The following is a 144,179-nucleotide window of genomic DNA, read 5'->3' as shown; positions in this document are numbered from 1 at the left end:
TGTTTTTAATTTCAAATTCCACTTGTTCATTGCTTATATATAAGAAAACAATTGACTTCTACATATTTGTATCCTGCAGTTTTGTCATAATCACTTACTAGTTCTAGAAGTTTTATATGTAGATTCTTTCAGATTTTTACAGAGATAATCATGTCACCTGAAAATAAATAGTTTTATTTCTTCCCTCCCAATCTCTATGATTTTTATTTTCTTTTTTAATTGCATTAACTGGGACTTCTAGTATGATGTTGAAAGCAGTGAGGAAAGGGGACACCCTTGCCTTGGTCCTGATCTTTGTGCGGAAAGCAATTTTTTCACTAATAAATATGATGTTAGCTGCTGGGATTTGTGGTAGGTGTTCTTTATCAAGTTGAGGAAGTTTTCCTCTATTTCTAGTTTGCTGGGAGTTTTTATCAGGAATGAATGTAAGATTTTGTCAAATGCTTTTTCTGCTTCTATTTATACAATCCCATGGTTTTCCTTCATTAGTCTGTTGACATGATGCATTACAGTAACTGATTTTCAAAAGCTGAAACAGCCTTGCCTAACTTGGATAAATCCCACTTGGGTGTGGTGCCTAATTCTTTTTATACATTATTGGATTCATTTGCTAATATTTCGTTGAAGATTTTGGCATCTATCATCATGGGAGATATTGGTCTCTATTTTTCTTATAATGTATCTGTCAGATTTTGGCCCTAGGGCAATGCTGGCCTGAGTTAGGAAATATTCCCTCTGCTTCTGTGTTCTAGAAGAGATTATAGAGAATAGGTATAGCTTCTTTCTTAAATGTTTGGTAGAATTCACAGTAAGCCCAGTTCTTTATGTTTTGGAAGGTTATTAATTATTGATTCAATTTCCTCGATTTCTAATTCAGATTGTCTGTTTCTTCAGCTGTGATTTTTGACAGTTTGTATCTTTCAAGGAATTGGTCCATTTCATCTAGGTTGTCAACTTTATGGGCATAAGGTTATTCATAATATTTCATTATTATCTTTTTAATGCCTAGGGGATCAGCAGTGATACCCTCTCTTTAGTTTTTTGTTTTTTTTTTAAGATTTTATTTATTTATTTGACAGAGACAGATCACAAGCAGGCAGAGAGGCAGGCAGAGAGAGAGAGGGGGGGAAGCAGGCTCCCCGCTGAGCAGAGAGCCCGATGTGGGACTCGATCCCAGGACCCTGAGATCATGACCTGAGCCGAAGGCAGCAGCTTAACCCACTGAGCCACCCAGGCGCCCCTCTTTAGTTTTTGATATTAGTAATTTGTGTCTTTTTTCTTTAGTTAGTCTGGGTAGAGGCTTATTGATTTTATAAATCTTGTTAAAGGAACAGTGTTTGGTTTTATTGACTTTCTCTATTGACCTACTGTTTTTAGTTTCATTGATTTCTACCCTAATTGTTATTATTTATTTTCTTTTGTTTACTTTGGGTGTAATTTGCTCTTCTTTTCCTATTTACCTAAGGTTGAAGCTTAGATGATTGATATTAGATCTTTCTTCTTTTCTAGTATATGAATTCAATGCTATAAATTTTTCTGTAAACACTTTTTATGCTGCACCTCACAAATTTTGATAAGTTGTGTTTTCATTTTCATTTAGTTCAAAGTATTTTTTTCTAGTTCAAGGCATTTTTAAAATTTCTCTTAAGATTTCTTCTTTGAGGGGTGCCTGGGTGGCTCAGTGGGTTAAGCCTCTGCCTTCAGCTCAGGTCATGATCCCAGGGTCATGGGATCAAGTCCTGCATGGGCTCTCAGCTCAGCAGGGAGCCAGCTTCCTCCTCTCTCTCTGCCTGCCTCTGCCTACTTGTGATCTCTCTTTGTCAAATAAATAAATAAAATCTTTTTAAAAAAATTTCTTCTTTGACCCAGTGTTGTTTAGAAAAAAATATGTTGCTTGATGGCCAACTATTTTGTATTTTCCAGTCTTTGTTCTGTTATGAATTTCTAGTTTATTTCCATTAGGGTCTAAGAGCAGACATTATATAATATCTATTCTTTTAAAGGTGTTAAAGTTTGTTTTATGGCTCAGAATGTTGTCCATCTTAGTGAATGTTTCATTTAAGTTTGAGAAGAATGTAATCTGTTGCTGTTGGATGAAGTAATCTATAGATGTTCATCATATCCAGTTGATTGATGTCAACTCTGGCCTTAAATGATTTTCTGCCTGCTGGATCTGTTCATTTCTCTACAGGGGTGTTGAAGTCTGCAGTAGGTTACATCTATTTCTCTTTTCCGGTCTGTCAATATTTACTTCACATATTCTGAGGCCCTTACACATTAAGGATTATTTTGTCTTCTTGGAAGGCTGACCTCCTTATCATTATGTAGTGCCTCTCTCTATCCCTGATAACTTCCCTTGCTTTGAAGTCTGCTCTGTCTGAATTAATGTAGCTATTGCTGCTTTCTTTTGCTTGTGTTTGCATGGTATATCTTTCTCCATCTCTTTACTTTTAATCTTGTATATCTTTATTTAAAGTAGATTTCTTGTAGATAACATATAGTTGGATCTTGTTTTTTTTAACCTGCTCTGACAATCTCTGTCTTTTTATTCAAGTTTTTAGACCATTGATGTTCAAAGTGATTTTTTATATAATTGGATTAGTATCTTACTTTATATGTCAATCTTTTCTGTTTGTTGCCTTTGTTCCTGTTATTGTCTTCCATATTTTTTCTGTCATTTGTAGTTTTAATTGAGAATTTTATATGATTCCATTTTCTCTCCTTTCTTAGCAAATCGATTATGCTTCTTTTTTTTTTTATTGGTTGCCCTAGAGTTTCAGGTCCATTTCTAGGTAGTGCAAGTACCTTAACAGTGACAAAATAATCCTAATTCTTCCCTCCCATCTCTTGTATCATTGCTAGTCATTCATTTTGCTTATATTATAAGCATACACAAATACATTGTTGCCATTGTTATTTTGAACAAACTGTTATCTGTTAGTTCAATTAAGAATATGAGAAAATATGGGGCTCCTGGGTGGCTCAGTAGGGTAAAGCCTCTGCCTTCAGCTCTGGTCGTGATCTCAGGGTCCTGGGATCGAGCCCCGCCTTGCATCCTACTCTCTGCTCGGCGGGGAGCCTGCTTCCCCCGCTCTCTCTATTGTGATCTCTGTCTGTCAAATAAATAAATAAATAACTTTTTTAAAAAAGAATATGAAGGGGCACCTGGGTGGCTCAGTGGGTTAAGCCGCTGCCTTCGGCTCAGGTCATGATCTCAGGGTCCTGGGATCGAGTCCTGCATCGGCTCTCTGCTCAGCAGAGAGCCTGCTTCCTCCTCTCTCTCTCTCTCTGCCTGCCTCTCTGCCTACTTGTAATCTCTATCTGTCAAATAAATAAATAAAATCTTTAAAAAAAAAAAGAATATGAAGAAAAAAAGTTTTTATTTTACCTTTCCTCAGCCCTTCTTCAGTGCTCTTCCTTTTGTAGATCTGACTTTTGGACCTATATAATTTTTCTTCTTTCTAAAGAACTTTAAATGTTTCTTACAAGATAGGCTGGCTTGCAACAAATTTCCTTAATTTTTGTTTGTCTGAGAAAGTGTTTATTTCTACTTTACATTGGAAGGATAATTTTTCAAAGTACACAAACAGAATTCTTGGTTTGTGGGTTTTTTTTCTCAACACCATAAATATTTCACTGCCCTCTCTTCTTGCTTGCATGGTCTCTGAGAAGTTGAATATAATTCTCTTCTTTGCTCTATAGGTGTTTTTTCTCCTCTGACTCTTTTCACTAATTTTTCATTATGTTTGATTGTCTATAGTTTGAGAATAATATGCCTATGTGTAGTTTTATGAATAGTTTTATGACATTTATTCTGGTTGCTATTCTCTGAGCTGTCTGGATCCTTGGTTTGGTGTCCAACATTAATTTGGGAGTTTTCAGTTCTTATTGCTTCTAATATTGCTTCTTTTTTCTTTCTGTCTTTCTCCTCTTTTTGATATTCCCATTATAGGGATGTTACAGCTATTGTAGTTGTTCTAAGTTTCTTTGGATATTATGGGGCTTTTTATTTTTCGGTCTTTTTTGTCTTTTCATTTTTGGAGTGTCTATTGACATATCCTTAAGCTCAGAGATTTTTTTTCTTCAGCTGCATGCAAGGAGAACATCAAAGGCGTGCCTCATTTCTTTTAAAGTGTTTTTAATCTCTAGTATCTTTTTGTTTCTTATAATTTCAGTCTCTCTGCCTACATTTCCTATATGTTTTTGCATGTTATCTATCCCTTAGAGCCCTTAACATATTAATCAGAGTTATTTTGTATCACAGTCTGATAACTCTCGATATCCCTACCAAATCTGAGTCTGATTTTAATGCCACTCTATTTTTTTTCTCTTTTTCCCCCCAAACTGTGTGTTTTTTTTTTCTTTTAGTATGTTTTCTAATTTTTTGTTGAAAGATGGACATGATGTACTGGGTAAAAGTGCTGTAAATAGGCTTTAGAAGTGTGGTAATAAGGTGTGGGGGGAAAGGAGGTGTTTTGCAGTCCTATGATTAGGTCTTAGGCTCCATGTAGTTAGCTTTTGCCTATGGACTCTGAACTTCACTTGCTCTGGGTCCCCACCCCCTGTAGGTGGGACTGATGGTGATAGTGGGCAGGAGTGTGTGTATTTCTCTTCCTTCCTCTGAAAGGATAGAGCCAGCTGGAGTTGAGGGTTTCTCTTCTCCCAGAACAATTTAGCTCTGATAAACCCCAGTGGGGTAGGCTCTGGTTAGCTAGTTTTAGCTGAGGCAGAACTTTTTAAGAAGAAAAAAAATGCTCTGGTGTGTTTCAAAATGGTTTCCTTTTCCCAAACCCTATCGGAAGCACAAAGGGGCTTTTCTCCAATAGTCACTGTGAGGACCCCCGTGAACTCCTAGAAGTAAGACTCTTAGAAATGTGACTGTGCCCCACTGAAGTTTTATCTTTTTGGACTTATCTACACCAAGCCTCCAGTAATTCATCAACTGCAGTTCAAGTTTACCTACCGTGGCATCCGTTCTTGTGGAGAGTTTCACTTAGTTTCTGCTCTGGTAAGTTGTGGTTATCTGTACTGGCCTATTATCTCTCCAATTTGGGGGCCAGTTGTTTGCTTGTGACTTTACTTCTTTTATGGTTCTTAGAAGAGTTTTTCATCTTTTAGCTTTTCGGTTTCCTATTTTGTAGGGTGAAGTGGCTACCTTCAGGCTTCTTAAATTTTGACCAGAAACTAGAAGTTTTAGTTATCTTTTACAGAGATTTAAATAACAACAAGAAAATAATTACTTAAATTTACTCAAGTACTTGTGATTTCCAGTGTTCTTCCATCATTCTTCAAATATTTTCTGTACCTATCCCCTTTGATATCTTCAGTTACACATATATTCTTTTGGTGTAATTTTTCTTTTGTCTAATTGTTTGCAATGAATACATACTTTTATATATCTGAAGATGTCATATATATATATTTTTTCTTATTGAGGCAGAATTTATATATAGTACTGTATTATTAGTTCCAGGTATGCTACATAATGATTTAATATTTAGAGATGACATATATGTATTTTTTAATTGAAGCGTAGTTGACACACAATGTTTTATTAGTTTCCAGTGTAAAACAGTGATTTGACAGGGTTTTACAGAATGCTATGCTCACTACACATGTAACTATTGTCACCCATACAGCAGTATTACAATACCATGGACCATATTCCTTATGCCATACATTTTATTCTGTGACCCATTCCATAACTGGTAGACTCTATTTCCCATTCTCCTTCACCCATTTTGTCCATATCCCTCCTCACTTCTCCATCAGTTTGTTCTCTGTATTTACAAGTGTGTTACTGCTTCTTGTTTGTTTATTCATTTTTTTATTTCACATATAAGTGAAATCAGGTTTGTCTTTCAGTGACATTTCACTTAACATAATATCATCTAGGGTTATCCATATTGTTGCAAATGGTAAGATCTCATTTTTTTCCTGTGGCTGAATAATATTCCATGATGTGTGTGTATATCTAGATCTACATCTAGATCTAGATCGATATCTTACATCTTCTTTATCCATTTGTCTACCAATGGACACTTAGCTGGCTTCCATGTCTTGGCTGTGGTAAATAATGCTGCAATAAATATATGGATGTCTGTTTATATATCTTTTTGAATTAGTGTTTTTGTTCTCTTTGGGTAAATACCCAGTAGTGGAATTCCTAGATCATATGGCATTTCTATTTTTAATTTTTTTTTTTAAGTAGGCTCCACGCCCAGCACAGAGTCCAATGTGGGGCTTAAACTCATAACCCTGAGATAAAGATCTGAATTAAGATCAAGAGTGATTCGCCTGACTGAGCCACCCAGGTACACCTATTTTCAATTTTTGAGGAACCTCTATACTGTTTTTCATAGTGGCTGTACCCATTTACATTACCATGAGTAGTGTACGAGGGTTACTTTTTCTTCACATTTTTGCCAACACTTCTTTCTTATCTTTCTGATTCTAGCTATTCTGACAGGTGTAAGATGATACCTCCTTGTGGTTTTGATTTGTATTTCCCTGATCATTAGTGATGTCGTGTCTCTGTTGGCCAGCTATATGTCTTTGGGAAAATGTCTATACAGGTCCTCTGTCCATTTTCAAATCAGATTATTTGGGTTTTTTTGGTGTTGAATTTTGTCTTTATTTTAGATATTAACTCCCTTTGAGATATATCATTTGCAAATATCTTCTCCCATTTAGAAGGTTGCCTTTTCATTTTGTTGATGGTTTCCTTTGATACATGAAAGCTTTTTATTTTGGTATAGTCCCAATAGTTTATTTTTGCTTTCATTTTCCTTGTGTGAGGAGAGCTAGCTAGGATAAACGTGCTAAGGATGATGTCAAAGAAGTTACCCTCTGGTTTTTTTAAGGAATTTTATGGTTTCAGTTTTCACATTTAGGTCTGTAAGCCATTTTGAGTTTATGTTTGTGTATGGTGTGGAAAAAGTGGTCTAGTTTCCTTCTTTTGCGGGTAGCTGTCCTGCAAAAGAGTTTTCCCAGCACCATTTGGGAATATGTGTATTCTTGCCTCCTATGTCATACGTTCAATTGACTGTGTAATTGTGGGTTTATTTCTGTATTCTCTATTCTGTTCTCTTTATCTATGTATTTATTTTGTGACAGTACCATACTGTTTTGATTACCACAGTTTTATTAGATGTAAGCTATATTTTTGAAAGACCTTTTCACTGGGCGTAAAATTGTAGATTAACACATTGTTACTGTCGGTATTTTTAGTACCTTGTTCTACTGTTTTCTGTGTTACACTATTTCTAGTAACAGATCTATTGTCATCCTCATTTTAGTTCGTTTATAAAGAACACCCTTTCTCTTGGCTCCTTTGAAACACTTCTCTTTTTTATCACCTTTGAACAGCTTATGATTTGCCATGATGTGTTTTTCTTCATATTTTTGAGCTGTGGATTTGTTGAGTTTCTTAGATCTGTGGATTTATAGTTTTCATCAAATTTGGAAAATATTTTGGCTTTTATTTCATCTAATATTTTTTTCTGCCACCCATTTCCCTGTCCTTTGGGAACTCCCAACTATACATATTCTTATGCTATTTGACATTGGCTTGCAGAACTCACTGAGAATTCTGTTAATTTTTTGGTCTCTTTTTTTCTCTTTCACTTTGAATACTTATATTTCTGTGTCTACAAATTCACTAATCTTTTGCAATGTCTAATCTGTTAAACCTATTCAGTGTATTTTACATCTCAGCCATTGTAGTATTCATCCATAGAAGTTGAATTTGTGTCTTTTAAAAAATATTTTCTATCATGTCTATACTTAACATGTTTCTCTACCACTCGATCCTTCATATTGTTAATTATGTGGTTTTGAATCCTTTACCTAGTTTCTGTAAATTTCTACTCATGTAGCTGAAAATTACTTTATTATAGTAGATCTTTCCGTTTTTGTTCCATTTTGTATCTTGTATTCCATTTTATCTACTGGGCCACCTGAGTGGCTCAGTAGGTTAAGTGGCTGCCTTCAGCTTAGGTCATGATCCCGGACTCTTGAATTTGAGTCCCGTGTCAGGCTTCCAGCTCCATGGAGAGTCTGCTTCTCCCTCTGACCTTCTCCCCTCTCATGCTCTCTCTCATTCCCTCTCTTGAGAATAAATAAATAAAAACTTTAAAAAAAAATTTACATTTGCTGGAATGTGAGCAGGAATCTTTGTTAGTTTCGAAACTCTTAAAACAATGTCATTCACATAGTAGACACTGAATAATGTTTGTTGTATTGAATAATTGTCCTAGTACTAAAATATTTGTTATATAACTTTGCTTTAGTCTTTTTTTTCAATCTACTAAAACTTTTATATTTGATTTTTTATTGGTTTGTTAATTCCTTTTTTATTAACATATAAGGTAGTATTGCCCCGGGCTACAGGTCTGTGAATTGTCAGGCTTACACACTTCACAGCACTCACCATAGCACATACCCTCCCCAATGTCCATAACCCAACCACACTCTCCCTCCCCCGGCACCCCTCAGTTTGTTTTGTGAGATTAAGAGTCTCTTTTGGGGGGGCGCCTGGGTGGCTCGGTGGGTTAAAGCCTCTGCCTTCGGCTCGGGTCATGATCCCAGGGTCCTGGGATTGAGCCCCGCATCAGGCTCTCTGCTCAGCAGTGAGACTGCTTCCTCCTCTCTTTCTGCCTGTCTCTCTGCCTACTTGTGATCTGTGTCTGTCAAATAAATAAATAAAATTTTTTTGAAAAAAGAGTCTCTTATGGTTTGTCTCCCTCCTGATTCCATCTTGTTTCATTTTTTCCTTCCCTCCCCGCAATCCCCCCACTTTGCCTCTCAAATTCCTCATATTAGAGAGATCATATGATAATTGTCTTTCTCTGATTGACTTATTTCGCTTAGCATAACACCCTCTAGTTCTATCCATGTCTTTGCAAATGGCAAGATTTCATTTCTTTTGATGGCTGCATAGTGTTCCATTGTGTATATATACCACTTCTTCTTTATCCATTCATCTGTTGATGGACATCTAGGTTCTTTCCATAGTTTGGCTATTGTGGACATTGCTGCTCTAAATATTCAGGTGCATGTACCCCTTTGGATCACTGCATGTGTATCTTTAGGGTAAATACCGAGTAGTGTGATTGCTGGGTCATGGGGTAGCTCTATTTTCAACTATTTGAGGAACCTCCATACTGTTTTCCAGAGTGGCTGGACCAGCTTGCATTGCCACAACAGTGTAGGAGGGTTCCCCTTTCTCTGTATCCTCACCAGCATTGTCATTTCCTCACTTATTAATTTTAGCCATTCTAACTGGTGTGAGGTGGTATCTCATTGTGGTTTTGATTTATATTTCCCTGATGCCGAGTGATGTGGAGCACTTTTTCATGTGTCTGTTGGCCATGTGAATGACTTCTTTGCAGAATGTCTGTTCATGTTCTCTGCCCATTTCTTGATTGGATTATTTGTTCTTTGGATGTTGAGTTTGATAAGTTCTTTATAAATTTTGGGTACTAGCCCTTAATCTGATACATCATTTTCCAATACCTGCTACCATTCTGTCAGTTGTCTTTTGGTTTTGTTGACTATTTCCTTTTCTGTGCCAAAGTTTTTTATCTTGATGAAGTCCCAATAGTTCATTTTTGCCCTTGCTTCCTTTGCCTTTGGCGATGTTTCTAGGAAGAGGTTGCTTCAGGTGAGGTCAAAGAGGTTGCTGCCTGTGTTCTCCTCAAGGATTTGGATGGATTCCCATCTCATATTGAAGTCTTTCATCCATTTCGAGTCCGTTTTTGTGTGTGGTGTAAGAAATTGGTTCAGTTTCAATTTTCTGCATGTGGCTGTCCAATTTTCCCAACACCATTTGTTGAAGAGAATTCTTTTTTCCATTGGACATTGTTTCCTGCTTTGTCGAAGATTAGTTGACCGTAGAGTTAAGGGTCTATTTCTGGGCTCTCTATTCTCTTCCATTGATCTATGTGTCTGTTTTTGTGCCAGTGCCATACTGACTTGATGATGACAGCTTTATAATAGAGCTCGAAGTCTGGAATTGTGATGCCACTAATTTTGGCTTTCTTTTTCAACATTGCTCTGGCTATTCAAGGTCTTTTCTGGTTCCATATAAATTTTAGGATTATTTGTTCCATTTCTTTGAAAAAACTTTATGGCATGTTGATAGGATTGCATTAAACATGTAGATTGCTTTAGGTAGCATAGACATTTTCACAATATTTGTTCTTCTAATCCGTGAACATGGAACATTTTTCCATTTCTTTGTGTCTTCCTCCTCAATTTCTTTCATGAGTACTTTATAGTTTTCTGAGTACAAATTCTTTGCCTCTTTGGTTAGGTTTATTCCTAGGTATCTTACAGTTTTGGGTTCAATTGTAAATGGATTGACTCCTTAATTTGTCTTTCTTCTGCCTTGTTGTTGGTGTATAGAAATACAACTGATTTCTGTGCATTGATTTTATATACTGACACTTCAGTGAAAATTTGGAGTCTTTTGGGTTTACCACATAAAGTATCATATCATCTGCAAAGAGTGAGAGTTTGACTTCTTTGCTAATTTGGATGCCTTTTTCTTTTTGTTGTCTGATTTCTGAGGCTAGGACTTCTAGTACTATGTTGAATAGCAGTTATGATAATGGACATCCCTGTCATTTTCCTGACCTTAGCGGAAAAACTCTCTGTTTTTCTCCATTGAGAATGATATTCACTGTGGGTTTTTCACAGATGGCTTTGATGATATTGAGGTATGTACCCGCTATCCCTACACTTTGAAGAGTTTTGATCAAGAAAGGATGCTGTACTTTGTCAAATGCTTTTTCAGCATCTGTTGAGAGTATCATATGGTTCCTGTTCTTTCTTTTATTAATGTATTGTATCACATTGATTGATTTGCAGATGTTGAACCAACCTTGCAACCCTGGATTAAATCCCACTTGGTCATGGTGAATAATCCTTTTAATGTACTGTTGGATCCTATTGGCTAGTATTTTGGTGAGAATTTTTGCATCTGTGTTCATCAAAGATACTGGTCTGTAATTCTCTTTTTGGTGGGGTCTTTGTCTCGTTTTGGGATCAAGGTAATGCTGGTCTTATAGAATGAGTTTGGAAGTTTTCCTTCCATTTCTATTTTTGGGGACAGTTTCAGAAGAATAGGTATTAATTGTTCTTTAAATGTTTGGTAGAATTCCCCTGGGAAGTGGTCGGACCCTGGGCTCTTGTTTGTTGGGAAATTTTTGATGACTGTTTCAATCTCCTTACTGTTTATGGGTCTGTTCAGGTTTTCTATTTCTCCCTGGCTCACTTGTGGTAGTTTATATGTCTCTAGGAATGTATCCATTTCTTCCAGATTGTCAAATTTCCTGGCATATAGTTGCTCATTATATATTCTTGTAATTGTATTTCTTTGGTGTTGGTTGTGATCTTTTCTCTTTCATTCATGATTTTATTAATTTGGGTCCTTTCTTTTTTCTTTTTGATAAATCTAGCCAGAGGTTTATCAATCTTATTAATTCTTTCAAAGAACCACCTCCTAGTTTTGTTGATCTCTTCTACTGTTTTTTTTGGTTTCTGTTTCATTGATTTCTGCTCTGATCTTTATTATAATAATTTTTCTTCTCCTGCTGGGTTTAGGCTTTCTTTGCTGTTCTTTCTCTAGCTCCTTTAGTGTAGAATTAGGTTGTGTACTTGAGACCTTTCTTGTTTCTCGAGAAAGGCTTGTATCACTATATACATTCCTCTCAGGACTGCCTTTGCTGTGTCCCACAGATTTTGAAGAGTTGTGTTTTCATTATCATTTGTTTCCATGAATTTTTTCAATTCTTCTTTAATTTCCTGGTTGACCCATTCATTCTTTAGTAGGATGCTCTTTAGCCTCCATATATTTGAGTTCTTTCCAACTTTCCTTTTGTGATTGAGTTCTAGTTTAAGAGCATTGTGATCTGAAAATACGCAGGGAATGATCCCCATCTTTTGATACCAGTTGAGACCTGATTTGTGACCCAGGATGTGATCTATTCTGGAGAATGTTCCATGTTCACTAAAGAAGAATGTGTATTCTGCTGCTTTGGGATGGAGTGTTCTAAATACATCTGTGATGTCCATCTCGTCCAGTTTAAGGCCTTTATTTCCTTGTTGATCTTTTTACTTGGATGATCTGTCCATTTTAGTGAGAGGGGTGTTAAGGTACTCTACTATTATTGTATTATTGTCAATGTGTTTCTTTGATTTTGTTATTAATTGGTTTATAGAGTTGGCTGCTCCCATGTTAAGGGCATAGATATTTAAAATTATTAGATCATCTTGTTGGACGGACCCTTTGAGTATGATATAGTGTCCTTCTTCATCTCTTAGAGTTTTTCACTTAAAATCGAATTTATCTGATATAAGGATTGCCACCCCAAGTTTCTTTTGATGTCCATTAGCATGGTAAATGGTTTTCCACCCCCTCACTTGAAATCTGGAGGTGTCTTTGGGTCTAAAATGAGTTTCTTATAGACAGTATATTGATGGGTTTTGTTTTTTTAATCCATTCTGATACCCTGTGTCTTTTGATAGGGGCATTTAGCCCATTTACATTCAGGGTAACTATTGAAAGATATGAATTTAGTGCCATTGTATTGCCTGTAAAGTGGCTGTTTCTGTATATTGTCTCTGTTTCTTTCTGGTCTACTACTTTTAGGCTCTCTCTTTGCTTAGAGGACCCCTTTCAATATTTCCTGTAGGGCTGGTTTGGTGTTTATAAATTCTTTTCGTTTTTGTTTGTCCTGGAAGCTTTTTATCTGTCCTTCTAATTTCAGTGATACTCTAGCTGGATATAGTATTCTTGGCTTCATGTTTTTCTCATTTAGTGCTCTGAATATATCACGTCAGTTCTTTCCGGCCTGCCACAGCTCTGTAGTTAAGTCTGCTGCCAGTCTAGTATTTTTACCATTGTATGTTACAGACTTCTTTGCCCGGGCTGCTTTTAGGATTTCCTCTTTGTCACTTAGACTTGTAAGTTTTACTGGTAGATGATGGGTTGTGAACCTATTTTTATTGACTTTGAGGGGGTTCTCTGTGCTTCCTGGAATTTGTTGCTTGTTCCCTTTGCCTTAGGGAAACTCTGTACTATAATTCGCTCCAGTATACCTTCTGCTCCCTCTCTCTTCTTCTTCTGGAATCCCAATTAATGTAATATTGTTTTGTCTTATGGTATCATTTATCTCTCAAATTCTCCTCTCGTGGTCCAGTAGTTGTTTGTCTCTCTTTTGCTCACCTTCCTTATTCTCCGTCATTTAGTCTTCTATATTACTAATTCTCTCTTCTGCCTCATTTATCCTAGCAGTAAGAGCTTCCATTTTTTATTGCACCTCCTTAATAGCTTTTTTGATTTCAGTTTGGTTAGATTTTAGTTCTTTTATTTCTACAGAAAGGGCTTTTATTTCTCCAGACAGGGTTTCTCTAGTACCTTTCATGCCATTTTTGAGCCCAGCGAGCACCTTGAGAATCGTCATTCTGAACTCTAGATCTGACATATTACCAATGTCCATATTGATTAGGTCCCTAGGCTTTGGTACTGCCTCTTGTTCTTATTTTTGTGGTGAGTTTTTCCACCTTGCCATTTTATCCAGATAAGAATATATGAATGAGAGAATAAGATACTAAAAGGGTGGCAAAGACCCCAGAAAAAAATGTATGCTAACCAAATCAGAAGAGACCCCAAATTGGGGGGAGAAGAAAGGAGGTAAAAAGAAACTCTAAAAAAATATTTTTTAAAAATTAAAAAATATGGGGCGCCTAAGTGGCTCAGTGGGTTAAGCCTCTGCCTTCAGCTCAGGTCATGATCTCAGGGTCCTGGGATCAAGCCCCACATCGGGCTCTCTGCTCAGTGGGGAGCCTGCTTCCCCTTCTCTCTCTCTGCCTGCCTCTCTGCCTACTTGTGATCTCTTTCTCTGTCAAGTAAATAAAAATTTAAAAATATATATATGTATATATTAGACTGGTGAATATAACAGAGCCACCCACTTGATTTTGGGTGTATCTTGGTCTCTTAGAAGAAACTACCTCCCAAAATTTTAAAGAAAGAAAAACTTATATATATATATATATATATATATACACAAAAATAAGGGTAAGCATGATGAAGGGATGGAATATGAATGTAAAGATGAAAAAAATTTTTTAAAAATTCTAAAAAAGGATGGGCGCCTGGGTGGCTCAGTGGGTAAAGCCGCTGCCTTCGGCTTGGGTCATGATCTCAGGATCCTGGGATCGAGTCCCACTTCGGGCTCTCTGCTCAGCAGGGAGCCTGCTTCCCTCTCTCTCTCTGCCTGTCTCTCTGTCTACTTGTGATCTCTCTCTGTCAAATAAATAAATAAAATCTTTTGAAAAAAATTCTAAAAAAGGAATTGATAAGATAAGTTGGTTGGAAAAAGAAAGTGGAGGGAATTTGCTCATCCTGGAGACTGGAACAATGCCCTGTGCTAGATTTAAGGTATATTTTGATCTGTTAGAATAAATTGTATCCCAAAATTTTTTAGGAGAAAAAACTCTATAAGTATACAAAATATAAATTTAGATACTATGGATAAAATGTGACTATAATAATGAAATTTTAAAAATATTTTTTAAAGAAAGGTATTGTTAAGTTAAACTAGTTAAAAAATGTTAAAAGAAGAAAGACGAAGAGTTAAAATATTAGAATGAGAAAAAAATAAACAAATTTAATTAATTTTGAATGAGTAAAGAATCATGGGGAGAAAGCCATGAATTCCATGCTTTGCTTTCCCCTCCTCTAGAATTCCGCTATTCTCCTTGATCAGTGAGTTTGGTCTTGGCTGGATGTTCTTGCTGATCTTCTGAGGGAGGGCCTGTTGCAGTGATTTTCAAATGTCTTTACCCAAGGCAGAATTGTGCCACCCCAGCCAGGGGCCAGGCTAAGTAATCTGCTTAGGTTTGCTCTCAGGAGCTTTTGTTTCCTGAATGCTTTCTGTAGAGCTTTGGAGGACAGGAATGAAAATGGCAGCCTCCCAATCTCTGGCCTGGAGGAGCCAAGGAGCTGCGAGCTTGGGGTCCTACTCCTCAGTGTGCCCTCAGAGAAAAGCGCTCAATCACTCCCATCTCCCTGGTGTCTGGCAGCATTCCAAGCTCACCCGGCCTGTGACCAAGCATTTCTGTCTCTGGCACATGCCCTGTTTGGAGTCTCCAAATGTAGCAGATTCCTGCCGCGCTGCTCTTCCGGTGGAGGAAGGAGGGGAGATCTGCCACTTATGGGGTCCCTGCTCAAAGAGCAATGGCCCAGCTGTGCCACAGATCAGTTTAAGGTAACTCTGAGCTGAGAGCTCCTTCCTTGGCTCCATCTCTATAGCTGGCTTCCTCACTCTGATATCTGCGAGCTCTGCTATACTCAGACACCCCTGATCCTGCTGTGACCCCGTGGGACCTGAGACCACACTGTCCCCACGAGGGCTCCACACCTGCTTAGCCTCTGGAGCGATGTCCCTCAGTGGAGTAGACTTCTAAAAGTTTAGATTTTGTGCTCTGTTGCTCCACTGCTTGCTGGGAGCCAGCCTTCCCCCATGGTCTATCTTCCCATTGCTTCGAATTCCTTCTCTGCACATCCTACCTTTCAGAAAGTGGTCAATTTTCTGTTCCTAGAATTGCTGCTCTTCTTCTCTTCGATCTCCTGTTGCCTTTGTAGGTGTTCGGAATGGTTTGATAACTGTCTAGCTGAACTCCTGCGACCTGATGTTGTCTCAGTATGCTACTCCTCTGCCATCTTGACTCTCTCCTGCTTTAGTCTTTAAATATTTTATTAAGCTTTTTATAAAACTTTTGTCAGTTTATTCTACATCCTACTACTCTCTTCTTCTGCTTACTCCAATACAGCTACAGTGCTCTTCATCAGACATTGGTTCTCTTCTGCCTTAGCACTTTGCATTTGCTGTTACTCCTGCCTGGAATGCTCATCTGCCAATTAGCTACCTGGTTCACTCCCTTCATGGCCTGCTCCAGAGCCCCAGTCCCTGCCTTGTACTCCTTTCTACCCTTCTTTATTTTGCTCCATTGTACTTATTACTTATCATCTGACAATACACATCCATGCTTTTTACTTATTTTTATCTTTTATGTGTGTAAGTATGTATAAAATTTTTATACGTATGCACACACTCCCACAGCAATATAAGCTCCATGGAGCACACAGAGCAGGGATGCCCCCCACCCCCACTGGTATATCCCTAATCCTAAAACAGTCCTTGACACATTGTATGTGGGCAGTAAATGATGGAAATATTACCATCTTTATCTAACTTTAAGATTTTTAACAACTTACTTCACCTTCGACTTTTTGTTTTTTATAGTTTTTATTGTGAAACTGGTTCACAAGACTTATTTTCAATATTTTCTGCTCCATCAATTCAAACTATTCTACCTAATAGATTCAAGCTGCCTCCTCAGAAAAGGACAGACCACCCCCCCCCGCCACTTTTTTGGGGAAATTTTAATTTTAATTCCTTTTAGTTAACATACAGTGTTATATTAGTTTCAGGTATACAATATAGTCATTGCTGCAATGTAGTGAATATCCCCTGGTGTTCATCTTAGCAAGTGCACTCCATAATACCCATCATCTATTTAACCCCCCCCCCCACGAAGCCACCTCCCTTCTGATAGCCATCAGTTTGTTTTCTACAGTTAAGGGTCTGTTTCTTGGTTTGTCTTTCTCTTTTTTCCCCTATGCTCATTGCTCTGTTTCTTAAATTCCACTTAAAAGTGAGGTCATATGGTATTTGTCTTTCTCTGATTGACTTGTTTCACTTAACGTCATATTTTCTAGATCCGTCCATGTTGTTGCAAATGGCAAAAATTCATTCTTTTTCATGGCTGAATAATATTCCATTGTATATTACGTATCACCTCTTTTTTATCCCTCCATCTATTGATGACACTTGGACTGGTTTAATAATTTGGCTACTGTAAATAATGCTGCAATAAACTAAGGGGTGCATATATTTTTGTGAATTAGTGTTTTCATTCTTTGGGTAAATACCCAGTAGTGGAATTACTGGGTCATGTAATAATTCTACTCTTAATTTTTTTGAGGAATCTCCACACTGTTTTCCATAATGACTGCACCAGTTTGACTTTCCATGACCAGTGCACAAGGGTTCCTTTTTCTCCAAATCCTCACCAACATTTGTTGTTTCTTGTGTTTTTTGTTTGTTTGTTTTTTAATTTTAGCCATTCTGATGGGTTTTGTCTCATGGTGGTTTTGGTTTGCATTTCCCTGATGATGAGTGATGTTGAGCATATTTTAATGTATCTGTTGGCCATCTATATATCTTTGGAGAAATGTCTATTTATGTCATCTGCCCATTTTAATCATATTATTATTATTTTTTTTTGGTGTTGAGTTGTGTAAATTTTTAATATATTTTGCATGCATATCAAATATGTAATTTGCAAATATCTTCTCCTATTTAGTAGGTTATCTTTAAGTTTTGTTGATTGTTTCCTTTGCTGTATCGATTTTATTTTGATGTGGTATCAATAGTTTATTTTTGCTTTTGTTTCTCTCACCTCCAGAGGCAATATCTAGAATCATGTTGCTATGGCCAATGTCCAAGAAATTACTGTTTTTGCTCTTTTTTAGGATTTTGATGGCTTCAGGTCTCACGCTTGGATCTTTAATTCATTTTGAGTCTATTTCTGTGTATGGAGCAAGAAAGTGATCCACTTCCATTGTTTTACATATTGCTGTCCATTATTCCCAGGATCATTTGTTGATGAGAATTTTTCCCATTGCAGATTCTTTTCTGCTTTGTTGAAAATTAATTGACCATATAACTGTGGGCTTATTTCTGGGCTCTCTGTTCTGTGCCATTGATCTATGTGTCTATTTTTGTGCCAGATTTGTACTGTTTTCATTAGTATAGCTTTGTAATGTAACTGCAAATTTGGAATTGTGATACCTCCAGCTTCACTTTTCTTTCAAGATTCCTTTGGCTATTTAAGAAATTTTGTAATTCCATACACATTTTAGGATTGTTTATTCTAGTTCTGTGAGGAATGCTGTTGGTATTTTGGCAAGAATTGCATTAAATAAAAATAAAAAAGAATTGTGTTAAATCTGTAGATTGCTTTGGGTAGTATGGACATCTCTGCAATATTTGTTCTAATCCATAAGCCTGGAATATCTTCCCATTTGTTTGTCTTCAGTTTCTTTCACCAGTGTTTTATAGTTTTTGGAGTATAGACCTCTTACCTCCTTGGTTAAGTATATTCCTTGGTATTTTATTATTTTTGGTGTAATTGTAAATGGGATTTTCTTAAATTCTATTTCTGTGACTTCATTATTACTGTAAAGAAATGCAATAGATTTCAGTTTTATTGATCTTTCAAAGAACCAGCTCTTGATTTCATTTATCTGGTCTATTGGTTTTTGTTTTTGTTTTTGTTTTTAACTTTCTACTTTGTTTATTTCTGTTCTAATTTTTAATTTCCTTCTACTGTTTTTGGAATTTGTTTATTTTTCTAACTCCTTTACATGTAAGTTTAGATTTTTCACTTGAGATTTTTCTTACTTCTTGTGGTAGGCCTATATTACTATCAACTTCCCTCTTAGAACAGCTTTTGTGGCATTCAAGATTGGACTGTTTTCATTTGTCTGCATGTATTTTTTTTTATTTCCTTTTTTGATTTCTTGGTTGGCCCATTCATTGTAAGTAGTATGTCATTTAACTTCTATGTATTTGGGTACTTTCCAGACTTTTTCTTGTAGTTGTTCGTGGCCGGAAAACATGTATGGTATGACTTCAATCTTCTTGAATTTGTTAAGACTTATTCTGTGGACTAACATGTGATCTCTTCTGGAGAATGTTCTGTGTGCTCTTGGAAAGAATCTGTAGTCCACTCTTTCTGGATGGAATGTTCTGAATATATCTTTTAGATCTGTTGGCCCGATGTATCATTCAAAGCGACTGTTTCCTTGTTGTTTTTCTGTTTGAATGAACTATCCATTGGTATTAAAGTCTCCTACTATTATTGTATTACTGTTAACTACTTACTTTATATTTTTATAAGCTGCTTTATGTATTAGGCTACTCCCATGTTGAGTGCATGAATATTTATAATTATTTTATCTTTTTGTTGGGTTGTCCCTTTATGATTATACAGTGTCCTTCTTTGTCTCTTGGTCTTCATTTAATTTGCACAATAAATTGCACAATAAATTGTTTTCATCCCTCACTTTCAATCTGCATATGCCTTTAGGTATGAAATGAGTCCTTTACAGGCCACATATAGATGGGTCTTGGTTTTTATCCCATTTGTCACACTGTGTCTTTTGATTAGAGCTTTTAATCCATTTATATTCAAAGTAATTATTCACAGTTATGGACTTATTGCCATTTTGTCATTTGTATTCTGGTTGTTTTTGTAGTGCTTCCCTGTACCTTTCTTCTCTTTCTCTGTGTTCTCATGATTTGTTGGCTTTCTTTAGTGGTATACTTGCATTCCTTTCTCTTTGTTTTTTGCATGTCACTGGTTTTTTGACTTGTGGTTACCATTAGGTTCATATGTAGCATCTTATGCAAAGGCATTCTATACTAAGTTTAGTTCATTTAAGTTTGAACCCATTCTTTGCTCCTCCCCACCCCCTATGTTTTAGGTATATGGTGTCATACTTTATATCCTTTTATTTGGTAAATCACTTGACTGATTTTTATAGATATATCTAATTTTACTGCTTTTATACTTCCCATTTTTCTTAGTCCTATTGATGGTCTTTCTGTCCAGAGAGTCCACTTAACTATTCTTGTAGGGCTGGTTTAGTGATTAATTCCTTTAACTTTTGTTTGTCTGAGGAACTCTTTATCTCTCCTATTCTGAGTGATAGCTTTGCTGGATAAAGTATTCTTGGTTGTAGATTTTTTCCTTTCTGCATTCTGATTATGTCATGCCGCTCTTTTGGCTTGCAAAATTTCTGATGAAACATCTGCTAATAGCCTTATAGGGTTTTCCTTGTACAGAACTGTTACTTTTCTCTTGCTGCTTTTAAAATTCTCTCTTTATTCACCATTTTTTCTGCCATTTTAATGACTATGTGTCTTGGGTTGATTTTGGGGGGTCCTCTGTGTTTCCTGAGCCTGGATATCTGTTTCGTTCCCAGGCTCAGGATGTTTTCAGCTTTTCTTCCTTCTGACCCCTTTCCCCTCTCTTCTCCTTCTGTAATTTCTATAATGGGAATGTTATTACACTTGATTGTCACTGAGTTCCCTAAGTCTATTATCATTTTTTTCTCTCTCTCTTGTTCAGCTTGATTTCTTCTGTTACTTTGTCCTCCAAGTCACCGATCTGTTCTGTTTCCTCTAGTCTATTCCATAGAGTCTATTTTTAGTTTCCATTATTGAGTTCTTCATCTCTGATTGGTTCTTTTTTATGTTTTCTATATCTTCGTTGAGGGTCTCAGTGAGCTTCTCCACTCTTTTCTCAAGTTCAGTGCTGTCTTTATGAGCATTACTTTAAATTCTCTACCAGACATATTACTTATTTCTGTTTCACTTAACTCTCTGCTGTGATTTCTGACCTGTTCTTTCACTTGGGATATACTCCTCTGCCTCCTAATTTTGTCTAACTCTCCAAGTCTGTTTCTCTGTGTTATGTAGTCAGTTATGTCTCTTGCTCTTGAGGGTAATGATCTTATGAAGAAAAGGTCATTGTAGTGCAGTGCAATGTCCCCTGTTTACCAGAACCTGGTGCTCCAGGATTGTCTCCTGTGTGTGTTGCTTGTGTCCTACTGTTGTGGCTTTGCCACATTTGCCTTCAGTTCAGTCATCTGCAGTGGATCTCTTTCCCTATTGTGGGCAAGATTTTATCCCTGTTGGTACTGGCCTAGTATGAGTCAGACCAAATATATTCCAGAGATGTAGTAGCAGTGTACTACAGGGTGTTTCCCCTGTGTTGTCCCCTGCAAAGCTTCCATTGGTGGGTGGGGCCAATAGTCAGCCTAGATGTCTGTCCCCAACTCAATGTTAGTCAGGATGGTGTGTTTGGTTATCTTTCCCATTCTCCAGGCAGGAGTCACTTTGGAGTGGTGCTGGCCCCTGTCAAGGCTCCTTGCACACTGCCAAGCTTGTGGTCCACTTCGGATGTGCTCCAGTAAAGGGTTTATTGGAGGGAGCAGGTATGTAGGAGACTATGGGATGGGGGCACAGTGCTAACAAACTCCATTCTGGTCTTTTGTGGCAGGGGACCCATAGCCACCTGGGAAGACTGTGGAGGCCAGCCAGGTTGGAGGGGGCGGATCTGCAGGAGCCATAGAGTAGCGTATGCTGTTAACCAGTTAAGAGGGGATGTTGTACTGCACTGGTTCCTGCAGGTTTCCATGTTTCTAGGTTGGGAGGTGGGAGAGGGAAATGGCACTGCCTACTTTTGTGTTCTTGAAGAAGTGTCTCAATGATCCCTACCTCTCCAGCTGAGGCTCTGAGATTAGTAAATAAATCTCCTTCCATATACCACAGGTATTTTTTAAACTGCTGCTTCTATGCTGTATAAGCTGCTACTTCTATGCTATATCTCAGCTGTGCTATCTCTTTAAGGGTGGGAAATCTGCCATTCTGTCTCTCTTAGAGCTGAGCCTGCTGATTTTTAAATTTCCAGATGTGAAGCCCCACTGATTATTAGGCCCTTCTGGTTTTCAGAGCCAGATGTTATGGTATTTATTTCTCCAAGTCTGGGATACTGGGTGCACGGATCTGCTCCTCTCCCTTCCCTGTACCCACTGGTCCTTCTCTCCCACAGAGTCCCATGGGTCTGACTGCATCTCTGCCCTTCCTACCATCTTGGCTGTGGCCTCTTGTTTACATTTAACTATGGGGAGTCTGTTCTGCCAATCTTTGGGTCATTTTCTGGATTATTTACCCTGATGTGGGTGTTGTTGTATCCATGGGACAAAGGTGAGCTTAGGATCCTTTACTCTGCCATCTAACATGAAAGTCTCCCTGATTTTTTTTTAATGAATTATCCCATTTTTAAATTATCAGTAGAAAAACATGGCTCAACATGAACACAAACATTTTGAACAATAACTAGCATATAAAGGTTATTCAGGAAATTAGCTGAAAAATAAAATCAGTGACTTTTGCACAATAGGTAATTGGTTTCTAGTATTGCCACAGAGCAAATTGAATTTTAGTTCTCTAGAAAGACATTTTATAGTTAAATTATACACCAGGAAGTCATACAGCTCTAAGCAGATGCTTCAGGGATGCATGACTGAGGCTGTCCTTTGGCTGTTGTGGACGATGTCAACAGCTGCTTTCAAAGTGTTCCAGCCAAAATTATTTCAGCTGTGCTTTACAACATGGAGCTCTGGAATTCCAGCAAAAAGTGATTTTAGGAGATAAAATAGGTTCAGTTAAAATCTTACTTTGGAAAATTTTCATTTTGCTTGAAATGAAATAGAAGAGAGTGATAACACAGGTTATCTTAGATTTCATGATTTGATGTCAATGCTGCCATTTCCAAAGCATATGGTTCTATCATCAGTTAGAAATATAAACTAGCAACATTCCAAATCTTGTCATTAGTAATTTGTCAGATTATAACTTATCCTGCTAGCCAAGAGCCTAGCTGAGAGAAATGGTATTTGAGGAACATTGTCTGAGGGACTTTTCACTCTTACATTCTCAATTCTATCCAAGGATCAAGTTATACACTAGAAGGCTACTATTTAGTCTGGCACTTTTTGTGGAATTTTTTACATTGAGTTATTCTTAAATACTGTAATTTTCCTTTTTATCAAAGTTTTTTTTTTTAAGATTTTATTTATTTATTTGACAGAGAGAAATCACAAGTAGATGGAGATGCAGGCAGAGAGAGAGAGAGGGAAGCAGGCTCCCTGCTGAGCAGAAAGCCCAATGCGGGACTCGATCCCAGGACCCTGAGGTCATGACCTGAGCCGAAGGCAGCGGCTTAACCCACTGAAAACAGCTTTGTGAAATTCACCTGTTGTAATAGTGGAGAATACCATTTGGGGCTTTATCCAGTTGTCTCTTACAATGAAGTTTTGTGAAAATTCCTTCTATAATTCAGAGTTATGAAAACTTTTTCCTCCTCCTAAAAGCCTTCCTCTTTTCTGATGATAAGAATCAAATAACCATATATATTTTCAGTCTAGTTTAAAGATGCCTCATGCAAGCACTTAAGTGTAAGGCATTATGCTGGCCTTTAGTTACATGTTTCTATTCTCCTTTCAGTTATTCCTGATTTTCTACAACATAGTTAGTAACTCTATCTACAGAGAGAGAGAGGAAGAGTGCAAGCAGAGGGTGGGGAGAGGGAGAGAGAGAATCTTAAGCAGGATACCCAACAGGGGACTCGATCTCACGACCCCAGTATCATGACCTGAACCAAAATCGACAAGAGTCAGACACACTTAACCAACTAACCCATTCAGGTGCCCTTAATTAGTAACTTTAATAAAGAAAAATATTTTGCTGAGTGAAATAAGTCAAGCAGAGAGAGTCAATTATCATATGGTTTCACTTATTTGTGGAGCATAACAAATAGCATGGAGGACATGGGGAGAAAGAGAAGAGAAGGGAGTTGGGGGAAATTGGAAGGGGAGGTGAACCATGAGAGACTATGGACTCTGAAAAACAATCTAAGGGTTTTGAAGGGGTGGGGAGTGGGAGGTCGGGGGTACCAGGTGGTGGGTATTATAGAGGGCACGGATTGCATGGAGCACTGGGTGTGGTGCAAAAATAATGAATACTGTTATGCTGAAAATTAAAAAATAAATTAAAAATAAATAAAATAAATAAATTTAAAAAAGAATAAATATTTTTATTGTATGTCTCCTTTTTAAAAAGATTTCCTTTATTTCAGGGGTTGGGGAGTAGAGAGAGCATGAACTAGAGGGGAGAGGGCCAGAGGGAGAATCAGACTGAGCTGAGCATACAGCCCAATTTGGGGCTCAATCCCAGGACCCTGGGATCACGACCTAGCTAAAGGCAGACCCTTAACTGACTGAGCCACACAGGTGCCCCAGTATGTCTTCTTTGTAGTCCCTTTCAGTTTTTTTTAAATGAAGCAGTGTGTGTATATATATATTTAAGGAATATATAAATGAATTATAAAATGGCAATTTAGAATATAAAGAATCTGTGTATGTACAGCCACAAGTGTGTGAACATGTGGACAAAATTCCTAATTGTGTTACTGTCAGTTTCTCCCTTTATGTCTGTTAATATTTGTTTTGATTTAAAGGCTCAATATTGTGTGCATAGTTATAGTTATTCTATGTTTTGTTGGACTATCATTAAGTAATATCCTTTTTTATTATCTCTTGTTACAGTCTTTGTTTTAAAGTCTATTATCTGATATACATATTGCTACTCTGGTCTGTTTTATGTTTCTTCCCCTTGCATGGAATATCTTTTTTCCATCCTTTCATTTTCAATGTCTATATGTGTGTTTAGGTCTAAAGTGAGTCTCTTATAGGCAGCATATAAGTAGGTCTTTTTTTTTTTTTTCAGCCATATGGTGATTTAAAAATTTTAAATCTAATTATGCTATTACTTGCTCAAAATTCTACAGGATCAAGCTGAATTCCTTACTAAGCATCTCAGGCCCTTTGTAGAATAATGGAGCATAGGTTTTAACCTTTACTACTTATACATTTGTACTCTTCATTTGAGTTGTTAATCTGTTAAAAATATTAAATTCTAATAAAAGGCTAGGTGCTCTAGGAATTGTTGCTGTCTTAGGCCATATTCTGTAGCCTACACATTGATCCCATAGGATTGCCCGTAATTCTCTGGATGTATCACCTCTTCTATCTTGATACTTGTTCCAGTTTGTGGCTCAAACAGCTCTGTCTCTCGTCTGGTTAATTCCTACCCATACTTCAAAATTATAATTGGGTACCATTTCCATGTCAAGCTTTCCCTGACACCACCTAGGTAGAATTAATCACTTCCTTCTCTCTTTTCTCACTGTATACTCCATAAATCTTGTGTCCCTTCTGATATTGCTCTGATATTGAAAGAGTTTGGTCCTTGGCTATTTCAGCAAGTATGTGGTTAGTTGTTGAGGACAGGTGTTCATCATCTCTGTATGTCTGTGTCAAGTCATTCACCTGCATGAGAACTAATCATCAAATCCTTGGTAAATAATCTCCAAATTATTAGGTAAAATAAAAATCAGGGATGAGAATATGTGCTAATAACTAGATTTGTTTTCTGAAATAAGAATTAACCACTTAGAAAATTCACTCTCGGGGCACCTGGGTGGCTCAGTGGGTTAAGCCTCTGCCTTCGGCTCAGGTTGTGATCTCAGGGTCCTGGGATCGAGCCCCACATCGGGCTCTCTGCTCAGTAGGGAGCCTGCTTCCTCCTTCCCCTCTGCCTACTTGTGATCTCTCTCTCTCTCTGTCAAATAAATAAAATTAAAAATCTTAAAAAAAAAAAAGAAAATTCAGTCTCAGTTGCAGAAAAAATTCACAGCAAGTATTTTATATACTTTTTTCCCCCCACGGATAACTTAAAAGAATATGCCAACTGTGCAAACTCATATACAATGGTTTGTTTTTCTAATGCTCCTCAGCATAGTGACACATAATAACCACTAAAAAAACTGGTCTTTATTGTTACAATCATTCATAGATCAGGTGTTTGTATTCATCTTGTTCACCCAAATACTTCTAAAATCTACACTGCATGGTCAACTAAATTTGGCACTAGTTGTTGAATAGCAGTTGATATATCAATAACAAACTTTTTTTCTTTCTAAATTTTAATTTAGATTTAATTAACATATAGTGTATTAGTTCCAGGGGTAAAGTTTAGTGATTCATCAGTTGCATATAATACCCTGTGCTCATTACATCAAATACCCTCTTTAAAACCCATCCCCCACTAACTTTTAAGACAAATTAAGACAGACCTGTCTCTTTACCAAATAACTTTTGGCCATAAATCATATTAATCATAGATACGAACTATATTAGAAGTCCTAGACCCTCAGCTATCAGAATAACAAAATACACTATAAATAAGTCAACAGTATTTTTATAGCTGAAAGTTTATAATTTCCACAAGTGTTTTCATTATAGACTTATAAATTTAGAGGACAGAACTTATAGTTATACATGATAATGGAACAAATTAGATTATTTATCCTGTATTTATCCTGATTTTGTTATGATTATAAAAGTCAAATAATATTTTATTATGCAGTAAAACTTTTTAGAAAACACCTTTGTAGTAAGTCTTATCTAGAATTTAAAAATATTTAAAAGGTCTAACAAGCTTACTAGAAAAAAATGAAAAGCACTGTTTGTTCTAACAAAATTTATTATGCAGTAATTACAAAGGTTAAAGACTCTTCCATCTCAAATAAAAATAACTGTTATAATTACACACATAATATAGTAGACTGATTCCAATAAATATCACAGCAAATAGTGTATTTTCAAATTGGAAAGACAAATACTTTCTCATTCACAGTGTTTGACATAGGAAAGCCTGTACATGTAATGGTCTGTAGAAGGTCATGCTTTTGGTAATCGTCCATACAGAACTAGCCGTTGCCAACACAATTCTTTCAGAATGTGAAGTACCGGGCAAACCACTCCTGGCGCTGGGGATCTGGAGAAGCCATCGGGGAAGCTTCACTCTGAGGAGGACTGAATTCATAAAAAAAGAGAGACATGTAACCCAGCATTAAGCTGTTTTAGCAAAACGAAGGGAAAAGCACAAAAAACATCAGCGTAGATGACCACAATTGGTTCCCTGTGTTAGATGTGTTCTGTAGACCCCTCTACACTAGATTGGTTTCTCCACTCCATGAGAGCATGAGAGTGCATCAGCAGCTCAAAGTCAGTTAAGGAGGAGCCACATCAAAATAATTACAAAAAGTTACAAAAAGACAAAAATCAGACAGCTGAAAAAAACTTTGAATAAAAAAATTCAGGAGAACTATCAGAAATAAGAACAAGGTAACATTCCTCTTTTTCAGCATCTTTTTACTTAATTAAAATTTCAGAATCTGACACAAGCATTTGATTTTTTACAGATGTGTCCTCAAATATAACTAACTAAGCCATGGCATAGTATTTTTACTACATGTATATTTATATTAAACTTTCATAATTCCATAAACAGTCTAGGGCAAAAGGAGTACCTTAAGAAGCCCATTTCCCCTCCATCTTCAAAGTTATATCATTTATACTTAATTCTAACTAAAGATTTTTTGGGCTAGTTGAGAAAATAAAAGAATCCCTACCGTCTTTGGGGGAAATTACAAGGCACGCAACAATGTGTAATGGAAACTCCAGTGGTCAAGTTCCTTGAGCTCATGCACATGCATCTTACTGATACCTGAACATACCCATGCACAAGGGAAAATAAGCAACACAAAATATTTAGCAGGAGGCACATTCAAAAGTGTATGTGACTATTTTTATTCTTGCTACTTTTTTCTATTTAAAATAATTAGTCATTAACTATGTCATCACTTACCCTAGAAAAAGATTGTGTCTACCTGTAAGATTATTACTAGTGACACTGCTGAGACTTAGTAGGAATAAATTTTAAAAAGTTTAAAGCAGCACAGACTCAGTAACAGTAAGGCAAACCTAAAACAACAATACTTTGACATTATTTAATGGATAAACAATTGGATTTCATTTAAATTCTCCTTGTTAATATATTTAATTAAGTCTGAGGTTAACTTCAAGTTGGAATATCACTTGTAAAAATTTTTTTCTAAATTTATTTTTTGCTTATATCTATTGTTAAATTCCCAGAGCTTACGTATTTTTTTTATTTTAGCAGTAAGCATATATATTTGTAAATAAGCCTGGTAAACAAGAAAGTGAAAAAAATATGTAAGAAAAACAAAAAAAATTTAAGTTCTGTAAAAAGATGGATTATTAGTGAAAAATTTGCTACAATATCAAAATGAAGCAGGTATCAATAAATATCAAAATTCTAAGCATACAAATTACATTAGCACCTCTTTCAGCATATAGAAAAATTGACAAGAAATTAGAAAAAAATCTTCAGAGCCAAAAAGGAGTTCTCTAGAGAAGTGATAAATGAGTTTTAAAAATCTTTCACAGTGATATTTCTTTTCCTAGGCTGGTCTTAAAGTAGCAAATTTCTGCAATGTAAGAAGGTAAATTTTTCAAGTTAAAAAAGAAAAGAAAAAAATCACTGGTGAGACGGGGCTCACCTCAAAAATGTCTTGGGCTCTTTAGGTGGCACTGGCTGTGGAAGTGGTTTGCTGCTGTTGAACTCAATATCGTGGACTGGAGAATTAGGAATGGGATCCAGGCGGTTAGGATGTCCATTGCCCACTCCACCAGATTCCAGAGCACTTAGATTGGGAACACTCACAAACCTGTTTGTTGGTGACTTATCATTCTTCTTCTTTTGCTGCATTAAAAATAATACATGTGAGGACAGTCCCTGCATAAGGACAAATGAGAAAATAGGAATAGTAGAAGATAAAATTTGGCATGGGTAGATTTTGGAAACTTTATGTTAAATTGGATGTTAAAATGAACCAGTGTTACCCAAAGTGTGGTCTGGGGATCCTTGGAGGTGTTCTTTATCTACATGGAATCCTTAGGACAGACATGCTGCTGGGCCAGAAAGAATGAGAAAGAAACACAGGATGGTGTTCATGGGGAGGGGAAGAGATGGAAAGAATGTCAAAGGGAAAAGACTACTTAGAGGAAAGGGGAAAGGAGCAGGTCTTGCAGATACCATGTGGTTAAACAGATTTAGGCTAAAATTAGGAGAAGAAGGTTGTAAAGTTAAACAGTTTTAAAAGGGAGGTCGGTGAACTTTAGCCTTCTCTCAAAGGGAGGCACTCCTTGCCTGAAAAAAAAAAAAGGGAATGGAAAAATACTTGGCGAAGTAGTTTGAAACATACCCCACATTCCTACTTAAGACCTAAAAACTGACTCAAGTAACTGGTTTCAAATTTGCTGCACCAACTTTTTGAAGAGAGAAAATTAAATCTGCATAAATAGGTCTCTTTTTTCCCAATTGGTGGTATCAATAATTGGATCATAATCTTTTAAAACTTGTAAAAGATGGTATTAAAAATGTCTTGCAAAAGTAAAATTTTACTGTGTACAGCAAGATAATGCTCATTGATTCTAGAGGTGTGAATAAAATAGAGAATGGTTTGCAAGACATTTTTAATACCATCTTTTACAAGTTAAATTTGTGCTAATTAAATTTATGAAATATTTTTCTGCAAAATGATTCAAGTGTTTAAAAAAAAACCAATAGCCTAATTGGCCTTTTTCCTTCATTTACAAAGTAATGATCTTACTATCTAGACATTGCCCTCTTTCTCTACGTCATATTCTGTGAATCACAGTCTCTGACAAAAGGTCTACTTTGCATAACTGAATAAACAAGGGAAGAATAGTGTCTTCTAGAATCACAATTATAAAAGCTGAAGTCTCTCAGAATTGAACAGATGTATCTTTTGCATTTTCTTATTCTAGTCACCAGAGGGTGTAAATAAACCTACCGTAAGTTTCTATTTGAAGGAAACAAAAGTCTCGTTGGTAAAGTTCTACAGGAATGGTTTTGTAGCTAAAAATTTTATTCCAAAAAATATATTAGAAACATTTTCATTTTATTGGGGCACGTGGGTGGCTCAGTTGTTAAGTATCTGCCTTCGGCTTGGGTCATGAGGGTCCCAGGATGTAGGTCCCAGGGTCCCTGGATCCAGCCCTCCACCTGGCTCCCTGCTTGGCGGGAAGCCTTCTTCTCCCTCTCCCACTCCCTCTGCTTGTGTTCTCTCTTTTGCTGTCAAATAAAATCTTAAAAAAAAAAAGAAAATATTTCCATCTTATTATTTGTTTCATCAAGTCTTGTAATCTTGCTTTGTTAATAAAAACATATTTCACCCTAAAATATGAACTTAAAAACTAACTATATTAATTCATTCACCAATTATGAGAGCCTTCCATGTGCCAGGTAGTATTTTAAGCTCTGCAGAATCAGCTATAGGCATCCCTACTTTAGTCGTTCTGTTTCATAAAACATTTAAGTCATTCTATGTTAAAGGCTTAAGCTTAAAATTTGGAGCAGTTTAATTTGTGAAGGGAAGATAGAGTCCATGTTCTTAACAGAGAAGTTTTTATGAGCACTGAAAGTAAAAATTTCTGGCTAAGGACGCAACAGAAATTAGGCATAAGGGGCAAGTTAAATCTGAATCCCAAAATAGCTTTAGCACTAGTACTTTATTTCTAGTACTGATTTCTGCCAAAAGATATGTAATCCCTGGGGCACCTGGGTGGCTCAGAGGGTTAAAGCATCTGCCTTCGGCTCAGGTCATAATCCCAGGGTCCTGGGCTCTCTCCTTGGTAGAGAGCCTGCTTCCTCCTCTCTCCCTCTGCCTGCCTCTCTGCCTAATTGTGATTTCTCTCTGTCAAATAAATAAATAAAATCTTAAAAAAAAAAAAAGACATGTAATCCCTATAAAGCCAATATACATAATTAATTCATTATTTGTTTTATTCAGTTATTTGTGGCCACTTACAGAAAATGTGATGAAATTTGCAACTGAAAACCTACCATACTATAGGAAGCTATGGTACAAAGATGTGTAAGACTTAGCCATGTCCATTTCACTTGCCTATAATGCTCTTCTATCTGTCCTGAGAGAGTAACAAAGTCTCAGTATAGACCATTTTCTTTTCTTTTTTTTTTTTTTAAAGATTTTATTTATTTATTTGACAGAGAGAGATCACAAGTAGGCAGAGAGGCAGGCAGAGAGAGAGAGGAGGAAGCAGGCTCCCTGCTGAGCAGAGAGCCCGATGCGGGGCTCGATCCCAGGACCCTGAGATCATGACCTGAGCTGAAGGCAGCGGCTTAACCCACTGAGCCACCCAGGCGCCCCCAGAATAGACCATTTTCAATTTTAAGTGTCAAGAAATGTACTAAGACTGAGAGAAGGAAAGCACTTCTCCAAAGACTGGTAGACAACAAGGCTCATTAACATGGCAGGCCTAGGGCCTTAAATTAGGGAGTGCTGTTAGGTGTACAGGGCTAGAGTACCTTTCAGGGCCCCATAGAGGATAGTGAACACCAAGAAAATGATGTTAGTTTTCTTTGGAGATGTGAAAAGCCAAATGACAGAACCCAAGGTTTTACAATAATGTCTTAAGGAGTATGAATTCTCAACAAAAAATATTAATCTCATTCTGTGAAAATGTATACATAAAATTCATAGATTTTAATCCTAAATACTAAATTTAAGATTTGGAAGGTTTATCCTATACTGCTCTGAATATTAAAAATTTTAACCAAGTTTTAAACTACATCCCTGTTTCATAGTGTTTATAGCACATACCTTAGTCAATGGATTAATAACACCAACAGTAGGGCTTGAGTTAAACACTTTGTTGAAGTTAGTTTCTCGATTGACTAATTCCAGCTGATAAAACTTATTATCCTCCTAAGCAAAAGAATTATAAACACCACTTAGACATATTCTATTGAAAATTTAACAGTTTAAATGCCATTTCATTCAGAATCTACTATAAAACCTGAGTGAGGATTTATATACCTCGTTCATCAAAGATTTCTAGACTTAACTGCTAGTGACTTAATAACAGCTGGTGGGAAGGTTTTCAAAACTTTTCAAAACCGTATGCTTTGGGGTTCTTCTCTACCCATTAATAACTTTTTTCCCCAGGTGGATCTAAATATTTTGGCCCTATTCTCTGTTCCAAAGGGCTGACTATACAGTTTGAGCAGCTTAACTTACATTCATGGAGTTGTGTATATGGTTTCGTTGTTTCTATAAAGGTGACACTGATTATCATTATTCTTCAGTACTGGAAATACATTTGATCTTGTCTAATCTCCTCTCTGAGACCTCAGTGTTGACTTTTGAACAACAACGATTTGATCTGCATGGGTCCACCTACATGCTGATTTTCTTTTTTTGAATGAAGTACTATAAATGTTATTTTGTCTAAGGGTTTTTTTTAGTAACATTCTTCTCTCCAGCTTACTTTACTGTCAGAATATGGTATATAATACATATAATATAGAAAATGGTGTTAATTGACTTTGTTATCAGTAAGGCTTCCGGTCAACAGTAGTTTATTAGTAATCCAGTTTTTGGGCAGTTAAGTTATATGTGGATTTTCAACTATGCAGGGAGTTGGTGCCCCATAACCCCTGCACTGTTCAAGGGTTGACTGTACTACAGCAGTTCTAATCACTGACCAGAGAAAAAGTGACCTACATACAGTTAAATCCTTTGCCTTTTACTTCACCACCAACATGTGTCAACTGAACAGACTGTAAGAAGTAAACACATGAGTGTGAAATGCACGACTGTGCTCTAGGAGAACCAGATACTTCAGCCCCTTCTTAGTTACCACTGTCATTTGCACCAATCTCAGCCCATGTGCTTCAGAGTCCGCAGAACTGGTGTGTAGTAGAAAGAGTGTAGAACAACCCTTACCTGGATTTCTAATCTGTCACCAACTAGCTACGTTGCTTTGTGTTTGCTTTATTCTTTGAAGTCTAATGTCTATCCTGCTGTGAGGATAAAATACAACTATATCTTTAACATCTGTCCCCTAAGAACTGGAAAAGCTATTTCTAGCATAGATGAAATAAACTACATTTAATCCCTGTGCTAACTTCATGTGTGGAATAGAAGGTAATCAGAGGAATCTAGGAGGACTGTGCTCATGTTCACAATGCCTGGAAAATCCTGCCAATGTCTGCTCCTGGGTTCCATAAGGAACCCCAATTGATAACTGGCTGCTTTTAGCAGGAACTTAATAGTCCCAGCCAACAGGATGACTTTCCTAAATGCCAAAAAAGAGAAAGTTAAAGAAAAGACTTCAGAAATAAATGCTTCTAGGCTCTCTTTGCATGCTAACATCCATAGTTTTTAGTTGAAGAGATCAATGAACCAGTAGAGTGATTGACATTCTATTTTTAGTTTTACCCTGAAAAAAAAAAAAATTTTTTTTTTAGTGACTGTAAAAATTATTTTAAGTATTGGTCAGGATATATAATTTTAGAAAACTCTAAAATGTTTTATGAGTTATTAAGACATTTGCATATTTCTTATTCTTCTATCCAAGTACTAACCAGGCCCTACCCTGCTTAGCTTCCGAGATCACACGCATTCAGGGTGGTATGGCCATAGACTGTATTTCTCATTCTTGAAGAATAATGAAGTCAGTTTATTTATTGTTAAAACTGTATTTCCTTCCCTAATGGAATGCTCAGAGACCCTAACACCTCACTGGACCAAGATTCTCAAGAGAGGGGCACTGGGTGGATGAGTCGTTAAGCGTCTGCTTTTGGCTCAGGTCATGATCCCAGGACCCTGGGATTGAGCCCCACAGGCTCCCTGCTCAGCAGAGAGCCTGCTTCTCTCTCACCCACTCTTCTTACTTGTGTTCCCTCTCTGTGTGTCTCTCTCTGTCAAATAAATAAATAAAATCTTAAAAAAAAAAAAAAAAAAAAGACTCTCAAGAGAGAACCTGTATCTTCTCTTAGAACCCTAAGAAAAATGTATCCCTTTCCCCATGGAATATCTCCTTGGATCAGGGTAAAATAATACGACTAGCTGGAAGTACACAGTGCAGGCTAATGTGTGCATGTGTTCCTTCCTATCTAATTCTAATTCTGAACAATACACACCTTCAATAACATATTAACTGTATGTTGCCAATGACATTATTAAACATAAAATAAGTACTAAGGACTTTTCAAAAAATACTGAAAAGAGGCACAATCCTCTTACCTAATACCAAATTTAAAATTACTTTATATTTCTTATCCTTATTCATGAACATCTTTAATAAACTTTTAATCACAATGCACATATCTTATACATACTTTCAATTTTCATTTAGCATTACTTAATACTTAGCCAATAGACTGTTGATTGGCAAACATGGTAACTAACATGGTTACATCCCTCCCACCCCCAAATCTTACAATTAGTTTCTTTATGACTTGGTCTCTTTCTGTAAGCATGGCTTTTAATTCTGTAATCATCTGTATATCTTCTGGTTTTGATTCTCTCATTAGGTATTTTTCTTCCATTTCTTCTAGTCTGAAAACAAGAAACCTTTTAGTTCATTGACAGGATTCAGACACATTCTTCTGTAATATCTACATTATTCAAATTAGTCCAACTGAACACATACAAAATTTAAAAGCAAACTTTTCTCCTTAAAATTTTTCAACATAATAACATGATTGTCTCAAATAACTGTAGTGTTATTAAAGGCTCTAAGGGAGTAGATGATGTTATTAAAGACTTTACAGATCACTTTCAAAAGAATTTCACCCATTGTAAGTCATTCAACAGTATGTCAGGATGAGGTGAGGTAAGCTCTGTAGAAGAATGATATACTGAATAATACTAAGCTCTAAACATAGGTATGATGCTGGAATTGTGGTTTCACCATCAGGTGAACTTACCAAAAATACACTCCTGTGTGATGATATAAGGCTTGGTAACATAGAAAAGAGACAAGAAAAGATACAGAGAAAAGGGAAACAAAGGACACATACACGACCTCATTCTTTCCTGGTTTACGGGAAACACAATTTAAAAATTCTGTATGATCAGCTAATACATAAACACTGTTAAAAAGATTCATCAGATAAGATAATTATTTTCTAGGCTGCTTCTGCCCAGAATGAGATAAGAAGGCAATAGGCCTGAATGCCATTGAAGATTCTAGAATAACGAAGGTTCCAAAAAAAAAAAAAAAAAAAAAAAAAAAAAAAAAAAAAAAGACTCGGAATAGAGGCCACCTTTTATAAGCAGAGGCACCACAGGCCCTGCAGAGTCTAAAAATATCGATATCGGAAAGGGCAGAATGAAGAGAATGCAAAATGGAAACTGCTGGCTCAACTAGGGGTTTGGGCGGCGGGGAGCAGAAAATTCAAATAATGACAGCAACTTAAAAATTTACTGTTTTCAAATAAAAGGACAGAATATAAGCTCAATAAAAATAATGGTGAATGAAGATATATAGAGAAATGTATTCAACACACACTGAGTAACTTCTAGACAATCTATCATCTAGGAATCAGTGATCTACTCCCACTTCCCAATTCTAGAGGGGTCCAAGAATCTCTGTATTTTAAGAATTTTAGTAAAAAACTCCACTAACTCGGCCCAACCTAAAGTTCTAATCTCTTGGGTTCGGGAAGATTTGTGGGTAAAGGGAGGTGTGGGGTTAGGAAGTCAATGTCTCAGGGTCAGAGATGACTTTGTCAATTCAGTCTGAGGTTAGTTTCACTATCTTTTATTCTTTTTTGATAATGCAGGCTGAGTGAAAAATCTACTTCACTGGCTCACACAGAGGGACCTTGCATTTTATCATGATATGGCGTTTTACGGGCAAAATTTTAAGAAGCCTGAGAAACAATGATCTGGTCAAGGAAGAAGGCATTGGGTTTATACCAGAGTCGCCACAAGATGTCACTGTGGTACTTATTGTTAAAAGCAAAAGAAGCTTTTTGAACTGCTTCCTACAGCTGAACAAAAATACTTGGCAGTAAGTAAACAGTTACTAAAAGGCTCAATTTAATGCCTTATTTAAACCTATTATTAAACAAAATAAAAAATAAAACTATTATTTCTATTCTTTTGTTCTAGTACAATGAGAGGTTAAAGTAAAGGGAGTCTAAAACAGTCACTTAAAATCCCCGAACTAGGGGCGCCTGGGTGGCTCAGTGGGTTAAAGCCTCTGCCTTCAGCTCAGGCCCTGGTCTCAGGGTCCTGGGATCGAGCCCCGCGTCGGGCTACCTGCTCAGCAGGGAGCCTTCCTCCTCCTCTCTCTCTCTCTGCCTACTTGTGATCTCTGTCTGTCAAATAAATAAATAAAATATTAAAAAAAAAAAAAAATCCCCGAACCACCTTTTTTGCTCTGGTGTATGTTCTACATACATTCTGCATACATATGTTCTACGTACACCTCAACTCTAGTGTATGTTTTCATTTACCTACAAAATTGTTATCAGTTAAAAACACCAAAAAAAAAAAAACTTTAAAAAGATACCTTGATATTAAAAGGGAAAAAATAATTGATTATATTGAAGAAACAATTCATATAAACACAAATGGGAAAGCATTAAAGGAGAGAACAAGTAATATGATCTAGATTTAAATTGCAAATATACTTCCAGAATTGCTAAGTCTTTCAAAATTCTAATAGAACACGTGGTATTACTCTGATCCATTTCAAGTCAAAGCCTGGTTCCTTTCTTCAGCTGCCCCAAGCAGCTCTCTAGACCTGCCTGGTTTCCCAAAGACTAGGTGTTAACAGCTGGTGCTACAGGGAATGATATTACTTTGTTCTTCTTTAATCTTTCTGGTCACAAGAAGGAAGAGTCTTAGTGTGGTTCTGTATCTTAAATGGCCTTCACAACATATGCGTATCACCCTATTTCACAGGGCTCAGGCTGGCTTGCAGCAGCAATAGCTAGCTAGAATCTAATAACATTGTTTTATTGTCACACAATTTATGTATTTTTAATTATCACCTAGCTTCTGTTTAGAAAATGGATACAATTTTTCAGTAATGATAATGGTTTTACTGCAGAAATAGTCAAATCTTCCTGCTAAATTTTTAAGTTACAATGAATCAATTAAAAATATGAAAACTGTATCAAAGATAGTCAGAAATGACCAAATTCTGAAAGATTAAATCCTGGAAAACACTGTTTTGAGGGAAACATACAAGTTAGTCTTTTACTCAAAATATAGATTTCCATTAAAAGAAATACAGAGAGAAAAAACAAGTAAAACATATATAAATCTAATTAGGTCACTGTTGGATTCTCCCCTGGCATGCATGCCCTGATATTTTTTTTTTCTCCAACAATATATAGGTCAATGTCTAGGGTTTGTGAACAACACAACCAAAAATTTGAATACCTAAAAAAGTTGTATGAAACATAAAAATGTTTTCAAAGTGGCAGTTCTCCCATGCTTTTTTAAAAAAATAATTGACAAAGTCAGTAAATTGAGATTCTAGGCCAAACAACAGTATTGGCACAGAGGTATTTTAGAATCTTAATTGTATAAGGATAAGGATAAACTCTATTATACCATCCTCTCTGGAATTTAAGAAAAGAAATATATAACGGAAGAAATTTAATGTTGCACCTTTCTTTCCCCATAATTTATGGGCATGGACTCTGATGCATGACAATAGAAATACTTTTTCCTTACATCACAAAGTTTATGAACACACCAGAATGGTAATTTAAAAATCAAACAACAACAAAGAACAATAAGGTATTATGGATAAAAGAACTCAAACAACTTTTAAAGAGTAAGTCATTCTGGCATGGTAGAGTGTTACTTTTCAATTAGGGATTCCTGATCTATGTAATAGCCCTGTACAGAAAATTTGCTGTTTTTTCCCCCAAGAAGAAACTGTCTTTTGTTCCAGTACAGTGAGAAAAGTAAACTTGGACAAACAATAATTATCTCTGAACCCCCTTTTCTGCATAAAAAAGATCGAATATGATTCCAAGTTCTTCATATGTTTAGATTTAGCTTAAAGTTTTTTAAAACTGTTCATTTCTCATTTGTTTCTAAAACAAAAACTGCGACATATTAAACACAAGGTTTTTACTACAGTATCACTCAAAAATGAAACTATTTCTATAGAATATCCAAAAACCTAAGACTTTAGTACCCAGCATTAGAAAAGAGTTTTTTAAGTAATCATTCCATAAGAGCTACAGAACTCATTACCATTTCTACAATGTTTAGATGATACTTTCTAGTCTTTAAATTTCTAGTCCCCTCTTCCCTGATGTCCAAACAGGATATGGGGTGGAACAGAAGCAAGAAGCTTCCAGGTGCCCCAGAGGCCCCTCCACTCCAGGATTCAGCCTGACCCATGTTCGTTTCTCCAGTCCTTCCACTACCACCCACTTCCACAAATCCATAGGGTTTCTCCAATTTCAAAGATTTAAAGTCAGCCTGCAGTTGGTTAGGAACTTCAGTAAGGTGACCTTAGTCCTTTGCAACAGGCTGAGAACATTCAAGTCTTGTCCCCCAGCTTCTTAAGCTGGGATGCACTCTCCTTGCTCACCACCTCTGATCTAAGCTATTCATTTAGGAATATGGAACAGAAATATCCAGTTGTATAAAACTGTGCTTTCCAGTATGGTAGCCAGTAGGCCATATGTGGCTATTTACAGTTGAATTAAAATTAAATGAAAAATTCAATTCCTTGGTTGTACTAACCACAATTCAAATGCTTATCTGCCATTGTGTGTGGCTAATAACAATTGTACTGGACAGAGCAAATATAGGACATTTTCATTACCACAGAAAATCTACTGGATAGCGCTGGTCCAAATACATTGGTATGTATGTTTGGCTTCAACTAAAAGAATAAATACCTAAGCTAAAGACTAATTAATTATATGATAGTGGTAGTTTTCTGTTGAAAAAAGAAATACAGTCAGTTAGCATGGACCTAATCTAACCTAGCATAAAACAAATGGTAGATCTAGAAAAGCAGATAAAATATTTGACTCATGAGTAATACTAGTTCTTTGATCATTAAAAAAAAATCACAATATAAAAAAGTAATTTGTTATCTACTGAAAATTCATAATGTGTAAAACCACATAAAACAGAATAAAGTAGAAACAAATCTTTAATCTTTGTAAATTAACATTCCTAAGGAGACAGGACACATGGACAGACAGAGGTTGTTCTTTTTGTGAGCATGTTTTTTCAGACTGTGAAGAGGGGGATGCCAGGACTTCAGCCTCCGTCCAATGAGGCCAAGAGAAGGGAAAGTAAACAGTAGGGTTTATTCTAACTAATTTTTGCAAAATGCCCAAGATTATGAGCACTTACTGTGGCTCAAAAGTATTTAAAAATTACCTCCCAAACACCAAACACTAAAGAATCACTTTGACTGGGAAAATGATCTCATGAGTTTCTTCAACATTTCAAGTGTTACATCATGAAGTAGTACATGCTATAGGGAATCCTCAAAAAAATTCATTCAGGAAACATTAGAGTGCCTATTAATGTGAAAATTCTGTGTGTATCCAGGAGAGGGTGTCTCACTTTAGGAGCTACTGAAGTAAACGCCAACCACTTGGGGCGGGGGAGCAAGGAGAGGGGAGCAAGGTAGGGGGTGTCTGTTTTTTGTTTCAGCTTAAGTGTGGGTGTGGGTATATATACTACATTTATGTAACAATATTTATCATCAGGCTTAATTAGTTAAATGGGTAAAATGTGAGAAGATGAGTTTGAGATTGGGGGGTAGTAATGACATAGATTATTCTAGACTGTAAACAGAATCAGAAGGAAACTGACGTTGGTGTGGCTGACATGGGAGGATAAGGCACAGTGACACTAGGAGTTTTAAGTTTTACTTGGAGACTAAGGTTAATGGGATTAGTCACTATTTTGACTTTACTGAAGTATGTGGAGATATCTATATATTTTTATGCAGCTTTTTTAACTGGTTAGAAGAAGAGAGACTAAACGTGAATAAATCATTTGCAGCAACAGCTTAGAATAGACTAATTCTGAGATCATTTAAGTTGAACTAGAGTTCAGGCCTCAGAGATGGGAGTGAATGCTATTTGCACAGTGGCTGTTAACAGTTTATAAGTGTGTAGGAAAGAGAGGGGCTGTTAAATGCTTCCTTAAAACATTAAGCAATAATTAGAAATCTTGGTTTTAACAATATTGGAGTTACTATCTATGAGTAACTATTTCTGATGTTTTATTTTCATTAATTTTAAAATCAAAATTAAATGCTTGTTTGTAGGAACTCCAACAATATCTATACAAAGCATAAAAAATAAAAAAGGAAGATTTTGCTCTTCCCCACCTCTAATACGGTGTAATCTACTCCCTAGAGGGAAGTACTATCATTAAATTTTGTATTTGTTTTTTAAGCTCTTTTGATTATTTGTATATAAAACATGTATTATTAGTGCATGTATGGGATCATAATATTCCTATTGGCCACAATATGCTCGTGTTCCTTAACATTATACAATGGACATCTCTAGAGTTTTCAGCAGAGCATGACAGCTCATGATTCAGACAAGCTTTAGGCAAGGATTGTCCTAGTGGAACTGCAGCCATGGCAGCTGAGAGCCACTCAACTGCCTTATCCTCATTAATGAAAATATCACATTACAATTACCATCTGTAATACCGCACTTAAGTTTTCTTTTTAAAGTATCAATTAGATTTAAAAGAGTAGCTAATCTGAGGTTAGACACAGTCTCCTCAGTTTATATCCCACATATGAATTTTCTTTAATACAATATGACTTACGACACTTGTAAAGCTGCATTTATTTCCTTGAGTAGCTCGTTAGTCTTATTAAAATCTGCCCGCATGATATTTTTCTCTCTGAGATGGTCTGCTGTCATGACATCCAGCTCTTTTTCAAGTCTCTTGTTTAAATCTTGTTCATGCAACCTGTTTAATTTATTTTTAGTTAAGAATATGTTATTCTGAGGACAAGCTTTCAAAACTTTCTATACTCTACCAAATTTGAAATGGTTTTAGGTATAATATATAGAAAATTAATGGAAACAGCCTAAAGTAAGTTACTTACTTTGCTCTAATCTTCTAGCTTGTTAAAGTTGTCTCCTTTAATGCTTTTTAAATTCTATTTTATAAAGAGTTTAGTTAATAATACAATTTCCAAAGTTACTGAATGCATACACATTGTTCAAAATACAAACACTTCATCTATGTTCTAAATTATAGCAGTCAAGAAAAAAAGTAAGAAGTGGTCTTCAATATCTGCTAGAAGACAGTTTAGTCATAAAAATAGGCTTGTATTTCTAACTACTATACAACAGTCTTTTGGATAATGCTGTATATTGCTTTATTGTAATTAACGGCATACCTCATCTGTTGGTTAGATTCACTTCGTATTCTGAGAATTTCTTTCCCCTTAAATTCCAGTTCTTTGGTTAGGGCACTTATGTTTTCATGAAGGTGCTGCACCTCCTTATCCAAGTCTGAGATGTGATGTTCTCTGTGCCTTAATTCCTCTTGTAGATCTGTTATTCTACACATATGTTCCTTACTCTGCAAGGTACAAATAATTTTTTTTTTAAGTCACCTCTATGCGGATTAAGAGTCACATGCTCTACTGACAGAGCAAGCCAGAAGCCCTACAAATAATTCTTAAAAGTTTCCTAATATTTGCTTTCTGCATTTATCTAAGGGAAAGAAAATGACATACTGGAATGCCAAATGTAATGACACTGCTTTAAAACCAAACTGCTAAAATAAAACCTAAGACCTCCTCTCTTCCCATCTGTAAGAAGTGTTTATACGGATACAGTTTATATGGATAATAGTGACAAGAGGCCCAAAAGACCATAAAAGCACATCTCCCACACACTTTACAGATGAGGAAACGAATACCCAAGAGATATCTGTCCAAGGATGATTTATATGAACAACAGAGCTGAGATTAGAATGCAGGGCCCCAACACACTCACCAAGTTATATGGGCTTACAATAAAATTCTGGCACCATTATCCCTTCATTTAAAAAGGCCCTGCATCACGGAGGCTAGGCCAAAACACACACACACACACACACACACACACACAGACACACACACACACACGCACACACACACACACATCCTATGGCTCAGGAAGCAGACTTTCTGCTTAGTGTTGATGTAGCAGTTACCTTGTCTGAATGATAAGCTCCCTTCCATTTTCCTAGAAGTTACCATTTTCTACAATGTCTATCTATACATTGTCAATTCCAGTGTTAGCCTAGTTAGGAGAAAATAAAATTTCACTCCATGGTTATAAAGTGACTCATTTAAAACTTCATAGCAGTGAAGAGAAAATTTGAGCTGATCATTTAACATAGCTAAAGACTAACAAAGTCAAAGTTTTAAGTTGAACAAATGAGGGCCTTCATTGCTCTATGCCTAGAAATCTATCCATCCATCCAGATATTTAAGATCATAAACTCTCTAACTGAAGGAAGTACACTTGGCCAAAGAGTAAAGTTTAAAAAGCATAAGTAGTACCTGTGTTACAATGATATGGAAATATCAGTTATCTTTTTTCTTGAGCACCTGCTACCTCTATAGTTATGCTATCCAGTATGACTACTTAAATTCAAGTTTAAATTATTTAAAAATTAAACAAAACCAGACACATAAGTCACACTAGACATACAGCCATGTGGCCAGTGACTGCCACAGTGGATAGAACAGATATAGAACAGGTCTATCATCTTGGAAAGTTCTATATATAGTGCTGTTTCATAGTGTTCTGTCTTCACTCTTCATATTATTTATATTTTGTCTGCTTTCTTAAAATGCAAGTAAAACTCAATATATTCAACTAAAAATTCATAAAATAAAATGAATTTTATGACCAATATGCTAAAGTCAAGTTACCGATTTCCCTTTAAAAATAAGACTCTTCAATATAGATGATAAATAATAACTAGTGAAAATACTAGTTATTAAAAAATAATTTTCAGAAAACTGTCAACATTTAAGGAATCATCACATAACAGAATGTCGTCCTCCTTTACCTGTCTTCTGCTGATGTCTATGCTTCGCTCTAATTCCATTTTAGCAGCTGCCAATTCTTGATGATGACTATGCCGTAACAAATCAATTGCAGCTGCATGCTGATGATTTAATTCTGAGCGCAAAGAGGCTGGAATACAAAGGGAATAAAAACTGTCCATGTATTTTAGAAATATTATTGATACTTCACATAAAAATTGTAAAAGTCACAGAATATTATTTTTTAAAATTAGGACACTTGTGTATGCCCATTTAGATATCCTAGACTATCACAGAATATCATGAATTTAAAGGTCATCTAGTTTTGGTAAGGATAAGAAAATTTTCCAACTGCTCAAACAGATCAAGGTGTTTCATATAGGCTTTTGATTTGCCAGTAAGGTGTGAAAGGAGACAGAATGTTGTTTTTTTTTTTTAACTTTTCTCATTCACTATTGGAATACTAACATTTTAGAACTGAACAGTACCATAACATATGTTCATTTAGGAAGCACCTTCCCACCCAGGTAAGTATTCTTCCACATAGTTCTGAAAGATGTTAAATACTGGCGGGTGAATGCTTTGATTTGTAAGTCATGAGTTTGATTTGAATTTGAGATTATTTGATACAATCCACACTTATTGAATGCCACGTATTACACGAAGGGAGAACAAAATATGGCCCTGTTCTAATAACTGCACGGGTTAGAGGGAAAGGCATCATGCCAGAGAATTAAGTGGAATAGCAGAGATGAATATTAGCTATAATAAAGCACAGTGGTAGAAGAATCCAGATGTCCTAGGAGAAAGAAATTGGGAATGCTATCACAAAGGAACTATCACAGTAACTCACTCTAAATCACTTGAGTAAGGGTTCTCCCAAGTGGAGAAAGAGAAAAGCATTAATGAGGAGGGGATAACATATGCAAAAGCAGAAAAACCAAATCTATGAGGTAAACTGTAAAAAGATTGGTATGCTGGGTGCTCACAGAGCACGTGGTCAGAGTAGAAAGAAAATGGAGCCAAGTCTGAGAGAGTTTTAGCACAAAATGCTGTTGACTTTATGTTTGAGTTTATGGTTCTCAATCTGGGATATATGTGGCAGTACCTCTGAAGGAATTTTAGAGTATACATGATCGTCTTCTGAAACATGATTTGTACTTGAAGATTTTGAGGAAAGCCATTACTTTCACGTTAATACAAAAGAGATATGAATAAAGGGCAAATTGTACATTTTAAAGCTAAAACATGGGACGCCTGGGTGGCGCAGCTGGTTGAACGACTGCCTCCGGCTCAGGGCGTGATCCTGGAGTCCCGGGATCGAGTCCCACATCAGGCTCCCAGCTCCATGGGGAGTCTGCTTTGCTCTCTGACCTTCTCCTCGCTCATTCTCTCTCTCACTGTCTCTCTCTCTCAAATAAATAAAATAAAATCTTAAAGCTAAAACATGAGACAACTTCAAAAAAATGCTGTGCTTGGAGCTAGTCATGTTAGGCTCTTCCTGAGACCTCCATGTAGGTTCAGTCTCCCTGGTGTTAAAGGCTACTTCTGTGAAAAAACTTGACAGGCACTGAGGTAGGACATGGGAGTTACTGAAAGATTTAAAGTTGGGAAGTTCCATGGTGAGATTTGAGTCTTAACAAAGATTAGCCAGATGGGAGTCTGGAGGGTGAATTGCAGGAAAAAGATCAATGAAAAGGTTATGGTAATAACCCAGGTGAAAAATGATATGACCATGAACTGTGTATGACAAAAGGACTCAAGAAGAGAACAGATATAGGGAATATCTAAGTGAAGGAACTAATAGGGTGTGGAAACAAAAGAAAAGAAGTTAAACGCATCTTCTACCTTCCTGGCTTGGGCAACTGGGTAAACAGTAATACTCTAAATTAAAATGGGAGCTATAGGATTTGGACCTGAGGGAGATGGTAAGCTAATATTTAAAAATGTAAAATTAGAATATCTAACTTCCTAATATGCAGTAAGAAGCAGAAATCTAATTCACAAGGAAAGCAGTTTGGTCTTAAATACATATTTGGAGTCACTAGCAAAACAGATGGTACTTAAAAGCCATAGTTGTGAATCCCAACAACCAGGAAAATCCTGAAAACCGAAAAACGGAGCAGAGCACTGGGAACTAAATCCTGGGAAACAGCAGTATTTAACAGATGCATGGGAAACAGGATTAGCACATGAGATTAAAGAACAGGGAACAGAAAAGTGGGAGTGCAGTGGAATTTTGAAGTTAAATGGTGACCTCAGGAAGGGTAATTTCAATGGAATAATGGGGGCAAAATTAGACCTGATGGATCCTGACAAAGGACTAAGTATCCAGAATACATGAAAAATTCTCAAAACTCAACAGTTTTTACAAACAATCCAGTTAGAAAAGATATAAAGATGGCAAATAAACACATGAAAACATGTTCAACATCATTGGCCATTAGAGAAATGCAGAGTAAAAGATACAACACAGTGATATCAAATGTTGGTGAAGATGTGGAAGAAAACTGTCACTCATTCACTGCTGGTGAAGATGTACAGCCATTCTGGAAAATAGTTGGGCAGTTTCTTTAAAAAAAAAAAAAAAATAGCTAAGCCTACATCATCATATGACCTAGCAACTCCACTCCTGGCATTTATCCCAGAGAAATAAAAATTTACACTTACACAAAACTGGAAACACCAGATGTCCTTCAATGGGTGAAGGACAGCAACTGTCCTTCAGCAATAAAAAGGGACAAACTGCTGCTACATACAACTACCTGGGCCAATCTCTAGGGAATTATGCTGAGTGAAAAAAAGCGATCTCCAAAAGGTTACACGCTATTACATTTATAACATTTTTTAAATGACAAAATTACAGAAATGGACAATAGATTAATGGTTACCGGGAATAACGGTGGGGAGGAAAGGGAAGTAGATGTTGCTATAAATGGACAACAGGGATCAACACGGTAATGGAAGTATTCTATGCCTTGATAATGTCAGTGTCAATATTCTGGTAGTGATAAGAACTATAGTTTTTGGGAAAATGGATAAAGGGCTCAGAGTATCTCTTTGTATTATCTCTTACAAGCTGATATGAATCTATGACTATCTCAAAGTAAACTTTAATTAAAAAAAATCATAAAAAGTCCTTTTGCCAGTAAAGAGGCATTGAAATCAAGTTTCAGTGGACTAAACAATGGTGCTAACACTGGGCCTGTTTTACTTCTCCTCACACTGCTGTGGAAAGTCTGTGCTTCCTGTGGACGAGAATTTTATAGACTGCCTCTACCTTTGACTATAAGCTGCTTCTTTATAAAGATAGAGCAGCAGTTCATTTTTTAATTCTTTGCTCAGCAGTTTCTGTAGCATGTAAAAAGGTATCTCAAAAATGTCTGATAAATAGTCTCACTAGATTTTCATCCTAGCTATTGCAGTGGCTTGTAAAGGATGAAAAGGAGAGAGCTCTGATGACTTGGCGTAGGGCTCCCAGCAACAGTAGAGACAATGAACTGGGCCAAATGGCTTTGCTTTTGGGGCCCAAAGTATCCACAACACTTTGTCTTTTTTATTCCCAATTCCTATTGGAAAGGGTACACCACTGAAATGTGACAACATACAATAAAAACTCTTAAGAGAATTAGGGGGAAAAAAAAAAACCAAACAAAAGGAAAATGAGATGGTAGGAATAAAAAGTTCTAGAACAATACCAAAACAACTCTTTAAATACATATGCAGTTTTCCTTCAAATCTCAACTGATCTCTTTATAAAAAGGGCAGCGATTTGATTACTTCAAAGATTAAAATCCCATTAAAGAAATATCTGAAAAATACCTAGATAAAAAGTCAGACCGGAACATGAGTTTTCTTCTAAAAACAAAATCCTGAAGTGGAGAATACCATATGACCATCAAGTCTAAGGACATGTGGCTCCATGCCTATTTACTCCTTTCAGTCACTAGGGAATGGAAAGTCTGAATGTCCTGACTCCGTTTAGTCCCTTAGGGTAGGTAGAAGCACCAGTGAGTGTTGCTTACACAGCCAGGGTACGGGGAAAGTTGAGGGGACCTCCCCTCACTGTTTCTGTTCTATCCATTCTACTCCTCCACACTCACCTCTTCATCTGGTAACTTCAAATATACAAAACACTTTGTATATACAAAATACATATTCATTTTGGTGTTTCAAAAATTTTTTAAAAAGCTGTGATTTCATACTGAGTTTTAAAGGAGAACATGCAAATAAATGACAAAATTATAATCCTTTCAAAATACCAAGCATAGCCTTCCCTTCATCTTCTAATTCAAACCGAAGAGTCTGAAGTTCCTGTTCCATTTCTATCCGGAAGCCCTCCATTGACTCTCTGTGTGCATCTTTTAATGACTGAAGCTCTGCAGAATGTTTTTGTTGTAAATGATTTTCAAGAGCCTAAAACAGGAGAAACATACTCAAATTATTCAGGAAGGAAATGCAAACAAAATAAAAAATTACTAAAACTCAGTTATTAAAAAAATTTTTTTAAATTAACATATAATGTTTTATTTGTTTCAGGGGTACAGGTCTGTGAATCATCAGTATTACACAATTCACAGCACTCACCACACTACATATCTTCCCCAATGTTCATAACACAGCCACCCTATCCCTCCCCCCACCCCAGCAACCCTCAGACTTAAAACTCAGTTATTAAGAAACTCAGTTATTCGTAATTCATTTTCAGGAAAATTAGATAAAAGAAAATGGCCTTTAGAAAATAAATCAGTAGGGTCACTTCAGTAGAACAAGCCTTATGAAATCAGTTTAATTCAATAGAGCATGTCTGAATTGGGATATGGGTGGGCCCTTTACCTAAGGTCCTTTTCAAATAAAGTCACTGTCTGAAGTTACCTGAGGGGGGTAAGTCATCTAAATTAATGCATAATTTCTCTGTGTGCACAAAGTTAGGAAAAAGAGGAGAGGAGAGGGGCATTAATAATAAAAGATCTTTTGATCAGAAAGAGATGGCGATGGCTTTTACAACTGCAACCTTATCAAACATTTTGTAGCACCTTTCTATAGGCATTTGCAAACAGAAGCGAAGGTGTGAAAGTAGGTAACTGGAAAAGTAAACAAACCTCTCATGTGATTAGTTCTACAAGACTGAACAGAGAAAACATACCGCATCTCACTGAGACTAAGAGAAGGTATGTAGTCACGGGAAAAAAACAGAGCTCAGGGTACTTCAAGTTTAGAGACTAAACTGTGCCAGGAAGGGTTTTTCTTAGCATAATCAGCAACATGACGGGTTTCTGAGAAAGACAGGGTTATATTTCTTTAACCATTACTCTATAAAGCTCTATAAAATACTGTTTTATAAATTAATATTTGGCTACTAATGCTCACTGTTTCTAAAGTGTTTTATTTCTGAAAAATAAAAGCATAGGTTTCTTCAAATACAGCAATATAAAGGGCTTTTAGTTTAGATGTTAGCTTAGCTACCTAATAACAATAAAATTGCAGGTTCTGATTTCTTTTGAAACAGGATTCAGATTTCAAAGAGACTGAATATATAAAATTAAAGTACTGACACAAGAGCTTATGTGTTCTAACTCACAAATGATATCAATGAATAGGTTATTTACCATTGAGGGCTTATTGTGTGTTTAAGGGCCATACTGAAGAACAGTTGACATAAAATATTAGGTTCAGCTATACAACATAGTGACTCAACACTGATGAACACTAGGATATAATCATCACGGTAAGTCTAGTTATCATCAGTCACCATACAAAGTTATTACAATATTATTGACTACATCCCCATATCTTGTCTTATAACTAGAAGTTCGTACTTCTTAATTCCTGTCACCTTTTTTGCCCATCCCCCCCCCCCCGGTCTCCTCCCCTCTGGCAACCACCAGCTTGTTCTCTGTATTCGTAAGTCTGTTTAGATTTTGTTTGTTCATTCGTTTTTCTTTTAAAATTTTCTACATATAAGTGAAATAATGCAGTATTTGCCTTTCTCTAACTTATTTCACTTAATAGCCCGTAGGTCCATCCATGTTGTCACAAATGGCAGATTTCACTTCTTTTTAATGGCTGAGTATTATTCCATCACTCAGATTCCACAGCTTCGTTATCCATTCATCTATCGATAGACACTTAGGCTGCTTCCATATCTTGGTTCTTTTAAATAATGCTGCCATAAATGTAAGGCTCCATGTATTCCTTTGAATTAGTTTTTGTATTCTTTGGGTAAATACTCAATAGTGCAACTGCTGGATCATAGATAAGTTCTATTTTTAACTTCTTGAGGAAACTCCATACTGTTTTCCATAGTGGCCGCACCGGTTTGCATGCCTACCACCAGTGCAAGTAGCTTTTCTCCACATCCTTGCCAATGCCTATTGTTTCCTGTGTCACTGATTTTAGCCATTCTGATAGGTGTTAGGGGATATCTCATTCTAGTTTTGGTTTGCATTTCCCTAGTGATAAGTGATGTTGAACATCTTTCCATGGGTATGTTGGATATCTGTGTGTCATCTCTGGAGAAATGCCTGTGCATGTTTCCTGCCCATTTTTAATTGGATTATTTGGTTTTTGGGGTGTTGATTTATATGTTCTTTATATATTTTGAAAATTAACCTTATGTCAAGATACGTCATTTGCAGATATCTTCTCCTATTCAGTATTTCCTTCATTGTGCAGAAGCTTCCTTTTTTTGATGTAGACTCAAAAGTTTATTTTTGAGTTTATTTTTGCTTTTTTTCCTTGCCTAAAAGGAACCTATCTAGAAAAAAGTTGCTATGGCCAATTTGAGAGAAATTACTGCTTGTGCTCTCTTTTAGGATTTTTATGGTTTCAGGTCTCACATTTAGGTCTTTAGTTCACTTTGAACTTATTTTTTGGTATGGTGTAAGGAAGTGGTCTAGTTTTCCCAACATCACTTGTTGCAGAGACATTTTCCCATTGGATATTCTTTCCTGCTTTCTCAAAGATTTATTGACCATGTAACTGTGGATTTATTTTTGGATTTTCTATTCTGTTCCATTCATCTGTGTGTCTTTTTTGTACTAATAGTGAAATGTTCTGATCACCACAGCTTTGTAATGTAACTTGAAGTCTGGGATTGTGATGCCTCCAGCTTTGCTTTTCTCTTTTTAAAGAATGCTTTGTCTGGTACGCCTGGGTGGCTCAGTTGGTTAAGCAGCTGCCTTCGGCTCAGGTCATGATCCCAGCGTCCTGGGATCGAGTCCCACATCGGGCTCCTTGCTCGGCAGGGAGCCTGCTTCTCCCTCTGCCTCTGCCTGCCTCTCTGTCTGCCTATGCTTGCTCTCTCTCCCTCTCTCTCTGACAAATAAATAAAGTCTTAAAAAAAAAAAAAAAAAAAAAAAAGAATGCTTTGGCTATTCAGGGTCTTTTGTGGTTCCAGCCAAATTTTAAGATTGTTTGTTCTAGCTCTGTGAAAACTGCTGTTCGTATTTTGATAGGGATTGCATGAAAATCTGTCTTCCAACCCATGAGCATGGAATGTTTTCCATTTCTTTGTGTCATCTTTAATTCTTTCCTCGGTGTTTTAACGTTTTCAGAGTACAGGTCTTTCACCTCTTTGATCTGGTTTATTTCTAGGTACCTTATTATTTTTGGTGCAATTTTAAATGGGATTGTTTTCTTAACTTCACTTTCTGCTGTTTTGTGATTAGTGTATGGAAATGCAACAGATTTCTGCACATTAATTTTGTATCCCGTGATTTCACTGAATTCATTTATTGGTTTTAGCAGTTTTTTGGTGCAGTCATTCAGGTTTTCTCTATACAGTATCATATATATCATATCATATCATCTGCAAATAGTGAAAGTTTTACTTCTTTCTTCCCAATTTGTATGTCTTTTATTTCTTTTTGTTGTCAGACTGCTGTGGCTAGGACTTCCAGGACTATGCTGAATAAAAGTGGTGAGAGTGGACATCTTTGTCTTATTCCAGACCTTAGGGGAAAGGCTCTGTTTTTCCCCATTTTGGATGATATTAGCTGTGAGTTTTTCCATGTACAGCCTTTATTATGTTGAGGTAGGTCTCCTCTAACTTTGTTGAAGATTTTATTGTGAATCAGTGTTACACTTTGTCAAATGCTTTTCCAGCATCTACTGAATTGATCATATGATTCCTATCTTTTCTTATTGACATGATGAGTTTTCTGTATAAAATATCATGTCATCTGCAAATTGTGATAGTTTTACTTTTTCTTTATCAATGTGGATGCCATTTATTTTTTTCTTATCCAACTGCTGTGGCTAGGACTTCCAATACTATAAAGTGGCAAGAGTGGGCTTCCTTGTTTTATTCTTGGTCTTAAAGAAAAAACTTTTTGTTAAGTATGAGGATAGCTGTGGGTTTGTCACATATGGCCTTTATTACATTGAGGCATGTTCCATCTATACTCATTTTATTGAGTTATCATAAATGAATGCTGGGTTTTGTCAAATGCTTTCCCTGCATCTGTTGAGATGATCATGTGATTTTTATCCTTCATTTATTAATGCAGTAATTACTCTGATTTGCAGATATTGAACCATCCTTATATCCCTGGAATAAAACCCATGTGATCGTGATGTTCAGAATTTTTTCAGTGTATTGTTAAATTTGCTTCATTAATAATTTGTTAACAGTTTTTGTACCTATACTTATCAGGGATAATGGAAATAAGGCCTAATTTTGACTAAAGAAACTTCCTTAACTTTTTGGACAAGATTGAGAGACTAGAACTTACTGTATAGGCAAATTAATGGTTTTTAAAGGAATATGACTTTTTTGTTTTAGCAATTTCTTTATAGCCTACCAGTTCTTTGGTAGTTCCACAACCAAATAAAGGATTAAGAGCAATCTGTATCAGTAACAACTACATATGGGGAAAGTCACTGTTAGTAAAACTTCATTTTTCTATCAAATATTTATCTTAATTATCACAAGGTCCTTAGAAGAAACTGAAAAATATGGTATAAAGAAAGAAACCGAACCAAAATTAATTACACTAAGACTATGTCAAACTAGTGTTTTCATAAGAAGGAAATAATGAATATGGGGAGATTTCAGCATACAATTTAATTCCCCCAATAATGTCTCTATTTGATTTAAATCTCTTTTGCATGATCTGTCCGTCACTACTTTTCACATAGCCTTTGGGGCTGTATATAGGGAAAGGTATCATTTTAAAAATGTCTCCAAATCTAATTTCATTGTGAATTTTGTATATAAGGGAGAAGAACTGTAAGGAAAAAAAATGCGGTATTAAAAAAACAATAAATCCTGGACATATATGTGTCTTTTGCAGATCCAGCCTGAAAGAGGAAAATCAAAAATTTGATGAAAGACTATTATAAAAGTTCAAAATTATACTAAGTGATTACTGTGGTTACAGCTCAGTAGGACCATGCTAAATTTATTTAACCGCTGTTAACTATATGACAAAGCAGATGGTATATTAGTCTCATCATGAACTAAGCATTATGTTGGGAGACAGAAATAAAATGTTGGCCTTATTTTAACTGTGTAACTGGGGTGTATGTTTAATCATTCTGACCCCCAGAAGAAGTCAGATTCTAGAAAACACAATGAAATAAAGCAATATATAATTTGGAGGCAAAAAATGAATTCTTAAGAATTTGAAGGCTGGTAATTATTAGGCTGTTGGATTACCCTTGAACATATATCATATTAAACTTACTCTTTGTTCCTTTTCTTTTTCTTCTTCCATAGTTTGAAATGCAAGGACATGTGCTTCTTTTAAAGATTTATGTCTCTGTTGATGTTGTTCCTCTAACTCTTCAAGCTCTTGTGTAAGTCGTTGTCGTTCTTGTGTAAACTGGGCTTGCAGTTGCTGCAAAGAAGTCTGAGACTGGGAAAGCTGCATCTCCAGATTCTGTTTCAGCAAGGAAATCTATGCCACAGAATGGTACACAATGAAGAATAAGTACAAGGCATATTTCACAAATTGCCAGTCTAAGGGAAAAAAGCATGTCAACAATATTAACTATGGTAAAATAATTGCCTTAAATAAGTATCCACTTAAAATGTTTTAAAATATTTCATAGATACTTAATATTTAGGTATCACTACTTTAAAATCTATTTTTAGTAATTATCTTTAAAAATAGACTGTTTTAGTGGTATTAAGTTTGTGGACTCTCTAAAGAACACTGTAGCCCATGTTTAGGAATATACCTATTTGTTACAATGAACACCTATGTTACATTGCAATAAAAATTTATAATATGAAATAAAAATGGGACAACAAATGTTAATGTATTTATTAGGTTATGGTTACCTCAAGGAGATAGTATAAAAAGCTAAACTGCTTATTTGTGAGGCGGTAAGGTTGAGTAGTTAAGGATGTGGGCTCTGAGTTAAAATCCTAGCTCTGCCACTTGCTCTATTAATACTTCACCAGGCTGTTTCAGTTGAAGAGTGTTACTACACATAGTTCACTTAGAACGGCCCCTGACATGTAGTAAATGCTCAATAAATATTAACTAAGATAATTTGGGAATTTAAAAATTACTCTTTAACAGATTTATCCATTTATAACTTAGAATCCTTACGTAAACAAAAAGGATTTTCACTTTTGAATTTTGATTTAATTCAAAAGATCTGCAAACCTTCAAGCTTTTTAAAAACCACAAACATCCCCAAATCCTCTGTTTATAGCCTCGCAATGACAGGTACTTTTAATTAAGGAAAACTAATCTGTTACTCCTTTTGTACACAGACATCACCTTTAATATGTCTGCATATTATGTGAATTGCAGAATAGAAATATGAAACGCTTGTATATGTATGTGTGTATATATATATTTTTTTCCTCATATACATTTGATATAACCATTTAATTTTATCTATTTCTCTTCTCATAAACAGGAAACTGTAACTTGGAATTAGATTACTCAACCATATCCTAATAGAAGTCTGAAGCTAAGGAGAACATAGGAGAAGCAGATAAAAGTTGTCAAATGTGTTCCAGTCAGTAATTTAAGATACATGTTTACACACAAGTAAAACAGTTTCTATGGCCAAGAAGGCTAAGGGAGAAAAGACACTATAAAGTGAGTATATGTAAATGGGAAAAGATTTTTTGATTGATGGAAGGCAGATATAGGATGCTTCAGATGTTTCACAAAGGAAAAAGGGTCTGGGTGAGAAAAAAGGGGAGAATCACCACAGATGCAAAAAAAACAAGAAGGAAAAATAAGGACAGTGTTACAGCAACAATTAAGGCCATATCTGTACAGTTGGAAGACTAAGACAAATTATACTATGTGACTTACCATTTTATGCAAAGAAAATCAGAATGAAATGAATATTAGGAACAACCCAGAAAGAAAAAGTAAATCATAAAAGGGTAAAGGGCAACAAAAATGTGTGTTTGTGAACACTAATGTGTAATTGGTAGAGTCATTTTCTTCCCAGCTAGCTGGTTCTTGAAATAGAAAAGGCACCTGCCTACCCTACTCTCTTCCCAAGTTCAACCCTTGTCACAGACCCAGCATGGGGACCCATGTGGCTGCCTTGTCTGTGGTGAAAACTTTTAAAACAACATATGTGGGAACATTAGGAAAAGACTATGTTACATGTAGAATAATGATTGATATTGTCAAAGCTACTAAATGGCCCCTGGCTAAGTAGGGACAAAAATCCAGTCAGTGAACAAACTGCTCATGAAGCTGTCTACCCTGACAAGCATTTGCACTGACTCAAAGGGAAGGGGCCTGTTTCTCCAATTTGCACACAGTGCTACATGCGCTAGTAGTAGCCCTGGGTCCAGTACTCCAGTTAAGTGTGCACTGGGGGATAAGCCGGTCAGTTCATAGCAGGGTATCTGATTTTCTGCAATACCCACTTCAAAAATTCACTGCATTTGTGGAATTTGAGAAAAGGCAGAGGATCACAGGGGAAGAGAGGAAAAATGAAACAAGAAGAAACCAAAGAGGGAGATAAACCACAGAGGACTCATAATCTTAGGGAACAAACTGAGGGTTGCTGGAGTGGAAGGGGGTGAGAGAGATGGGGTGGCTGGGTGATGGACACCGGGGAGGGCATGTGCTAAGGGGAGTGCTGGGAACTGTGTAAGACTGATGACTCACAGACCTGTACCCCTGAAACAAATAATATGTGTTAATAATAATAATAAAAAAGAGCTCTTATATGTTAATCTGACTACAAGTGGCTCACACTTTAACTATTTAAGGATGAAACCTATGAAGAAATACAACATTTAAAATGAGGTATTATAGTCGTATAGTTATATATTTAAAATCAAAGCACACTTTCAAACCTCTCTAGCTTAAATAAAATACACTTAAATAGTTTACTTAATATTTTATACTTAATATACTTTACCGTGAAAGAATTCCAAAGTGTATTTTTCATTTTAGGATATAAGATTAATCTTTGCAACTATGCTGGATAAAACACACACAAAAAGACATTATCATGCAATGTAGTGTTCAAATACACTTGGTTTAGATATTCTGTATTCTTAACTTTGAAAGCACACCAAAATAATATTAAGGCTATCTAAAATCTCTGGATTCATGCTCAAGACCATTACATGAATTATATGCAGAAAGCCTTTATCATGCAATACAGCATCAAAACTTCTTTGTTCATTTTATAAATAAATTAGTAGCACTGCATTAAATTGTCAGCCTTTATTCAACATAAAAATTACATGGCACTTTAAAACAGAAATAATAAGCAAAGCAATGTAAAATGAACTCCTGTGCTCGCTTCGGCAGCACATATACTAAAATTGTAAAATGAACTCCTGTTTTATAGCTGTAATTAAAGCAGCTGAATTTAGTATTTTATGGAAATACATATTAATATACAACTTCATTAATTCAAAATAAAAGAAAACAAAAATGGTCTATGTGTCAAATAGTTTGGGCAACCTTGGTCAGTACTTTTTTTTTTTTTTTAAGATTTTATTTATTTATTTGACAGAGATCACAAGTAGGCAGAGAGGCAAGCAGAGAGACAGAGGAAGCAGGCTCCCCACAGAGCAAAGAGCCTGATGCGAGGCTTGATCCCAGGACCCTGGGATCATGACCTGAGCCGAAGGCAGAGGCTTTAACCCACTGAACCACCCAGGTGCCCCTTGGTCAGTACTTTTATTACAAAATTATAGAAAGGGATTTGTTGACTAAATGAAAATTGTTGTTCAAATTATATGTTCAAAGTACGTAGCGTAAGTATTAGTTTCTACACATTTGTTCTAATTTTAAATGTTAATGCTTTTTATTTTGTTGGTTTTAAATAAACCAGAAGAATCCTTATTTCAAAAAAGAATTTTAGTCCTCTGTTAAAAATTCTTACCACAGATGTTTAAGATACATTTTATAACATATTCTACTGATTGACAGATATGAGGTACTTTGTAAATAATTTTAAAGGCCAAAAGTAATTGCCACTCTGATCTCTACCATTTAAAACACTGATGTCTTTTTGAAAATAGTGTTGTAAAATTTTCAAAAACATGAAAATTAATATGGATATTAATATGGGTACATTTTTGTAGAGAAAGGAATGCTTTACCTATTTCCTACAGTCAGTTTCACAAGGATTCTGTCCCTTCACAGCGGTGCATGAAAAAACACCCTCAAAATAGAATCAAATCTGAGTTACCGGATCTGATAGGATGTCAACATGGGACATGGAATTATGTTAAGTCAAAATATTTATCATTTTTGACAAGAAAGGTCAACGCAAAATTCTTAGAAAGTCTAACCATATGATATTCAGTTCGATACTTTCAAATACATAAGGCAATATTAAAAACCGCTAACAGAGGCTTGGAGGAGAGTAAAGATAATTTATTACTATGTCAAAAACTTAGATAAATGTTCACGTAAAATGTTTGAAGATCCCTGAATATTTTAATTCCTTTTTCCCCCTTTTGAACCACTAATTTGCTATTTTTAAAGAGTCTAGCTAAGAAAATAAATTTAAGTGTAGGGTAATTATGACCATTCTGAGAAAATTCTGAATTGTTCATAATTTCTTGGTATTTTTCTAAGAAAACCTATGAAGTGAGTTTATCAATTAAGAACCACAACAATGCCTACTTAATGTCCTTAAGCTATTTTGGTAATATGTTCCCACTCACCCCTTCATTCTTTGTTGAAAAAAATTAGAAAGCTTTTATAAAGGACAAAGGTATCCATAACCACTTGTTTTTTAGAACAAGACAGTCTGTAACAGAAAACTTGCATGGAAGGCTGGGAAAGAATGTGTGGAAGGGGTGGGGGATGCTCCCCCTGCTCAACAGCACGGACAAGATGGTATTTTGTTTGGATGATGACAGAGTGGAAGAACTGATCCTCAGTGACTATGTTACAAAAGGAAATTAATTAATGGGAATTTCATTGTGTCACCAATCCCTTTTACGTTTTTTGTAAGAGATGAATCAAGGTGTTCCCATTCTAGTTACTAACATTTAACTTCAATTTAAGGTAGTTTTTTCATTTATAACTACTCATTTATAACTATTTAAGAAAATGTAACTATGTTGTCACAAGTATTCTGAAATACAGTTAATTCTGATAATAACCTTATTTAGATTCTTACTCCTACCCCAATTAGTACATATGGTTTATATACAGTGGTTCTGGTTTAATATAGTGATCATGCCCAAATTGTTACTATATGTGAATTTCTTTTTTTAAATATGTGAATTTCTAAATGTAGCCTTACTTCACCAACACTGAAATATCTTTGTTGCAGATTTTTTAAATATATATTTTTAATGGTGTTAAATGTATTCATGTATTTATTTTTTAAAGATTTTATTTTTAAGTAATCTCTCCACCCAATGTGGGCCTCGAACTCACAACCTCAAGATCAGGAATCCCATGTCCCACCAATGGAGCCAGCCAGGTTCCCCTTTGTTCATGTATTTCTAATTATTTTTTACACAGAAAACAAGGTTTAATATTAAAAGTAGACAAAATGTTTTCTTATATAGTAAAAAGAATTTAGAAAGGTATGACAAAATAGTTTCACTCCAGAAGTATCAAAATTTCACAGAACATCTCCCAACTCAAGCTTTGATTCTCTTAAGACAGGAGTTGGCAAACTGTAGTCTGTTTTTATAAATAAAGTGCTACTGGAACATGGCCACCCAGATTCACTTGCATATTGTCTATGGCCACTTTCATCATACCACAGCAGAGTCAGTAGCTGCCAGAGAAACTGTGTGGCCCACACCGCCAAAAGTAAGTACCATCTGGCCCTTTACAGAAAATGTCTGCAGACCTCTGCCCTTGGATATCAAGAAAAATATTCAAAGATGTTCAGAACAACTTTGGGTATGGTAAAAATAAATCTCATTTTTTTCTCTTCATATTACATATGAAGATTTTAAATGTGTGTTTACATTGGAATATTACTTTGAAGTTTAATTTCTACATATTTAAGAACAACAGCTTTGCCAATTCATAGAAAAGGGATTTGCTTCATTTCACTTAAATCTCTTAATAATTACAACATCAAAATGTAAATTATGTTGGGAAATCACATGAACCTTCTCAACTAACACCTGTTTGATACTACTTTCTTAAAATAATAGTTCAACAAAAGAAAAGCAAACGTACATTTATTTGCATTGTTACAACAGTCAACTAGTTTATAGTTTTCAAAAATATTTTTAAAGTAAACTTTAAATAATGAATTTTTATTCATGAGAGGTAAAATCTTGCTTGGCTCTGTAATAAAAATATACTCATTAATACAATGTGGTAGATGTATGCACATACACAAACAAATGGCTGAAAGCTTTTGTAACCCATATACAAAACATGACTTACTGAATGCAGAAGTGTATTTTTTATATCATAAGTTAAAGCTTTAAGCAGTGATGATATTTATGCAAAATCAAAAGTGCAACATGCCCTTGTGTACAAATTGTAAGTGCCGCTCACTTACATTATTGATAGATTTATGCAAAGCTTCACCCAGAGAGTGCCGCTAGGAAGAAAAAAAAATCAAAGGAATAAAGGGAAAACATTCAGAAATCAACTAAGTGAAAGAAAGAGGGATATAAAAGGGAGAGTAAAACACAGGACATTATTTATAATATGCTCAAGAAAAAATAAATTGAAAACAGTTCTGAGAAAGAAATTAGACAAAATAAAAAAAACAAGACACACAATTGAAATTATCTGTAGTCCCTTAAAACAGTTGCTGATGTTTGTGGGATGGCAGACTTACCTATGCAAAATACTGAAGACCAGTGCATATAAATCAGAGTTCAGTTGAAAAGATAATGGTATTGAAGGATCTAGAAGAAATATTACTGTTCTAAGTTGCTCCCAGAAATCTAAAGCTTTATCCTCAGTACTGGTATAGAATGCTCATGATAGATTTCTCAAGAGAAATGAGCAGATGAGAACTCAAACACTAACTTTATTGTCTGCATAATTTGGAGGCCAAAATATTTAATCATTAAAAATATATGAATATTTAATAATACTCTGATTTTATGCTTGGGGGAAAGAAAGAAGAGATGCCTCTATAATCCTATTTTCTAGGATATATTTGGCAAAATTGTTTATGTTCTGGGTTTATTTTTCAGAAGTTCATTGCAATTTTGAGTGATATAAAACAACTGGAAAAACCCACACTCTCTCTTTCCCCAAATATGGGGGAAATGTGATTTCACTTTTAATTGCCGCATTTTTTTTTTTTTGCTTCCCAAAAATAGAAAATAGTATTTTAAAGCTATATTAGTAATTTAAGTAGAAAAGTTCCTGTGAAATAGTTTTTGCTTTGGGCATTAATCAAACTTTCAGACAGAAAATAATCCTTTTTTTCATAATGTGATTATTCCTTGGTGTATTAGAAACTAAAACTTGTTATCTGGTAAATAATTTTTTACTAATAATTTAGACTAATATAAGATGTAACTTAAGATATAGTATACTAGAGTTATAAAAATAATTTGAGAGAAAAGATTAATTTCTACCTGGTTATTCTATAGGTGCTCAATTTAAAGTTTCTCATACATACTATATAAAATTATGTAATGCATAATGTACATTTTATATATACATACACTTTTTCTTTTATATATATTAGTTGTATTAATTCTGTTTACTTTCTCATACTTAATATTCTTTATATACTAATAAAACACTTCTCCAGACTTTACAAAATGTATGAAAACCTAAGGGATTTTTAGTTGTGTTTTTTTGTTTTTGTTTTACCTCTTTGTATTTCTCAGAACTGATGTCCTTGTACTAGAAGTTAATTTAAAATGTATGGCATTTACTTATGAGGCAGATTTTATTTTTCACTCCTTAAGTAAGGTATCATCAGACAAAAATACGTGTGTTACTTAGGATTCCTGAGCTAACTAATAAAAACGAGGCTAATATGACAGATCATAAAGTGGCATGCCAGGTCTTCCCTTAGGAATTCTTGATCTTAGATTTAAAACAACAGAAGTATATTAAAACACTTGGAATCTAAACTCCCAGGGGCACTGCCTCCATTAGCTCACTGTTACAAGCTATGGAAATAGCTAAACCAAAAGAAACGGTCCTTGAGTGGTGACCTGGGGTGACTCACATCACAGACCTGGCTGTGCCAGTGGGGAAAAGCACTAGCACTATGGGGTCGTGACCCTTATTGGTTAATATATAAATGAAGTAAGATTTTTTTCATTTAGGAAGATCTTTAGTGGAGTACTACTAAATTGCAGGAAATATCTTAAGTAGATACAGAGTGATATAGAGAGTTGAATAAGACAATAAAACAATATACAAAAAACGATTAAAAAATAAAGAAATAGTTGATAAAAACTATGATGGAAAAAAAGATTGCTTTGATAGAAAAATGACTAGAAGTGATACTGGGTTAATCATAAGAAAACGTCTGTTGGAAGGAGTGACATTTCAACTTGGAATCAGTGAAAAAGCCAGCCATGAAATGTGATGATCCTATGATCCTGGGTAAAGTGTAACCAGGCAAAAGGATTCGCGAGCACAAAGACCTTGAGGTAGAAGTGAGCTGGGGGTGAGTGGATGTGTGTGTGTGTGTGTGTGTGTGTTGGGGGGAAGGTTTGTAAGGATGACATGAGATGGGTGATTTTTGCAGAGGCCAGATGGCTTATGGTCTTACAGGTCCATGAAAACAAAAAGCCTAATTCAATGAAGTACCTTGAGAGCATTTTAAGGAGGGGAACGGCAAGATCTGATTAGTCATAAAAGATTACTTTGAGTGCTATGAAGAAAAGCGAAGGGAGACTATGAAAATGGTGGCTTGGCCTACTGTTTACTACGGGCGATAGAAGCAGATGAAGTTGGGGTGTTCTGGAGGCGGAATAAACAGGATTGAAGGATTACATGAGAGAGAAAGGAAAGAGAGAAATCAAGGATGATTCTTCAGTTTTTGTTTTGGTAAAACAAGCAGTGCCAAGAAGTGAAGATGATGGGTTGGGGGATGGTGACTAGGAATCCGTATTTGAGCCAGACATGCGGAATTTGAGATGCCTGCCCTGTGATTCTGAGTTCAGGTGAAGTATCAAGGCTGGAGATTTAACTTTGGAAGTCACTAATATTTGGATGGTATGTATGCCACAACTCTAGATGGGATCCCCTAAGTTGAAAGAATACTTGCTGAACAAAAAATCTGTATGCAAAAATACTATTTGGCAAGCATTCTATATGAGCAAGATCCATGTTAGTAAAAACTGATGCCCTATATAATAGTCAATTTGTTTCAAAACATCTTAAACTAGTCAGTTTCCAAGATGAGTGAAAAGAGCCTCAGCACATCCCCTTCAACTGACAGCGCTCAGATACCTCAACATAGAAGGCTTACTGAATGTGTTTCAGGACTTTTCTTGAAGGATGAATATAATCAGACTTTCACATAAGTGAGAAAGCTAACTAAAAAAGTTGCTGCACTTAATTAGAAATTTAGAGCTTTGTTTGGAAGAAACCATGCTCGTAGGAGTCATCTCACTGTTCTAAACTTGAGTTTATTCATTTAGAAAATATCACAAAGTTTTACATGTTTGCAATTTGTAAACATATCAGTATATACATATTGAAATCCATTGAATTACCAGCTTTTTGAGAACAAAGACTATGTCTTATTCAGAGTTTGTATCCAAAGTGACAAATGGTATGTGGCAAAAAGTAAATAGGTCAATAAAGGCTTATTTCAAGACTACATGAATGATACGAACTTTTTTTATTTAGTTTTTGCTGCTCCCTACCTTACTTTTCCTCTCCCCCATAGTAACAGAAGCAGCAAAGAGAAAAGTTCAGTTAAAAAGAAAAAAAAAAAAAAAGGTGGGCGCCTGGGTGGCTCAGTGGGTTAAGCCGCTGCCTTCGGCTCAGGTCATGATCTCAGGGTCCTGGGATCGAGTCCCGCATCGGGCTCTCTGCTCAGCGGGGAGCCTGCTTCCTCCTCTCTCTCTCTGCCTGCCTCTCTGCCTACTTGTAATCTCTCTCTGTCAAATAAATAAATAAAATCTTTAAAAAAAAAAGTTATTTAGAAAAAATACATACATCAGTATTATGTAGAAATTCTGTAGACAAGGCCAATAGATTCTAAGACTTAGAAATGTATCCTCAGAGAAATGAATGAATGAGTATACCAAATATACTAAATATTTGTCCAGAAAATATTAATCTGAACAAAGGTTGCCTAGAGTGAAAAATATTCATTGAATGGCACCTAACTTGTCCCAGTATAGTCTATTCTCCATAGTGTAACCAGAGTTCTGAAATTGTAACATTTGGATATTTCACACTCCTGATTAAAAGCTTTCAATAGCTCCTCACTGCTCTGTAGACCAAGTCCCAGCAAACCCCCAAGTTATCCAATCTCCCCAACCTCCTGGCTCTCTGCTCTCTAAGCAAAGGTATTTGGGGGCTGCCTGAAGGCCTTGCACATACATCCCCTTCTGCTCAGAATGCTATCTCCTTCTCTTCTTGGCCTGACTCCTGCTTATCTTTCAGGTCCTAGGTAAAGGATCCCGCAGTCAAAGAAACCTTCCCCAAATTCCCTACTGTGTTTGGTCCCCAGGGTACACACGCTGTGTACCACAGTTGTAATGAGTTAATGTGTCAAACTATTATTTCTATTTGCCTTCCTTTCTAGATTATAAGCAATGAAAAGGCAGAGATCATTATGACTCCATTATGGGTTTAGCACACTACATGTCAAATCGGAAGCACTAAATTTTTGACAAATGTCAAATGCCATCAAATGTCAACAGAATAAAATCCTCATTACTAACATAAGAAATGTCATTTATCAAAAAGAAAGTTATTTATCAAATGTTTAATTTCCTTGAAATAATATTACACTGATCTTATACTGCAATTAAGGTAAAATATGTTAAAGCTTAATAAAATGTTCTAAAATTCAATTTAATATATAATGGCAATTTTAAAAAAGATTTTATTTATTTGAAAGAGACAGACACAGCAAGAGAGGAGTGGGAGTGAGAGAGGGAGAAGCAGGCTTCCCACTGAGCAAGGAGCCTGATGTGGGGCTCGATCCCAGTACTTTGGGATCATGACCTGAGCTAAAGACAACCGCTTAACAACTGAGCCACCCAGGTGTCCCTATAATATGGTAATTTCTTAAAGCAAATTATGTAGTCTTTTTAAAGTATTAATTACAAGGTTTCCTAATATCTACAGAAAATTAACCAACAAACCTAAGTTTTAGAAGTGAAAAATCACAATTTAAATAATTCTCCTAAAGACAAAAAAATTCATGAATAATTGTTCAATATTTACACTAAAGTAGTAATAACAGGCATATAATAAATCAAATTAAGGTGAAGACAAACTAACATGTTAGATAATTCTTTTTTTAAATTTTTTATAAACATATAATGTATTTTTATCACCAGGGGTACAGGTCTGTGAATCGCCAGGTTTACACACTTCACAGCACTCACCATATCACATACCCTCCCCAATGCCCATAACCCCACCCCCCTCTCCCAAACACCCTCCCCCAGCAACCCTCAGTTTGTTTTGTGAGATTAAGAGTCACTTATGGTTTGTCTCCCTCCCAATCCCATCTTGTTTCATTTATTCTTCTCCTACCCCCTTAACCCCCCATGTTGCATATGTTAGATAATTCCTAATGCTTTTCTCAGAGATTTTTTAAAATGACTTTATAATCATATACCCAGTGAACTCTTTCATATCCCCAATGCTTTTTTTTAGTATTTTGTCATTTGAAATTAGGAATATGCTAAGTTGATTTGTTACTACAATGGTATCTTAATGTTTGTAGGTCTTTTTCAGGTGTGTTCTGGGTCTTACTACCTCTGAAGGCACAAACTGTTGCCTACAGTATTTTGCAGAACAGATATATACTTAGTACACATTAATAATTCCCCAGTATTTTAAGCATCTCCTTTTAAAGCCAGTGTAGATATCACTGTTCTATCTCTTCACTCTCTTCTCTAAAAGGTACCAATTTAAGAACTGGATAAACTTAGTCTAAAAGAGGAAAATTTAAATTTTAAATAAATTTAAATAAATTTAGAAAACAATTTAGTGCTGTTAATCTTGGGGGGAAATCTCAAGAGCAGGAACACTAACAATATTAAATCTGATAAAAGAAGATAAAATACAGTTAAAGTAAAATATCATTAAATTTTTGACTGAAGATAATTTAAAAACAAACTTCCAAATTTACTGAGGAAAATACTGCATATTAACTTTGAATCCAAGAACTGAAGTATGAAGAATAATGGATGTTGGCTGGTTTTTAGTAGACTTTAATCCCACTCTACATTTTCTGGGGTCCTAACTGTAATTCCCACTCTCCGTTCTAGCTGCTTTCTCTCTTTCTCCATATAGTATTTCCCCTCAGTCTTTCTGCTTTTTCTCTGACTTCTCTCTTCCTTTCTCCAGTCATCTCTTTTCCCAGGGTTGAGGCTGGATCTCTGATGTTTGTTGTACATAGTTTCTTGCTCTCCTAATTTCTACAGAGATGATTCAGAACTGGAGGTCAGCTTCATTGATCTCCAATCACTGCTCAGGACTCTCTCAAGGTCTTTAAGTTAGCTGGGAAGAGCTGATTATTCCAGCTCACTTTCTAATCCCTTTACCTCCGAATGCATCTATCCTTCCGTTAAAAAGTATTATTGTTATTCTTTTAAAACAAACATAAAAACTGATGTACATATCATCTTCTTTCAGTAGGCACAAATGCAATTTCTAAAGAGAATTCCTTCCTTCAAGAATTAAGAGATGGAGATAGCAGAATGAGCACTACACCAAATTTACCCCAAATTTTTGTGACCTAAATAGTGTAGGCCAGTGTTCTTGAATAGAATTGTAAATGAGAGCCATGTGTGTAATCTAAAAAGTTTTTAGTAGCCTTATGTTTTTAAAAGTAGATTTTTAGTCATATATTTTACCCAATATATCCAAAACATTATCATCTCAACATGTAATTATAGCTTATAAATATATTAGTGAGACATTCCATCTATGTTTCGTACTATTTGAAACCCAGCAGACATTTTACAGTGACATCTCAATTTGGATGAATCTCATTTCCAGTGCTCAATGGTCATATGTGGCTAGTAGCTATCACCTTGGACAGCACTGATCTAGAAATCAGAACACAGTCTGCAACAGCCTGAAGAGGCTGGCTTCTCAGCTGCTCTTGACCAACAGCACTTATTTTAATCTCTGTTGCTTACTCATGTCATTGCCCTTCCAAATGAGTGTGAAAAATTCTAAAATCTCCTGTGATGAAGAATCAGTATGTCTAAAACCAAACTTACCATCTCGCCACCCCACCTGCCCCCAGTTAAGTGGTTCATGACCTCCCTGTCTCAGATAATGCTTTTCTTTTGATTATTCTGGCTTTAAATCCTGAGGTAACTTTAACATTTCTTTCTCCTTTAGCAAAGTATTCCATCAAATCCCATGATTTGTTCCTTTATAGTTTCTCTTGTAGTTTCAGTGAAATAAACTTAATTCAGGTCCTAAATGGGTAGAATTATTTGTACTTTGTGTATCTGACAACTTTGTCTTCAGTCACTATGCCTCAGTTTTCATACATTCCATTCAACAACTATTAAGTGCTTACTATATTCCAGGCAGTTTAAGCAGCTGGGTATGCAAATGTGAACAGTACAGACAGAGATCCATCTTTCACGGAACTACATTCTAATAGGGAAAAGAATCAGTATGAGGCTATGTAGAAATATATGTTTTGAAGAAACACAAAGCAGAATAAGAGGACACAGAGTGATGGAGGGTGCTATTTTAGAGAAGGAGGCTAGGGAAGATCTTTTTGAAGAGTTAGGATTGAGCAGAGAATTGAACAAAGTAAAAGAACAAGCCATGAAGATCTAGGGAAAGTGGATTCCATGTGGAGGGAATGGCAGGTGCAAAGGCCCTGCGATAGATTAAGTTTGGGGTGTGTGTGGGTGTGTGTGTGTGCCAGGAACTCCAAGTCTTCCAGCAGGATTACAGAAAAGGAAGGGAAGAAGTGACAGGAGATGATGTTGGCAGGGGACAAATCATAAGGCTACTACAGGCCACAGTAAAAGTGTGGATTATAACCTAAATGTAAAAGGTTTGAAGCAGGAGAGTAACATGATTCAACTTAATATTTTAAGGGCATCACTCTGGCTGGTTGAGAAACAATATGAAGGTGGGCAAGAGAAGAAGCAGGATGACCAAATACAAGTTCCATCTGCAGCGTGGGAGAGAATTGCAAGTAGCTTGGATAGGGTGACAGTGGAGGAAGTGCTGGAAATGAGCAGATCCTGGGTGTACTTTGAAGGCAGAGCAGCAGGAAGTGCTGATGGACCAGCTGCATGTTGTGACAGAGAGAAGGCCCAGCAGTAGACGGAGGGCAGTGTCTAGGAGGAGCAGTCTAGCTTAGGTTGAGGGATGATGGTTGGGTGCATGATGTATATTCAAGAGTTCTATTCAGACACTTTGGATTATCTAACTGAGATGTCTCCATTTCAACCTCACTTCAATATCACAGCCATATTAAGCTGTGATAAAATCCATAACCTTACTGAGTGAATTCTCAACTCCTATGATTAGAAGCAAAAATTTTTCACAATGACCTATCTCCCCAACTGCCCCACTTCATTTTTCTGTATTCCTCATAATGCCTGGATTATGAGTATATTCAATAAATGTCAAATGAATGAGAACATTTATGTTCATCCTTTACCCTATTTGAAAGTCACACTGAAGTTGACCTCTTTAATAAAATTTTTCCCAATCACACTGGCTGTGTCACTCTTTCTCTACTCTATACTCCCACCCAGTGGTATATTGGTAAGTACGTAATAGCTCTCTGAAAAATAAAGAGCTGTTGTGAAACAAGTACTGGTACTGTGGTGTAAATACTCCCACCATCATGACTGCTGGCCACCAACATGTCCCAGAATATGGAGCTGAGAAAGCCTGCACACAATCAGGGCTACGTGAGCTGGCCGGAGCCAGAGCCAGCACTTCACTGCTCCTAGAGTACAAACTGTCCAGACCATTTATGGTCACTCATGCAGAGGGATTTTTACTGCAGGTAAAATCCTATCAAAATGCAAATAATGTGGAGGCTAAAAACTGTGTTACATACATACACAGCTAACCAGCTAAATAACCTTTGGGGCCTCAAATTTCAAAATGAGGAGTCAGACCCAAACTACAGAGTCCCACAGTTCTATATGTGAATGTTGTATGTCTCCCAAATTGCTCAGTCCACTGCTCTGAATGCGGGAATTAGAATATTAAGTCATCAGACCAGATCCAAAATAAAATTTGCCTTGAAAAAGGTGAAATAAAGGAATATATGATATTTTAGGATCATAAACAGAAAATATAATCACAGAGCACTCTGTATACTTGCTTTTCTTTAGACAGAGTTGAAGAGTAAAAATGTAGTTCTTTTGCTCTAAAGGACTTAAAGATATACTGGTTAGCCCAGGAAGTGTACCTAGTTTTGGACTAAGGGGTAGTCATTGGACAGAAAAAAAGAACACAATGAAACACTTAAAGAAAACTAAAAATATGAAGTTAGACTCTGATCAGAGCACAGAATAAAAATAACAGCTTTGGGAAATTTTGATAAAATAAAGAACATCTGTTTGAAGAAAAATGAAACTGTTGTGCCTTTCTTTGCCCATTTCTTGATAGGAAAGTTTAAATCAAATTTAACTCTCAAGAGATTATGGTCACATGAAAGATAAATTATTTATTCTTTGCTCTAAGCAGAATGAAATACAAGTAAACCAAAGCACAAAAATAGACGTGTTCAGTTTACTCAGAAATAGTTAAAATCTGTGAAAACACAGATCCTCTGATACTTTTCACAATACAGGTTTCTGCCTAAAGCCTGGCTGTTCCAATTTTGTTCTCCACTCTTACTCCTTAAATGTCCCAAAGTCCAAGGTAGATCTGTTTTCTGTAAGGGCAGAGGAGTGCTGGCAGTGCTAGGAACAAGGGGATGAATGAGGCCAGTAGTAGCAGTAAATAGAATGAGATAGTTATAGGGCTTGGAGCTGGGGGTAGACGCATGAGGACCAGGACTCAGGAGTCAGGCAAGTGGAAAGTAGGAGAGCAGGTACAGCACACTGGCTCTAGGAATCCATCCACAATATCAAGAAAACAAGATCCAAAGGGCCAAGAAGGATAGAGGGGTTTTTTTTCCATAACAATGTTCCATTAAAAAGACTGCTAGTCCTGCTGGAAGTTTATGTCTTCTGACATACTTAGAAAGAGTGCAACTTTGATCACATAATGCCCACTTTCACTTCAGTGCGGAATCATTTGCTCAACAGTTTTCCTAATTTTCTTCAGGTACAGAAGATCCTGAGGTGTAACAGCTATTTGCCAGTTTATCTATGGGAATGTGTAAGTCTCCTGGGTTTTCAAAGTGGGGAGAGGGGAAGATATTGTCATTTTGGAAATGGGACTGATGGCATAGAGCAGAACAGAATAGCTTCATCTTTGGAGACAATTCCTGGTTATACTTATATGTACAGTTAATCTGCTTTGAAAATTGATCAAAAATTATTTCTGTAAAGTTGGCAAAATTGGAACTATTATGTAATAAATTACTTTACGACAAAGAACTAAAATAATAAGCAAAACATTACGTTCTCTCAGGAATAATCAATGCAAATAGATACTAAAAAAAAAAGAAAAAATATCAGAGAAGCATGGATGAAATCTGACAATTTATTATAAGAGAGATTACATGAGGAATGAAATAATTTAATAGAAAATAAGTGGGAGAATTTGTAGGTCCTCTTTAGAGTGCCAAGTTCAGCCAAAAATGTCTATGTCAATACTTTGTGATTAAAAAACAAGGCAGACTTTCAGGGGTGTTTTTCATCTTTATCATACAACTGAACTAATCACATTAAGTATAGAACATCATAGTAGAGTAGGACCTCTCTACCCCAAGAAAATATGTCCTTTTAGGTCTCTAAATAGGAATGTAAAATAAGTATACAGAAGGTAACCAAAAATCAATGTGAATCTGGTGCCCAACTTCTAGTGAGAGTGGTTTTCTTTTTACTTTTGTCTGAATTTCAAAGGTTTCAAAAATTCATGTATATATACTTTCTTTTCAGGGTAACATTAACTATTATGAAAGGCCAGACACAAATCGGCAGGCCCCAAGTACTCTTGAAAGATACTGCATATATGTACCCTCTGTAATAAGTTATCTTACAGAAAGCCTATCCTGTTTATTTTGAAATTCATCATGATCACAAATAGAAAGATAATAGTAGATTTCTCACACTAAATTACAGAGCTGCTTCTTGTCCAAGTTCTGCACTTGCTTATCAACTAGTGACTCATGCAGTCAGTCTTATTTAATAACGGGCTTTGCAGAAAAGTGCTAAGAACTCAAAATTTAGAAGTTGTGTAAATGAGTGAAAATTCTTTTAATTATAGTGAACATGGAAATAAGTGAACCTGATGTAAGACAGACTTAGAAATATCACTACCTTTTGTTTTGATAAACACTGTGAAGTGTAACAGGCAACACCCTTTTGCTGAGAAAGAAGTAAATTGCTCACTTCTAGTATGGCTTTAGACAATCAGGATGCATTTAATAAATTTTACCTTCTGTGGCCCAAGTGATAGCTAATGGCTTTTATACTTTCAAAATATGGGTAACTTTTCTATTTAAAAATCTCTATAATGTGTTCAGTTGAAATATTAAACCAAAAACCTATAAATTCTTCTCAGAATTTAGGACTGCATATGAACATTATTTAGTACAAAGTTTTTGCAAGTTAATGAATACACCTCCTTGATTTTATACATTTTTAAAATTTAAAATTTGCCCTATGAAAAATAACATAATACAGTGAATTTACACAATGTCTTATAATGTTTTCCTGGCTACAGAATGTCAAGGAAAATGAACCTTCAGAATGTAAAGACTATTAATTACCTGGTTTAAGAGATCTTCTACTTTCTTCTGCCATGAATCTCGGGCTGCATTTTTCTCTCGCTCCTTTAACTGCAAAAGTTGAGACATGGCTGACTTTTTATCCTCTTCATGTTGAAGTCTTAACTCTTCACGAAGTTTAGAACACTCCTGTCTAAAATAAAAGGAATGCCTTTATTTTTAAAGAGAATTATTCCTCTCAGTAGCTATCATATAGTTATTCACGGGTTTTTTAAGTATTCAATTAATTCTCCTAAAAATTCAACTCAGAATAAAAGTTGATTATTTTTTTAGTCAGGCTTATAGGACTGTAAGGTAAGTTGGTAACTTACCTAAGATCATTTGTTCATCAGTTATTAATGGCAGAACAGGTATTAAAACAAATAAATCTTCTGACTTGAGGTTAGTATTTTATAAAGAAAATAGAATCAGAAAAAGTATTGAAGCAGAAAAAGAAAATAAACATTTCTCTGCATCTAATCAGGAAAAAAATTCATTAAAAATGCTGTCACTATGATTTTAATGATAAGACAACACATACCATATAATTGAAAAACATTTTTACACATCTGTATTGATAAGATTACATTACAGAGTACAAAAAGTACCTAAGGTTTTCAGTCCATTTTATTTCTAAGTCATGGGCCATTCTGTCCACTCTGTGCTTCTCTTCCTCTTTCATGGCAGCAAGTGTTTCTTCATGCTGTTGCCTTTCTTGTTCTAGCTCACCCTGAAGAATAAAAACTTTTCAATGAAAACAAGTCTTCAAAAGCAAAGTCATTGCTGGTTATTTCAAATAAGCAGAATGCTTGCATTATAACTTAAATCTCTATATCATAATAATTGATAGTGCCATCTACAATGATTACTGGAGATTTTCGGACAATACAGGGCATATATTTTATATTTTAAATGTCCTTTTGCAAGCTATGTTTCATTAAGACTTCTAATTTTACAAATCCTTTTAAATAGTTTAAAGCTAGCATAATTAATAATCTTAACTTTCCGTATCATGGGTATCTATTATCTTCATACACACACACACACACACACACACAAATTAAATAGATATCTTACTCAAATTCACTCAAATTTATATACAAAGGTCTGCTATTTATTCAGAACCGAAGCATTATAGCTATACCTCACTGACACGATTAAAATAAGTGATAGTACGATATAGATGAAATGCCTGTAGATTAGCATAAATCAAGTGGCTCTCTGGAGCCTAGGGCTAGAGGTGACCTGTTTGGACAACATGGCAACCTTCGGTCCCTGCCAGCAGTGGAGCTGCTCTTTGGCTACAGCAGAAGAGGAACAGTTTTAACAATGACCCCTTCTGGATCCCACTTACTAATAGCATGTGTTGGAGTATTGCTGAAGGGCATATCCAGATTACTGGGAGAGAAGAAAGTCTGTTCAAACTGCCATTCTACACTGCTGACCTGACTATAAGCCATAAATTCTGAAAACTGGATCTGGCCATCTTAGCTAGCTGTCCTTTTCACTAAGTTTTCTGCCTCTAGGAACTACTACTTTTTCCAACACAGGCAGCATAAAATGGGGTAGAATTTCTTGAAAAGTATTTCTTTTACTGAATGCAAAGTACCTTATTAGACATTAGTGGGGTAAGAAAAGAGATAAGGAAAATTTGCTCTTTTTTTTCCTCAAGTATTTCCATATCCATCACCTCCTGGGATCCTCATAAGATATGGAGGGTATAGTGAGGAATCAGCCTCAGCAAGGTTTTAGTAATGTCAGAAACTATCAACTCCACACTACAGATTTGTAACTGTTAAACCAATAAACCATGGTCATCAGCATCTTATTTACCAAACCTGACCTAAGAAGTCTTAAAGGACAGATGCTGTCTTGCCTGTGTCTGGATCTCCCAAAGGTACCAACAAGGTGACATACAGTCAGGGACCAATATCCACTTGATGGCAGGTACAGTTATATCACCCACAACCGAAACTCAGCGGGAAGGAGGGAGAAAAACTCCTATCCAGGCAGAACACCTGTTGAGGAGCCTTCCTAAAGTTGTGGTAAGCCATGATGCAGCACCTACATTTTCTGGATGAAAACTGCCCAGCAGAACAAAAGATGAGCAGTTTAAGGTTTTGCTTACAGTTTTTATGAAGTTCTACTACTTGATAGGAGAGTAATGTAAATATGTGCAAGGACTCTAGAGAAATGAAACTGATTCCAATTCTAAGCTAAAAAAATTAAATTTGAAATAATATTAATAAGAGGCAACACCTCCTAAGTGCTTACTATCTTACTAAGCACTGTGTTGTAAATGGTTTATCTCATTTAATTCTTACGATGATGGTGTGAAGTGTATTATTATCCCCCACCACTCCTGCATCGTGCAGGTGGGTAAATTGAGGGTAAGATTAGTAACTCATCAGCAGTGACACATTAAGCAGTGGATCAAGAATTCACACCCAACCAAGCTGACTTCAGGGCCCACACTCTCATATGCCTCTCTGAAGGAAGAGTAAGAACTCTCTGGATACTATCTTCTTAGTTCTAAGGGATGCTTTTCTCTATTTTCTGAGGCGATATAAATATTTGCTCTGCTCCCTGAGAACGGAAGACCACAGAGCCTTTGGAAATTTGTAGGTCACAGAGAATTGCTTTGTTGCTATACATGAGAGTTCAAACACCTACCAATAAAAGAAATGTACATCTTAACTTTAATAGGTTGAATTGTGATCCCAAAAAGATATATGGAAGTCCTAACCTCTTGTACCTCTGAACTTATTTGGAAATAGGGTCAGTGAAGATATAATTAGTTAAGAGGAGGTCATACTGGAATAGGGTGAACCCCTAGTCCTACGGGAAGGGTATCCTCCTATGAAGACACGAAGACCCAGGAAGAAAGCCACTGACCACCGAGGAGGAAACTGAAATGTGCCACGAGCCACGGGGCTACCAGGGACTGGAAAAGGCTAGGAAGGATCCGCCCTTTTAGGTTTCAAAGGGAGAATGGCCCTTGATTTTGGACTTTCAGCCTCCAGTCTGTGAGAAAGTAAATTCCTATTGTTTTAAGCCACTTAGATTTAGTACAAAGCCCTGCAAAACTAATACACTTGGTAGCAAAGTCCTGCAAAACTAATACACTCCATACAAGGTGATATTTACAATAAACCTTTTTACCTTGGTGATGTTTAGATTACAGTAGGTATTCTAAAATTACCTCAACATTTAACAGAGCATCTTTGGTCTCCTTCAGCCTGCCTTTAGTCAGGTCAAGCTCATACTGAAGTCTCCCCTGGGTGTCCTGAAGACTAGCAATGAGGTCTTCTGCCGAGCCAAGACCTTGTTCACTTTTCCTCACCAGATCTTGGAGACGGCCAATCTGCAAGGACATACAGCACTTTAATATACTTTACTGTTATAGACCAGCAAAACAGCCACGTTTGTTTTCTTAGTCTTTTCTTTAGTGGTAATTTTACTGAATGGATCTTTTTTGATAAATTTGGAAGAAGCATTCAAATAATTATGATAGCTTTCATCTGTTTCCCCACCATCAAAGACCTCCATATTTATGATTTCCCTCTTTCATGACAATCATGTGAATAAATGGATGACTCAAGCCCCCATTTTAACAAAGAGAATTCCTAGTTCCATCAAATAATCAAATCCCTACAAAAAGAAACTAGAACAAGATGAAAATTATATCAAAGACAGAGGGAAAAATATTATTTTAGATAAAAGTATTTTTAAAACTGCTTTTTATTATTTTTTTGATTTTTTTTTTAAAGATTTTATTTATTTATTTGACAGAGAGAGATTACAAGTAGGCAGAAAGGCAGGCAGAGAGAGAGGAGGAAGCAGGCTCCCCGCTGAGCAGAGAGCCCGATGCGGGACTCGATCCCAGGACCCTGGGATCATGACCTGAGCCGAAGGCAGCGGCTTAACCCACTGAGCCACCCAGGTGCCCCTAAAACTGCGTTTTAAAATGGAATCACTTATACTTCATTTGAGCCCAGTTTTCCTGCTGGTTATAAAGGTGACTGATTTAGGTCAATATTGATGAGCTGCAAAATGCACATTACAATAAGTTGTGATTTCTTCATTTCCAAACAAAATTTCCTCATGAAATTGTTAAGAGTTGAATTTATAGGGGGCGCCTGGGTGGCTCAACATTAAGTGTCTGCCTTCGGCTCAGGTCATGATCCCAGGGTCCAGGGATCTAGCCCTGCATCGGGTTCCCTGCTCAGCGGGGAGCCTGCTTCTCCCTCTCCCCTTCCTCCTGCTTGTGTTCCCTCTCTTGCTGTGTGTCTCTCTGTCAAATAAATTAAAAATCTTTAAAAAGAAAAAAAAAAGTTGAATTTACACATTCTTGAAATTAGGAGCTAATATGACAATTTGTTGATTAGGCAGATTCATATCTTCAAGTTATGAGAACTAAAACCAATACGTGAAATACTTTATCTAGGAAAGTGCTATGTAGTAAAAATCTCCTTTTTATAAAACAGCCAAGTTTATCAAAACCCTATAGAAATGAAAACTTCTTATTTTAAAATAACACCTGAATATTTCTCATTGTAAATACAGGCACCACAAGGAAAACCGCAAACATTCTCTTTCAGCCTCCTCTCAAATGACTACCCCTTTCTTGTCCCCTTTCTAAGCAGATGTTTATGTACTAAACAATTCTGGTGATGGTAACATTTTATCTTGTTACTATCTTTAAATGGATGCCAGTCTGATACACTGAGCTGGAAAGAGTCCAATTTTTTTGGGCTCAGAAATATTTTCAGTTAAAATTTATCTGTTTCTCAAAATTTTAATAAAGTCCTCCATTAAAATCCTCTGGGCCTAGTGCCTCTCTAGATACATGTTGGGAGTATTTATTTCATGGTTATAAGTGGTTCTATCCGGTTGATCAACTACTTTGAGTCATTCTAGAAATTTAAAATATTATATAAAGACATCTTTTTTCCCTAATTTAAAAAATGTAATAGCATATTTACATTTAATATTCACTTACCATGTCTTGGAATTTTTTTTGTCCCTGAATTTATGCCCCCTTTCTCTAGTCTATCTAGCTTATTTGTATCTTCCCTGCTTTTTATGTTGCTCTGGCTTGTCATAAATGTGTCACACAGGTGAATGAATTCTATAAGGAAGGTGTAACAGAGTTAAGGAGTATTGAACCTGGGGCTCTGCTAGCTCAGTCTGTGGACCCTTGGAGTTTGAGCCCTACCTTAGGGGTATACTTAAAAAAAAAAAAAAAAAAAAAAAAAAACTACTGAACTTAGGCAAAAAATCGAGTTTCAAGTTCTTGGTCTGCCACTATAAATAAGAATAATGACACCTACCTCACAGTTACTATAACATTTAAACTCAAGGATATACAGGAAGATTCTTTAATTAGAAAGCAACATGCAAATACCAAGCACCAGTCAGTAAGGAGGGGACGACCAAATGTATCAACATGGAGAAAAATCTTGTTCCACAATCCAGGTAATTTTCAAATGAATAAGATTAGATGTACAAATGGAATACATGAAAAAACTTATAAAAAACAGTATTCTAGATATTACACAAAGAATTAAAAGAGAAAGTCTGTTCAAGAAACTAAGTAGAGACAGAAAAGAAAAAAATTTTTAACATGCTGCACAATTAAACATAATAAGCAAATAAAAGTAACGAATACAACCAATTAAACTTTGTTTTCTAAAACATAATGAAAGTGGATATGTAAAGGAACACATCTGTTGTCATATCAAAATCTCTTTTTGTCATGTGCATCATCTACCTTTCTTTTCTATGGGTCTATGTCAACACAAACCCAGGAATGAAAGTGGCATTTCCTTGAAGCATAAACCAGTTCAGTAATCTCATTCTGTTGGTCATGAGGACTGGATCAGAGGCAGGCACATGGTAAAAGTTCATCTTTACACAATGATCTCCAGACTTTTAAAGGAGTTCCTAAAAAAGGTCTTTTTCCAGTTGCACATATAACCTACGAAAATGTATGACTGAAATAGGAAGTCAACACTTCCACACTGTTCTTTGTTCCAATGAACAAATCCAACTGGAGAAAAAGAGAAGCTGAGTTCCAGTGTAAACAAATTCAGTTCTGAATCTGATCATGCCTGATGCTAACATTCCCCCTGACTTTTTTTTTTCCCCCAATTTATTTATTTTCAGAAAAACAGTATTCATTGTTTTTTCACCACACCCAGTGCTCCATGCAAGCTGTGCCCTCTATAATACCCACCACCTGGTACCCCAACCTCCCACCCCCCGCCACTTCAAACCCCTCAGACTGTTTTTCAGAGTCCATAGTCTCTCATGGTTCACCTCCCCTTCCAATTTACCCAAATTCCCTACTCCTCTCTAATGCCCCTTGTCCTCCATGCTATTTGTTATGCTCCACAAATAAGTGAAACCATATGATAATTGACTCTCTCTGCTTGACTTATTTCACTCAGCATAATCTCTTCCAGTCCCGTCCATGTTGCTACAAAAGTTGGGTATTCATCCTTTCTGATGAAGGCATAATACTCCATAGTGTATATGGACCACATCTTCCTTATCCATTCATCCGTTGAAGGGCATCTTGGTTCTTTCCATAGTTTGGCGACTGTGGCCATTGCTGCTATAAACATTGGGGTACAGATGGCCCTTCTTTTCACGACATCTGTTATCTTTGGGGTAAATACCCAGGAGTGCAATTGCAGGGTCGTAGGGAAGCTCTATTTTTAATTTCTTGAGGAATCTCCACACTGTTCTCCAAAGAGGCTGCACCAACTTGCATTCCCACCAACAGTGTAAGAGGGTTCCCCTTTCTCCACATCCTCTCCAACACATGTTGTTTCCTGTTTTGTTAATTTTGGCCATTCTAACTGGTGTAAGGTGATATCTCAATGTGGTTTTAATTTGAATCTCCCTGAGGGCTAATGATGATGAGCATTTTTTCATGTGTCTGATAGCCATTTGTATTTCTTGATTGGAGAAGTGTCTGTTCATATCTTCTGCCCATTTTTTGATGTGTTTGTCTGTTTCGTGTGGGTTGAGTTTGAGGAGTTCATTATAGATCCTGGATATCAACCTTTTGTCTGTACTGTCATTTGCAAATATCTTCTCCCATTCCGTGGGTTGCCTCTTTGTTTTTTTGACTGTTTCCTTTGCTGTGCAGAAGCTTTTGATTTTGATGAAGTCCCAGAAGTTTATTTTCGCTTTTGTTTCCTTTGCCTTTGGAGACGTATCTTGAAAGAAGTTGCTGTGGCTGATATCAAAGAGATTACTGCCTATGTCCTCCTCTAAGATTCTGATGGATTCCTGTCTCACGTTGAGGTCTTTTATCCATTTTGAGTTGATCTTTGTGTACGGTGTAAGAGAATGGTCGAGTTTCATTCTTCTACATATAGCTGTCCAGTTTTCCCAGCACCATTTATTGAAGAGACTGTCTTTTTTCCACTGTATATTTTTTCCTGTTTTGTCAAAGATTAATTGACCATAGAGTTGAGGGTCCATATCTGGGCTCTCTACTCTGTTCCTCTGGTCTATGTGTCTGTTTTTATGCCAGTACCATGCTGTCTTGGTGATCACAGCTTTGTAATAAAGCTTGAAATCAGGTAACAGGATGCCCCCAGCTTTATTTTTGTTTTTCAACATTTCCTTAGCGATTCGGGGTCTCTTCTGATTCCATACAAATTTTTGGATTATTTGTTTCAGCTCTTTGAAGAATACCGGTGGAATTTTGATTGGAATGGCATTAAAAGTATAGATTGCTCTAGGCAGTATAGACATTTTAACAATGTTCATTCTTCCGATCCAAGAGTATGGAACGGTCTTCCATCTTTTTGTGTCTTCTTCAATTTCTTGTACTCAGCATCCTCCAAATTCTTCGTGTTTCTCTTAAAATAAAACTCAAAAATCTTTCAAGGGGTTACAAGGCCTCTGAGGCATAGACCCTGCCTCAGTCTCCAGCTTTTTCTTGCCAACTCCCTTCCTCGGTCTTTACGCTCCTTGGGTTAAGAACTGAATTCTGAAATCACACTGCCAGGATTAGAATTCTGGCTTTACCCACTTACTATGTGACTTGGGAAAGTTCCACAGCTTTTTTGTGACTTGATATCTAGTAATTACAGCATGGGGTTATTGAGAGAATTAAAGGAACAAAGAGTATAAAGGAGAGACTATATAAAACGACACCTGGAACATCGTAAGAACTAAATAAATATGAGTTATTATTATAGTTGTGATAACAGTCCCACCCACACTGTGCCTCAGGGCCTTTGCAGATCCTTTCCTCGGTTCATTCCTGTTAATCAGCAACATTTTGTAATATTTGTCAGACTTGTTGTTTCTAAATTTCGTCTATAAACAATGATGAAATTTTGTCAATAATATTTAATTATTTGCTTCAGTTAAATACAGTGAAATTCAGGAGTCAAAGGACATGCTCATGTTTAAGACTTTTAATAGTGCTAAATTCTTTCCAAGAAAATTATATGATTTTCTATTCCCATCAGCAACTTTTTGTGCTTATTTCTTTGCCCTTATCAACACTTCATGGTTTCAATTTTTATCATTAATGTTATGGTAATGGGAATGACATCTCATTAATTTCATTTCCTGTTTTTAAATTATAGCAGTTAAAATTATCTTTTTCATGTTCTCTTTTAGCTCATTTAAAAAATTCGGGTTATGGGGCGCCTGGGTGGCTCAGTGGGTTAAGCCGCTGCCTTCGGCTCAGGTCATGATCTCAGGGTCCTGGGATCGAGTCCCACATCGGGCTCTCTGCTCAGCAGGGAGCCTGCTTCCCTCTCTCTCTCTGCCTGCCTCTCCATCTACTTGTGATTTCTCTCTGTCAAATAAATAAATAAAATCTTAAAAAAAAAAATTCGGGTTATCTGTATTTTTTAATATTTTGTATATATTTTTAAGTTGCTAAAGACATAAATTTTGTTACTCCTGCAATTTGCCAATCATTTATTTCACCCCTCCCCAATTTTTCTTCTCTAATAATTTTACTTATGGTGTATCTCGATATACAAAAATTATAGCTTTCACTGTATAAATATACTGTGTTTTACATTGCCATCATGTGTTGAAAGGCCTTCCTAGTCCTAAGCTTTATCACTTGCATTTTTTTATTTTATTTATATTTATATTCATGATTTGAGATGACATTTCAATCTTAGCCCATCTTGAACATCTCTGGTATGAGGTTGAAGAACTTCATTTTTCTCTCTTCTTCCATTTATATATAGTCCTAAAAGAGCATTCAGATTAAACCTATTAAATCTAACTTTTGTCCCACCTTTCCACTGACATTGTAGGAAGGTCCTCAGAGAACACTTGATTGCATGACCTTTCCAGGTCTCATACTTTGGCTTCTAATCATTGTGTGACTCTGTGAGGCCCTAGGCACTTCTACCTCTTGAAAGTAACTGTTTTCATGTTGTTCTCATATCCATCAATTCTCATTCTCATGCTTTTGATTTCTCCTTCTCCATCTCTTTCCCTGGCTCTGTTAATTCAGTACTGGTGCTCCTCTTTGTTATCAGCAATCTTCTGGTGAGCTCTTCTGTGTTAACGGCTTCAGTGACTTCCTAATCTTTAGCTCTAAGCCTGGCCTCTCTACTTAGTTCCAGCCTAGATGTCTCACAAATCCCTTCAGGTCTGAACAATTCAATATCTTGCCATTCTTATGTAGCTTTCCTCCTGTAATACCCATCTTCCCAGAGTGGCATAATTAATTACCTGTCCAAACACCTGAGCCAGATACTGGAGTCTTTTTCTACCACTTATCACATCAGGTCCTGTAAATTTTATTTTTGAATAATCTTCTTCACTCCCCTGTTTTGCTTTCCTAGTCAAGAAGCTAATCAACTCTTGCCCAGACTAACGTAATAGCATCTTAAGTCATCTACCCAACTCTAATGACCAGTCCCCTCCCCATACAACTCATTCTCCTACTGCCACCAGAATTCTTTTCCTGAGATCATCTGAGAGTATCAGTTGCTGCTCTGGTGTTAGCACTCTCATTAGGACAAATTCTGAAGCTTTGCTATGGCACAGTCACAATTTAGCTTAAACTTCCTTTTCTACCACATTTCTTGACAAGTGCCATATTGTCAAGTACACTAATTCTCAACCAGGGTCAATTCTGCCCCCCAGGACAGTGTCTGGAGACATTTTTCCTTGTTATAACTGAAGGGGAAACATTATGGCACACGCTACTAGTATCTAGAATGTAGAGACCAGGGATACTACTAAACACCCTAAAGAATTATCTGCCCAGTAAGGAGTTCTGGGGTTGAGAGACTGGTGAACTGAACTTCTACAGTTCACCAAGGCATTATAACGTGAGTGCCAACATAATCATACTTACACTATTCCTTGTATCTATATTATCTTTCATCATTCCTACATCTGCAAATTTCCATTTACCTTTGAAAGGCCACCTTTTATACCACATTTAAAAATTCTCTAACATCACATTCTCTGGAGCTTTTCTGAATGCTTATGGTAGAGAAGCACTTCCTCCCCTAGAATTTAAAAAATGCACTATATTTATCACCAGTCATAACAGCCACTTGAATCTATGAGTTCCTTGACCTTTTGTCAAAGTATCCCTACCACCTAGAAGATACCATGCAGTCAATAAACATTTCCTAAATCATAAAAGATATGTAACTACTACTAACTTTTCTGGAGACCAATTTAGTAATAAGTGTCAGTCATACAACCACAAATTAATTAATTCTGACAAACAATCAACAAGCTTGAAAATGGACCCTCTGCCTCACATGGGACTGTCACTTTGATTTCAACCTTGTGAGATCCTGAGGAGAAGATCCAGCTAACCTATACCTGGACTCCTGACCCATAACACTTTGAGGTAATAAACCTGTGCTGTGTTAAGCCACGAAGTTTTGTGGCAATTTGTTACACAGCAATAGAAAAATCAATAACACTCTTATTTATAGAAGTTGACTTAGTTTTTAAGGATGAGTTTTACTCATTCAAAAAATATTTCATTTATAAATACTGACCTCTTGCCATGTGTCAGGCAGTAAATTAATGGTGATAAAACATTTTATAATAAATAAATCCAAATGATTTTTAACCAAATACTGAACTCTATATATATGATGCTTAGAAAACTTACATCCAGAAGAAAATCTACAACTTAAATGTTATAAAAACATTTAAAAAGACCACAATAGTTAGATTTATTGATCATTCCACCTAGTATTCTGTCCTCAAAGGTGATCCCAAATAACATTTGATGGGATAATAGGATTCTCCTACATCTGAGATTTTAGACTCATTAGCTTCCTTTAATATCCTAACATGACTCTGGCTTTCATGAATTGATCATTGAAATCCACAGTAGACCTACTTATGTTTTTGGTTTTATCATTTATAAGAGTATTAAGATCCATCTTATGAAGATAATACATTCTTTAATTTTTTTCTAAAATAATCATTTTCATCTTTATGAAGTACCCCCTAATTCTTTCCTCATGTTTTTCCATATACCTACTTTCTATCCAATAAATATAAATGGGATAAACTCTATTTAAAAGGAAAAAAATTCAAGGGCACCTGGGTGGCTCAACTGGTTGGATGTTTGACTTTTGGTTTCAACTCAGGTCATGATCTCAGGTGCTCTGCACTTGGTGCAGAGTCTCCTGAAGATTCTCTTCCTGTCCCTCTCCTCCCTCTCTGCTCCTCCCCTCACTTGCTCTCTCTTAAATAAATAGCAAAACCTTCAGACTAGATAAAATGCAGCCATATGTGTTTGGGAAGAGGTGCATGTAAACATAAGGTTGCAGAACAATGAAAGGTCGGTAGATGGAAAAAGATATAACAGTCATATCAAACTAAAAGAAAGCTGGTTATGCAGTATCAAACAACAGAGACTAAAACAAAAGGTATGATCCATTAAGTAGTTAAAGAGTTTTATATTTGTATGGATATAAAAAGCTTCTAAATAGTCAAAGCAAAACTTGACAGAATGTAAAAAGAAATAAAGAAATCCACCATCATAGCATCAGTTTTTAGTAAATGATGGGTCAAAAAGATAAAAGTCTGTGACAACATGGATGGAACTAAAGCATATCATGCTTAGCGAAATAAGTCAAGTGGAGAAAGACAACTATCGTATGATCTCCCTGATATGAGGAAATGGTGATGCAACATGGGGGCTTAAGGGGGTAGGAGAAGAATGAATGAAACAAGATGGGATTGGGAGGGAGACAAACCATAAGAGACTCTTAATCTCACAAAACAAACTGAGGGTTGCTGGGGGGAGGGGGACTGGGAGAAGGGGGGTGGCGTTATGGACATTGGGGAGGGTATGTGCTTTGGTGAATACTGTGAAGTGTGTAAACCGGGCGATTCACAGACCTGTACCCCTGGGGATAATAATATATTATACGTTTATAAAAAATAAAAAATTTAAAAATTAAAAAAAAATAAAAATAAAAATAAAAACGAATTTTAAAGGAACCCCCCCCAAAAAAGATAAAACTCAAAAAGGACACAGAATATTTGAAGAAGATAAGTTAAAATCTTGATTTAATGGACTGGCATACAAGACTACACTGAACAACTGGACATAACCAAAGTATTAAATTTCTTTCATGTGTCACACTAGACTTAACAAGTTTTAAAAATTGTGTTCATATTATGAATTTCACAGTTCATAATTTCAAATTTAAAAAATTTCACCATTTTTAACAATGATGCAGTTAAGGTTAAAAAAACATGTCAATCTCACACAACTCTCCCAGAGAACAGAAAAAGAAGTAAGTCTTTTTTCATTGTATGAGACTACTAGAACCTTGATTCCAAAACTAGAAAAGGATGATATAAAAAGGTAAAAGTACAAAGCAATCTTACTGAACCCAGGCTCAAAAATACCAAAATGAATATTAGGAAACTGAATCTAGTTATTATATAAAAAGATATATATATATAATCTATTATGGCTAAGTAAGATGGAAAATTAGGGACTTTTGGGTGGCTCAGTCAGTTAAGCGGCTACCTTTGGCTCAGGTCATGATCCCGGGGTCCTGGGATCAAGCGCCTCATTGGGCTCCTTGCTCCTCAGGGAGCCTTGCTTCACCCTCTCCCTCTGCCTGCCAGTCGGCCTGGCTTGTGTTTTCTCTCTCTGACAAATAAGTAAATAAAATCTTAAAAAAAAAAAGAAAATTAATCTAAGGTACCACATTAACAAAGAAAAAAAGTATGATCTCAATAGACACAGAAAAATCAGCATCAGTTTGTGATTTCTTTTTAACTTAAGAAACTAGAATTATAAGAGAATTTCCTAAACTAGTTAAAGAGCATTTATAAAATAAAACTTTAGAGAAGCATAGTATTTAACTGTAAAATGTTGACATCCTTCACTTTAAGAGCAGGAAACAAAACAAGAAAGCTTATCTCTAGAGATCCTACCCAGCCAAGTAGGACAAGTAAAAAGATGTCCAGGCTGAAGGAAACAGCAGGTTGCATGTGGAGGGATGAGCCAGGCAGATTCTTGGGGAACAATTCTAATATGGCACCAAAACCAGGGTGCTAAAGCATAACTGAGAACATATCTAAAAGGAAAATCAATTACATGTTTCTTAGAATTCTTCTCAGTGAAATTACAGTGTGTAGATTGGAGAAATATTTAAACCATTTCAAACAGAGAGTAGACCCTGGGGGACCTTCTTGAGAAACACAGATAGTCGCTAAACTGCCTTTTAATGAGAGTGGGACACCGTAACTACAAGGATCATAGTCTGCTGGGAGAGGTGTGCAAATCTGGTGCCAATGGTGAATTATCTTGGACAAGAGGAGAGAGGCAGAGCCAATACAAATATAGCTATATCCCTTGCTTTTTTAAAGTTCATGTTATGTCACTTTACTTTCATAAAAGACCTATGATAGTACTTTTTGCTAACCAAAAGTAATCTGGAGAGATTTTCACTCTTACAGAAAAAGGCAAAAAGTAAAATCGCAAGCCCTTATAGAGGCAGTGTGGTACGCATTGCAAGCAGGGCGAGCAACCCCGCCGAGTCCCTGTCCTGAGAACACTCAGCACCTCAGTATCGGGCCACCATAGTTGTGAACTCTGTGAGCATCTTTGCATCTGTTAGCAAGAAGGATCCTAAAGTATCAGAAAAGCCTAAGAGAGTGGGCGCCTGGGTGGCTCAGTGGGTTAAGCCTCTGCCTTTGGCTCAGGTCATGATTCCAGGGGCCTGGGATCGAGTCCCGCATCGGGCTCTCCCGGCTTCTCCTCATCTCTCTCTGTCTGTCTCTCTGCCTACTTGTGGTCTCTCTCTCTGTCAAAGAAATAAATAAAATCTTAAAAAAAAAAAAAAAAAAAAAGCCTAAGAGAGGTTAGTTTTGGGGTTTTGGAGTGCTCAAAAGTTTTTCCGTATAAATTAATGGTAACTACTTATTCATTTTATACCATTTCAGCTTACAAAATGTTTCACAGGGTGCTCCACTTAAAAGCAGGACAAGCTGCAACAGTCTTAATTCTATCATTTCCAAATGTGATGATTGGTGCCTTCCCTGGATAAATGTTTAAAGATAATTAAAGAAGGCTGAATGCAAATGATTAGCATGCCCTGGAGCACTCGTGTTTTGGTGTGGTTTTCCTAAGCAGAAGCAGAGTAATGAGAAAGTAGGATTTAAAGACTTTGGTAGAGGTGATGCTAGTGAGGTAGGAGCAGTCGACAAGATATGTCCAGACATGGTCTTGTTTTAGGAAGAGCACTCTACAAGACAAGACTGTTCACATGAAGGATGAACTGGAATGAAGGACAAGAAGACAACAGGGAGGCTATTCTAGGGCATAGGTGAACCCAGGCAGTAAAGAGAAAGGAATAAAACAAACAATATTATAGTTTTTAAACTGTCTTTACATTTATTTTATTCACAACTTGATTTATAACATTCTTATTATACTCTATTCTTAGTCTTTCCTAAGCTAAACAATACTATTTTCTTATAGCATTTAAAAATTATTTTAATGTCACTCTGCAGAACTTATAAAAGTTATAAATTTATAAAGTCTCTCCTTTTAAAACAGAGATACAGTATAGAGAATAGTAAGTCACTGTTTTACAAAAGGTAGATAAACCTCTTCTGTTTTCTTTCTTACAAAGTGATGTTATCCTTGTTTTGCTTTTTCCTCACAAAGGCACCTTGGTCTGATGTTTTGAGTAGTAAATTTTTATCTGGTGAGATATAACCAATGTATTATGAAAAACTCAGCATCAGTGAAAGCATGTGATTATTTTTATTCTAGGTATTTTACCATCAGTGAGGCTCACCGACATACACAATGTTACCAAATAAGATATTACTGATAAGATATAATACAGGTGATAAGCCTAAAGAATTCTTGCCTCGTGATTGGCTGTATTTAGCTTCTCTTCTAATGCTTCCTTCAGGTTTTCCAGCTCTTGTTGAAGTTGACTTTTATCCTCTTCCAGGTTTAGTTTCTCCTTTTTATATTGTTCCTCCAGTTCCTTAGGAAAAGATGATAACAAATATTATATACTTCAAAAGACTCCAAGAAAAAGGCCATTCTGTTTTATATTTTGATACTTAAAAAAAATTTTTTTATTTATAAATATATAATGTGTTATTAGCCCCAGGGGTGCAGGTCTGTGAATTGCCAAGTTTACACACTTCACAGCACTCACCATAGCACATACCCTCCCCAATGTCCATAACCCTACCACCCTCTCCCTACTCCCCCTCCCCCTGCCTCCCTCAGTTTGTTTTGTGAGATTAAGAGTCTCTTATGGTTTGTCTCCCTCCCAATCCCATCTTGTTTCATTTATTCTTTTCCTACCCCCAAACCCTCCATGTTGTATTGCTACTTCCTCATATTAGGGAGATCATATGAGAGTTGTCTTTCTCCGACTGATCTATTTCACTAAGCATAATACCCTCTAGTTCCATCCACGTCATTATAAATGGCAAGATTTCATTTCTTTTGATGGCTGCATAGTATTCCATTGTATTATATTTTGATACTTTGCTTTTCGAATCAGCCTTATCTTTAAACAATAATACTGGAGTTATTATTCTAATTAATCCTACGGGCTTAGAGTCTATCATTCTGAATCACTTATGATGTGGTTAAATAATTATTTTAAATGGTAAGAATATTTGACTTCTCTAGATCAAACTGAGCCAGCAACAGAAATATATGATGTAAGTGATAATTGGGGAGATAAAAAAATTCTATCTCTTGAATACAGAATTCTTTTATATTTACATAAAAAAAAACAAAAATCCAGGAACAGTTCTGGAACACTGGAACATAGTCAAGAATTACCAAGTACAGTGGGAAGTTGGAGGAGCCTGGTGGTGGGTATTATGGAGGGCATGTATTGCATGGAGCACTGGGTGTGGTGCATAAACAATGAATTGTTACACTGAAAAGAAATTAAATTTAAAAAAAAGAATTACCAAGTACAAAATTAAAGTATCAAAAGAAGCAAGACCAGTAAAATAGATACTTACTGAAGAGAGCCTACTATTTGGCATGCTACGTAATACTTGGGATACACAGGCAGTAAAACATGAGGTCTGTCCTTAATCAGCTAAAGATAACAAGCAACTAAATATGTGATGAAAGTTAAAAGAGCATAAGGACTACAAGGATATATGGATGGAAAACTGGTAAGTTCTAGCTTGGTGAGGAAATCTGCACCTAGAACACAATCCCTCAGTCGAGTCTAAAGGAGTGCATCAGTAAGAAAAGGTGGTGAAGCAAGAGGGAAATCGGAGAGAGAAGAAACCTGTGCAAAAACCATGGCAGTACAAAGACCTGGTACGTTACACATGGCTCAATGTTTCTATAGGATAAGGTAAGAAGAGGAGTAAACAGCGCTCTATGGTGCTCCAAGGCAAAGTCCAGGTTTGAGGATTTGCTGGGCTGACTCACAGGATTCGGCATCTAGTCATACTCACAGCTACAGTTTATCATACACAGCAAAAGGACCCTAAGCATGATCAGCAAAGGGAAAAGGCAACAGGGCAAAGTCTGCAGGAAACCAGGCATAAGTTTTTAAGAGTTCTGTCACACAGGACTCTCCAGAAAGTTGTGACAATAATGTGAAATGCTGTCTATCAGGAAAACTCATGAGTGACCCAGTGCCCATGTTTCTCACTGGGGACTAATGACATGGGTACCCTCTGACTAGCATATGCCAAATTTCCAGACTTCAAGAAGGAAAGCAGATGTTCAGCACAAACCATATTGTTTGCATAAACGCTTTAGGCACATGAGCCATCCTTACCAGGGAATGGTGGAAACGCTCCTGAAATTCAAGTTCCCAGACACAAGCAAGGGCCAACATTGCCCCCTGCCTTTCTAAGAACAGCAGCTTCTGGCCTGCTATGTTAACTCTTTTCTGCATGGATTCTCTACATATTCAGTTTCAAATACGGTGGATAAACTAGAATTATGAAAGAAAATATAATCCCTTTTGATACTAATAAGGAATGGAGAATTCACCTTTCAGTAAATGTTCTTTAAAAGATAACTTGACATTGGAGAAAGACTATTCTAAAAGGAGGGTGGTTTGAGCTTATGCTCAGAAATGAGCTAGCTAGGCAAGAGAGGAATGAAGCGGCAAGTGATAGGTTATTTTGAGAAAAGAGAATGGTACAGATAAAGCTATCATGAGTTTTGAGTACGTTCGCACCCAGGAAATTCATGTCATCTGTTTTATAGCAACCACATTTTAAAGAAAGATTACAAGAAATGTAAATAGCGTGAAGCAGATTTTTAGGAGGCTCAGAAATTGAAATTCAACAGGCAGGGGGATAATTAGGAGAAGTAAGGAGGCAAAAGTGATATTGATGAAAGATGCCTTGATTCTAGTACTTAGAATGTAATACAGAGGAATAAAGAGAGACAAAAAGCAGAACACCTGCAAGTTAAATACTACGAAAAGAGAGGATAAGGCTAAGATGAATAAGGGACGTAGAAATGAAAAAATAGTAACAAAAAATAGCTATGGAACAGCTAACTGAAGCAGCAGTTACCACTAAATACTTCCCTCTAAATCCCTGAGCACTTGACACATATGTATAGTCAGTGAGCACACACATCCACCACGTAATTAAAGCTGTACAAATTTGTTCCAGAATAGCGACCTGGCATAGAGAAAACAGCAACCACAATTTTGAGAAATAACATGTCATTAAGTTTTGTCTCCAGCTACATAAACATAAAATAGTAAGTTTAGATAGAAATAACACTCTAACAGGAAGTTTTATATGAATTTTTAATTAAGTTCAGGTGTTGAATATTCTTTCCAAATAGCTGAATCATAAAAGGAAGAGACATAGAGGCAAAGATCTCAATTCATATCCAACCTCTTCTGTTTACTAGGTTAGTGATACTGAATACATCATTTAGGTTTACTAAACCGATTTCACCACCCACATACTAAAATGACATTAATCTCCAAGTCTTAAGTAATAAGAAATATACAATAAAGCTTGGGAAACTGTAAAATGCTATTACATAAAATATATAGCAACCATCATGAATACATGCCTATGTGTGGTGGTTAAATGTCTTAGGATTTGATATCTGAGACCTGAGTTCAAGACCTGACTGATTCTTACTAGTTGCATGTGTTTGCACAAGTGTTTAACCTCTCTGTCCTCCATCTCCTCTCCAGGAAGAAAGGTAGAGCAATTAAGCCTATGAGAGTGTTGTGAGGATTAAATAAAACAGATGGAAAACATGACTGCAGCGCCTGGCACACAGTAAGAAGGACTAATAACTAACATTTATTTGTCATTATATGCTAGGACTTGTCTGAATTCTCAACATTTTATCTCACTTAACCCTCATAAGAACATTACAAGATGGATTTTATCTTCCTTTGTCCACTGAGGAGCCTGAGGCGTGGCTTTTGAGACCCAAGATTAGGCAACTAGAAGCCAAGAGCTCAGTGTAAGGCCCACATCTGTCAGACACCTCGCTTTTTCTACTATGCAACAGGAAGTAGACAGCTACAGGAGACTAAGTGCTCCAAGCAGCTGAGGCTTTCTGAGGAGCACACATCGAAGATGCTGTCTCACGAGGAGACAGCTCAAGATCAAGCATGTGTTTCTGCTACAGCTTATACAAAGTAGGAATGCTTCATATCAATTTAATCAACTACATTCCATGTCAACAATTTTTAAGTTACTCTTTGAATCATGATTTACACAGTGATTATGAGAGAGCAGCCATCAGAATGAAGCAACTCATTTACTCCACAGTATGGGTCACACTGGATCAGTACAGAAACCCCTCCAGTTTACCAATGCTAGGATACGTTGAATTTGTACTCACCACTTGCAGTTTCTTCTTATCCCTAATTGCATTACTGTGGACAGCCTCAATTGCCATGTGGTGCTTCCAAGCTAATTCTTCCAAAGTCTTAGAATGAGCCTCATTTAATTGAGCTACCTCCCCTTCAAGTCTATTTTGCAGGTTTTTGAGCTCCATCTCATAATATTCTTGCTGAGTTTTCTTTGCTTCATTTACTTTCTAAAATTAAAGCAAATAAAGATCAATAATTGCACCTGTTTTTTTCATTACTGCTATTAGTATTCTGGATACTCAATAAATACATAAACTTGAAAGAACTGAGCACTATGGGATTTAGACTTTGGACATGAGATTACATTATCAGTATTCTCAGAAAATGACAGGGTAGCACAGGCAAAATGAATAATTTTAATACAAGTGATAAAATAGATTAATACTAGGTTAGAACTAAGTACAAGTTAGTACATCTGTGAGCTTAAGAGAAAGGCTTCCCGTATGTCAAAGCTGCACACAAAATGGCTTACCAATTTACCCACTCAGATTATATTATTCAATCCAATCTTATTGAGTGCCAGTTACATGCCTTTTAAGCAGTCACAGTCTAATGATGGGAAAAAGGCAATAGACAGTGCCAATATAATTTTATAAATTCTATGAAAGGAGTATATATCATGTGTTGTAAGAATATACAGTAAAGGAGCCTAACCTGGAACAGATGAGAAAGGATGTACATCAGCATGTGCATGTGCGTGTGCGTGTGCCGTGTGTGTGTGTGAGAGAGAGAGAGAAAGAGAGAGAACCTGAAGGGGTGGGAAAGGATGTGTGTGTGTGTGTGAGAGACAGTGACACACACACATGCACACATACATCAAGGAAAGCTTTCCAGAAGAGAAAACATCTGAGCTGTTGATGACACATTCTCTCATTTAATTCTCACAAGCCCATCAGGAAATGAAAGATGAGAAAGTTTCAAATCTAGATCTGATGTCAAAAGCCTAAATTCACAACCATTTCCAGCATTCTGAAAGATGGTAGTCTGCCAGGTGGTCAAGTTCAAGTAAGATAGGAAGACCATGGAGCCGAGCAGTGTGGACAGAACAGAAGATACGTGGCTGACAGTGGTGAGGGATAAGGCTCAGCAGGAGGCACGAGTCAAATGATGCGAAAGGGTCTTTTATGTTAAGGAGTCTGCATTTCATCATGATAGGAATGAGAATCATTGCAATTACATAACGGACATATTTTTGACAACAATCACGTTGGCAGTAGGCTAGGAAATTGTAACTGAAATCCAGGCCACAATGACCTAAACCTAAACCTAGAATCTGTAAAAGGGTATGAAGGCAGATGATGGAATAGTACATTAAAGGAGTAGAAAACCAACAGGACTTGGTAACAGGTAAGAGGTTAAGGAAACAGTAATCAATAATGACTGACTTACCAAACTAGATGGGACTATAGCGCTACTGGTTGAAAAAAGGAGTTAAAAAAAAAAAAATACAGTACTTTTGAGGGAAGAAAGTTCTAGATATGCTGATTTGAAATGTTTGTGAGAAACCAACATATCTTGTGGGAGTCAGAGACATGGCACTAACTAACTAACTCTTTCATGTCTTAAGTTTAGGGAAAAGATCGGGCCTATACTATCAGATTTGGGAGCGATCCCTGAACAAATTTTATGCTACTAGAATGGATGAGCCTGTAGAATGAGGTGAAAATGCTGGGGAGCATCAATGATTAGAGAACAGATGGAGAAGGGAAGCTGCAAAACAAGACTGCAAGGCCACGGAGACAGGAGGAAAACATGTGAGAGCGTGAAACACCAAAACAGGGATGCTGTAAATCAGAGAGGAGTAAGTACCACAGTAGGACAAGATTCACCAAGTCCAGCAACCAGGATGTCACCCAAGGCTAGGACAAACACAGATTCTGAGGAGTGGTGGTAAGAGAAACCACATGACACTTGGGTAAGGAGTGAATGGAAGGTGAACAAGGGTCAAAGTTTTGAATATGCTTGGTTGCTGAGGGAAAGAAAAAGAAGTATCCAAAACTCCCACTCGATATTGTGAATATCTGAAAAACTGCAATAAATATTTAGCAATTACTCTACAAATGATGTGTCTTATTTGTTTAATCTAGAAGTTCAATATGTTGGTATATGAATTTTCAGAGCTTGATGCTTTTTGTTCTTTTGTTTTACAGAAATTTCCTAGGTGGATATGCAATAATATTTTTCATTAGTACAAAAACATATATGATTAAGCACAAATGTACATGCCACTGGAATAAGAGTTTATTCAGTTTCTGGCTGAAATAGGTTGACATGTCTTGAGTTCTTACATTATAACTATTAATATTCTGAACATATACACAATATGGGATAGTCCAGCTGTATACCATTTTTCTCAAAAATGAAAACTTACTAGAATTAAGAGATGGACTGTTATTGTCAATTTGACATAAATACTTTAAATCAGATTTGAAAAAGATGAAAACTGAACTTTTTTTCCCTTTTCCTTTCTTTGGTGGGGGGCGGGGGTAGATGGATTCCACTGTTTTTTACCTTCTCCAGTTCCAAAATCTGCTGCTTCTGCTCTTCATCCAGACTCTGAGTTTTGCTTTGCAAAAAAGCTCTTTCTTCTTCAAGCTGAGATAATCTCTCATTGGCCCTTGATTTTTCTGATTCTAGATCTTTAATTGTAACCTCCTGGGTCATTTGAGTTGCTTGAAGCATTCCAATATGACCTATGCCCCCAAAAGAAAACCTTCACTTTAAAATCTATTACATTGTGGTACAAAACAGTTTACATTTAATGACACAATTGTGATTACTACCTGAGGGAAATAAATAGTCTGCATGTACAAATTGTACTTTGATTTCTTCACTGTATAAAATAGAAATACTTGCCACAGGAATACTTATCCAAGTAGACTATTTAAACTAGAAAGAAGTTCAGTTTCACATTACTGATGTTGTCCCTGCCCCACCTGCCATACTCAAGAATCTTTTTTTTAAGATTTCCAACTAAAAAATTTAAGTGGAAGCAACTCCTCAGGGGTGTATATAAAATCCTCAGGAGTAAAAGAAGGAGAGAATGCACTGATTAATACTATGGCGCTAAAATGAGTAATCTGTTCTTTTCTAATCTCTTTTTTCAAATTCTCATAAAAGACAAATCTGTATGTAGACAGTAAATATGGCAGGGAGCTATTTGGTTGAAACTGAATTTATTTTAAACAAGAGAAGTGATAAAGAACTAAGCTGGATTAAGAGACAGATAAGGACACTGAGGTTATCAAAGAAAGAATAAATGGCAACAAGAAAAAAAAGCAGAGTGGACGAGAGAAAGATGAAAAATGAGAATGAGAAAAAGGGTCTCAGAAAGCTTGTGTTAGGGCAGTGATCCTTAGTGTGCTCTGGACAGGAGACCTGGAGCCCTTGCTGGCAGTGAAGAACATCCCCGACCTACTGTCTCAGAAGCTCTGAAGCTGAAACCCAGCACCTGTGGTTGCACAAGCACTTTGGGGTGATTTTGTACACATTAAAGTTGAAAAACTCCTACTTAGGGGAAAGGCTGCATGGGAGTCACTGATGAGCCAACCAAATGGCATCCTCAGAGAACTAGTTCAAATGGCTTTACCTGGCACCATAAACACTTGGGCATATGACATGGGCCAGCACTTCCTCTAGTAAGGGCTAAGAAATGAGCACATTAGCCATAGTAGAATGGACAACTCAAGTTTTATATGTAAAGTGATCCCTATTAATAAACTAAATGAGGGGAGCCTGGGTGGCTCAGTGGGTTAAGCCGCTGCCTTCAGCTCAGGTCATGATCTCAGGGTCCTGGGATCGAGTCCCATATCAGGCTCTCTGCTCGGTGGGGAGCCTGCTTCCTCCTCTCTCTCTCTGCCTGCCTCTCTGCCTACTTGTAATCTCTCTCTGTTGAATAAATAAATAAAATCTTTAAAAAAAAAAAAAAAAACTAAACTAAATGAAATGAGACACTGTGATTCACATATAGGGTCACTAATTTAAATACATATGGATTTTTTAAACGTATGGTTTTTTTTGGTTTTTTTTGTTTTTTAAAGATTTTATTTATTTATTTGACAGACAGAGATCACAAGTAGGCAGAGAAGCAGGCAGAGAGAGAGAGGGAAGCAGGCTCCCCACCGAGCAGAGAGCCCAATGTGGGGCTCGATCCCAGGACCCTGGGATCATGACCCGAGCCGAAGGCAGAGGCTTTAACCCACTGAGCCACCCAGATGCCCCTAAACGTATGTTTTTAAAGAATAAAAGCCCTTAGAAAGAAAGCTTCATTGTTTTTAGTGGGTGATTTATTGCTGCTAACTCTTAATTTTTTATAAATATATATTCCTAATAAGTTATTTGCTTATCTTACTTATGATTAAGAAGAAATTAGAGACCTTCAACATGTTTAGAGTCTAATTTTTTTTTTTAAGAGTCTAATTTTAAAGTATGAGTAGGAAAGGCAAATTTTGTCTTGAATTAACATTTCAGTGTTGGTTTTAGCTGAGGAATATACCAAGAACTGTGGTCACACATACTAGCTTTGAGGACAAGGTCTGAAGCTTGTTGTTGTAAACGTTCTCTGGCCGCTGCTAGCTCACTTTCCACTTCCTTGTGTTTGCTCAACAAGGCCATCTCTCCCTCCTTGGCATCATCAAGCTGTTTTTGAAGAACCTAAGAATGATCAAATAGCCATTATTAATATGCAAGAATGTTGCTGACCTAATTAGCTAAGCTAATGATGCTAATTCACTTAAATTACAAGCATCAACTTTCTCTTATTCAAAAGTCACAGTTAATAATACCTACTTTTAAATCTGTTTTGATAACACTTTTAACTTATCTTCATAAATCATATGACACAATCATGAAAGACTATTCTACCGCTTCTAATCCACTCAAATACTGTATAGAAACAGCTATGAAATTTTCTATGCCAATAAAACAAAATTTGTAGGGACTTCTTGGCCTTCTTTTCAAATGTGCCAAATGCCTATTTAATTCAGGTTTATAAAGCAATCAATTTTTGTTCATTGTCTGGGTAGACCATTATTAATGAAGGTAAGGAAGAAAACACAACTAAACCCAAAGCCCAATATTTTAACTCTCCCAAGTCACTTGTGAAAAATACTAACATGATATTTCAATAAAATCCTGTCATAATCAGTAAGATTTTAATTGTTATTCATATCTGAAGTTCTAGTTGGAAATAATAACTACAGAGTAGTACAAATTACCCCTTTATTGATTTTCTCACAAAGCAAAAGTTGGAGAAAGCAAAATGGAAAAAAAAAGTTAAAGTAGTCTAATTGGAAAGATAAAGACAAAACTGAAGGGTAAAAATCTGTATGTTTAATGTGGCATTCTTTACTTACCTGAACACTGTTCTCTGCTGTAACAAGTGCTATCTGAAGCTTTTGGCATTTGTCACGAAGACTTCCAGCTTCATCCTGTACCATCTGTAACTCCGTCTTTAACTTTCCTATGGTTTTTCGTAAAATTGCTTCTTGTCCCTGAAATTCTTTTCTAAGATCAGCTTCCTTTTCTTTGCTAGCCTGTAGGCTTTCTGCAGTAAAAAGCTGTGACCTTTTCAAAGTATCAAGCTCATGCTCATAAAAAGACTGAGCTTTATTCAACTTGCCTTCATAATCCTCAATGAGCTTTTTCCGTTCAAGTCTTAGCTCTTCCAAGGTTTGGTTTAAGGTCTCCACCTCCATTCTGTGCAGCTCCTCTGCCTTCTCCTGCCCTTTACTGACCGAGGCACTGTGATCCTGCTGTGACTTCAACAGCTCTTGGATCTCTCGTCTGTGAGCAGTTCGCAAATCTTCCAAGGCCAAGCGTTTGTCTTTCTCGAACTGTACCTGGAGTTGTCCAAAACTCCGTAATCTTTCCTCAAATTTCCTTCTAATCTCTTCAACCTCTCTAGACATGGTTACTATGCGTTGGACATGCTGGGCTTCTGCACAAAGTTGCATGTCCTCAACTCTGTGCTTATAAGCTTCAAATTCTGTCAAAGCCTGCTGCTTCATTTTTATGTGATCTTCTAATGATGCTTCTAAAACCTGAATCTTTCGCTTAAGATCTAACTCCTCTGTTACTTTGCTTTTATACTGCAGTATTTTTTCTCTTGTTTCTGCAAGAATCTGCTGGATTTCTTCTTCATGAGCATCTTTGAGGGTTTGGATTGCAGATTCATGCTCATCATTTTTAGTGTTTAAAGCATATATTACCTGCATGGTTTTGAAAAGGGGAGAAGCAATTCAGCAAACCACATTCTTTTCTTATTGGAAGTTAATTCTTTCATTTGGGCTGATATTTTTCAACACACATAATATTGGCTATGGTAAATACTAAATACCGAAGCTTCATGTATTGTTTTGGATTCATAGATTGATTTACTTGGTTACTTTTACCTTACCCCAACCTTAAAAGTTGCACCTGAAGACTTTGCTACAAATAAAACAGCAAAGAGAATAGAAAGGAGTTTTCCATATGGCCCTGTCTAGCTTGGGAGTGAGTGTCAGGAGAAAAACCTCAGAGTAAGTGTATACCCTACATGAGTGTCCCAGAGGAAGAGAGGCTTTGCATCTAGGTCCTAACTCTTCCTAAATGCCTCTTTCATCTGTTTAATGTCTGGTAGGTTCTAAATTTAGGGAGTTTCTTTTCTAATTCTCCTATGGTCTGTTTTTGAGGCTAATCCTCTTCAAGCTCATAGTGGTCTCCTTATAAAATCCATTAATATTTTTCTGCTCAACATCAAACACTGTAGTTTTACTCACTCCCTAATTCTTCCTCTGTTTCCAGGCAAGCCAGGTCCCTAGAGCCAGAGTGTATTGAGTACAGGTCTTTATTTTTATTTTAGTCCTTAGATTTTAATGATTTCATTAAGATTTTCCCAATTTTAATTCCAAATGACAACACAGTCCCTTTATAGTAATGCTCCCATTCTTGCATATTCTTTGATACCCTCCATCATACCATTGTGGTCAAATAGTATAATATTCATGACTATTACTTAATGCTGAGATGCACCCACTTTCTTCTGAAGTAAAAAGAAATGAACACTACACAATCCGACCATCCAGAAGCTAAAAATCAGTGTCCTAGAGCTTTGCTCATTTTAATGTGATCTTATTCTGGCTTTAAAAATGAATCCTAGGGGCGCCTGGGTGGCTCAGTGGGTTAAGCCGCTGCCTTCAGCTCAGGTCATGATCTCAGGATCCTGGGATCGAGTCCCATATCAGGCTCTCTGCTCGGTGGGGAGCCTGCTTCCTCCTCTCTCTCTCTGCCTGCCTCTCTGCCTACTTGTAATCTCTCTCTGTTGAATAAATAAATAAAATCTAAAAAAAAAAAAAAAAAATGAATCCTAGCACCAAGAGCCAGAAACTGTAATGAAGATGCAACAGCACTGCCATTTTTGTAGAGAACTTGTTTACATAGCCTGAGGCTATGGAGACAGACTCCATATCTCTTCATATCTCTTCAGATACCCTAATAAGGCTAGAATGTACTGCTAAATCTAGGTGGTCACCTGCCTGGCCTACAGCTATATTTATGCAAGGAGAAGAGACATTGGAGACTTACCCCACTCCAAGGGCTTCACTCTCTCCACATAGGGCCCTGTCTTCCAGAATCAATTCCTTACCCATATACTCACTTGGTCTGCTCTATTTTGTGAGATGTAATCATAACAGAGGCAAAAAGATTGAAAGATGGCAAGATCCCATTATTCTTGCCAGCTACTTCTCCTGCTAGCTAACCTCCAAAAGGAAAATATATGCAACAGAAGGGAAATAAATGCTAATTTACAGCTTCTCTCTCTCTCTCTTTTTAAATACCTCTAATTCCAAATCCTAGGTTATGTCCCTAATGAGCTAACAAAGATCCCCATGGAAGACTCTTTCATTTATACATTTAAGCTTAAAGGTAGCTTAAAATCCAGGAAAGTTGGTGGTCTCCTACAACCCTCCCTCAGGGTCATACCTGCCTGGCATGTGGATGCCCAGAAAAGGCTAAAGGAGGCACTAAGGAAAAACACACCACCCAGATGGAGAGAAGTCCATTTGCCAGAGTGGTGTAGAGCACAGCTCTAAGACCTTCCCAGGGCAGTCTGTGTGCTTCCCTTATCTACCACATGAAGCAGGTGGAAGGATGAGAGATAATGAGAAGGAATCCCTAGACTATGAAACCTGGAACACTACATCAAAAACTAATGATGTACTGTATGGTGACTAACATAACTTAATATAAAAAAAGAAAAGTCACACTTTTCATCATTTTAACCCAGGAAATGATCTTGAAAAGGACCATTCTGTGGTGGGATTCCATATAACTAGAGATGAAACAGTATGGGAAACGGGAGATTCCCTTTGTCAATAATTTATTTAAATACTCTTCTTTAGGGGGGCACCTGGTGGCTCAGTCAGTTAAGTGTCTGCCTTTGGCTCAGGTCATGATCCCAGGGTTCTGGGATCAAGACCCACATCAGTCTCCTTGCTCACCAGGGAGCCTACTTCACCCTCTCCCTCAGACTGCCACTCCCCCCTGCTTGTGTGCTCTGTCAAATGAATAAACTCTTCTAAAAAAAATAATACTCTTAAAAAAATAATAATAATACTCTTCTCTTTTTACCTTTTAAAAAATTTTTTTATTTATTTAAAGAAAGGGAGAGAGAGAGAAAGAGTGTGTGTGTGATAGCATGATCATGGAGGGAGGAAGAGGGAGTAGCAAGTTCCCCACTGACCAGGGAGCCCACTGCAGGGCTCAATCCCAGGACCCTGTGATCATGACCTGAGCTGAAGGCAGAGGCTTAACGGCCTGACCACTCAAGTGCCCCTAAATATTCTTCTCTTTTTTCTAATACTTAATTTCCCTGTGGTCTTTGAAGGGTCAGCTCAAGTTCTATGTCCTTTAATAAGTTCCAAGACCACCCAAATCCGTGGGAGTCTATCTTTTCTTTAAATCCAGTACCTCCGTTTCCTTACCACCACTCATTCCTGAGACTCAGTAAATGTTCAGTTGATGACATTTGGGGGTCTTGACAACAATGTTGGAAAGCTATGTATGGATGTTAGAAAACCTATAAAAGTAGCTGACAATATAAAAGCACAGTAGCATGCAAAATGAAAGCATTAAGTTAAAAAGAATAGAATTTAAGTAATAAAGCAGCTGACATATAATAGGGAAATATTATGGTGAAGAGCTGTATTTCACTTGATATTCTAATCCAAGGGTCAGCAAAGTGGGATCTGTAGGCCCAATATGGCTGTTGCCTGTCTTTGTAAATTGTTTTATTGGAGCACAGCTATGCCCCTTTGCATATGGAGAGCCTACAGTTGCTTTCCCACTACAACAGCAAAGTCGAGAAATTGTGAAAGAGACCTTATTACTGACTTCTGTTCTGATATACACAGGCCAAGCCATCTTACCAGCCCAAACTGGCAGCCAAAAATAAAAAGTAACTGAATTTGCAGTGGCTTTGTTTAGTATCAAAGAGTCCATGGTTCTAACTGCAACAACTCACATGTTAAGAAAACCAATTATTTGATTCTGAAACTATATTATATAAAAGAAATATAATATTCTACTGGTCATACATCCTATTGGCTATATAACAGTATCCTGCAAGACAGCAATGTTAAAATAAAGTTTCTAAAAACTTAAAAAGGAACAATAACAGGATGCCAAGCATAATAACAAATTAATAGTACTTTTATTTATCAAAAGGATTTTATTTATTTGAGAGAGAGAGGGAGAGAGAGAACATAAGACGGGGAGAAGGAGAAGCAGACTCCCTGCTGACTGGAAGCCCAAAACAGGACTCAATCCCTGGGATCATGACCTGAGTCAAAGGCAGACACTTAATTGACTGAGCCACCCATGTGCCTCAATAGTGCTTTTAAATGACCATTTAAAATATACCACTATTTAATGATATTTTTAAATAAGGATGCTAATATGAATTTTTGAATGACATTAACAAGATATATCCTCTAACTGCTCACTTTTCTATGTAATTACAAAGGTAACCATCTTAAAGCATCTTTCTCTGATTAATTACCATTTCTCAGACCAAAAAAATAGATTCTTTGAACACACAGAAAATATGATTTGAAGTAACAGAACTGATCCAAACCGAATTTTTTTTTTTTAAGATTTTATTTATTTACTTGACAGAGATCAGAAGCAGGCAGAGAGGCAGGCAGAGAGACAGGAGGAAGCAAGCTTCCCGCTCAGCAGAGAGCCCCAAGTGGGGCTCGATCCCAGGACCCTGGGATCATGACCTGAGCCGAAGGCAGAGGCTTTTAACCCACTGAGCCACCCAGGTGCCCCCAAACCGAATTTTTGACCCTAGGTAAGATAACTTTATTTCTCCAAGCTTCAAGTTTCTCAATATTAAATAGAGATCATATTTATTCTATTCTAGTGACATTGTTATAAGATCAATCTATCACTGACATTTAAACAATGATGTTATACAATGGTTTTTCAAAAAATATAAAGCACTATAAGATAGTAAGCCTTTTTTTATTAGTTGTATCACTTATGGACAGAATGAGACTAATCTTAAAAGAAACTTTGGTAAGTGATAATAATCACCCACAGAATTAGCTATTATTTTCCACACAGGAATAGGAAACTCTCTAATGTCTCTTCTCATAAAAGACATTAAGAGCCACTTGCAGTTGTTCTGGAACTATGAACATTCAGAGAACAGGACAATACAATCATTTCAGTAATTTCATGTAATTTCACACTTCCATTTTATGCCAATAATGCACAATTTAACTATATATTCCATGATGAATAAGAAATAGTTAGAATTTTTACTTTTTCCTATGAAGATTTTCAGATAATCTTACCCATGGATACATGGAAAACAATTCTATGTCCTAGTTTTAAAATGTTACTTAGGGAACAACAAATAGTTTCTGAAATAGTTCTCACTGTTGGCTGCTATGGACCGAATTGTGTCCATCTCCCTCCCCAAACAAAATTCATCTACTGAAGCCCTAACGTCCAATCTGACAGTATTTGGAGACAGGGCCTTTGGGATATAATTAAGTTTAGACAAGATCATGAGGGTGGTGTCCCCATGATGGGATCAGTGCCTTTATAAGGGACACGAGAGAGTTCGCTTCCTCTCTCTTTCAGCCATGTGAAGATACAGTGGGAAGGTCTATGGTTCTATGTCATGGCAGACTGAATGAATATATTGGCAATATATAAATATGTTCTCACTAAAATTTAACTCATTAGTAATAACATTTTTATTGATGAGTATATGTATATTAGCTTAAAATATGTTAAGCTATTATACCAACAGTTTTAATACCATTAAAGTAACAGAGTCATTGAATAAATGATGGTAAATCCATACAATGTAATATCATAAAGTCATTAAAACGCACATATCATTTAGGAGAATACTTCATAATATAGCAAAAGCCTGTAAGAGACCACAAATATGCAATGCTGTATCAATGAGATCCAATCTTATAGAGGGAAAAATGTGAGTGTGTATGTGTGTGCAGATACATATTAAAGGTATATAAAGAAATAAGTCAAATTTTAACAGGGGTATTCAGTATTTATGAACCTTCAATAATGAATGCATGTTATTATTACAGTTAGAAAACCTTAAACACTTTTAGAAGATTAACATTAATTATGCTAAAATAACAATCAATACTCAAAATGCTCTCATTTTTAAAAAACCTGACAATCAAAATAGAGAAAATTAAAGGAACGCTCATTAATTACCAACAGATATCCTGAAATTTTCCTTAAAAATCACCCACTGAGGGTACTTGGGTGGTTCAGTGAGTCTTAAGTCTCTGCTTTCAGCTCATGTCATGGTCTCAGTGTCCTGGGCTCCAGCCCTGCATCAGGCTTCCTGCTCATCGGGAAGCCTACTTCCCCCTCCCTCTCAGCCTGCCTCTCTGCCTGCCTCTCTGCCTACTTCTGTTATCTCTGTCAAATAAATAAATCAAACCTTTAAAAAATTTTTTAAAAAAGCACAGCCCTTAAAAAAAAAAAAAAACCACTGAAATAAAACATTTACAAACGTCATTCTTAAAATCTTCAAAGAATATTGAATGTTAATCATTTAACTTTTGAAAAAGAACATATATTTTGAGAAAATTTTTCAAAAATCCAATTACCTAGTTAAAAGTTGATAACTTACTGGAAAATCTTTAATGGTCATTTCCTACTTCATTTATTCTTTCCTACAGCAAAAATATATTGCACACCGGTTATGTGCCAAGACCTATCCCTGGCACAGTAAACAGTAAACATGACTGCGAACTGGATGCATATACGAGGTATTTGTTCTCATGCTTGGTGGAAACCGACCTTAAAGAAATATTTACTTCATTAGTCAAAGTAAAATTTCAATGAGTTATACATAGAAGAAGAAATACAAAATGAGTCTTTGTAAGGGGTAATGTAGGTGTTTCCCATTATTAACTGAATGAAATGCTTACTTTATCTTAACCAGGATCTCTTCATTTAGTCAAAATGATAAAGGGAAAGCTACAGAGATAGAATACTGGACCAAAGGCTCAGTAAGAGCAGAAGGCACAGAGATGGAAAAGCCTATGACTCTGTGAAGGGAAAAATGGGTTCCAGAGCTGGAAATGTAGTCATGCTCATGCCGCAGAGGTACTTGTAGCAGTTGGGCTGAATGGGATCTAGAGGGGAGAAACTACTGAGAAAGAGTGAAAAAGACTGAGGACCAGGCCTTGGACAGGGTTCAGGGGCAGCAAGGAGGATGAGGACCCACAGACAGAGGTAATGTGCTGGACAGATGAAGACCCTTAGATGGAGGACCAAGGTCTAAGATGTGAGGAATGGACAGTAGCTCTTGTCCAAGGCTGCATAAAAATCAAGAAAAATGAAGACTCAAACTCTCTGCATTCAGAACCTAATCTCAGAAGTAGGTCTTTGAGAGCACATTTGGTAGAATGGTGCCAGAAAAGCTGGAAGACAAGTGGCAAAGTGGGTGAGTGGATGGTAAGTGAATGGAGTAAATCCATTGATAGAGAAAAACTCCAAGAAACTATGGGTAAGAGAAACAACTAGGGACAACTAGAATGATAGCCTAGGAAGCAGCAAAATCCAGGGAGAGTGCTTTTTTTAAAAAGAGGGTCTGAAAATGTGAACCAGGAAGGGTCAACTAGGAAACCGAAGTCATGGAGAAAATCTAAAATCAGGCTTCCCTGGCACAGGTGGAAAGACTGATGTTGGCTCTGACTAGGAAATTGTCCTCCCAAGAGAGCAAGGCTGAAGACTGAGGTTTTAGGTAGAGAGAGAAGATGGACAACTGCTTTCTGATGGCTTCAAACTCCTCCATAACAGGGAGATGAAATCATCTTCCTGGTGTGCAGGAGCCATCAGCACCTTCTCTCCATTGGCCATAAACGACGCCACTAATGTTAGCTAGTGAGGCCAGTCTCCACCTTCCCAGCATGCCTCACTAAAGACAGACTCAGACACACAGCAACCGTTAGCAGATCCTTCTCATCAATTCTCCTCTAGATATTTTCCTGCCTGTCTCAATCTCTATTTTTTACTTATTTGAAAATTCTGGAAACTTGTTCACTTTTCCTATCAGTGTCAGAGACAGAAAACACAAGAACAGGAGAGGGAGGAAGGAAGGATTTACCCTCAAGCACATAAGCACTGTATGAGGCACAAAGGAACTTAATAAGTAATAAAGGAGCAATCTCAGATTAAATTTTAAAAGATCCTATTCATCTTAAACAAATGAAGAATATGGTTTTTTTAAAGATTTTATTTATTTATTTGACAGAGAGAGATCACAAGTAGATAGAGAGGCAGGCAGAGAGAGGAAGGGAAGCAGGCTCCATGCTGAGCAGAGAGCCCCATGTGGGGCTCGATCCCAGGACCCTGGGATCATGACCTGAGCCGAAGGCAGAGGCCTAACCCACTGAGCCACCGAGGTGCCCCAAAGAATATGTTTTTATCATTAAATACTCAGTTCCTCTAATTGAGCTACTCACCAAAAAGTTACTTTCGGCCTTAAGGCACCAAAGCTAAAGAATGCTGAAAAGAGACCCTCAAACTTTTCAAAAATAGTGGATTATCTAACTCTGCCATGTAGTTTCTATCCTCTCTGTTCTGGAGCGATAACACAGACCATTGCTCTATACCACAATTTATATCCCAAAGTATTCCCAGACCTGCTGTATAAGTAAAATTTTCACAAATTATCAAATATTACCAATGAGTTCTAGATGGCTTACTTAGGGAATCTAATGTTTCTATGAAATGGTTCATCTTCTGGTATATTATTAGCATACTTACTATATAAGGACATGTTAATAAAATGTGTTTACGAATTCTCAGGATCTTGAGCTCACCTTCTCCCATGGACACTCTGATGTAACAACTACAAATATGCAGCTAACTCGGAAAATTACCTGAAGACTGGGAGAACAGACCTTCCACGACTAATCCTAGAGAGGAAGCCACATTGAAAAGGGTAGAAGGGCACAGACATGGCTGGGAACCAAACACCTCTGTGAAACTAACCACAAGCAGGATGGACACCACAAAGAAGTGAGAGGATCAGACCCCATGCCAAGCACTCTAGGCACTAGGGACCTATACTAGGAATAGGAGTCCCCATAAAACCTGGCTTTGAAAACCAATGAGGCTTAACTTCGGGAGTTTTAAAATTCAGTGGGCTAAGGGCACCTAGGTGGCTCTGCTGATTGAGCACTGACTTTGGATTTTGACACAGAACATGATCTCATGGTTGTAGGATCAAGCCCTGTGTCAGGATCTGTGCTCAGCACAGTCTGCTTCAGATTCTCTCTTCCTCTCCCTCCTGTTCTCTCCCTCTCTATAATAAATGAATAAAATCTTTTAAAAAAGGAAAAAAAAAAAATCAGTGGGCTTAGCTCCAAGAGAACTGAAGGGCAAAACCTATGAAGATTTATTTACTAATCTCAGAATGTGCACTCGAAGGGGAGGGATGTTCAGATTTCTCCAAGAATAATAGTGCTGACAGAAACCATTTCTCTTTCCCTCCTCCAGTCTCGATTGCTGGACACTTGTTGGAGCCAGAGCTAACACTCTCCATCTATGTTGCTGTATACATTCCCTGTAAACCCACCTCAGCAGGCATCCTCCAAAACAGCTTCTATCCCAACACTCCCCACATGCAGCCACAGCAGGGACATGTACCACTCTAAAGTGACTCCTACTCAGGGGAAAGGGGAAGATGGAATCCAACACACCAGCATGTCTGCAGATCCAGCAGCTGAACATGTTAGCTGCCCACACAGGAAGCAAGTCCTGTTATCCTATATGTCTGTAGTTATGGCAGAGAGGCTAACGATAGATAAATAGCCTGACCCCAACTTCACCCACCAATGAGCTCTAGGCAACCTCAGAGAGGCCTTTCAACTGTGTAGGGACCAAACCCTGCCCAATATGCCTATAGGAGGAAAAGCAAGTCAATGCAGCCACCTGGGCTGTAGGTAAATATGGCTTAGTCACAACAGTAGGGGGCACACAGCCCAAACAGGAGACACTCAGTGGAAAACCTGATTTTGTACCAGGGTACTGCATTACAGGACACCACAGACCTCTTTTACACAAAGTCACTACTTTCAAGATCAGGAGACATAGCTGACCTCCTTAATACACAGAAACACAGAGTTAGACAAATTGAGGAGACAGAAGAATACTTCCCAAATAAAAGAATGAGACAAAATCATAGTAAAAGAGCTAAGTAAAATGGAGATGAGCAATATGACTGATAAAGAATCCTAAGTAATGGTCATAAAGATACTTGGTGACTTAAGAAAAGAGTGGAGGGTCTCAGAACTTCAACAAAGAGAGAGTAAATATAAAAAAATAACCAGAGAAGAAGAATTCAGTAACTGAAAAAGTTCCCTGGAGAGAATCAACGGCAGACTACAGGAAACACAAGTTGAACAGCAAAAGCAAACAAAAAAATAATAAAGAATGAAAACAGGCTAAAGCAACTCAGTGACAACATCAAGCATAATAACATTTACTTTATATGGATCCTATGAGAAGAAAGAAAGAAAGAAAGAAAGAAAAGAAAAGAAAGGAAGGAAGGAAGGGACAAAAACTTATTTGAAGGAAGAACAGCTGAAAATTTCCCTAATATGGGAAAGGAAAGAGATATTCAGGTCCAGGAGGTACAGACAGCCCCTAACAAGATGAACCCAAAGAGGTCAACTCAAAGACACATAATAATTAAAATGGCAAACTGTAATGATAAAGAGAGAATTTTAAAGCAACAAAAGATAACAATTACATACAAAAGAAACCCCATAAGGCTACCACCCAATTTTTCAGCAGAAATTTTGCAGGCCAGAAAGGAGTAGGATATTCAAGGTGCTGAAAGAAAAAAAAAACCTGCAACCAAGAATACTCTACCCAGCAAGGTTAAATGTAAATAGATGAAATGCTATAATCAAAAGACACAGAGTTACTGAATGGATTAAAAAAGAAAAGAAAAGAAAAGAAAAGAAGACCCATCTATATGTTACCTGCAAAAGACTTCAGACCTAAGGAATCAAACCAGACTAAAAGTGAAGGGATAGAAAAATGGAAGGGGAAAAAAAAAAACAACAACCAAAAAACCGAAAAACAAAAAACCCAACACACAGAAAACACAAAAGTCAGAATGGTAATTACCTATATTAGACAAAATGGACTTAGAAGATAAAGACTGTAAGCAAGAGATCAAGAGAGGCACTACATAGGGATAAAGGTTTCAATCCAACAAGAGGATATGACAACTGTAAATGTCTATGGACCCAAAATAGGAGAACCTAAATAGAAAACAACTACTGACAGACATAAAGAAATTGACAGCAATAAAATAATAGTAGGGCATGGTATTCACATCAATGGATAGATCATCTAGACAGAAAATCAATATGGAAATAGTGCCTTTGAATGATACATTATACCAGATGGACCTAACGGATACAGACAGAACTTTCCATTCCCAAACAGCAGAATCCATATTCTTTTTAAGTGTTCATGGAATATTCTTCAGAACAGAGGACATGCTGGGCAACAAAACAAACTTTAGTAAATTTAAGAAGACTGAAATCATATCAAGCATCTTTTCCAACCACAAAAGTATGAAACTCGAAGTCAAATTAACAAAACAAAACAAACAAACAAAAAAAAAACAGTAAAAAATACAAACACATGAAGGCTAAGCACATACCACTAAAGAACCAATGGGTCAAGAGAACAGAAAATACATGGAAACACATGAAAATGAAAACACAGTGGTCCAAAATCTTTGGGATGTAGCAAAAGCAGTTCTAAGAAGGAAGTTTATAGCATGACAGGCCTACCCCAAGAAATAAATCTCAAAAAAATAGTCTAACGTTACAACAAAAGGAGGTTCTCTAACGTAGTTAGAAAAAGAAGAAAAACAAAGCCCAAAGCTAGTAGAAAGAAGGAAATAATAAGGATTGGATCAGAAAGAAATGAAATAAAGTCTATAAAAACAACTGAAAAGATTAATGAAACCAAGAGCAAGTTCTTCAAAAAGATCAACAAAATTGATAAACCTGTGGCCAGTCTCAAGAAAAAAACATAAATAAATCAGATACAAAAGAGGAAACTGACACCACAGAAATACAAAGGATGGTAAAAGAGTATTATAAAAAAAAATATGCTAACAAATTGGGCAACCTAGAAGAAATGGATAAATCCATATAATCTTCCAAAATTAAATCAGGAAGAAATAGAAAATCTGAAGAGACCAATTACTGATAACAAAATTGACTTGGGTAATTAACTGCGAACAAACAAAAGTCCAGGACCAGATGGCTTCACAGGCAAATTCTATCAAACATTTATGGAAGAGTTAATACCTAGTCTCCAACTATTCTAAAAAATAAAAATAAAAAAGGACAGAAAAGTCCCAAATTTATTCTAAGACTGCATTATTCTGACAGCAACACCAGACAGACACTACAAAAGAAGAGAACTACAGGCCAATATCTCTGATGAACACAGATGCAAATATCCTCAAGAAAATATTAGCAAACCAAATTCAACAGTACACTAAAAGAAAAAAAAAATCATACACCATGATCAAGTGGAATTTATTCCAGGGACATAAGAGAGATTTAATATTCACAAAATAAATAAGATATATCACATTAATTTGAAGGATAAAAATCTCAACAGATGCATCCCAATAGATGCAGAAAAAGCATTTGACAAAATTTAACACCCATTCATGATAAAACAAAACAAAACAAACAAACAACCTCTCAATAAAGCAGGCTTAGGAGGGAATATACCTCAACAGAATAAAGGTCACATATGACATCCAGGGCTAACATCATACCTGATGGTGAAAAACTGAACTTTTCCTCCAAGACCAGTAACAAGACAAAGATGGTCCACTCTCACCGCTTTTATTCAACATAGTATTAGAAGTCCCAGTCACAGACTTCAGATGAGAAAAAGAAATAAAAGGCATCCCAACTGATAAGGAAGAAATAAAACTGTCACTGTTTGCAGATTATATACTATATAGAGAAAGCCCTAGACGCTCCACCAAAAATATACTAAAACAAATATGTGGATTCAGTAAAGTTGTAGGCTACAAAATTAATACACAGAAATCTGTTGCATTTCTACATTCTAATAACGAAGTAGCTGAAACAGAAATTAAGAAAAGGGCCCCATTTACATTTGTGCCAATAAGAATAAAATATCTAAAAGTAAATTTAACCAAGGAGGTGAAAGCCCTACACTCCGAAAACTGTAAGACACTGATGAACAAAAATAAAGACGATGCAAACAAATTGGGAAGGTATACTGTGCTCATAGACTGGAAGAATATCATCAAAGTGTCCATCATACCCAAAACAATCCATAGATTCAATGGAACCCTGTCAAGAGACCAGTAAGCATTTTCACAGAATCACAACAAATATTACTAAACTTTGTAAACAACAACAAAAGATCCCAAATAGCAGGGCAAACTTGAGAACAAAGAACAAAGTTGGAGGTATCACACTCCCAGATTTCATGATACACTCAAAGTGACAATAATCAAACAAGTACAGTATGGGCACAATACCAGACACCTAGAATAACAGAACAGAACAGAGAGCCCCAAAATAAACCCATACCTATATGGTCAGTTAGTACAGGTCAAAGGAGACAAGAATATACAATAGGGAAAAGAGAGTCTCTTCAGTAAATGGTTCTAGGAAAACTGGACAGCCATATGTAAAAGAATGAGACTAGACTAGACCACTTTCTTATACCATGTACAAAAATAAACTCAAAATGGATTAAAGAGTTAAATATAAAACTGAATCCATAACACTCCTAAAACAAAACAGGCAGTAATCTCTTGGACATCAAACTTAGCAATGTATTTATAGGTATGTCTCCTTAGGTAAGGGAAACAAAAGCAAAAATAAACAACTGGGATTACACCAAAATTAAACACTATTTGCACAGCAAAGGAAACCATCAACAAAATGAAAAGGGAACCCAGTGACTGGGAGAAGAGGTTTACAAATGACATATCCCTTAAGGGGTTAATAACCAAAATATATAAAGAATTCATACAATTCAACAACAACGAAAAACAAGCAATCCAATTAAAAAATGAGCAGAGGACCTGAATAGACATTTCTCCAAATAAGACATACAGATGCCCAATAGACACAGGAAAAGATGCTCAGCATCATTAATCACCAGGAAAATGCAAATCAAAACCACTATGAGATATCACCTTACACCAGTCAGAATGACTAATATTAAAAAAACAGAAAAGAAGTGCTGATGAGGATGTGGAGAAGAAGTAATCTTTGTGCACTATTGGTTGCGAATATAAATAGGTGCAGCCACTGTGAGAAACACTAAGGAGTTTCCTTAAAAATTTTAAAATAGAGGGAGGTGGGGGGCATAAGGTAACTGGGTGGTGGGTATTAAGTAGGGGACTTGATGGAATGAGCACTGAGTGTTAAAAGCAGGTAATGAATCACTAAATTCTACCTCTGAAACTAATAATATGCTATATGTCAATTACACTGAATTTAAATTCAAAAAAAATTTTAAATGAAAAATAAAAATATCATACAATCTTTTAATCCACTACTGGGTATTTGCCTGAAGAAAACAGAAACATGAATTCAAAAAGATGTACAAACCCCTATGTTTATCACAGAATTACTTACAATAGCCAACATATAGAAGCAACCCAAATATTCATGATAGATGAATGAATAAATAAGATGTGATATATACACACAATAGAATATTACTTAGCCATAAAAACAAATGAGATCTTGCCATTTGTGACACAAATGGACCTAGTGGGTATTATGCTAGGCAAAATAAGTCCGACGGAAAAAGACAAATACCATAAGATTTCACTTAAATGTGCAATCTAAAAAAACAAAACAAATTGGTAGAGCTGGTAGAGCATGCAATTCTTGATCTTGGAGTTGTTGGTTCGAGCCCCACATTGGGTGGAGAGATTACTTAAAAAAAATAAAACCTTAAAAAGTAATAAAAAAAAATAAAAAACAAAACAAATGAATGAACAAACACACAAAAACAGACTATAGGGGTGCCTGGATGGCTGAGCCAGGTAAGTGACCGATCCTTGATTTCAGCTCTGGTTGCGATCTCAGGGTCATGAGTTGGAGCCCCACGTTCAGCTCTGTACTGAGTGTGGGGTCTGCCTGAGATTCTCTCCCTCTTCCTCTCTCCCTTGCCCCACTTACATGTCACATGCTCTCGTGCTCACTCTCTAAAATAAATAAATAAATTTTTAAAAGGAAAAAAAAAAACAACAGATTTTTAATACAGAGAACAAGTTGATGGCTGCCAGAGGGCAGAGTGTTAGGCGGGTGGGCAAAATAAGAGATTAAAAGGTACAAACTTACACTTATAAATAAGTCCTAGAGATATAAATTACAGTAAAGGGAATATAGTCAGTAATATAAAAATACTGTATGGTAATATAACAGTGCTTGTGGCAAGCACTGAGTAATGTATAGAATTATCAAATCAGGGACGCCTGGGTGGCTCAGTTGGTTGGACGACTGCCTTCGGCTCAGGGCGTGATCCTGGAGTCCCGGGATCGAGTCCCACATCGGGCTCCCAGCTCCATGGGGGGTCTGCTTCGCTCTCTGACCTTCTCCTCGCTCATGCTCTCTCTCACTGTCTCTCTCTCTCAAATAAATAAATAAAATTAAAAAAAAAAAGAATTATCAAATCAATGTTTGTATACCTGTAAGTATTTAACATATTAATTATATTTCAATTTTTTTAAAAAAAAACTTTCTTTTAGGGACACCTGGGTGGCTCAGTCAGTTAAGTGTCGGCCTTCAGCTCAGGTCATGATCCCAGTGTCCTAGAATCAAGTCCCACATCAGGTTCCCTGCTCTGCTGGGAGCCTGCCTCTCTCTCTTTCTCTCTGCCCCTCCTCCCTGCTTGCATGCTCTCTCTCTCTAATAAATAAATAAAACATTGGCAACAAAAAACTTCTTCTTTTAGAGGTGATGAAACTACACAAATCCTTCTATATTTTCTTACCTATTCTATGGGTGATCTATAACAGAATTTATTTTTACAGCCTAGATTACAGGCTTAATCACTGCAATGTAAGAAACGGTTTAAAAATAAATGACAGATTTATAGAATTAATTCAAGGACTAGTCCCAAGTAGCCCATGTAGCAGAATGAACACAAGGAAAAAAATAAAAATTAAGAAGTCACAAATACTCATGCATCCTAAAGAAAAAAAAAAAAAGGCAAGAAGCAAAAAAGAACATCACTTAGTGTAAAATAAATGTCTAAAAGAGAAAACCCCTAACTCAGCACCAAGCACGTGCTTGCATATGTGCACACACACAAACACGTACACACAGACACACACACCATACACACATTTTCTTTTTCTGAACCATCTCAAAATAAGTTGCAGATATCAGGACTAATCATCACTAAGTACTTTAGTATATATTTCTCAAGATCAAAGAATATTGTGTTATCATACCTAAGAAATTTAACCCAAGTATAGTATCTAATACACAGCCTATACTCAAATTTACCAATTATTCAATAGTGGAATTTATAGCAGCTTTTCTCTACTGATGCAGATTCAATCAAGGATCCCATATTGTACTGAACTGTCATATTATTTCAGTCTCCTTTACTGTACTGAAGACAAAAAGCAAAACTAAGTGTTTTTTCCCTAATGACATTGACATTTTTTAACAGAACAGGCTAAGGTTGTCTTGTAGAATGCATATGATAAAGATTTTTATAGAATTATGTCACGTTCTCTTTGTGGAAATTTTATGATGTGTTTTCTCAACCCATCCTGTTAGTTTTGGGGATACCTAATACCTCAATATAAGGGCACATTTATCTGTCCAGTTTTCCAATATAACTCTCCTCCCAACTCTGCCTTCTTCCCAACAACTGTCCCTCCTTTATGATGTCCTACTCAGTTTAAAGCCATTTACAAATGAGGACAAAATGAATTTAATTTTGTTTACAAAAAGTTTAGTCCCTAAGAAAAAGCTTCATACCTTTGTGTGGCAAGCCCTTTGAGGGGGATTGTCTGAATAATTATCATCCCTGTCCTTTCCTTTCCTGAGTGGAGTTTGTAAGCCAAAGGCCAGGCTTGAACTGCTCCTAACTATGGAGGGGATTTTTCTAAGTCTTTGAGAGTGGTGAAGAGACAAGCTGTCTGGGTATTTAGAGAGGATCTTAACACCCCTTTATATTATGTGAGACGTAAACCCTCTTAACCCATATTCTCACAAAATATTCAGCCACATAGCATTTGCCACTAATGACTGTAGAACTAGGGAGATACACTGAAGATCTGGAGTTTAAGGTGAGTAGAAAGGGAAAAATAGAGTAGTTTAGCCTGGCAACAAATCTCTTCCATATTTTTTCTTTTCTTAGTACAGGTTCTATTGTTTTAAGTTAGGTAGAAAAAAATTTTTTTTAAAAGGCTGTTTTCATACATTATGTAATCTAATTAATTCCATCAATAGACTTATGTCTAAAGGAAACATTTACAAGGCGGGATTAACAACAACAACAAAAAAGGTCATTTGGATTTATTTAAGCCAAGGGCACTATAAAACCCTAATTTAAAAAGAGCTTTAGGAGCATCTGGGTGGCTCAGTGGGGTAAGCCTCTGCCTTCGGCTCAGGTCATGATCTCAGGGTCCTGGGATCAAGCCCCACTTCGGGCTTTCTGCTCAGCAGGGAGCCTGCTTCCCCCTCTTTCTCTGCCTGCCTCTCTGCTTATTTGTGATCTCTGTCTGTCAAATAAATAAATGAAATCTTAAAAAAAATAAAAAGAGCTTTAAAGTCCAATTGCTTTGAGAAAGAATTACCTTTAGAGATACATTTGTTTTCTATGATATCTATAATTATTGTTGGAAAAGTACACTGGATATACCTTCCTCTATAATAATGTAGAATATCTCTCTTTCCCCAGAAGATTTAACTTGACTTCTGAGATAGCAAACAAAAATCCTATTACAAGGTTTATTATTTCGGGTTTGAGCAGCAGGGTCTGTACTATTGGACTTGAACAAAAAAAAAACTTAAAAATCAACAGACCTTTACTGACTAACTTCCTATGTGCTCAGTGTATTTTTATATACATTCTGGCAAAGAAAAGTATACATGTTCCTACTTAATCTTACTTAAATAGAACTACATAAAACGTACATAAAGTAATGGCGGACAATTTTAGATAATATATATTCAGTGTCAAGCTATAGAGCACAAAATACCACGTAGAGCACAAGAAGTTTTCAGTGGAGGAGTTTCACTAGATGAAGACTGCAGTAACTGTGAAAAAAGCAGCCCGAGTTAAGGTACAAGACAGAAAGGATTCTGGTGGTTGGTATGGTCAGATAATCCTCAACAGAGAGAATGGTGAGTGATAGGGAAAGTCACTTAAAGTTAAAAATAAAAAAGTTCAGGGCGCCTGGGTGGCTCAGTCATTAAGCATCTGTCTTTGACTCAGGTCATGATCTCAGGGTCCTTAGATTGAGCCTCGCGTCGGGCTCCCTGCTCAGGGGGGAGCCTGATTCTCCCTTTCTCCTTGTCTCTCTCTCTCTCACTTTTCTCCCCCTTAGTGATACATAAGACAATAATGCATCTTAAAAATCAAGCACTATGAATCGAGAGTGCTATGAAGCCACCAGGAAGAGTTGATGAGGGGAAAAAAGTGATTTATGTTTAAAGCAGAACAGAATCAATTCATAACTCTATAAAAAAAACTGCCTGAACCTCTTGCCCACAAGAAACAGAAATGATCAGATGATCTATGGGAGGAAGGGGCAGGAACACATCTAAACTGAGTCCTTATAGAAAGTGAACTGTTGAGACCAGAGGACAGAAAGCAGACGAAGAAATGGTAAACTATTTTTCAGAGTAGAAGTTGTAAAGCCTGAGCTGAGAGAGAGAAATGCCATTACTAACAGACCTCTGGAAAGCAGGGGTAAAATCAGGGCATGATGATATGGGGGTTATTCTCATGTCAAGAGCAGTTAAGTCCCCAAGTCACCACTTGGATCAAGCAGAAAAACAGTTCACTGGTAAAAATTAGAAGGAAAGTGATGTGGGAAAATTGAGCTGAAACAGCTCCAGGGTGGATAACACTGGGCACAAAAGAGCAGGGATGAGGCATGGGACCAAGAGCAGAGGATTCGGTGAAAAATCTAACAAGCTGCCAAACGGCAGACAATATTTGCAAAAGACATACCTGATGAAGAAAGGATGATTATCCAAAATATACAAAGAACTCATAACAAACAATAAAAAACGAATAACCTGATTAAAAAATGGGCAAAATATCTGAAGAGATACCTCAGCAAAGAAGATATGAAGGAAGTAAACAAGCATGTGAAAAGATGCTCAACATCACATAACATTTGGCAACTTCAAATTAATCAAGGAGATATTACAACACACCTGTTAAAATGACCAAAATCCAGAACACCAATAACATCAAATGCTGGTGAGAATGAGAATCAACAGGAACTCTGACTCATTGCTGGTAGGAATGCAACATGAAATAGCTACTTTATAGGCTGTATAGACTTAGTATATACTTAGTGTAAATGTAATATAGTTTACTATAAACTTAGTATAATTAAGTTTATATAGACCTGTGGAATCACTATGTTGCACACCTAAAACTAATGTAACATTGTGCATCAACTATATATTTTTTTAAAGTTCAGCAGTTTCTTACAAAATTAAATGTGCTCTTACCATATGAACCAGCAACTTGCTTTTCAGTATTTACCCAAATGAGTTTAAAATATGTCTACCAAAGGGACACCTGGGTGGCTCAGTTGGTTAAGCAGCTGCCTTCAGCTCAGCTGCCCCGGTGTCCTGGGATCAAGTCCCACATCGGTCTCCTTGCTCAGCGGGGAGCCTGCCTCTCCCTCTGCCTGCCTTTCAGCGGGGAGCCTGCCTCTCCCTCTGCCTGCCTTTTCTGTCTGCCTGTGCTTGCTCTCTCTCCCTCTCTCTCTCTGATAAATAAAATCTTTAAAAAAAAAAACACATGTCCACCAAAAATTGCATACATTATGTTTACAGCACATTTATTCATAACTGCCAAAACTTGGAAGCAACCAAGTTATACTTCTCTAGGAGAAGGGATAAACCGTAGTACATCTAGATAGTAGGCTATTACTCAGTGTTAAAAGGAAATGAGCTACACCTAAAAATCATAAGGTTTCTTGAAACTTTCAGAGAGCTGAGGTCACTCTAACAATGCTCTTAACAGTTTTTCACCTCACAAATAGAGAAAAGAAATCCTTTTTGTGACCTTCAAAGTTGTACCTGATTTGGTCCTCACTCCTGACCTAAGTCATTTTCCCCAAATGAATCTACAAACATATCACCAGAGACAAGAGAAGAAGCAGCACTAGCTGAGAGACCAGTACAGACTATGTTGAGAGGCAGTGTGTGCAAAACTCATGAAAAAGTTGAATTTCTAGGGACGCCTGGGTGGCGCAGTTGGTTGGACAACTGCCTTCGGCTCAGGGCGTGATCCTGGAGTCCCGGGATCGAGTCCCACATCAGGCTCCCAGCTCCATGGGGAGTCTGCTTCACTCTCTGACCTTCTCCTCGCTCATGCTCTCTCTCACACTCTCTCTCTCAAATAAATAAATAAAATCTTTAAAAAAAAAAAAGTTGAATTTCTATATATTGAATTTTCTTAAAGAAAGTGCTACAATACAATGAATCAATCAAAGGTCAAGGTACCAGCACCTTTTAAGAAATTCAATAAATACATCCTTTTTGGTAAGTAATGGGAGAATTGGTGAGGGGTTTCAAGCAGAAAAATAACAATCTGGCATTTTAGAAAGTAAAATTCTGACTGCACTGTGGATACATTAGATGGGGTAAGACTAAAGAACAATCAAAATGCATTAAATTAACTCAGGAGACCTCATGAGGTTCCTAACATAAACCTTGGCAGGGAGAGATGATCCTTCATTGTTGCAAGCTATTTAGGAAGTCATACACAGCAAGAGAACCAAAGTGGGAGGAGAAAGAGCTTCTCCCAGTGTTCGGGCTGAAAGGGAGGTTATGCACCTCTATAAATTTCATTCTATCTTCAACCAGGGCTTATATGTGATGTGTTACAGGGGACTTGTTCAGCATCTACTAAAGGAGATTACCCTCCCCTCTGCTACTCACCCCCACCCCCAGTGTCCTTGTTCAGATAGACCTGGGCTGGAATGGACAGAACTCAGAAGCCTCTGGCTCCCAGGTCCACAGTTCTGGATTTAGCTTCTACCTTCCCAGCAGACCAGGCATTTTAAAAACACATCATTCCAAATTTCTCAAGCCTTTCTAAAGCTATTTGTCCTTAACCATTTTTCTGTTCAACAACCAAGGGGATATTACACTCCCATTAAACTTTTGATCACTATGGCAGCTGTTATTACTTTGATGTGGGGATAAGTTGCAGTATAAGAATCACCAAATGGCCTTTTAAAACTACACACTCATTCCCCTCTCCCTTTCTGATGGCTACCAACACACCCACAGAGGGGAGGGATTAAGTGGAAAAAAGATTGACAACCACCTACTGCTTTACTAACCTATTTTATAAGAATAAGAATTCAGATATGTAATAGCAGTATTCCAAATTGGATTCTGAGAACTTACTCTGTATTTTTGATATACTTTTTCTGTTATTTCCTATGGAGACAAACATTCTCAGGTCTCAATCTACTTCTCAGCAGGAACTACACATAGTTTAATGAGACCAGTATTATGATGCCCTCCCTACTGAGAAAAATCTCAGTGCCATTCTGAAAAGATCTGAAGTTAAGAAGGGTAATGAAATACTAGGAAAGCTTTAAAGTTGTCCATATTCAAATTCTTTACAGAAAAAAAATTCATATTTAATTTAGTAACTCAAAACAAACAAAACACCTATTCCTTTACTGACTCATCTCTACTTTTTTTTAACAGATTTTTTTTTTTTTAAAGATTTCATTTATTTGAGAGACAGCACAAGCAGGGGGGAGGGGTAGAGTGAGAGGGAAAAGCAGGCTTCCCACTGAGCAGGGAGCCCATGTGGGGCTCACTCCCAGGACCCTGGGATCATGACCTGAGCCTAAGGCAGATGCTTAACCAACTGAGCCACCCAGATGCCCCTTTAACAGAATTTTTATGTAACTCTGAAAGGGAAGCTAAGGTAAATGAGTGAATTACAATAAAATAAAGCACGCTAGCTTGGCAACTACATGCAATGATTCAGATTTTCCCAAAATGTGGCACAGGAGATGACTTCAAACAATCAATACATTTCTCTTAGTGGTCACTAAAATAAAACAAGTAGCTCACCAAATCTGTGAAATCACACATGATTGTTTAGGGGAAGATGAAAGTAGGAGGAATTCACAGATTTCTTATCTTAGATAGGCCCTATGCTCAAAAACTGCTCTTGTTGAGCCTTAAGCAAACGTGACTAAAAAAATAAATAAATAACAGCTTTGACATATAATTCACATATCACAAAATTTATCCTTTTAAATTATGCAATTCAACCGTAGTAAGTAAATTCACAAGGTTGCATGACCATTACCACTATCTAATTCCAAGAGACTATAACCATTTGTAGTTACTACCACTCCTCTCTGACCCCTGGCAATAGCTAATCCACTTTCTGTCTCTATAGATTTGCCCATTCTGGACCCTTCAGAGAGATGAAATCAACAATGTGTGGCTGCTTTCACTTAAATGTTTTCAAGGTTCATCTGTGTTATAGCACAGATCAGTACTTCACTTCTTTTTTATGGCCAAATATTACATCATAAGGACATGCCACATTTTTGTTCACCCACATCAGTTGATGGACATTTGGGCTGTTCCACTTTTTAGCTACTATAAATAATGCTGCTCTGAACACCCATGTACAAGTTTTTGTGTGGACATATTTTCAATTTTCTTGGGTATATACCTAAGAATAGAATGATGGGTCATGTGGTAACTCTATGTTAACTTACTGAGAAACTGATTAACTATTTTCCAAAGTGGTTGCATCATTTTTGAATTTTGAATTCCATAAGCAATATATAAGGTTCCAATTTCTCCACATCTATGCCAACATTTTACTGTCCATTTTAAAAAAAATATTATACCTGTATTAGTGGGTTATTTCATTGTAGTTTTGACTTGCATTTTTTCTAATGACTAGTGATGGCAACTAATTCTTTGTATGTCTTGGTTACCTCCCCGAAAGCCATGTTCCTTATCTATTAGCCTACTCTCTTCTTCCTCCTACAAAGCCTGCAGTCTCCACTTCATCTCTGAGACCTAGTCCCCCTTATGTTCCTGCTCCGCCCTGCTCCCACAACCCATACTGAGCTTTTCTTCACACAGCCTTGCCCTCATCCCAGCAGCCTCTCTCAAGCCTACCTCTGTAGACTTTAGCTTTTCTCTTTCTCTCAGTTCCCTCTTCTGTTTCCCAGTCGCAAGTCCCACATTTCCAAAGTCCTTCTTTATCTTCCCATATTCTAAACCACCTCTCCCTTTGACTCTAGGCTCCTCTCTCCCCCTCCATGTCCTTCTTTCTTAATATGCATAGGCAACAAGCTCTGCAGACCTGGTCCTTTACCTACCCTTTGTCCTTGGTACTGTTAAATGTTATCCCATTCTTTCTCTATTCCCCAGTTTCTCACTAGTCTGCAGTCTGTCTGCCATTTGATTTGTGAGTAAAAGCAATGATGGAAGAAAACCATTCCAACTGAAGAGCTGTGATGGTGAATTATTTTTGTGTCAACTTGGCTGGAACATGTGGTTCCCAGGTATATGGTTAAACATTATTCTGGGTGTATCTGTGAGGATGTTTCTGCATGAGATTAACATCTGAATTGGTAATCTGGGTAAAGTAAATTCATAATCACATAAAAAAAATTGGCAAAAGACAAGAACGGACAATTCTCCAAAGAAGACATACAAATGGCTAAGGGACACATGAAAAAATGTTCATCATCATTAGCCATCAGGGAAATTAAAATCAAAACCACATTGAGATACCACCTTACACCAGTCAAAATGGCCAAAATTAACAGGACAGGAAACAGCAAGTGTTGGAGAAGATGTGGAGAAAGGGGAACCCTCTTACACTGTTGGTGGAATCCAAGTTGATACAGCCACTTTGGAAAACAGTTAAAACAATTAAAAATAGAGCTACTGTATGATCCTGCAATTGCACTACTGGGTATTTACCCCAAAGATACAGATGTAGTAAAAAGAAGGGCCATCTGTACCTCAATGTTGATAGCAGCAATGGCCACGGTCGCCAAACTGTGGAAAGAACCAACATGCCCTTCAACAGACGAATGGATAAAGAAAATGTGGTCCATATAAACTATGGAGTATTATGCCTCCATCAGAAAGGATGAATACCCAACTTTTGTATCAACATGGACAGAAATGGAGGAGATTATGCGGAGTAAAATAAGTCAAGCAGAGAAAGTCAATTATCATATGATTTCACTTACTTGTGGAGCATAAGGAATAACATGGAGGACATTAGAAGAAGAAAAGGAAAAGTGAACTGGGGGAAATCAGGGAGAGACAAAGCATGAACTCAAAAAAAAAGCAAAGCAGTGGACTCTGAGAAACAAAATGAGGATTTTGGAGGGGAGGGGTTGTGGGGATGGGTGAGCCTGGTGGTAGGTATTAAGGAGGGCATGTATTGCATGGAACCATGGGAGCAGTGTATATACAATGAATCTTAGAACACTGGAAAAAATAAAATTAAAGACTAAACAAACAAACAAATAAGCTATTGGTTCTATGTGACCCAAATAGAACAAAAAAGGCTAAGAGGTAACTTCTTTGTCCTGTTTGAGCTGGAATATTGGTCTTCTCCTGCCCTGGGACTAGAACTACATCATCAGCTCTCCTGGGTCTCTAGCCTGTGGACTATAGACCCTGGGACTTCTCAGCCTCCATAATCATGTGAGCCAATACTTCATAATACTTATATTTATTAATATTTAATTATATTTATTATATATTATATTTATTATGTAAAATATAATATTTATATATATTAAATAAGTAACATTCACACAGAAGAATTTAGATTTGGTTCAGTGAATAAAAAAGAGACCATGAGTACTTATGTAGGGGTTATGTTTGTTAATAGTACAACATCACTAAGCAAGACAAATTGAAATAGGGAGAGTACAAAAGTTAGGAGACTACAAAAACAAGGCCTACACAGATTCCTGCATGGGGCAAATGCAAATGCAATTTAAAATCTTTAAAAAAATATCAGAGAAACAAAAATGCAAGAACAAAGAAGATAATTTAATTCCAAAGTTCCACTCTAAAAGAAGAGTAGGGTCAGACAGAAATGCTACAGTTGAGAAAGGACATAGGTTTTTTGGTTTATTTATTTATTCTTTGGCATGTGGGAGAGGTCCGATGGAGAAGATGATTAATTGAATTTTGGACATGTGGCATTTGAGGTGATGGCAGACATCCAGGTACAGATGACAGTCTTAAAAGATGAAATGGACAGAAGTTTCCTAAAATTAATTTAGGGTTCTACCATCCCACAGCAACATTTTATGCTCAGCAAAATATATCCTTATTCAAGGGCATCTCTGGGCATTGGGCATCAAAGTAACTGGTTACTGAAATGGTTCTACTGTGCAGTCAGTTTATCAGCTCCATCACTAAAATCTTCAAATATCTCCCAAACTGATACTATTCATATGATCTACTGAGAACTTCCTTTCCAAAGTGATATAAACTTGGGCACTCACACATGCTGAGCATTTTATTTATGTAGTGATAAAAGGAAACCAAGAGATTAAAATTATCATAAATATCCAGCATTCACACCACAAGATCACTAACCCTCTTAAATCTTCCTAGATAGGATTATGTCCTATGTAACTCTGGTCTGGGGGGCACCCACCAGTGTTTTAAAGATTTGACTTACTTTCTTCCTGACACAGCCACTACTTGTGTCACTAACTGCCCCTTTCTCAAAGAGGCTAAGAGGACAGAAAAAAGAGCTTAGTCCGATTGAGAACTTCATTCCACAATATGGTTAAAAATTAATGTAGCATAACTTGAAACCAGTAAAGGCTGCTGCCCAAATACATACACAGGAACTACTACTACTGAGACAAACGATGCAAAATCTCAAAGACCTCAAGTCCAACATCTCAAAAAGTCTTCAAATTATGGTCCTCTTGCTTATTGTCCCAATAGGCAGAAAACTGACAGGTGTGGGGCGCCTGGGTGGCTCAGTGGGTTAAGCCGCTGCCTTCGGCTCGGGTCATGGTCTCGGGGTCCTGGGATCGAGTCCCGCGTCGGGCTCTCTGCTCAGCGGGGAGCCTGCTTCCCTCTCTCTCTCTCTGCCTGCCTCTCCATCTACTTGTGATTTCTCTCTGTCAAATAAATAAATAAAATTTAAAAAAAAAAAAAAAGAAAGAAAACTGACAGGTGGTTAAGGAGTGACAGTATCCAAACCACATGCCATTTTATAGTGTAAGCTTTAACTCTCTGCTACGCTTATAATAAAAAAGCCTCTCTTATTACAATATATTACCACGAATCTAATAATGCCTTTTTAAAATGCTGCCAGAAAGTATCTCTGCTAATCTGAGGATTCTATATTTGTGTTCAAATGGCAGCAAGAGCTCTTTCCTAATAACTTATATTAGGTTACTATCTTTTTTTTTTTTTTCTTAAAAGTCTGTGGCTAATCACTGAAAAGACTGTAAATGTGGTTAGTTCTCCCCCATTCTCATAAAGTATACATTTTAGCAGACTGTGTTTTCCCAAAATGGTCACAATATTTCCCATCCCACAGGCTCTTCGGCAATATGACCTTTCCAATACCCCAATAAGGAGTCCAATTCCCTCGACTCTATGCTGGCCTTAATGATTCACTTTTAACCAACAGAATATGGCAAAAGTGATAATGAATGATTTCCAAGCCCAGATCAGTAGAAACCTTGCAGCTTCTTTCTCAGACTCTTGAAGACTCAGTCTCCAGATACTGCCATGCTATGAAAAACTAAAGCTACACGGAGTGGGGTGTCGGTCCTCTAGCCAACTGCCCCAGCTGAGCCCAGCCTTCAAGTCACCAGAGGAAGAAAGAAGTCATCTTTCAAGAAGAATCTGCAAAGCTGTTGTTTCAATTCCTTGTGAAGCAAATCAAACCCATCCATTCCAGTCTTCCCACCTGAAAACCCAGACATCATGGAGCAGACAAACCAGTCCCTCTGTCTCTGAATTTTTGGCCAAAGAATTTGTGAGAATAAGCTGGTGGTTGTTTTTGCAAGATTTTTGGGTGGTGTAAAAGGCAGCAATAAAAAACGAGAGCAGCAACAACTAATTGGAATGTGTATGGTGGGTAACATGCCCATCCCTTCATTTTACTGACTGCATTTCACATTTTTCTTCCCCTTCACTTTACTGAAAACTTATTTTCAAAGAAATTTTATTTGCCAATTTTGTTAATTTACCCATTTATTTTGACAGTTCAACTTTAGAAACCATCCTATCCAATAAAATCATTTCCCCAGGTTTGATTTCCAGCTTATTTGTTTTAAAAGCTTGCTTCTAACATTCTCTCCATTTACTGGAATTATTTCAGCCTTTTTCACCCATTTATTGCAATCTATGTTTGAATTAGGTCGTGACTAAAGACATAATTACTTGAAGCAAGATGCACCCAACTATAACCATGATAAGTAAACATTCTGTAAGGCAGGCATAAGAATTATTCACCACTTACCGTAAATAAAGTGCTATAACAGCACTTCACATTTAATCATTATAAATGCTTTATTATTGAGTTAGCCATATTGAATTCTATATATCTACTCTTGTCCACAAGTCGTATTTTGTGAGGAAAAAGCTCATTTTCCTGTTTAATGAAAAGGCTATTCTTGTTTAATGTATAATCTTAATATAAACTCTTTAAATCATTGCATTTTTATAAATACAGTCAATTTTATAATTTGCTATTATATTTAATGGGGAAAAATTGGTCCCTCACAAATCATAGCATAAAAAATCAAGGTCTTCGTTTTCCTGAGAGAATTTCATTTTCTTTTTCTTTTTTTTTTTTTTTAAAGATTTTATTTATTTATTTGAGAGAGAGAGACAGTGAGAGAGAGCATGAGCGAGGAGAAGGTCAGAGAGCGAAGCAGACTCCCCATGGAGCTGGGAGCCTGATGTGGGACTCGATCCCGGGACTCCAGGATCACGCCTTGAGCCGGAGGCAGTCGTCCAACCAACTGCGCCACCCAGGCGTCCCGAGAATTTCATTTTCTTTATGAATCTTTATAACTACTTGGCAAAGAAAAACTTGGTCCTGTTGTTTCTGTTTAGTCACTTCTAATTAAAGTTTAGACCTCTCAGAAAATATTCCATTAAAACCAAGCATTATCATCTCAGTTACATTCCACCCTTGGAACTCACTCAGTTCCAAGCATCCCCACCAAGGTCCCTTGTGCTTTCACCCTGCTCAGCTGGGCCCTTCTAGAGGTGACTACAAGGACATTATGCTCTCTTACTGATATGTGCTAGGTTGAACAAGCTGCACATCTGGCCAATATTATCCTCTTGCTGGTCTTGAAAGTGTATTGGAAAAACACTGAGCACGACAGTGGCTGCAGTGATAGTGCAAACAGTCTAGGACAGAGAAAGAATTAAGTGAAGAAAGAATGGGTTCATGAATAGGAAGAAAAAGAACCAGGGGGGCTGGAGAATGGGTAAAATGTGAAAAGGAAAGGAGAGATGAAAGGTTAAGAAGTTCATTAATTTAATCAACAAATATTTATAATATCTTCCATATGGTTATTCTGGAGTTTAAGATTTAGAGGAAAATGTGTACGAGGAGTACACATGGAGTTTAAGATTTAGAGGAAAATGTGTAGCTTGAGTAAAGGAAAAGATCACAGAATTTGCAAAGGTCAAAAACTGTGAGACTAGAGTGTTAGATAGGCCACCCGTAGACAGAGACTCTCTGCTGAGCGTGGGAAGCAACAAAGAGAGAGGTGCAGGAGGAAGACATGGTTGACCCAAATCTTAAGAACTGTACTTACAGAAGAGTCCAGGAGCAATGGTTTATAAGTTGCAATGAGAGCTAGAAGAAAGAGGTCTCTAGGAGCTCTGACAGATGCAATGTGTGAAAATGAGTAGTGGTCACCTGCAAAGACAGCAGAAAAAGCAACATCCTGGGGAGAGAGCCAGGTTTTCAAATGACAATAAGCAGATAGAGTACCTGATGAAGAGATGTGGCTGCAGAGGACTCTGTTCAGCAAGGAGCAAGAGCTGTAGAGAGCAAGTATAAAGACTCCAAGCACACAGGGGAAGGAAGGAAACCTGAGGATAAGCTAGATGACCCAGGGCCCAGAGTTTGCAGCCAGGGCCCGGGACAGAGGGATGAGGTAAGACAGATAGACAGAATGAGTTGACTTGAAGCTTCCAGAGGTACTCTGATCTTATCATTCTGAACTTAGCAGGCTATGGATTTTATACAGAAGCCCAAGTATGTTAGTGACAGGTGACCAAGGTTAGCCTTACAACTATGTAACTGTGAGAAAGTCACTTTAAACCTCTCTAAACCTTAGGGTTTGTTTTTGTTTTTTTCTTCTGTAAAGTGAACAGTATCTAGTATGTGAAGCTATGACAGTGAAACAACATAATGTATGTAAAGTGCTTAACACAATGTCTGACACACAGTACTGCACAATACACTTTCTGGTTTAATTGCTTTTGCTTATTGATATGGTCCTTCCAAGGAATTGTAACCACGTATGCATGAGACAAGCCTGCTGTAAACCCTCAACCTCTGGGTATTATCTACATTCACACCAGTGGTCCTCTCAATTCCTCTCTCCCATCTTGTGGCAGAAACAGCTGTACTCAGTAGAGGACATGAAGAGACTCAGGAGGCTCTTAGTGATCTGGCCAGAGTTTCATTCAGGTAACATGAAACATTAAGAGCATTGCCAAATATTGCTTGGGCATACTCTGGTATTCTCAGTATGTTCTGTCTTGTACATCTGCAAAATTGCAAAGTCCTGAAGGATGAGCTCCAGGACTTATTTATGTTCCCCCAACCTACACTCTAGCATTTATTAGACACTCAAAATGGCTACTAAACAACTATCCATATAGGAATAAAGTAAAAGGAGCAAAGTTCCATACCACAAACATGTTAATTCCAGAGGCTATATTTGGCACAATACTACTTTTGTTAAAGAAATTGGGAGGGAGACAAACCATAAGTGACTCTTAATCTCACAAAACAAACTGAGGGTTGCTGGGGGGACGGGGGTTGGGAGAAGGGGGGTGGGGTTATGGACATTGGGGAGGGTATGTGCTTTGGTGAGTGCAGTGAAGTGTGTAAACCTGGCGATTCACAGACCTGTACCCCTGGGGATAAAAATATATGTTTATAAAAAATTAAAAATTAAAAAAAACAAAAACAAAACAACAAAAAAAGAAATTCTAGACTAGTTTTTTAAAAGATGTTTAGATTTTATAAAATGTGACTTTCAGATTTAAGTATCAACCAACAAAAAAGTAAAACCTAAAAATATACCCATATATCTAATAAATAGAATATTGGTATTTTTATTCATGCTATTATTTTAAGGAAGACAAACTATGCAGAAGTTTTCTATAAACATTAATAATCAAGTTAGAAAAAAGCATTTGATCAAATAATTCACAATACATTTTTCTTAAAAAATTCTAAAACATATTTATCAGTTAGAAAAGACGGTTTGATCAAATAATTAACAAATATACCATGTTTTTCTTAGGAATACTTGCTTCTTTTTTTTTTAAAATATTTTATTTATTTATTTTTGAGAGAGAGAAAGAGGCATCACAAGTAGGCAGAGCAGCAGGCAGAGGGAGAAGAAGACTCCCCACTGAGCAGGGAGACCCAAAACACTGGCATCATGACCTGAGCCTAAGGCAAATGTTTAACCGACTGAGCCACCCAAGTACCCTGTGGTTTCTTGTTTAATACAAATTGAGACTTAGAACTTTCTAGCTGCTACTTTAAAAAAAACAAAACCAAAAAAAAAAAAAAAAAACAAAAAACTTAAGCAAAATAAGATTCTGCATTCTTATATTCCACCTTATTTAGCCACATGACTGCAGAACGGCTGCAAGCTAAATTCTGGTACCCATCTTCATCCCCTGGTTCCTCCACCAGTGCCCCCCCTCCACCCCCTTCTTATTATAATGTTTGCAATCTCTGAGCCAATATTAAAATACTAGCTCAAACACCCACCACCCACCCACACAAATAAAACTCCTTACATCCTCAGAAGCTCATTTTTGGCCCTCTCAGCAAAGCCATGGATTCTCTTCCACCAGAAGCAACACTTTATGTTTTGCACCTAAATCACTATGGGATCTGGAAGTGATTTGTGCATACATGTAGCTACCCAATGCTGCCTTCTAAAAGGCACAACATGGCACAGTTAAACAACTTGTTCTTTTATTTAGATTTCTCACTCCACCTGCCTCATGAGAGTAATATTTTTTGGTGGGGGGGCTATTGGGCACTCACTGCAAACAGAATATCTGAGGTATGAGAAGCTGACCTGGAACCCACGCCTGCCCTGGCTATGATGGGGCAGTCTCACCTCACCCTACACCAGGCTCCTAGCACTATGGACCCAAAGCAAGCTGCTAAGGGCAGGGCCCCACCCACTGAAGTAGGTGCATCTTAAGCTCCCTAAGTACAACTCCCCAGGCTTGCCCAACTCCCACACAGATCCAGGCCTGCAGGAGAGGAGGTGGGGGGAAGGCAGGCCCCTGACAAACACTGCAGCCTCTGAGAAAAGGCACTTCCTGGCTGCCCATCCCAGGGATAGCCCAGCAGGCAGTGTGGGGAGAGGGCAGATGGCTGCCAGCCAGAGGCAGGTGGGGCAGGGATGGGGCAAGCCAGGCTGGGGGCGGGGGGTGTCACTGCTATTCCAGGCTGTCCTTGGTCACCCCCTGGGCACCACCTCTGCCAGCACATTCTGCAGGTTGTAGGGGTCAGTGTAGCTGTGGCCTGTCATACTGCCTACATTCAGTGTAGATCTAGGCATTGGAATTCACAAATTTCCCTCCCGTCATTTCCTTTGGAGATTTCAAAAATGCATGTAGACTCCAATGGACCACACTTAACAGTTCTTAGGGATTCTTAACTCTAACAACTATCACTCTCCTACAAACATTCTTGAGACTGTATCCTGCATCTCATTTTAACTTACTCCACCTCAGAAATAGCCCCCTCTCATGTTACAACACCTTGACGTAAACCTTCAACCTCTTGGCATTACCTACATTCACACCAATGGTCCCCTCAATTCCTAGAGTTTCCTTCATCTGTCAGCTCCGTCCTAACCTCACTTCCTTCCCCATGCAGCCCAACGGTAGATTAACCGAACTACCTATCAAAGTTCTTCAGCTCTCTTACTGCTATACCCAACAGACAAAAACCCAGACTCTAGAATAATACTTTAATAACTGCCCTCCTCTCTCCTACATTTGGTGAACAATAATCCTTTCCATAGGACTTTTCAGAAAACTGTGAAGCATTTAAATTAAGATCAAATACCACATCTAATTTCCTCTTGGGACAACCACACATCTCTCTGGATCTTTTCTCTTAAAAGATCTGGTCCATGATTTCTCTTCTTTCTCCCAGCAACGATACTAAATAATTTCCACTCTGTTTGAGGCCCCAGCCACTTTTTACTTTAATTATCACCTATATGCCGATGACTTTTACATTTTTATTCCTACTATTCTCTACTTTTGGCTTAAAATGAATATCCAAATGTTTGCTATTTCTACCTGGATATACAAGGTCAACCTCAAACTCTGAACTCATTCTTTCTCTCCCATTAATTCTACTTCTCGTTAGGGATAACCAGCCTCTAAAATGGCCTACACTGATTTTAGTCTCCTGACAGCCAAATCTTTGTGTAGTCACTACCTCCAGTATACCATGGTTAGTTTGTGTAACCAACAGAATATGGCAAAGTTGATAGTATGTCACTCTATATGATTATGAAAAGACCACAGCTTCCATTTTGGTCTTTTTCTTCCCCATTCCCCTCAGACGACTTGCTATAGAGATGTTGACATGGTGAAGGACTAAAGTCTCCTGCTAATAGTCATAGGAGTTAACTAAAAAAAATAAAAAAATAAAAAAAAAAAGGAGCATCTCGCCCTAGTCAAATCTTTAGCTTGACTGGAACCTGATGAAAAACCTTGAGGCAGAACCACCAAACTAAGTGACACCTGCATTCCTGAACCTCAGGAATTGTGAGATAATAAATGTTTATTGTACTAACCTGCTAAATTTGGGAATAACTTGCTACACAGAAATGGATGTTCTTCTTACATTCCTATCTCAGTTGACATTAATATCCATCTAGTCACTAATCATTAATGTTCATTCATGAGTACCTACAGTACAACAAAAGACCTGTTATCCTCAATCTTCCACTACAACAGACTGTCACAAATTCCTGACAAGCTTACTTCCCATACGTTTCTTAAATCTGCCCCTCAAAATTTTCCAAATCTCGGGTGCCTGGATGGCTCAGTTGGTTGAGCCACTGCCTTCAGCTCAGGTCATGATCCTAGAGTCCCGGGATCAAGTCCCATATCGGGCTCCCTGCTTAGCAGAAGGGTCTGCTTCTCCCTCTGACCTTCCCCCTCTTATGCCTGCTCTCTCTCTCATTCTCTGTCTCTAATAAATAAATAAAATCTTTTAAAAAAATTCCCAAATCTTTCTTCTCTCTCCTACTATAGTCCTAATCCAGGCCCTCATAATCTCTCACCAATACTGTATTCCAATACCCTCCCAATTAGTTTCCTCGATTCCTACCTGTCCCTGCCACGAGTTAGCTATTTAAGACATAGAGAAGCAGCATATACATAAGAGTTAAGGTGAAAGGACCAGGAAAAGTTCTCACAAGGAATGAATGACCTCAGCATCTTTGTAGACAAGTAACAGAAGCTTGATAGTCTTGACAGTTTTAGTAAAACAGAAAGCAGCTTATTTACATGATGTGTACGAAAGGAAGCAACGAGTTTCCTCTTGCTGCTATAATAATATGTCACAAAGCTAGCAGTGTAAGGCAACACAGATTTATTAATCATACAATTCTGGAGGTCTCAAATGAGATTACAATCTGGAGGCTCTTGGGAAGGATTCAATTCCTTGCCTTTTCCAGTTCCTAGAGGCCACCTACATTCCTTGGCTCATGCCCACATTCCATCTTCAAAGTCAGTAATGGCTAGTGATGTCCTTCTCACATCCCATCACTCTGGCACTGACTTACCTCCCTTCCTTCCTCTTTCACTCAGGAGGATTCTTGTGATTACACTGGCCCTATCCAAATAATCAAGGATAATCTCTCCAAATCAAGATCCTTCATTTAGTCACATCTTCAAATGTAAAGTAACATATTCAAAGATTCCAGGAATTGGGATGTAGACACCTTTGGGGGTAAAGAAGCAAGGGGTGGCATAATTCTGCCATAGTCTAGTTCCATAATTTTCTCTGGATATGCTTCACAATCCAGAAACAGAGTAAATACATAGCAAGAGAGACTCAGGATTGAAATTTAAGATACGCCGGGGTCCTGAAGAGAGCAATATCAAAGTGACAGGCGTGGCTTCAGATCAAAGTCTTTTTCTAGGCCAGTTAACCTTGCTAACTCCTTCAAGACCACACAGTGCTCTTATCCAGGCTCCTTTTCACCAGCATTTTCTGATAATCACCGGGGGGGGGGGGGGGGGGGGGGGGGGGGGGGGCTAAGAAGATACCGAAAGATATGAACGTTCTCTACTATTAAAACTGAAAGTACAGGGACGCCTGGGTGGCTCAGTTGGTTAAGCAGCTGCCTTCGGCTCAGGTCATAATCCCAGTATCCTGGGATCGAGTCCCACATCGGGCTCCTTGCTCGGCAGGGAGCCTGCTTCTCCCTCTGCCTGCCTCTCTGTCTGCCTGTGCTCGCTCTCTCTCCCTCTCTCTCTGACAAATAAATAAATAAAATCTTTAAAAAAAAAAAAAACAAAAAACTGAAAGTACACATTCTTCTCAGTCATTTAAAAAAGGTAGAGGTCAAGTCTAATTATCTGCCAAAACATTCTCTATTTAAATATCTTAAGTTTTCTGTATGTTGCATAAAGTCACTTCAGAGACTTCCAACCAAATGTGCTGAACTCCAGAGAGTATAAGATTTCTAGTTATCTTTAGATACCTAGACAAAGGCTTTTAACAAAAACAACTCCCACACCGACAGTTTGTGTTAGGAAGGAACCGCAAACATATTTTAAGCAAATGATGAATTTAAAAAAATAAGGCTTTATTTTAATTAAGTCAACATTGTATTTCCAAAGGTTTCACTCCATGCTGTGGAATACTTTATATATTTTAATCCTTCTGACCTAGGGCAATGTGGTAGATTCAAGTTCAGATTATGAAGATCACAGTTGATACATACACAAGGAGAGAATCATGTAATTCTGTCCCATGTTTATGATTGTAGGGCATCTGCTTGGTGAACAGCAACTCACATAAAAGGTGAGTATTCCTGTCCCCACTATCCCTTCCACCCCTTTCATCTGTGGGTGCTTAGTGAGATAATAAGAGTCAAACTCACAATCATGTGAGGGTGTTCAGGGTATTAATAAGAGTCATAGTCACAGAGGTCCATGACAACAGCTGAAAAATCAAAGCAGGGGCTAAGTAAACAGCAGATGCAAAGTTCTGTATGCATTTTTAGATACAGTAGATCCTCACTATTGTGGATTCCGTATTTCCAAGTTTGCCTACTTGCTAAAATTTATATGTAACCTCACAATCTAACACAGCTTGTTAGATAAGCTTCATTCACGCATGAGCTATAATGCTGTTGCCTAGGAGTTCAATTTTTTTTTTTTAAAGATTTTATTTATTTGACAGAGAGAGAGAGCACAAGAGCGCGCACCAGCACAAGCAGGGGGCGGGGCAGGCAGAGGGAAAGGGAGAGGCAGGCTCCCTGCAGAGCTGGGAGCTTGAGGCAGGGCTCCATCCCAGGGCCCTGGAATCATGACTGAGCCAAAGGCAGATGCTTAACCAACTGAGCTACCCAGGTACACTCTATCAGTTTACTCTTAATGAATAGAAAATATGTATTAAATAAGGAGCCATTAAACAGAAACACACATAAAACAAGGTTATGTATTTACTGGTTGCTGAAAATGTGACCAGAGGGTATCAGGAACATAACCCTGTATTTCTTCTAGAACATAACTTGATAGAATATAACCATCTTAATGAGAATCCCCTGTATTTTATTTGCTGTTAAACCTTTACTTCTGGTAGCTGTAGTCCCTAGTAATATAGAATATACCTCCATCAAAAGAGAAAATGCATATAAAAACATACTTATTTATCTGAGAGAGAGACAGTGTGCATGAGCGAGGTGAGGAGCAGAGGAAGAGAGGGAAGGAAAGCAGACTCCCTGTTGAGCACAGAGCCTGACATGGGGCTTGATCCCAGGACCCTGAGATCACGACCTGAGCCGAAACCAAGAGTCAGACACTCAACTGACTGAGCCACCCAAGTATCCCGACATACTTAATTGTTAAAGACTTAATTGTAAAAGGCTGAGCCAAGGAGAAGGGGCCTGGAAAATGGGTAGGAATTGACATCTACTGACCTCTTCTCCAACACAAATTATCTTATTTAATTTCTACAATACTTCCATGAGATTGGCTTTGTTATTCTCATTTTACAGATGAGAAGACTGAGGCTCTCACAGGTTAAAACTTATTAAAGGCTAAACACTAATAAGTGGTGAACCTGAAATTCAAACTGGGGTCTGTCTAACCCACTGAACCTATACCTCTGACATACATAATAGGCACTGCTGCCTCATTGGGCCATATAGCTCTGGGACTGTGGTTCTCTGGCCTGCCCAGGAGAGACCTACACCTAATACAGACCCATTAACTCCTGGGTTTCAGAAGACTGAAATTTCCCTTACCTCCTTTATCCCCTGGACAAAAACATTACAGATCTGTAACCAGAGAACGTATCAATATTTTTCTTTAAATTATTATTAAAAACCTTATTGAAGAAGACACTGGAAGGCACTAGCTTCTTTATTAAGAAAATTAGATATATAAATTCTACCCAAAACAAGCCAAACAATTGTCCATAATTAAGCATTTAAAATTTGTCAGATTAATCTGTTGATTAAAATGTTCACCTGCTTTATTCTGATATTTTCTCAGAAGTCTACTGAAAAAATGAAAAACACATGTAGTTCAGAAGTGGAATAATAAATTACTAGAATTAAATAACTAATAGTGCCTAACACAGCATCCTTCAAGGACTAGGCATTCAACAAAAGTTTACCAACCATATGGCTCCATATCTCTATTTTAGTAATATTTAAGTATACCTACTTTTGTTACTCTGGGTAGACCATTATATCAAACACACATACATAATGTATGCATGCATGTGCGTGCACACGCACACACACACTCAACTTCCCTTCAAAATTACATGCACTTTGGGGGGCCTGGGTGGCTCAGAGGGTTAAGCCTCTGCCTTCAGCTCAGGTTGTGATCCCAGAGTCCTGGGATCAAGCCCTGCATCAGGCTGTCTGCTCAGCAGGGAGCCTGCTTCCTCCTCTCTCTCTGCCTGCCTCTCTGCCTACTTGTGATCTCTGTCTGTTAATAAATAAAATCTTTAAAAAAAAATTACATGCACTTTGTTTTTAAACTGTTTCACTAGGAAACATTGGAATAGGAATGGGATACTATTTAGGGTTTCAGTTATGAAATTCTGTTATTAAGTGTTTCAGAAGGAAGAGAATGAAAAATGCAAATACCTGTGAGCACACAGACAGACATTCAACAGAATAAACTAAATCTTCCCAAGCAGAAAGTCAACGTCTAGACTGTGCATATTCAAATTTACTTTATAAGTAAATTCACTTTATAAGAGAGGACAAATAAAATACGTAAAAGAATTTATTCAAAAGTAAAATTTTAGCCTTTGCGTAGGATTAGTACAGGTTTGGCCTAATCTTCAATGCATATACTGATGATCCTAACAACAATCCAGAGATAACAAAGGACTCCATGTCACTTATGAGTGGTATGGTTTAATGGAAGTTTATTATTTTGGAAAGTGGAAAATTAAATTACTTATGGTAACTTCTAGTCAACTAAAATAACTCATTCTCCAATAATATTAGAGTTTATCCCCAAAATTGTCAATTTTAGAGATGACTTAAATATTAGCAATGTATTTTGTAAACCAAATTTTCATTTTCAAACCCTTTAAACCTCAAAATAGAAATGGTACATATAAAAAAAATACAGATTTGTAATTTTTAAAAGTCATTAAAAATACTATCTCCTTTATAAATAAATTAAGTGGCACATTAGGACCTGACTCTAAGTTGTCCAAATCCCAAATATTCTGGTTAGTCATGAAGTTTTTTGCTTTTCCATCTACTATAGGTCCTTTGGTAGTTTTAACCTCCTGTTACATCTCAAGATGAAAGTAAATGATGTAGGATAAAAAATTTACATATTCAACTTTGCTAATTTTGTACATTTTGTCAAAGCTTTAGTAGGAAAGATGTAATCAATAATGAAGTCTGAGAGCTACAAATGACAATACTCACCACTGTAGTTTAATAGAAAGCTAAGAATAAAAATTTATCTTCTAAAATATTGGTTTTGATCTCAAATGTTTAGTATATCAAAATACTGACTATAACTGGCAATCCCCAACCTGCAAAAACTGGTGTTCCCCAAATTCACTTTGATATACTAATTAATTGGCAGTCAGAGGCTATTTTCCAATAATACTTAAAGAACTGTTAAGCTCCCAGGTCAATCTAAAATAGCCTTTGTGGCTCAGGTCACACTTGCAATACAAAATAAAATTTGATAGTAATATTTCCCCCACATCAAACTACCATGTATAACACTGTTTTTATTTACAAAAAAAAAAATTCTGAATTCAGTTAGCAATGGTCTCCCACCTATTCTCAGGTGTTTATCTCCAAAAAGGACTGGGGAGTAACAATTCTGACAGACTTACTTTTAATGTTCTTCTCACTCATAAGTGGCCTACAAAATAGAAACTTCCTATAGTGAAAAAACAAGTAAGCCTTTAACAACTATCCATTATTCGCATCAGTTCTATTTCATTATGTAATATCCAAGTTTATTTGAATGCTCAAAGATTAGAAAATTTCTATATCTCCTAAGATAAACTGAAAAGACGAGTATTATTTTTTAACTCTTCCTCCCTTCCCCACTCCAATTACTTCCTACTGTCATTCAGAATTAAAGCAAACAGATTGCAGGGCGCCTGGGTGACTCAGTCGGTTCAGCAGCGGACTTGATTTCAAGTCCGGTCCTGATCCTGGGCTCCGGGGAGGGTCCTGGGATGGAGCGCCACCTCAGGCTCCTCGCTCAGCCAGGAGTTGCTGGAAGGTTCTCTCTCCCCCTCTGTGCCTCCTCATGCACACATGCTCACTGTCTCTCTCTCAAATAAATGAATATATCTTAAATAAAAAAAATTACCAGATTGCTTCACTTACATTTTGCTGAACCTTCATCTTTCATACCACTTTTTAAGAGGCTGGCAATTAGATCGAAAAGGATTTTCCATAAGCAAAAAAAACACAAAGACAGGGAAGGAGGGAAAAAAACTGGAAAACCTCCAACTTCCTGCCTTTGGGAAGGAAACCTAAGCAATAATCCAATCAAGAAATCAAGAGTCAAAGGAAAAACATTTAAAATAACCACCCAGTAGTAACTCTGATACCAAGCATAACAGTCTCCAAATCAAAGTAATTAAAACATTTTTTAAATCTGGAATGACTAAATCTGTTAATAAAAACATAAAAATATTGTGACATTCATCTGAGAACACATAAAAATAGCAGTTACAAATTTACCAAAGCCGCAGTTACATACTGTACAACCTATAAATCCAGAGGTTGTTCAGTGTATGGGAGGGGTGGCTCATGGGTTCACTGTCACCAGAAGTCTGTGATTCAGATGGTCAACAAAACATGGGTCCAGTGTGAGAAAAACCCCACCAGCTCTGTGGCTTCTTAGGAAATGAATGAGTAGTATTAGCAAGAAGGCAGACACAGGGAAAGAGACCTGCTAGAACAACCGTCCTTCTCTTAGACCAATCCAGAGACCTGGGTTCATGTTCCGGTTCTGCCAGTGACAAGATGTGCAATTTTCAAATGACTCTGGGCCCTCAATTTCCACACCTGTAAAATGGGAGTGTTAGGCTGGTCAAAATCTGTGGTTTCTTCCAGCTCTAAATCTTTTCTAAAGGCAGTCCCTTTATAAACATTTGGACAATTGATAAACTGTATATTAAGTTTTTGTGCCCAATGGTAAAATATAAGAAATTAATTCAAACCACTCAACTACAACTAAGAGATTACAGAGAGAACGGCAAAGCTGCAATGAAACAAAGGAGGGGAAAAAAGACGCCCCATTCAGTACGTGCTAAACCAAAACAACCCAGGTCACAAACAAAACTAAATAGTATTATAAAACAGTATCTAGGTAATTCAAACTAGTGAAAAATGGGTTGTATTTAATGTACAGAAAATACAACTGTTTGAAAATTTCACTAGTATATTAACATAGTCTGGTTTGGGATACAGTAAAGCAGCAAGTATTAACTGATCATAACACTTTTTTTTTTTTTTTTTGCTAAGAATCTAGTATCCATTACCTACCTTTGCAATGACAAATAATATTTATATTTTAGACAGGGTACTTTATATTTTTATTTTTGCATCAAAAATATATTATGAATATAGAATTTGAAGCAATGTAAGAGGAAACCAATAAACATTTAAATACTTAAAAGTAATCTAATCAGCTGAAATGATCTAATATTAACCCAGAAGAATAGCAGATATAGTCCCCAGAACTATTTACTAACCCTACTGTATAACAAAATTACTTGGTACAGCATCATTACCAACACCACCACCATCATTACCTTCAGTATATATTTATTAAGCTGTGATACTATGTGTAGGTAATTCATACTAAAGTTACATGAAAATTAGTCTCCACAGCTGAGGAAATTACATTCAAATTACAGAAACAAGATATATTTACAAACATTTCACAAATCTGTATTACTAAGTACCAACAAGAAGTACAGACAATAAATGTTATAGTAATTCAGAGTAAGGCAAGCCTAACGGGGCCTGGGTTGATCAGGGCAGCTTTGGGGCTGGGATGGGGTGGGGAAACTAAAAGAAGACTTTTAAGAAGGACTTGATGCTGAGGACAGGGAACGGAAAGAAACCACTCCTGCTCTTTGGAACCATATACCCTACCTTATACTAGTTACGTCAGTGATACCTAGACTGAACAATATTGAAAGCACAATCAACTAAGGTGGCACTGGATAAGTAGCCAACATAACAAGATATTAAAAGAGAAGTTTCTATTGAGAACCAATGACAAATGACAACTCAAACAGGTGGCAGAATATTCTCAAAATTTCCAAGAAAGAAAGAAAGAAAAGAAAAAAAAAAAAAGTCACTCTATAAAGAGGGATCTTGAGATATGCTAACTTCTACACCCAATATTAATGAGAAAAGCCTCAAAGAGGTTATAGAGCAGGGTTTTGGAGAAGGTTTCCTTGGGGAGAGTTATAGGACAAGCGCCCTTGCCTTCAAGAGAAAGGATGATTGTCACTCACCTAAAGTCTAGAGTAAAAGGCTTTGATGGGAGCACGTGAAGATCTCGATATGTGTTTCAAGCACTTAGAAGAGCATACTGAAGTGGCACCTGATTCATCCTTGGAAAATCGAAAGGATCAGAAACTGGATGAAGAGGTATGTGAGAGTAAATGAGAGATGCTGAATTGGGACCACTATCAGAGTCTGTCTGGACATAGAATGAATGTTCCCTAAGGACAAAGATGGGCCCTATGGGGAAAAACAAAACAAAACAGACTAAGCTGGGGTAGGGTCACTGGGTCTATCCAAGGTGGTTACCTGAAGCTTGAGCAGCCTCCGCAAAATAAACATGAAGTTCCTGCCAGATCTAAGAGGCTGAGGAAGGAGTATGCAACCAGCCAGAATAAAGATGCATTCTCACTGTCTAGCAACCTGAGGTGAGGAATCCTGAGCAATGGAGGTAGGTGGTGGAAGATGCAGGAGGGAAAGAATTAGTTTTAAAGGTGAGCAAAGTCTACAACAGCACTAAAGCCAGATTACCATGCCCTATTCAAATAAAGTTTACTGCTAGTCCTTCCTCTCTTCCCTCTTCCTTTTCCAACAGGAACGGGGAGGGTATTAAACTAGGACTGGAAAGACAAAGCAAGAAGAGTAGAAAAGCCTACTCGAAGACAAAAGTTATTGATGCCCCCCTTCCCTGATTATTGGCTGGGAATGGGCATGGGGGAGAAGCTCCATACTTAATTTAAGTTTGGTTTGGAGTTTTTACTTGTTGGCACTGGACATTTTTATTTTTTAAAATATTTTTTTTTTAAAGATTTTATTTATTTATTTGACAGATCACAAGTAGGCAGAGAGGCAGGCAGAGAGAGAGAGGAGGAAGCAGGCTCCCCGCTGAGCAGAGAGCCCGATGCGGGACTCGATCCCAGGATCCTGAGATCATGACCTGAGCCGAAGGCAGCGGCTTAACCCACTGAGCCACCCAGGCGCCCCTTTTTAAAAGATTTTTTAAAGTGATCTCTACACCCAACATGGGGCTCAAACTCACAACCCCAAGATCAAGAGTCACATGCTCTTCTAACAGAGCCAGCCAGCCATCCCAGCACTGAAAATTTTAAATAATCAAATTGAGACTTCTGCAATTTAGTTACTGAATTTGTATTATCTAAAAGTAACCAGAAAAGTCAAGTGTATTTATGGGCAGAGGATGAGCCATCCTCACAGGAGTAAACTGAAAGGGGCAGTGAGTAACACAAAACAGCTGTTTTGTAATTAATTTCCACAAGTCTTGCTTTTCACCCTAATGCACCAAAGAGGCAACACAGTGGAGAGTAGAGAAGTACACAAATGTGATCCTACTTAACATAACTCAACCCATCCAGCTTCTCTGCCTATCCTGAGATGGTTCAGCCATCAACAGTCCCAGATATTTGCCATAACATGACTCAAGGATCTAACAGTAATTCTTAAAATTTACTAAGAGTATCCTAAGTATAACAGATTCAGTTTAAAAGGCAGAGACTGTGTCTTGCTCCCTACTGTATCTCTAACAGTTAGCAAAGTGTCCCTTACATAAAAGGTGCTTTAAAAACTATTGTTCTCCTTTCTAGGATATAGCTGCTATGTTAGGTTATAAGGAAATAGAATCTGAACAAATATGTCTGCAGCTGAGATTGCTTTTTATTTAAACATCTATTGAATACATAGTTGTATGAAATTGTAATACAGCTTAGTTTCATCCTTATCCTTTCATAGCCAGCCAAGTATCAGGAAAATGCATGTATTTTCAATACTGTACTACAACAATGTGAGATACATGTGAAAATTTTACACTTTACTATTCAACTAGAACAATTACCGTATATATGTTTTTTAAGGGTTTCATAGAAAACTCTTAAGAGAAATACAATATAGCAATGCTATCAAATGCAGACTAGTTTAAAAAGACAAACATTTAAAAAACATACTATCCAATATTTTACTAATACTTCATTGGTACAGATTCTCTCTTTTGAGCGACAGCCTGAATTAAGAGCCTACTACCTTAGCTGTTGTATCATCACCCCTCTGTTAAAGATTAGGAAGCAGGGGCTCAGAATTTAGTGATTTGTTCAAGGTCCTATTACTAGTAAGCAGTAGAAAAGGAGTTTTAACTCAAGACAGATTCCCAAGCCATGCTCACCATAATGCTGAAAAGCTGAGTACTACTGACTCATTATTTCTAAAAGAAATAAAATCCTATTTTAACGATTATGATATCTAATTTTGAAATATAAGCTAAGCTTCCAACCTAACTCTACTGATGTGAATTTATTAATAAACTCTTCATGAGTGAATATTCTATACAGTAGATACTGGTAGTTTCTAACAGTTGAAATATTACTGAGGATATCATTTTTATGATATAGTATTTACAAGAAGTACACATAACTGTAAAATTTGACAGTTTCCAAAATGGTACATAAGGGAAGCATGTCTTATTGTATGTTTCAGAAACTACATGGTGTTAGCTCCAACAGAGTCCTATTATCTGATTATTTCATTCTCACATCTTATCTTAGTAATAAAAGCAGGGAACAGGTGGGAGAAACCCTAGATATTCCAGTATAAGTTAGTACCTCTCAACACAGGAGGAGTCCTCACACTTCCCAAGGAACATACAGCAATGTCTAGAGACATGTTTATTGTCATAATGGTGTGTTTCACACAGGTGTGGGGTGCCACTGCAATCTTCTAAGTGGCACCAGGAATTCAGGAATGCTGTTAAATATCTATAATGCATAGGACACCCCTGCCTGCTCCCAACAAGGAATTAGCCAATTCAAAATGCCAAAGTGCTAAGGCTGAGAAACTCTAGTGTAAGGGATTCAATGTCTGAGGCACTTAGCAGAGCAGGTGGCAAGAGTGTTTAGAGATTGTAAACTATAAACACTAAGTCAGAGTCCAGGTAACACTCAGTAAAGATGAGGTTCTAGCACCCAAACCTTGACGAGCACTGATATGGGGGGCAGCATTCTGCCTCATTAGATTTAAGGTGGGTAAACAGAACGTGAGAGCAACTTCTATCAATATTCTCACCTTTAATAGTTGTTAATTTTTTTTCTTATAAAAGAACAGAAAATTGAAGAAGCATAAGTAAAAAGAGAAGCTGTTTACTGGAGAGATGAGAAATCTCATTAAGCGGCACACAGTTCCCTACCAACTTAGAATGTTTCTATTACAGCAGGAACCTAGAGGGTTACAATCTAAAATCAGGACAAAGGGTGTTGTGGACCCACCATAAGAAAGTCAGAATACATAAACATCCATGTGCTTCATCCTGAACATCATTATTCTGAAGAACAAACATGATTTCAGGAAACCAGGCTTTGAGCTCCCAAATGTATAAATGCCCTGATGATACACTATTGTTTCTTCTTGATCCTTTCTTTCCCTGAATATGGGGACCATCTGTCAGAAAAGGAAACAGTAAAAACCAAGCACACATCAAACTCCAAGACACTATGGATCAAAAACAAAAATCAGAAAACAAAATTTCCACCAGTATTGCCTTGTCTGCATGGCTGAGTTTTACCATTAGGTGCTTGTCCCTTTTTCTTTGCTCTTCTGTTGGAACACTCACTCTTCAGTCCTTTCATGCTACTTTTCTTACTACCCATAATCGTATTTCTTCACCAAAATCTTTTTTTTACCCTCTTCAGATCCCCATTTCACTCCCATTTCCTTTCTTCCAACTCTGTTTTACTTTACTCCCACAACAGTGTCAACTAGTACTGGAGTTATATAATGTGAATTTTGGAGTTGAAGAGAGACTTCAGGGCTTACCTATTAGCAAACACCCAGGATGCCCACCTCTCTTCATCATACCCACACCACCACCAAGTGGTTAGCTGATTCAGCTTAAACATTTTAAGATCACCTCTACTAAGTTTCAGACACCATGGATCACCTGTTCGAAATTAAGGGGTATTGAAAGATTCCTGGTGAGAGCTAAACAAAGCAATAGAACCAATCTATCTGAATTGCTCTTGCTTCACAGATACCAACTCCTTCTCATGATCAACATTAACTAGAAAAAGGCCCACCATCCTAAACTACGGCTGACCAAATATGCAGGCTACGCTCTGAAAATTATCTTTTGATAGACTGAAACACTTAACTAAGTGCAGACACGTGAATCATCTAAGTAGCCTTGTTTGACATTGTCAGCATAAGGAATGACTCATTAAATCCCCCAAATGCCACGCAAGGTATGTTTTACCCTCCTACATTGCTCAGGTTTATTCTCCCCTTAATTACGTTAACAACAGAAGATACTGATTAATTGGGAAGATTCCGAGTTATGTTGGGTAAATACGGTACTGTACTTTCATAAAGCGGTGTAAAGGCTCGTGGAGTCTGGACAGATGCATGAGCCCAAAACTAAAGTGATTGATTGTTGTGCAATAAAGCAATTAGTTCCTAATTTGTTCTGTGCTGGGTTACCCCTAAAGGGCAGCAGGATGTTAAGTCCCACAAACCCAGCCGTGCCGCTGAGTTGTCTAGTTTCAATGAACATCTCCAGCGTTCCACGAAGTTTGAACGGTTCTTGGAGCTTAGTCTCCAGCTGTTGCTTCCCCGGAGGAGACCCCCCCGCCCCGCCCCCGCTTCAACTCGCCCCGGGCGGAGGGCGCGCAGCCTCCCAGCCTGGCACCTGAGCCCGGCGCGGCCCGCACAGGGTCCCAGCCGTGCCGACCCCGCCGCCGCGCCCTTACCTTGGTGAGCTGGGCGATTTTCTTGCTCATTTTCAGGTGCAGGTCCTGGCTATAGTCCATGCTGTGCCCCGCCTGCTGCGCGGTGGCCGGCGAGGGCGCGAATTTGGCCGCCGAGCTGCCGTAATAGTGCTGCTGCCAGCTCATGCCCGGGGTCGCCATCTTCCCGACAGACCCCGGCCGGGGCACCAGTCCTCGCGCTCCAGGGGCGGCCCGCGGAGCAACGGCGTCTGGGAGGCAAGAGCCGGGACGGCCGCTTCCGGACCCGACCCCCGATGTCTGTCAGGTGCAGCCGCAGGCGCCCTGCGGTCCACGACCCTCCGGAAACCCCCGTCCAGAGACGGGGCAGCCCTGCCGGATCGAGGCCGCAGGCGACACCCGCGCGGGGCAGATGCCCGCGGTCCAGCAGCGCGGTCCCGGGCCCGGCCCGCCCTCTCCCGCTGTTCAGCGGACGCCCGGCGGAGGCGTAGTGGGCAGCGTCGCCCGGCAGGTTCCACTCCCCCCCGGCACCAGGGACCTAGCGAGACGGCCGCCGCCGGAGCTGCGAAGGGAGGTGGAGACGGGGCGGGCTGGTGCGGGGGAGAGGCGGGGACATGGAAGAGGACTCGGGAGCCGCGGAGCTGCCGTTACCAGGACGCGCGGCCCGCGATGCGCGCGGGGACGCCGACGTCATTTCTCCGCAGCCAAGCCCCGCCCCGCGCCGCCGCCGCCGGCCCCGCATTCTCGCGGCGGGGCCAGGCGCTTCGCGACGGCCTGCGGGGACCTTGCCGCCAGGTGCCTCCGAACCCTGCGGTGGGTATCCCAAGCCCCCACCTGGGCGCTGAGCCGCGAGGGCCGCGCTTGTGAATCTACGCAAAAAAATTCCGCGAGAGAGGATGGGGCTATCTGTGATCCTTTCGGTTTGCGGAACGCGTGCGGATTTACTGAGGCTTTCCACGTGCAACATCGCGTGCACTGGGGCCAAGTGGCTCTTCCCCCAAGAAGGGCGTCAGGCTCGCACCCAGTGCGCTCCCAAGGCTGGCCTCAGCACCTCGGACATGGGTAATGAAATGGCCCAGAATACAACAATCGCTGCCTTGACCTATTCAAACTCATATAAATATGATGGTTACAATGTTCCAAGTCGACCACTGTCCTAAATTCAAAGCTAGTATCTGTGTGTGAACTCAATTAGTATAGCACTACACTCCTACTTTTCCCCAGTCTTAATGGAGACTGAGACAATTATATATGAAATCTCGTTGGCTGAAAGTATACGGGAGAAACAGAAGATGGAACAAGATGCCCACTCCTTAAGGTTTTGGGGCTGGGCCAAAAAGTGTGTCATTACTTGTGCATTTTCACCTCTCCAAATGTGTTATTTCCTACTGATTGACTCCTAACATCTCTACTCCAGTAGGTCAAATGATTCTTCTTTTTTAAGTGTATCCTGTGTTGAAGTAAATAAATCGTTTTAGGACAGTGTTAACACAAACTTTTAAAATGTAGAATTGTATCTATTTTAAGAATGCTTTCTCCAGGCAGTTTTGTAGACCTGAATTCCCCTGTGTTATAATATGTGATTTCTCTTTAGTATGCAACTAACAATCATTGTTTAAGTCTAGATTATTAACAAATCAAATTGGGAGCCAAATTATCATTAAGTGTCTGTTACAATACCTAAACCAACAAGGTGAATATTGAACAACATCATGAAATACTTCCAGAATTGTTGGAATTCCAGAAAGGAAGACTGAAATTGGCTTACATTTTTTTCCCCAGATACTAGGTGCTCAGCACCTCACACACCTCCCATTCCTCCATTCCCCCATAGACTTTCCAGAAAAAAAGTTCTCTAGTTCCAAGGTTCTGAATGCAGCAGATGGCCAGAAACAAATATCATGCAAATTTTGCTCTGTTCTTAAGCTCTAATAATTCAATGAAATTAAAGAGAATTAGGAGCTAGTGTTATTTCATCAAATTCTAGGCATATAAGATTCACAATCATTTTAGAATTCTTACATCCTTTACATTCTAAGCAGAAATAAACACTCCAAAGATTCCTTGTTTCCTTAAATTTTTATAACTCAGTCTTTTTTTAAAAGAAAGATTTCATTTATTTGACAGAGCATGTGCATAAGCAGGGGAGCCAGAGAGGGAGAAGCAAATTCCCCACTGAGCAGTCAGCTTGATGCAGGGCTTGATCCCAGGATCCTGGGATCATGACCTGAGCCGAAGGCAGTCACTTAACCGACTAAGCCACCTAGGCTCCCCTATAACTGAATCTTGGTAGGGCAATGGAGGTATTTCTGGTTTTGTCTCTATGATATAATGGAAAGAGTATAATACTGGAAATAAGGAGACCAGTGTATAGCTTCAGCTGAGTCATTGAGCCTGTTTGTCCCTCAAATGCCTCCTCTGAAACAAGATGGTATTTATCAGTCTCTTCCCACTCTAACTTGGTAGTTAGAGGTTGAGGCCCTGGTTTACTCTGAACCCTATCACATGAGTTCCTGCCTTCACTATCCAGCGTAGCCCGAGAGGAGTCTTTTCCTAAATATTGTGCTCACAAGACACCTAGTGTCATTCCATGAATTGAATATTTTTTGCCCTACCACAAAGGGATAACACAGGTCATCTGGTATAGAGTTCTATTCAATTATAAATAATAAATAGAAACATAATAATATAATAATATAATACACTCATAATCCTATTACCTAGAATCTCACTTTTAAAAAATCCAGTAAAGGAGG

At 37.3% G+C, this 144,179-nt stretch overlaps 1 protein-coding gene across 10 annotated transcripts; it reads right to left on the bottom strand.

Annotated features, from left to right (window-relative positions):
* Window positions 1–26,292: 26,292 nt before the first annotated feature.
* FAM184A (family with sequence similarity 184 member A) lies at window positions 26,293–141,632 on the bottom strand. Of its 10 annotated transcripts, XR_006384686.1 has the most exons (19): window positions 141,448–141,632; window positions 94,731–95,585; window positions 93,894–94,029; window positions 91,888–92,069; window positions 89,346–89,543; window positions 85,381–85,503; window positions 73,197–73,358; window positions 70,603–70,724; window positions 69,998–70,148; window positions 52,240–52,452; window positions 46,813–46,966; window positions 42,574–42,701; window positions 40,904–41,088; window positions 40,321–40,467; window positions 33,966–34,083; window positions 31,342–31,446; window positions 28,195–28,397; window positions 27,244–27,338; window positions 26,562–26,644 (listed from the first exon to the last, which is right to left on the bottom strand). XR_006384686.1 is itself a non-coding variant. In XM_044249782.1 (18 exons), the coding sequence occupies exons 1-18, from the start codon at window positions 141,604–141,606 to the stop codon at window positions 26,563–26,565; spliced, it is 3,423 nt and encodes a 1,140-aa protein (XP_044105717.1). In that variant the 5' UTR covers window positions 141,607–141,632; the 3' UTR covers window positions 26,293–26,562. The 10 variants fall into 10 exon arrangements, 9 of the variants coding, with proteins under 9 accessions (XP_044105717.1, XP_044105759.1, XP_044105792.1 ...); XM_044249782.1 differs by lacking the exon at window positions 27,244–27,338 and having other exon boundaries at window positions 26,293–26,644; XM_044249824.1 differs by lacking the exon at window positions 27,244–27,338 and having other exon boundaries at window positions 26,293–26,644; window positions 28,363–28,397.
* Window positions 141,633–144,179: the final 2,547 nt, after the last annotated feature.

The sequence above is a fragment of the Neovison vison genome, chromosome 1, assembly GCF_020171115.1.
Source record: "Neovison vison isolate M4711 chromosome 1, ASM_NN_V1, whole genome shotgun sequence".
NCBI lineage: Eukaryota > Metazoa > Chordata > Mammalia > Carnivora > Mustelidae > Neogale > Neogale vison.
The sequence above is the reverse complement of the archived record's forward strand: the minus strand, read 5'-3'. Positions and strand labels throughout refer to the sequence as shown.

Bases quoted from the DNA above. Each gene is read 5' to 3' on its own strand.
- FAM184A (XM_044249782.1), bottom strand. From the start codon at position 141,606: ATGGCGACCCCGGGCATGAGCTGGCAGCAGCACTATTACGGCAGCTCG. The intron at 70,149-70,602 runs GTACTTTTTGTA...CTTTTATTTTAG, and splicing joins AAATGGACTGAAAACCTTAG to ACAGGAGTGTTCTAAACTTC. The intron at 41,089-42,573 runs GTAAAGGAGGAC...TGTACCTTGCAG, and splicing joins TAGACATCAGCAGAAGACAG to AGTAAGGAACATATGTGTAG.